Consider the following 144,179-nt stretch of genomic DNA (forward strand, 5'->3'; position numbering starts at 1 on the left):
TCCGCTCGCGCTGTTGATTACTGTCGCCTTTTTTGGACAGTGCTTCGGGCTGTCTCGCCGTTCCCGGTCGCTGCGCTTTTGCCTTAGGAGCCGCCAATAAACCTCTTCTCACCTTATACAATATTTACAGAGAGTGGATGATAGCGTACATGTAGCTGCAAGAGCGCATGACCGACTGGGCGGCTGGAAGCGACTTTCTCTCCTCACAATCGGCCGGTTCTCCCTGTAGTCCTTTAGCCCCTTTAGCGACCCCTCGTCGGCAGGAACCAGTTTGGCCGGTCCCGACATCACTCGCGTCAAATTCTTGATTCATCGCGGAAAAGTGGGAGCTTCCGTCGCCTCGTTGATATGCACGTGGTGCACGTAGTATGGCAGCTCCCGTCGCCTCGATGATAGGCACGTGATATGGCACAACAACACCCTGTATATATTTATGACCTCTGCATGCAAGTGACGATGTTTCCATCCCTAATAAATGTTGTAAATTGTTAGAAGTGTTTTTTTAATGAGTCGTTAGCTTTGCTTCCGGAAAGAAAAGCGGTACTGAGACACATAACATTCACGTGCATTTCACACGCCGTTGATAAAATCTAGTAGACTCTGCCGAAGAGGTAACAGGTCCACAGGTTTGTTTTTTTTTCAAGGTCAAAAAGCATGCAAAGCATTTTGAAGCGAGGTGAATATACAGTAACAAATTCATTCGCTAGGCATGAGCCATCCACACCTTTAAAATTATTTGTTAATTGGCTACCTTCAATTTAAAAGTATAGTAAACTTTGTCCTGTTTATATATTTAAATATATGGTGTATCTGCATGGTGATTACAGTCGAAATTTGAAGCATGTTGAAGTGAAGAAATGCGGATGAGCCAGCCGGAGCTGGTATTTCTAATTGAATTAAAATCCGCACACGTCCGCTCCATCTGTGCACGCCCGCGCCATGCAGTAAGCTATTAGCCACAGTGAAATTTTAAGTAAAAAGTTCGGGGCAAGTCAAAAGAAACCTCAAATGATGTGGGTGACAAAACCTTGGCAATGACACGTGGGGGTGGGGGTGGGGGGGGGGGGGGGGGCTCTGCATCCCCGGAAAACTCCGGAGGTGGTTCGGGTGGATCTTTCACTGTACAGGCTATACCAAAACCTGTCTACCTTTGTGTGCCTCATTTTTGCCAACTGTCTTTGCTCTACAAAGAAGGCCAAGTTTCTCTCGCTGAGTTTCGCTCACTAAAGGAACAGGCTTGTGCGACTTAGCTGGACTTGAAACAATCAACAGGGGTCAAACACATGTGGTAGAGCTTTAGTGGTACAATTTTCAATTGGGGGTCATTGTACATGCACCCCTAGGAAATCATTTCCTATAGCAAATACTAACGTAGTGGCATTCCTTTTTTAAATTTGTATGCCTTAATAATATTGTTAAAATATGGAAGTATGTCTGCAAATTTAAGAAATGTGGAGTCCCTGACGTAATTCCTAATGCATTTTTGTACATTATATTATTCTCAATGGACTCCTCAGTATCGCTGTTATTTCTCAGCATTCTCTCACAACAGGTATTGTTCTTTCATCTTTGAAACAAACGAAAGTCCTCTTTTTAAATCTGGTGACTAAGGCATTTGTAGCTATATATAGATTGATCTTCTTAGCACCTTATTCAAGTAAAATGTTAGAATACATAATTTGTAAGAATATAGTTTAATTCATTAAATCACATAATGCCAATCTACATTTTAACATGGCTTTCTGCATGGATTTAGTACCATGTCGCAATTTATAGAATTCACTCACGACGCCCCTCATGCTTGTGTTTTCTAGCATTTCTAGCAATGTCAGTCATGATTAATACCCTGCACTTCATTTGCTTTCTTTCTTCACATTGCCTGGTGTGTGGGTACTGCTCTTTTATATATACCTGAATAAAGGATTCAGTTGCAAGTCAGTGCTCCTGTTGCGTTTTCACTGTCCTTCATACTTTGTGCCCTGTTTCTAGTCTGAAAAATGCACTAACTTGCCCAGCTCTCAGTGTGGAAGTTTAAAGTCGGCTGTTAAAATGAGAATCCAATAAACATGGAAACTGTCTGTAGGACAATATCAATGATTTTACTTTTTGCAACATGCAGTTTGTACATGTTGGTACAAGAAGATTTGAAAGAGATATACAAAGTGTTACAGTGTGCAAGGTTGAATGGTCCCGTCTCTGCCATGAATACTGCAATATCATCATAGATGTGCACAGGTCTTGCACTGCAAGCAAGAGACTTGCTCTAGGGCTTTCTTATTCTATTGTGTGTCAACTGCTTGCATTCATAACGTGGGTGGTGAATTGCTTACCTATTTCCCATCCTATCCCTGAATTTAATTCTGCTATTTTAACCTAATTATTTTCAGCACCTTTCTTTCAATGACATTAAGGGTTACATTCATCTTTTGTCAAGGTGTTTTCTAATGCACCAAAATTAAATATTCTGACAAGTTTTCAAAGCTGACGCAATGGCAAAAATATTCTCAGCCATAAAGTGTGCTCATTGAGACACCAGGCACCTTGTCCCACAAAACATCAATAAATTCTATTTTTAGGTAAAAACACATCAGTTTCTTACTTGCCAAGCTACATCTCTACACCAGTAGGTGCCACATGGTCTTTCCAAAAAGAAGGTTGCACAAGTATTTAAATGCACTCTTTAAAGGTTTACTGTTAAGGCCTGTGTTTCCTTCATTTCAGTTGCAATATGCAAAGTAGGTAGCAAGATTGTGTAGCTTTAGTGCATCTGCTGTTGACAAAGCTAAGCTGACATGAAGGTGAAAGGGCATCCCTACATATATCAACCCAACGTAAAGGTACGGCTTGATAAAGACATGTTGCTCTGGAAAGGTGAATTAAAGGTCAGCAAGATTATCTGGTAATGTGGCATGCACAATACAGCTGGGATACAATATGAAGATTACTTTGCAATTACTCATTTGCTGTCTTGGTGTTGCATGGCAGGAAAGAAAGCTGCAGCATAAGTCTGCATGCTATAGCGTTATCTTCATAACATCATAAAAAAATTGCAATTCATTGCTCTACCGAAGGCACCATCAGCCAGCTAAGCCTTTCTTGACATAAAGCTCCTCAGCCTGGTCTCTACACATGTTAGCTTTGAGAATGTCTTTTCACACAAACTTGTCACAGGAGCTGTGGAAAGGACGTCAAAAACGCAACATAAATCTTTGGAAGCTGATTTTTCCAGCCCAGTATCATTTTATGGTCCTGGCTTTCTTGATGCCAGTTTGGGACTTAAGAACCCTACCAGCAAAATTTGCTAGAACCAAGCATGGTAAATCATCATTGGAAAGTTATTGGAGGCCAAGCAAGGTCTGTGCGTGGCTGGAGTGACAAGCCTACCATTGGCCAAGCAATGGAAGGCCATGCATGGGCAACGATTGGAAACACCTCTTGCCATAGCTGGCACTGCAGTGGAACACCATGCAACAGCCAAGCATATTCTTGCTATGGAAGCCAAGCATTTTGGCCAATGCAATTTCTATCCCCAATTTTTTTAATTTTTTATCTTGGCTACATATAAATGCCCTACTACTTTTTTGTAGATTTTCATCTGTACTACACCAAATATGTCACAACACAAACATTTTCGGTGTTTCATTTTTATTTTGCACTGAAAAATACAGTAGCATAAGATGGAACATGTCTAAACACAAAGAAAGCATGGAATACACAACTACGTGAACAAATGAACTGTCACATAATTTTTTTAAAAAGGCAGAATTTAACACACCGGTGAATAGTCAATATATCCAGTTCCTTAACAGGGACAGCAGTGAACTATATCACAGAAAATGATTGCACATATCAAGCCAACAAGGGACGCAGATGGTCGAACCACACATCATTCGGCTGTCTAAAAATGAAATATCACAAAAAAGGAAAGGGTGGAATACAATTATGTGAACAAGTAAACTGTTACATCATTTTAAAAATGCATATTTGAACACATAAGTCAATATATCCAGTTCCTTAACAGGGACAGCAGTGAACTACAGAAAATGACTGCACATATCAAGCTAACAAGGGACGCAGATGGTCAAACCACACATCATTCGGCTGTCCAAAAATGAAATATCACAAGAAAGGAAAGGGTGGAACGCAATTATGTGAACAAATAAACTGTTACAGCATTTTAAAAACGCATATTTGAACACATCAGTCAATATATCAAGTTCCTTAACAGCGACTGCAGTAAACTATATCACAAACGTTATTGCACATATCAAGCCACGGGACACAGAAAGCACAGCTAATGCTCTCTTTTAGGTGGCCAAACCACATTACATCATTCAGCTGTCTAAAAATGAAATGTCACACAAAAAAAAAAGAAAGGGTGAATGCAATTACGTGAACGAATAAGCTGTTACATCATTTTGAATGCAATTACGTGAACGAATAAGCTGTTACATCATTTTAAAAAGGCACATTTGAACACATCAGTCAATCAGTGGGCTCAAAGATTACTGAGCCATCTGCCACACGCTAACTTAGTGTTGGAGGGTCGTGTGCTGCTGTCCAAAATAATCTGCAAGCCATCACAGCAAGTCTCTCACGAGAAGCAGAAGAGAGGGGTGGAAATAAGACAGCTGGGCTGCCAAAGCTTAATTGGCAGATTTGTAGGCATACTTTTGCTGATGTGTGATGTCTCATTGACTGAGAGGCTATCAAAGCCCTCCAAGCAAGGTCGCTGCATGTTGATCTCTTGCAGGACGTGATAACATCTACAATAACCATGCTGGAGGCACAGAAAGACCTCAAGACAAACCTTAAAGAATTCTGTGCCAGCAATGATATTACATTGTCAGACACATCAGAATTTGAAGTTTGAATGCAGGGAACCAGAGAAGCTTTTGTTGATAAACTTGTTATCAACTTGAAGGATAGGTTTCAAGTCCATCCAGTTCTGGCAAAATTTGCAATACTGTTTGCCAGGGAGTGCTACCGGGACATCGTTGCAAGCAAAGACACTGAAGTTGCTTGTGCATTGTAGATGCTGTGCGCCAGGCTGGGAAAGCTTTACACCCCTGATATGTGGAATAGCATGTAGCAGAACTGTTTTAAAAGAAGAGGCTACATCAAACTCTAGAGATTATGAGGTGCTGTCTTGGCTTGTGTCGGATTGCCTCAACAAGGCGACGCGCCGTCTGTGTGTCCGGCCTCCCTCCTGGTCCGCAGCAAACATCAGCCACCTTTTGGTGGTGTCTGCAACAGCTGCATCAGTCGTGCCAAAGAGGGCACGTGTTGCACCTGTGAAAAAGAGTTCGGCAGGTGTTACGCTCTTGACACACAAGAAGGCAAAAGCCTGCTGGACATTGGGTAATACATTAAGTTATACAGTCGGGGTTGAACTTCTTTGTAAGACAATTGGTGATGCATCAAGTTATACAATCAGGGCTGGACTTCTTTGTAAGACATAACGATCCGCAATGGGAAGTACAGGTGTGGCACTAAGGCGACCTCCTTAACGCCACATATGAACACTTAACGTAGTACCTAAAGTGCTGTATGTTATTGCATGCACTAGGCCGCACCGTTAGACAGCAAGATGGCTGCAACGGGATGTGTGAACTCAGGCACGCACTAGGCATACGTTTAGTAAGCTAGAACAGTGGAGCGGCCGTGGCTTCAGGGAAGCGTGCTTGTCTCGCACCCCGGCGTGCCCGGGTTTGATACGCAATCAGACCGAAACGTACCAAATTTTTTTTCAAAGCCACCAATTTACTTTGTTTACAGGAACCTCCCCGAGAAATGTGACGTCAATCCAAGCATTTTTAGCGGTGCTGCCCATTTTTCTTCAATGTCACAGCCAACATAGACACCTAAGGCTTCGCTTTAAAATTACACACTTAAATGCATAAATCTGTTTTCTGAAAATTTTGAAACACATTGTTTTATGGTAAACTTTTCTATCTTCCCCTAAGCAACCTGTACCTTAGTTGTGTAGCTCAGTAGTAAACCATCAAATTGCGTGCCTGCTCTCATTATGAGCTTAAAAATAGGAAAGTTCATACAACACAAACTAAGGTGATCCAACTCTGAACTGGGGAAGCAATGATTGTAGCGAAACTGTGTTTCAACCTTGTTGACTCTGTTACTCCAGATGGCACAACTATGCAGTATTCAGGAGGCCAGCCTCTGTTGAAAACTGAGCAAAACAGCATCTATAGCACGTGCTGCCAAACAAACATCAGTAATGGAGTGTCTGTAATATACTGATCATGGTCAAATATTTTATCTAAACTGTAACTGCAACACCATAGCATAGAGAAGTATATATAACACAATCTCGCAATGGGGGAAATATTGAAAGCCGCAGCAGAAGACAAAGTACTATTTGTTTTACGTTGATGCTTACCAAGCAAAATATGCAGCACATTTGTGAGGCTTGTGAATGGAAATTTTCTCCCTGAGGAGCCGGCCCAGCTACACTGCAGTGCAACTGTCTTGGAGAGGATTTGTCGGAGCACCCTGCGAACTCCGTCTTTTGCAATGCCGCCACCTTTCAGAGAGAAATAGCCAACCTGCAACACGATATGCAATACATGAATAAAAAAAGTTGCCGTTTCGCCCAAAAGGCGAAGCATCGATTGCGATAGCAAATTAGTAGACAGCTATCCGAAGTAAGGATAGTAGTTTTATCATCTGTATAAAGTTGTAAATGTTCGCTTACTAAGTAAACAAGCATGGTGTCACGCGCGTAAAGGTAAACATGAACACATCTCGCTTGATTACCGCGGACACTCGTCAAAACCTGGAAAGCACGCCAGCAGCAGCAGGCAAATTGACCTTCGCCCTGTCGCTTGCCTCGCTTCAACGCGAACGCCGAAAGCACAGCGCATACTAAGCTACCAGCACTCGGCATATGCACTTCGTACCCATCACAGATTGCTCTGAAGATGAGGCCCCGCGGGCGCACACTTCGGCCACACAGCAGATCGCTTTCAAGGTACAGTGCACACGCGGCAGCCACGAAAGCAGAACGCACCCCCACTTCTACCGACTCCTCCTCCCTGTGTACCGCGAGTGAACTAAGTCCACGCGCTTCTGGCCACCTTCTTCTCTCGCATGCTCGAGAATAAGCTGCGGTTGGCGGCTCACCCTCGCACACACAGCGCGCAGCGACGGTTTTATCGCCGTTGGATTTTATACGGAACCTCACGGTGACGCCGACGGCATAAATGCACTTGGAGTGTCCAGATAATTACTATCCAAATAAAAGTTCAGTGAAGAACTGTTGTGTTATGTTTAAATGGTCTGACAAACATCTAAACTACACCTTGAATTTTGTCATTGCAAGTTAATCTTGCAATGATAGGAAAAAACATTTTATCTCTTAACTTACCATATCTTTAAACCAGCAAAGAAACTCCTGCGAACTGACACAAGCTAACCTTCTGTAGTGAAAAGTTGTCATTAAATGTTACAAAAGCAGTAAGTGTTCAGGCCTCAGTTCTTGTAAAATGCAATTTTTGTTGTACTGTTTACTCTGACAAGCATTCGAACTGTTACCTGCAGATACATTGCGGGACTACCTTGTTTGTTGGACAAGGCTTCTGCCCGCGAATAACATAGTTGTTGTTGGTAATAACAGCATGCCGTATATAGTGAATTACACTTGTCGAATGCTCATCTGTAGACTGCGCGAGCGTCCGAAGCAGTGGTAGTTGCTGGGTTATAGATCTGGTTGTTCCTTGTAGCACATGATCCAAGCATGCGGCATGACCACGCAAGGTCTTATTGCGACGTTAGCCCATTTTCTTTTTTTTTCTCGTGGAAGAGGAGGATAAGAACAGGTTCTTTTTTGGCTTTGTTCATCCCATCCTCTACGATGCCTCACTCGTCTTACGGAAATTGCGTCCTCGCAAATAGCCGCCAGATTCATCCTGTGCAATCCCCTTTGGACATTACTGCTTTACACGGCAAAAAGGCAATTCCGACGCACAAAGCTATATGCATCATGCTGGTTTACCAATCGCAGTGATCGCTGTGTTGAGTAACACCATACAGGAGGCTCGTGCAGATATAGCATGGTGATTTCAAGTCTACTGGACTTGAAATGCGTGAGAACTATGCCGGTGACAAATGCAAATATTTTATCACGATTGGCGCTTCCGGGTCGCACTGGGTTGGCCATACACGAGCACCCTTTTCTGTTTTAGTTCCCACAACAAATGATCACAATGAGAAGATTTTCCAATTCACAATGGCCATTCAGACATCGCTACTCCTCGTCAAGCGGAAACCGATACTGCGAAAATAGTTAACAGCACGTGCACACCTAACCTAAGTTCGGCGGCAGCGCATTGAAGTGTGCACACGCTAAAGACAATTCTGCATCCTTTGCAGCCATCTCAAGAAGCGGCCGAGATAATCAGCGCTACAGGCAAGATCTGCGACTGTCAAGGCTCTACCACGTGACGAAGATAGCTGGGGGCGTCGCTGTACCTTCCGGACGGCGGACGGCTTAAATACGGTCCCCCTGAGCCCAGCCGTCCAGTTCGGCGGCAGCGCATTGAAGTGTGCACACGCTAAAGACAATTCTGCATCCTTTGCAGGTGAGGAATAGTGTCGATTTGCTTTGAAATCCTCTTTGCAACTCTGCGCTGCTGCCGAACACGCCTGTTGTCGTTGTCTTTTTTTTGTATGAAAGTGATTGGATTGATACCTGTGCTATCGTACAATGACGCCGGGGAAAGGGAAAGAGGGGGAAAGTGATGTAGCAGCCTTGATTGCAGAATTTAAGCGGGAAATGCGTGCTGAACTCAGGGAACTGAGAAAGTCTGTTCAGCACTGCAGTGACACGTGTGACGATGTCAAAGACGTGACCCGAGATCTAAAGGCGCTAAGAGATGAATTAAAAAGCTTGGTATCTGAGAATCCAAAACTAAAAACTGAAAACAAACAGTTAACTCTGAAATTACAAGAGTTGGAACAATATCAAAGTAACAACCTTGAGATAAAGGGTGTTCCGGACGAGTGCGACTCTTTAGTAGCCGTTCGAAAAATCTGTGAAATAGTCACAGAGGCAGTTGACGAGAGGGACATTGATATATGCCATAGAGTTCCAACTGCGAACTCAACAACCAAGAACATTGTTGTTCGTTTTGTGAGGCGTGCTAAGAGAGACTCGATATTAGCCAAGGCTAAGAAAATGAGAATTGACGCAAAAGAAGTTGGCCTGGTTGGTGTTAACAGTGCGATTTTTGTCAATGAACATTTGACACGCCACAACAAGCAGTTGCTTGGAGCAACAGTGGCAAATAAGAAAGAGCTCAAATGGAAGTTTGTGTGGACAGCAGGTGGCAAGATCCTAGCAAGGAAAAACGAAGATAGTCCTGTCCTGCGAATCACTTCTTCCGATGACCTTGCCAAAATGAACTAAAGATTGTATCAGCTAATTATAAGCTTGCTTTCTTTTTACTGTAGATGAGCACGTGTGATGTCTACACAGCAGAAGTATTTAACGCCGCATTTAAGACCAAGCAAAGTAACTTCTCTCTGACTCATTTCAACATTAGAAGCATAAAAAACAAGCTTGACAGCCTACGAATTTTCTTGGAGTCTCTCGTTCTGAGATTTGAAGTCATTGTTCTTACGGAGACTTGGCTGACGATTACCGATGATACACCCGCCATTAATAATTACACCTGCATACGCTTGGACCGCGTAGGAAAAAAAGGAGGGGGTGTGGCGGTATATATCAGTAATAGCTATGCTTACACCATTATTGAGGAATACACAATTACAAATGCAAATGTTGAATGCTTAGTTATAAAAACATCTCAATTTCAGCTTGCTGCCGTATATAGGCAACCAGCTGGTTCTAAACGCGAGTTCTTAGATTTTCTTGAGCAATTGATGCAGGTTTTTCAGACAAACAAGTTACCTTTTTTTGTTAAAAAAATAAATTATGGGGTTTTACGTGCCAAAACCACTTTCTGATTATGAGGCACGCCGTAGTGGAGGACTCCGGAAATTTCGACCACCTGGGGTTCTTTAACGTGCACCTAAATCTAAGTACACGGGTGTTTTCGCATTTCGCCCCCATCGAAATGCGGCCGCCGTGGCCGGGATTCGATCCCGCGACCTCGTGCTCAGCAGCCCAACACCATAGCCACTGAGCAACCACGGCGGGTACCTTTTTTTTTTTTTGTTGGTGATATAAATATAAATACAGTTAGTAATGGCCAGTACGCGATGAATTACAAGAGCCTGGTTATGTGATACGGATGTGAAAATTTGATTTCGGTTCCCACACGCATTGGCCCTAAAACAGCTACAGCCATAGACATCTGTGTTACGAAAATCAGTGTATCAGAACTAATAGGCGGAGTGATAGTTAGCGATATAAGTGATCATCTACCCGTGTTTTGCGTTACTGATCACTTCGCACGCAGACATCTTGAAGTAAGCAAATATCGAGGGATAAACGACAAATCGGTTGAAAAATTTTTTTCGTTAGTGGAGGCCATAAATTGGACTAGCGTGTATGACTGCAGTGATCCTAACGATGCTTACAAGGAATTCTACAAGAACTTAAAAGTAAGTTATCATGATGCGCTTCCTTTACAATGTGGCCGAAAGAATAAAAAAGCAATAAGAAAACCTTGGATTAACCCTGCACTATACAGAAGAATGAGAGAAAAAAACAAGATGTATCACACTTTTATTAGTACGCGCGATGTAAACCAATTTAAGGAGTTCAAGAAGCTTCGAAATAAACTAACTTCAGATCTAAAGAAAGCAAAAGAAAATTATTATGAAAGTTTGTTTTTTCGCCATCAAACTAATGTAAAAAAGATATGGGAAACAGTAAATGGATCGACAAGCAGAAACAATGCCATAACCAGCGTACAAGAGATTGAGATCAATAGAAATGCGATAACAGGCCAGTGTTTGGCTAACACATTCAATGAGCACTTTATACAGTCAGGAAAGGCAGATAGCGCAATCGTAGGCAGTCAACAACCAACAAGACACATCAGTTCTTTACCAAATTCGTTTGTTTTGTATCACGTCTCCCCGCAAGAGACTGAAGGGTTACTTAATAGAATAAAGAATGTCGCCGCTGGTTATCACAAATTTAGGGCTGAGCCAGTAAAGTATGTTTCCAAGTTACTAAAAAACGTTCTCACCTATATTATTAACTTAATGTTCGATACTGGTATCTTCCCTGACCAACTGAAAATAGCAAGGGTTGTTCCGATACACAAATCCGGAGACAAAAACGCCCTTACAAATTATCGGCCAATATCGGTATTACCTGTTTTATCAAAAGTCTTTGAGTGGGCAATTAATGATCGCATAACAAAGTTCTTAGAGAAATAAAATATCATATCTAGTTCGCAATTCGGATTTCAAAAACACAAGTCAACTGAACAGGCACTACTTCGTGCAAAGGAGAAAATTATTCAAGGTATTGAAAATAAGGATTTTACTTTAGGTCTCTTTCTAGATTTGCGGAAAGCACTTGATTCGGTGAATCATGATATTCTACTTCTAAAACTGCAGTGTTATGGAATACGTGCCATGTCATTGAAATTAATAACCAGCTACCTTAAGAAACGCTTCCAATTTACAGATGTTAATTATTCCTCGACGTCGTTAAATGTAACAAATGGAGTACCCCAAGGATCAGTATTAGGTCCTACCCTGTTTTTGTTATACATTAATGACATAACTCAGATTGACAACACCCTTGACATAGTAATCTTTGTGGACGATACTAACGTATTTTTTACTTCATGGACGAAACGTGAACTTCAAGAAAAGACTAATCATTATCTACAAAACCTATCCAAATGGCTAAATGATAATTGTCTACAATTAAATGCCTCTAAAACTAAATACGTTATTTTTTCTCCTCCAAATAAACGCGACCAACATGACATGCATATTACGTATAGAACCGAGATTATTCAGCAAACACCTGAGCAAAAATTCCTAGGCGTTTGGTTCCAAGAGTCTTTGGTATGGTCATGTCACGTCGACCATTTGGTAGTCGATATAGCTCGATCAATAGGATGTATTAGAAAGATTTCTACATTAATACCTCTTCGGCTAAAAAAAAAACTCTTTATTACACTCTAGTATATTCTAAGATTGCCTACTGTTCGCTAGTATGGGGCACCACCACTCAGCGCAACTATAATAGATTAATGGTACTACAAAAGCGCGTGCTACGTATATTTGAAAATTATGCAGGAGATATGCGTGACTTACCTACCAGGGAGTTATTTCTGAAACACAACATGCTTATGGCCAATCAAATTTATCTCTATAAATTAGTGCAACATATGCACACCACAAACATATACAAAGACAGTGATATGGTAGTTGAACATAAATACGGGTTTAGGCAGCATAGGAGGACGCTTCCGAAGATTAGGACAAATCACGGGAAACAATCGGTAACGTATCAAGCTATACAGATTCTAAATAAACAGACATAATAAATTGGGCAGACAGCCGTGGTAAACTTAATGCACAAAACGTTCCTTTTCAGAACAGCATGTGTATTGTAGACTGTTTTACATTACTTTCTACTATGACCATGACATTCCTGATTTTCTTTTTTTTCTGTTTTGTAAGCACAATGTACTGGTATATAATCGTTATCTATATATCTGTAACAGGATAAAGGGTCTACTAGCTATCTAACACATGAATTCTATGTGACCTTTTCTATATCTGCGTCATCTATGTACACATGTATGCATTTCATACTTCTTATCTGATGTATTAGAAGTCACTTTCTTTCCTTCATCGGCTGTACATTGAGTGCAACTGTAATTTTAATATAATGTGCACCATACTGTATATGTTATTGTACGCTTAAGTGCTGTATGAACTGAACGTGGGCAGGGGCCCAGTCAGGCTATTTCAGCCTATAGTCTCTGTCTCCGCAGGAAAAACCCTGAAATAAAGTGATTTTGATTTGATGCACGTCGCAAGCATATATGCAGCCACGAGAAATTCCCGCACACTGTGGTTACAACTGCACTGAAAGGCTACACAGTGGTTTCCCAATGACCTCATATGAATTGACATCACTTAAAGTTCGCGGAAAACAATCTAAAACATGTCCAAATCGTTCCAAAGCACGCAACGGCAACACATTCAAGCAGCACCGCGTCAGCTTGCACAAGCCATCCTTGCCTGATAAGGTCTATAGTTTAACTTTTCCACCTTGCAAAATTCCTAATTCTCCAAGAAAACAGCTTTTACAGATATTTGTACTGCTTCGGTGTAGCTAGATCACGCAAGTTTTGGCTACCCAGGCAATATTTCACATGGCTAAAATGCAATATTTTCAAACCCCTTGCAATTTTTTCATTCAAAATGCATTCATGTTCATGACACAAAGTAATCAGGGTGACCCAGCAAGGCTAAGTTCTAAGCATGAAATTTGGTGTTAGTCCCTTTAACAACACACGGAAGTATCAGTGTTTGCTCTATCAAGCACTGCGTTTAATGTGATTCTTACCAAGCTGTCTCATGTGAAGCTATTGTACAAGATCAAATATTTCCTGAAGTGTGGGGCATCGGCTGCTTCTTCTGTAAACAATATCAGAGCATTTTAGACTAATGGTATCATTGTTTTCTATATAAGATGTACAAGTATATAAATAATATTTAGGTTTCTGTGAAAACCTCATTCAAGCAGAAGGGCAAAAGAATGTCGGGTCTAATCGGTCAAACAGAAAGGGAAAACTCTGAACAAGAGTAAGTTACAAGCACTCATAAAACAAACTACTAAATATATGTTTCATCAGATGTTAACAGAATATGATCATCTAGTGGTTAGAAAAGGAACAAAATTAGGTATTGTACATATATTAATAAAACTACATGCAGAGAAAATCTGACTCAAACGGCAAATATTTTCGCCTAATTATACCAACAATGGTGGTTACAACTAGCCAACATTTATTTTTTCTTGCGCTATTTACAGTAGGATGCAACAGGGACAAACCGGACACTGAATATGAAGCGGACACGAAGTGACACACGGGAGCGCGAACTACCAACTGGTTTATCGTCAGATCATACCACATTATCTTAAAACACACAACGAAGTATTGCGACTGCGTGAACTATGATTACAGCAGCTACACTCAGATCGCGTTCTCACGTTTCTGGTTATGATTCTATAAGTGCATTCTGTGTGTGTACGCATTCTTTGCGCAAGTGATTTCGGCTTTTGTTAGCATGATTAAAGGGTGCTCACGCAGTTGTCTTTTTCTTCTATTTCTAAAGCCTCTAGGATTTCCCTGGTTATATTATCTTTTTCTTTAACGACGACTGTCATCTTGTCCTGTTGTGTCCTACTGTACGTAGCACAAGAAAAAATGAATGCACACCAAGTAGCCCAATTCATAGCTCTTTTAGAGAACTAGCCAAATTGACAAAAAATGTTAACTTGATTGGTTTAAACATACTTTTAGCCTATAGATCCTAGAGCTTAGAAGTACTTATGCTAGTATCACTTGTAGCCTAATTTAAAGCACAGGCATCAGGCCCCTGATAGAGACACAATGTTCAGCCAAATACAGGAGGCTTAGCCACTTTACTATCAATGCCGAGTACCTCTCTGCACAAAAATGTTAGTTTCACCGTACCTTGGCTAGAAGGAACTGGATCTCGTGAGGTAGAAGCATACCGAGTGACAGGAGATGGGCAAAAGCTCCCTGCAATTAAGGAAAGGCAGTGACCACAGCAACATGAAATTATTGTATAACAATAATGAATTTCAACAAGAAAGAAATGCAGCGCATGTTTTGAAAATACAAGAACCACTGCAATAAGCAAATGACAGCTCATTTACATAGGGCAGGAAATGCTTCTACCGCTAGAAATAAAAGCTTTCATCCGCTTATATTTTTAGGCAACGAGTTTTAAGCAAGCAATCTCAAAACAGGCCTTAATCACTTTTGTTATAAAAAAAACCAACTCATTTGTAAAATAAGTTTTTGAGATATGTCACTTAGCTAGTTCAATAGTACTACAGAGGCGAAATGTGGTAATTTGGCATAGCAGCTCCTGCGCCCTCGCAGCCTAATCCTTAGAAAGTCTCCACTTGCATTTGTCTTCATTCCTATAGGCTGGTTTTAAGTGTTGTTAGTCCCCTGATATGCGAAGAGAAACAAATACTCAACAATTCTGAATAGTGAGTTTCGAATCAAACAGCAGATGCTATTCGAATTGCATTATAAATACTGAATATTTGCACACCCCTCGTAACCTGACAGTAGAGCCCAAGTGTTTGCAGCTGTGCAAACCGGAGGAAACCACAAATTTTAGTTTAAACTATGTGAGTGTTGATGGTTCCAAGCAGCCAAACAGAGGTGAAAGACACATTGTATCAGTTGAACAAATTTAGAATGCAGAGACAGTCATTCATGTTCGTAGTACCTGTGTCAGAGCCCTGGGTGTTTGACATGGCGTCGGCATACGATGCTGAGCAGGTCTTGGGCCCAGTGACATGATGTCGGGAGATGAACACGTACTCTCTGGAATTGGTAAATATAGTTGGTCGCAAGAACATAAAAAATTCTGCGTATGATGACAGCTGCACACTAGACGACATTCTTTATTTTGAAAACCTGGAATGTTTGGAAAAAATGTAATGTTGCAAAATTTTTCAATAGATGTAAGTTGCTCAGAATTACAAGGTCAGCTGTGCAATTTAACTTAGTTCAATAAGATTGAAGGTTCCTCCCCTCATCACACGTTTGCTCAGTTTCTGCTGGCCAGTGCATTTCAGTGCAACGGCTGTGCTGGCAATTAGACAATACTACCGATGTTTCTCGTACACACTGCTGCAGGAACTACAAACATGCAGTCACGGTAGTGAAAAAGTAGAGACCAATAACATATGAATACAGATGATAAAGGTTTTGATTCGTTAAATTTTGGCCAAGTATCAGTCCTGAATAAAATGAATCTATGCCTTAAGAAGGCTCCTTTTCTCTCTACGAGAATTAAATTTGCTTCTTTAATCTACATTGGTCACCATTACTAAAAGCAATATATTCAAAAAATTACTGTTAGTAAACCTGCTTTAAGTAACACTGGGTGAAAAAATGTCAGAACCTTGCCCTTGCATGCACTTTTTAATAATTGCATACTGCTGTACCTGACTGCAATGCAATTGAAGAGGAGGTAGACAGCTCAAATAGTCCTCTGGTCACTGGCGGTGTGCTAGGTGAACTCTCGATTGGGCATGTCAGTACCACAGCACTTGAGCACGGGGCGATTGATTGTGGTTTCGGTGCAGGTGGCAACATGGAAGCTGTTAATAAAGCTGACTCAACATAAACAATGTCAACAAATGCCTGAACAAAAATATAAAGACGCTACGTATTCGATGGATATGTTATAGATACTGTAATTGTGATTATAAAACAACAGCAGTCCCATTCAAAAGAAATGTAATGGGCTGCAATATTTCAAAAGACAAGTTGATATTTTATCAAAAAGTAAATAGAAAAACATTACCTTTATGGTGACATGATGGCTGTGTTCCCCCGTCCATTAGCTCATCAACATCATCCGTGTCCGAGGAGTCGTAAATTATTCTACGCTTTCTCAGCTTTTTTGTTCTCCGTTGTTCATCTGGGTCAAACTGCCTCAAATCAGATGTGTCCAGTGACTCATTCAGCTTTTCAATGGCTGCCTTCAAGGTATCTTAAGAAAGAACACATACTGCAATGACATATTTTCAAGTGAAGTTTTAGGGTACGTGAACTCCATTCAACAAACCTCGATGGCCAATAATCTTCACTTCATCAAGTGTCTATTATGTGTCGATAACCTTCCGTGAGGTCATGGCTTTTTCCTCTGAAAAAAAAAACAGATGCCAGTATTAAAATGTGAAGTCGTGACGCACCAAAAGCAACAATCAAAAGGGTTACATTGACTGGCTTTAAGCTCACATAAATGGATGGATATAAATAAATGATTGAAGGTATTAAAATGTGTCTCTTTGTGCCACTGGCAGTGTGACGTGGGCAAATACTTATTTTATTTTTAATCCCTTGCCTAATTTTAAAAACTGTTTCTGGACATCCATTCAATTGTTTTGGCCACATCTAAAGTCAGCTTCTTCCTATAAAATCAGATTTAAATGTTTTTATTGGTCTATCCGCTATTAAGGTGTGCTTTCTTTCAAAGAAAGTTTTCCACAGAAATGCTCCACAGAGAAAGCACTGTTACAAGCATGTGCCAAAGTATTATTTAATACATATGAATGAGCTCCCCTTTGATGTGCCCTCTTTATATATACTGTGCTAATTCACAACAAAAATCTGACTTAACTATTTACTTCTAGACATTTGTGATATCTTGTCGATAATGCATACATGCAATCTGCAACCACAGTAGGACGACACGGCAGATTTGCCGCGTGCCTCTCGTTCCCTCTCAAATCAGTGAGTCACCAAAGTGGCAACGAGTTGATGTTTCAATCAATTACATTATCTTTTAAAGTTGGATCCCCTTAAGAGGAAGCTTAGCTCGGGCCCAACTATAGTGTCGCCTATTCAAATACATGTAAAACACAGAAATGCTTTTCTGAGGTTACCCCTAGATCGATTTTAATGACGCTTGTTGCACATGAGATAGAAAGTTAAATTCTAGTGACTGTTGCAAGTGGAATTTTGATTTAGCGGGAGAGTTTTTTTAAGAAATTTTCAAAATTTAGGTTTGGAAAAATAGAAGCACGAAGTTTAGAAATTCGTAGCTCTGTACCACGAACAGATATCGCGCAGTTCTGTATAAACTGCATCCATTAGATCGTCTGAAGCGGACAAAGTTGATATGTCAATTTATATCCGAAGTGAATTTGATACATTGTTTTCAAGGGTTTTTCAAAGTCCACTGACATATTAGTCGTTTCTTTAAAGCCATGTGTAATATACCAATCTTGCTCGCTTTAGATGTACTATTAGGTGCAATTTACAGAACTGTGATATCATTTTTCATTGCTGAGTGACAGAGTTGTAAACATGACAGTGTAATGGGCAGAATTTACGATTTTTAGACATCTTTATTAACAAATTGACGACATAAACAAAAAACAAATTCGCAACCAACAGTTGCTGGATTTTAACGTTCTCTTTTAAATGCGGCAAACCTCATGAAATTTGGAACACTAGTTGCTGAGAAAGACTATTTCTCATTTCCCGTGTATCTTGAAAGGAGCCGCCCAGCTAAAGCTTCCTCTTAATTGTCAAACCTAGAATGCCCAGAAATCTGCCTTTTCCGTGATTGTAAGGCGCTTACGCGAAGCCCTTTGCACGCGATGGCGTACGTCGAACGTAGAACAGGACAAAAAGAACCGAACGCGCACGAAATGGTGGAAACAAAACACACGTGGTTAAATTGGCAAGGCATGTACGTACATATATATTCACCATGATTTCGTAGCATTCGAGTGCACCACCCGTTTTTATCTCATATATGTCGCACACCCTTGCAATTTAATATTAATATAGCGCGGGCGGCGACAGCACGGCGCGTCAACTGCCTTATAGAAATGCGGGGCACTCCTGAAGCGACAGCGCAGCAGAGTATGTACACGGTTGTCCACTTCTAATTTGAACACCGCTCCGGGCGGCCGGCGAGGCCGGCGCTCCGCGGAGCGCCGCTCGTGGGCGCCGGGGTAACTAACGCGCCGGCGCACTGGCAGCCACAAGCGTGGCCGCAGCCGCGTCGTCTGCTACAGCGCGCCTGCACTAGTGTGTGCTGGCGGCTGAGGCCACGCCTGTGGCTGCCAGTGCGCCGGCGCGTTAGTTACCCCCGGTGCCCACGAGCGGCGCTCCGCGGAGCGCCGGCCTCGCCGGCCGCCAGGAGCCGTGTTCAAATTGGAAGTGGACGCAAGGTAAATATACCTGGTAGCGAAGCTTCCATAGGAGCACATACGTTCAAAACATGGCGGTCCATCGGCGGATGGATGGATGGATGTTATGAGCGTCCCCTTTGGAACGGGGCGGTGGGTTGCGCCACCAAGCTCTTGCTACTATGCTGCCTAATATGCTACCTAGGTTAACCAATGAAAAAAGAAAAAAAAACACTATGAACTACCGCGTCCAAACTTTCTGATCCCCAATTGCGAATTTTGCTTTTGTACGTCTCCGTCTTTTGTCGTTTCCCTACTTTTCTTCCACCAATCCTCCAATCGCCTCTTACTAATGTCTATTGCGGACCTGTTTGCTTTACCACTGCTCCCGCTGAACCCAAGGGCTTCAAGGAGGCCAGTGGTGCCTAAATCGACCGCTGGGTAGACGTCTTCACATTCTAATAAAATATGCTCCGTCGTTTCCCTAGCTTTACCGCAGCAAGCACATGCTTCTTCTTCCTTCTTATATCTCGCTTTATAGGTGCGTGTTCTAAGGCATCCCGATCTCGCTTCGAAAAGTAATGAGCTTCCCTTTGAGTTATCATAAATGGTTTCTTTCCTGATTTCGTTTTTTCCTCTTAAGTAGTTACTCATGGCAGGTTTCTTTTCCATTGCCGCCACCCATGAGATTAATTCAGCCTCTCTGACTTTCCGCTTGACCTTCCTTGTTGCTGTGTTGCCCACCCCACAGGCCGCATACTTACTGGTAAGCTTCCTAGTTCTTTTCCTCCACTGTGAATCAATGTTTTGCCTGGTTCATGGGGCTTAGCGCCATCTGTATGTGGTGGGAACACTTCCGGCGGAAAAAAAAAATAATGTGACGCCATGTCCGTTAAAAGCAGAAGTGTCGTCATTTTGTTTTCGAAGGCGCGAAATTTGTTTTGTTGGCCTGCTTTTGGAGCTATATATTCAAATGCCCCGCCATTCGACTTGATGTGCGTTTCGAGCTTTCAGCGCGGAAAGTGACGCAGGAAAAGGCTAACCGTACGGTTGTCGAAATCGCACCCCTGCACAGAACATACTTTGTTTGGAGGCCGACGAAAGCTTTAGGTGTAGAGTGCTGATCCTATCGTCGGACGCCAAGCTCGTCGGCCGGCGCAGTCGCACGAAAACAACTACACAATTATCTGGCGGTCGTAACTCACTACTTTGACTGAACAGATTAAGAAGCGATGAAGCTACCCGCGTCACCAAATTCAGACAAATTGCGACAAGCAAGAAAGCACAAACTGTGAGGGGGCGTATTTCAACAGGTGAACTTTACGAGTGCGCCTTTCTGCCCATTTCAAGACGTGCATTGCATTGCGAGTGATAGTGGCGTCAACGCCCCCTGTAACGATGGGCGCCGAAACTTGTATTGTCTTAACTCGTCACGAATATATAAAGTTGACCAGGAATTGTATTTTCGTTGAATGAATCTAACCGTGTCTCGCTTGAATGAAAAAAACGCTTTTTTCTTTCCCAATGTTTGTTCCCTCGAAACATAGTCGCGCTTTAATCGCTGCTCCCATAACCCCCCTTGCTGATGTCGGTGACAATCTGTACTGAACCGCTTTTCGCCCGAAGCTTCGCGACCTATTTGGATCGACCTTGGTGGACGACCGTGTACAGTACCTTCTATTTGCCTCGCACGCCACGCATGCATCTGTCGCCGATCCCGCGCTGCTAGGAGGGCGCTGACACCACGCGTTACGTAGTCACTGGACGGCGTGGCGCGAACGACGATTTCACGTCGCATTTTTGTTTTCCTCCAAAACGGCGTAGCGCGAGCGCTTCTAAAAAGGCTAATTAAATCGGTGCTCGAACCTTGTACCAAAAAGCGCTGCGCACATGTCCGTTTTTAGGTGGCACGTACCGCAGCCAGATCTGATTGCGTCGCCGCAAATGCACAGCGATATTAAACCGTGAGAAAACTCCAAGTTCTATAACGCAAATCTAGCGCTATATACAACCGATTCTCGCAACGGAAGTATATACGAGCAATGAAAACGAGCAGAGACGTACAGGCGCTGTGCTCACTTTCCCGCCTTTTTTGCTGAACGGTACCCCTGTTTCCGTAAATTATCAAATCGCATTTCAATGAACGAACAAGGGCAATGCGAAACACTGCTCAAATCTCACTCACCTTCTATGTGGCTCAGTCGGGGGCGATTAGCAGGGTGATCTCCGGGGCGAACAAGCACGAGAAATCCACAGCGGTAGAAGGACGAGCGCACGAACGAGGGAAACAAAACGCACGCCGCCGCACGTCCGGATGCGCCAACGAAGTAGCACAGCGCAAGAGCACATACATACAAATACGCACATACGAATACACGCTTAACTCAATATGAACTGGACATTTATTGACGACTTGTGTAAAATAGTGTTATAGCTTAACGATCGCTGCAGTTTTTGGTTGTGTCAAATTTTTCTGATTGCCTCCTTTGATGAACTATTTTTTTTTAACGCAGTATGGCAGTGCACCGGCCGGCGCGTACGTAGCGCGGGAGAAAGATTGAAATTCAATCTTCGCAAATGTAGCGCTGTACGTGTGCGCGCGCACGTACAGTTTTGGTCGTTTGGATTAAAAAAATGAAGCATTCCGTATAGCAACCGGCACGAACTAAATTAATGACCGGAAACGTACAGAACTGTGGCTATTTGGGCTTGTTAGTACAACTGCATGACAAATCGAAGCGCAAAACGTGCAGCCAGTCTGTCACTTTATTTTTCTTCTCTCCTTTTTTACATTTCTAGGTGTTTTTGCGCAACAAATTCTCATGGAAACTACAGCAGCGCAGACTGTGCTTGGTGGCCAAACATATTCCAGGACATTGGCCAGCACCCATGTCTATGTTACAGAAAAGTGCTTGGCCTCCATGGTAATATATGCGCAACATATCGCAGATATCGGCCAAGCCTGTTTCCTTGAATTCTTTGGTATGGGCAAACAACTAAGGGAAATGCATTCGATAAAAAAAGCACATTCGCCGCTTTTTCCGCCATCTTGCCCATATTTAAAATGGAGGCCATGCCCTTTCCAATCACACAGCCAGGGCACTGGCCAGTTACAATGGAAGCCGATGGGAATCCAGGATGTGTCCAATCATCGGCCATCGGCCTCTGCTGGTAGGGAAGCTGCAGCTTAGCATGCAAGGTGTCGAATTATGCATATTTCAGAGGAGCTTGACATAAAAAGCCATTATTATTTATGCCCCACATAAAGCTCCAAGAGGCTCTAAAACTTTGAGATAACTTGCGTAAATCCCACGCACTGTGGAAATGGATGTTATGTTAATTATTTTACAGGTAGTTGGCTTTGCCAAGGTGAAGTGTTGCTATCGGTCGTTCTGAAATGAAAACTCGCGTGAAACTTGCTTTTGAATCTCAAATGGAGGCGACCAACAATGGGTGGGTGTGCTGCTGCTGAGACACCCGGATCTTTTCATGTGAGCCATCTGGTTCCAACGCAGGTAGCGTGAGAGTTGCATGACAAAGCTGGAATGACGACAATGCAACGAACACGATGGCATCACAAACATACATCTAGTGGCACAAGCTAATATAAAACTTGGGCTATGGGTTGGCCTAAAAATATGTAAGAGTAACAACCTCCATTACCATTATTGAAATCTTTCAATACAAACTATAACATAAAATGTACTGCTTTGTTGCACTTATAAAACTACATCAAAAAATCATATACTAACATAAGCAAATACACAATAAAAAGTCCATTACAGCAAAATCAATATTGTATTACTTATGCGACTTTATTTTATTGGTGAGGCCATCAAAGCAGAAATTCCAGGTGATAACACTTTGCCAAAGCTCAAGCAAATGTCTCGTTTAGTCCACTTCCTTTTTGGTGGAGTTCAATTTACTGGTGATTATTGCTTGTACATGTTGACATAGCTCCTGCCAGTCATGGCAAAAGCTGATTTTATTATGATTATGGCATGCAGTTTCTCAGCTCCAAGCCCTGCTGCTCTTTTTTTAAGCATAGCTTCCTTCAGTTGCAGCAATAGAAAATTGGAGGACGCTTAAACTTCGCCTTCAAGAGTGGAACGCGATGGCGTTATCGCACCTCGTTCGCACCACCCACTCATTCACCAATCACGCGGTGAGCGCCGAGCAACGCAGCGTTCGGCGCGGCAACGAAACGTGCGCCTGAGCAAGGGGAACGAACCAAAGAACTCGGCGTCTCGGAGGGAGAAACGATCTAAGCGAGCCAAACGTCGTGATCCGCACGGACAGCCGGGCCGCGACGCGCCATGAATGCGGACGCGACCATGGGGCTGACGCCTCGATGGGATCGTCCTCTATCTCGCTTGGGAGCACGACGCAGACGCATGGCTCCTCGCCAGCAGCCCGGTACATATCGCAGGGGACACTTTCCCACCAGACGCGCTACGGCGCAGTGACACGTCAGAGGCGTCCTGCATCGAACTTTGCACCTAGGAATCGCGCTGTGAGCGGGAAGAGGAGCCGCGTCGCGCGGGCGAGTGACGCGCCACCTGTCGGGGCAGCGCCGTACATTGCGAGGAGGGGGTCTTCTGTGTTTGGCGCAAAATGGCTCTGCGCGTGCGCAGAGCGCAGAAGAAATGTAGCGGAAACGTACTTCGCTACTCGTGTAACTGCGACTTCTGTAATGTACATGCTCATAATTACCGATATACTCCGCAGCATAACTGTCTACGGCACGTTTTTAAGGCAACACCGCATTCACTAGAGGCGCTTTTGTCCTAGTTCAAAGCTTCGAACTCGTGGCTGAGTGGTAGCGTCTCCGTGTCACACTCCTGAGACCCTGGTTCGATTCCCACCCAACCCATCTTGCAAGTAGTTTTTATTTATGAAGTGCCTTCTGGGATTTATCGCTCACGGCCAACGCCGACGACATCGGCTTTTCTACGTCACGAGCTCCTTAACGCTATCGTGTAAATATAAAATTAATATGTGCTGCGCCAATGTGCAGACATTTCTGTACTCTTGCATGTCATCCTATCTTTCTGCTTCTCCCATTTCTGCCCAGAATGATGCAGTTGATTCCATTTCCAAGGTTGCTTTTGCATTGCTTGTAATTAAGCTTAGAAGGCAGCATTCTCCACTCTCTTTCTGTCCTTCCTGGATTAAGCAACAAGCGAGAATACTGCTTCAGGTGGCGCAGTGGTTGCTTTATTTTTTCCTCCAATCTAATAGCAGTTGCTACGAACTTAGCAAGAACCTAGTCCAGATGCTAGCAGTCGTTTATTCACCTTCGTTACAGATGTCTGACAATGCAAATTAATGGCAGAAAATTTGCAGATCATGCACTTCAACTTGCTCACCAGCTTCAGTGCATTTTGCTATGCAACACTTGCAGCAGTTTGTCCTGCTAACATATTGTCACGTGGTAGTGACGTTAAAGAACGCAGTAGCAATACTGTGAAAGACAAAACTAGCTTTTATTGGGCGAACCTGTGCCCATAAAGACAGGCTACACTTAATGCACAACGATAGCGGCGAACACAGTCGGCGATCGTCGAAAATCTGATCAGCGGGTCAAGCGCGTCGGCTTTTATACATCAGTCGTCGAACGTTCCAGACTAATCGCTGGGACCCGCCTGTCTTCCACAAAGTTCTACATTATTTGCGTGGCGCACACATGCAATAAGATTACACAAGGTTCGGTCACAGACAGCGGATGGAACCATCGATAACATTCCAGAAACTTCCGATACATGCAGGCGTGTCCTGCGCTGTGCGATAACCGTTTGTTAGGCGGTGAAACGTGTCGCCAGATAAAGACAAGTACACGTGTCAATATTCCACTGCCAACAAAACTTGCGTGTCTGTATCAGCATCACTCTTTTCTCTGGTGTTGGGTTGGACGAAGTTCTGCAAGAGAAGAGTCTGCCTAATCATCGCACAAATTCCTGAGTATGCATTAACCAAAAGATTAATTGAATTGGTTTGAGCAATCTAGGTAGTTGGGCGAGTTGGTTCAGCATTGCAGGCTTGTAAAAGTATATAAGATACAAGGACAAAAGAAAGGACAAGAATCAGTAGTGCATGTGCTACGTGTGTGTTGTCCTTTCTTTTGTCCTTGTACTTTAGGTGCATTTACACGTCTGAAATGGTTTAAGCATGTCGTATCTTAGTTTCAACAGGTATGGCTGACTAGATTTTGTGGTTTTTAGTTTTCCTGTATGGGGTTTACATCTGAGGGAGAGAGAAAGAAAGAACAAAGAAGACCGGGTAGGTTAACCAGACGTACATCCAGTTGGCTACCCAGCATGGGGGTGAGGGCCGGTATGAGGGGTTAAAAGAAATAAAGGAGGAAAGTTGAGACATTTCACTCGCCCAAAAGACAGATGGTGTCTATAAGTGTCTTTTCAGATTCGTTTATTTTAGAAAGTCATTAGAGCATGTATGTATAGTTTTCTTCGTTGATATGGCCAAGCATCCAGGATCCTAGCCTCTGTGAAAGGTCAACTATCTAGTTGGGTGGGTACACTCTAAAGGGGCTGACATTGGACATCGAAGTGGGTTCACTGAAAGGGGAGGTGCTCAATGGTCTTTTGGCAGTTACAATAGTCACATTTAATAACGAAGGACAGTGAATTTGTAAAGGCAGTTGATCAAGTAAGCCTCTAAATACCAGCTGGGGCTTACAAAGAAGGCCCAGATGTCACAAACAGTTCTAATAGAGCTTTCTCTCACCTCGAAAGGGAAATGGTGATGTTGTAGCAGGTGCAAACATCTTTGAAAGTGGAGGCTAGTGAGTAACAATGGTACTTGAAAGTGTAGCCTGAGGGCTCACCACTATCAAGCAAACGAGATGGTACTCAAGCAAGATGGTGGAATGTTGAATATGTGCTCTGGGCACTTTAGTATATATATCTATGTAGGCTGAGAGTAGGTCTCTCTGCTGATTGCAATTGTAACAATTCAACTGTCAACAATCGTGAGTGTGTTTTACACACAGTAGATTCAAGAAAAGGCTACCTCGACCACGGCTATATCACCAATTTAACCAGTTCATAGCTAAGCTTACATTTCAACATGCTAAAGGTCTCGTTAACGGCCATGCGCTCGAGATGGATTTATTTAGAATTATTTGCCCACCATGCCATACATGTAACCCCCATGTTGTGTTGACTAGGACAGGGACCACTGATTTATATTTGCAGAGGCTTTGTAACAGTGAGGGCTGTCCTTAGGAATTCAGTAGCCACACAATACACGATTTGTGGTGCAACTAAAAATAGATCCGAGCTGTGCTCCACGGAGGCAATGAGAAAATTACTTTTGTGGTTGTGCATTTCGCACGCCATGTATGTGTAAGTCAGTGTGCTTTTTTCTTCTTTTTCTCACTTCCTTTCGTTAGTCCCTTGCCATCTAACACGGATCATCAAATCTTTAGAGTGTAGTCATAGCTCACACAAATCCACACATGGGCAAGGTCTTGTATGCATCTCATAATGATCGACAAATTTGCTCTAATTAGCTTCACCGCAATATAGACATTTTATGGGCTCAGTTGTACAAAATGCAGTGCAGAGAAGCATATGTTCTAATATATATATATATATATATATAGATATATATATATATATATATAATATATATATATATATATATATATATATATATATATATATATATATAATGTGTGTGTATATATATATATATATGTACCTACACGAGGGCAAAGGTCCTGTATGTGTTTCTTAATCGTTGTCGGCAGATTTGCTTTATCTTCACCATACTACAGACAAGTTATGTGGTGAGTTATACAAACAAATCTTATGGGCATCATTAAGTAATGTGCAATAGAAGTTGGTGGTAGCTCCGCTAGACACGATGCCAGTAAGCTATCGCAGGAGACGAAAGATCTGATCAAGAAACGCCAATGTATGAAAGCCTCTAACCCTACAGCTAGAATAGAACTGGCAGAACTTTCCAAGTTAATCAACAAGCGTAAGACCGCTGACATAAGGAAGTATAATATGGATACAATTGAACATGCTCTCAGAAACGGAGGAAGCCTAGTAGCAGTGAAGAAGTAACTAGGAATAGGCAAGAATCAGATGTATACGTTAAGAGACAAAGCCGGCAATATCATTACTCATATGGATGAGATCGTTCAAGTGGCTGAGGACTTCTATAGAGATTTATACAGTACCAGTGGCACCCACGACGATAATGGAAGAGAGAATAGTCTAGAGGAATTTGAAATCCATACAAGTAACGCCAGAAGAAGTAAAGAACGCCTTGGGAGCTATGCAGAAGGGGAAGGCAGCTGGAGAGGATCAGGTAACAGCAGATTTGTTGAAGGATGGTGGGCAGATTGTTCTAGAAAAACTGGCCATTCTGTATATGCAATGCCTCATGACTTCGAGCGTACCGGAATCTTGGAAGAGTGCTAACATAATCCTAATCCATAAGAAAGAGGACGCCAAAGATTTGAAAAATTCTAGACCGATCAGCTTACTGTCCGTTGCCTACAAAGTATTTACTAAGGTAATCGCAAATAAAATCAGGAACACCTTAGACTTCTGTGAATCAAAGGACCAGACAGGATTCCGTGAGGGCTACTCAACAATAGACCATATTCGCACTATAAATCAGGTGATAGAGAAATGCGCGGAATATAACTAACCATTATATATAGCTTTCATTCATTATGAGAAAGCGTTTGATTCAGTCGAAACCTCAGCAGTCATGGAGGCATTGCGGAATCAGGGTGTAGACGAGCCGTATGTAAAAATACTGAAAGATATCTATAGCGGCTCCACAGCCACCGTAGTCCTCCATAAAGAAAGCAACAAAGTCGCAATAAAGAAAGGCGACAGGCAGGGAGATACGATCTCTCCAATGCTATTCACAGCGCGTTTACAGGAGGTATTCAGAGACCTGGATTGGGAAGAATTGGGAATAAGAGTTAATGGAGAATACCTGTGGTATGTTATATTTTAAGCTTGTTTTTTAACTAATATATGCACTTGAACTGACTTATGGTTGTGCGGCTTTGCTAAGGTTCACTCCTTTATATATTTGATATGTGTTTAACGGGTTCACGGCAACTCTATATTTATTAATGACTATGTTGTGGCAATCTAAATGTACCAACAACCATCATCTTGCACTCATTTCTCTCCTTCCAAGTTGAAAAAGAAACACAAAAGAAACAACCATGGTCACTAATGAAAATGTTTTGCCTCTACGTACATATATGACTAAACCTGTCTTCCATACATACAAATACAACTAGGAAGACATTACAGCATGGAGCCCCTCTGGTTGCTTGAAAGTTCTGAGAACCGTGCAGCTGTTATTGATATCCATCTAAGTGACCTTTCCTCTGTATATGTTCCAAGTAGTACTTAATGAACGGGATTGTGGAAATAGGCCTAATGCTGATGCTACTAACCTAATTTGTCAAAACACATAGCTACCTGATTTGTGTGAAACCCATCTGCAGCTCCTTTTTATGAATTTAGGTGTATAAAAAAGGGTAATATTATAAACCTGATGATAAAGGAGTCATTGTAGAGAGGATCTGGTTCATATTTTACTGTTCGGAACAGGAGCCAGAAATATCACCGATGTCACCTGCCATTGTTAATAATGTGTGGGCATGTCCCACATACATCATTCTTTATCGGCTGCCGAGCCCCCTCCCCTCTTTATATCATTGTCCAAACAGATAAAGCATGTAGGTGGCTGTGTTAAGACTTGTTCTTCATTATTGCCTTTCACTGAAAGCCATGACCCAAGCTCTTAGCAGTATTCCTTTGTCTATGCAATGCAACTTTGTGTCATCAAGCTTAAATATTAGAAAGAACTGGTCTGCCAAAGGCTGTTTCATAGTATCCTAATAATTTACCCACAGTTTCTTTGCAAAAGCTACCCAAAATTTCTCACCACATGCCTTGCATTCTTAAGACTTTTGTCCTTGCTGTCTAGTTTTAGAATTGCTGACGTACATCATTTCAGGCATGCTTTCTAGCAAGATTGGTAGACTTAGCTTTCTGTCAATTGTACAAACAATACTTGCCAGGTGTGCAGCTTGTGTTCCCCTACTTGGTTCTGAAATTAAATACTTGTACACATTGTGTGAGATGTTTAACACTTTCCGTGCCTTCGACGAGCTAGGTTCGTCTATGGCTTTTTGCTCAGCTCATAAGCAAGCTCAGCTCATAAGCAGTACTTCGCATTCTCTAGCAATGCCACGGACAAGCCAAGATGCGTCTCAATGTTTAGTCAGGCTTTTGATCGCAGGCAATGCATAATCCATGGGACAGCACAAGAAGCAAATTTATTCTTTCTGAGCAGGTAAAACACGTTGCCAACTGAGGTGTTAAAAATACATTAGCCACTTCTGGTCAGAATGAAACGAATTGTGGGGTTTTACATGCCAAAACCATGATATGATCATGAGGCACACCGTAGTGGGGCATTCCGCATTAATTCTGACCACCTGGGCTTCCTTAATGTGCGCCAAATACATGGGCGTCTGCATTTCGCCCGCATCGGGGTAACAGTGCGACATGGAAGGGGTTAAAAAGGCGCTTGGTAGTATATGCTGCACGAGTGTGCTTAACTGAGCTGGTTAGTGCACGTTTATAATTGAATTTAATAGTGCTGAAGATGGGTGGAGAGAAGACGACAGACAGTGTTAGAGGGGTGAAGCCTGAAAACGCCGTAAATAATTTAATATAGTAGCTTCTTTACAGCCACTTTTGTTTTCCAGGAGGATACTATGCCCTGATGTCACGACACAGTATATGGTCATGTGGAAGCAGGACATTGCGATGTTACGACACTGGCTCTAGCTCATTCAGTCGTCCGCTATGCTGCTACATTGGCCTTCACGTGTAGCAGCACACAAGTCGACCGAGCTAGCTGGAGGCCTCAAGAGAGTGTCAAAACGTCGCAATGTCCTTCTCCCACGTGACCACATACTGTGTTGTGATGTCACTGCACAGTATTCTCGTATAAAACAAAACCGAAACCGGCTCTAAGAAAGCTATTACACAAAATCACGCCACTCCAAGGCCTGTTGCTATTTCTTTAGAAATCTAGAGCCTTAATTTAACGACAAAAAACAGAGGAATAATTGTAGATATCATGTCAGTACCTCTTCAATTGGAACTTTGCAGAAGATGTTCGGCCTAAAGTGTATTGGGTGCTTTGAATAAGCATTTATGGTCTGAGGATGTGTTGTAACTGCCAAAGAAAAGTCGAAGGCGGATAGCCCCTGGGCATAGTTTTGTTGGTAAAGTACTTTATTTAAAAAACCTGAAGGAGCTAAGTAAAATTTTCGTGGTTCAAATGTTGGCTTGCATAGCTGTAACGGGCACAAGAATTGTTGAAGCTTGAAGCAGCATCGACTCTGTCATGGCCGCTCAAGCAGTGGGCATTCCTTCTCTGGACAAAGACCTAGAGCGAGGGGGCAGGGTAGAACTGAAAAATATTGCCGTCCAGCATGAATGCAAGGACATACTTTATCTTATGCACAACATACAGCATCTGTAAACAATAAACTTGCGTACAGTCATAAAATACAGACATGCCTGCTCGTGGATAGACATAAATGGCTGCCTTATACATGACATTTAACATGGCAGCCATCTGGCTTTGCCGAGGTATGCAGTAGTGTAACAGCCATGCAAGTGTTGGCAAAATGTATGGCAAAATCTATGCAAATTAAAGGGCAGGCTATTGCTTCCTGTCACGGTAACCTGACAGTACAATACCAGTGCAATTTATATCTCGGTATTTCTGGCCAAAATAGACCCTATTTACACATTGCACTTCTGCCCACATTAACTCTCACACTACTGCACACAAATGTTCTTTTCTTTCGCATTGCCGAACTCCTATTGCAGTCACCACTATAGAAGTTTAACTAATGAATAACCTTTCCGCCAAGCCAAAACTGCACATATTCAGCTTTTTATCGAAGCCACACATCCCGATTTGCTCACAAGGAAAAATTTTATTCCATCTATTTCAGGCTTTCAGGTTGAGTTTGCACAGTTATGCAATTTCGGAGCTTTTTATAATGTTTTATGTATCGTGCAGTGGGGCAGTATTATCTTAACCTTGTGTTTGAAAGGAAATGCTTTTTTTTTTAACAGAAAGTATTATTTTCACTTTTTTCTTGCATTCGGGTGCTTGAGTTGTTTCCCGCAATCTTTCTGCATTCGAGTGCATGACTCTGTCTTTCCAAGCTGCCAAGTGCCTTCGCTTCATCCTTGTGTTCTTGATGCCTTCAGTATGATGCCTGTTCGTTTGATCACACACGAAAGTGCAAATTCTCCTTTGACTTATCGTTTTGGTTCCGATCCTGACTGCCACACCTTATCTCAAAGAATCCTTGTCCAATTTTTCTGCAAGCTTCATTCCCCCCCCCCCCCCGCTTTGTTTTGCGTTTTTGTCTTTAGGACAAATATTTAACATTTCTTTAGCAGTGGTGCCAGATGGATTATCAGTCCCAGTTAAAGGAAAGCTGTCGCCGTCTTCAGGGCAGACACAGCACCCATTGACCGACACAGCATAGAGACGTACTGACAGACAACAGAATGGCTTCTGTGGCTCAAATTCAGATTCGCCTCTGCGAGTTTCTGTGCTTTTGAAGCTATGACTGTTGCTTCTGCAATGCATATCTATTTGCTGCGAGAATATCGCTACTCAAGTAGCATTAATTTTTTGCAGCATTCTTTAGACCGAGTTACTTAGCTTCATCAATGGGCATCCTCTCGTCATGTGAAAAAACCCAGCTCTATGGCCTGCTTATTAAAATCTGTTAGCATAGCGGATGTGTAACATGCTTTCTTGTCTAATTTGGCCAATCGGACCTCGAGCTTCGCTATACTACAGCAGATGTCCAATTCAAAGTATTCACAAGCCTCTACGTCACTCTCCTTGATCCAGACTACTAGTTTTATGAATCTGGTGGTCTAGTTTGTTCAATGCCTGCTGCATCAATTCCAGATGTAAGCAAACTAAGTTGAACTTAACTATTTGTGACATACATGTAAGTATTCTATTACTTTTCTTTCATTTTTTTGATGTCAGTGTGCAAGAATATTCCCATAATTCTCAGCCACTGAATGTCCCGTATTTCAGTCTTTTCGGTCCCTAGGGCACTTGTGAGTGCACAGCCAAGGATGCTACATAAATATTTGTAAACATCAGTGATCCTCGGAGTTCCTGCGATCTTTAATACTGCCGTGGCGGTGCTAGCTGCTTGAAGGGCAAAGATTCCAAATTTCAGATGGGATGACCTCAGCATTCCAGCCTTGCACACCTTGGAGTGCCCATCACGATGAAGGCGCAGAATACTGGCAGGCACACAGCTGGTGGTTTCAAGGGCCTGCACGATCAGCCTTTCGATGAGACTTGCTATCCCAGCCTTGTGAGCTATGGAGTAGTCATCGTCGTGGTGGCGAGATAAGTCTGCACTCTATATGCTGCTCACTTCAAGGGCTAGGCCTTCAAAATGGATGTCACTGAAGAAATTTATCGTCCCAGCCTTGCAAGCTTTGCAGTTGTCATTGTCCTTCGCATCGATAGGCAGGTCATCGGCTGCTCCGAGGGCTGGGCTGACAGCTTGTGTCATTCTCCTCCAGGGGCATCCTGGCTTTGTGAACGTTAAGCCGTTGTGCTGAAGGGCAAGGTCAGACAGGAGCTGAAGCAAGCGGAAGGTGCTCCCGCCTCACAAAGCTACAGATGACGCCTGCAGCCACAGTATAAGTCCTGGGTATTACGGCACAGAATGTAAAGAACTGAGACAGATGCCATGGCTACCCCGATCTTGCTCCTTTAATGGAACTCTAATGTGAACGATCATGATAGAAGAGTGATGCTATCTTCTTCTGTTTGCAATAGGTACGAGGGCATTCAAGGCAAGAAAACAGGAAAATTAAAGGACCTATTTGTACGTATTAAGTAAGGGACTATTCACTGCGGACCACGAAGCCCCGGGCGACAAAAATGAAGGGAATAGCTGGAACACGGAGGAAGGCCACGTAGGAAGGTTGCCCCATGGATTGTACTGAAGACATGCTGTCAAGACTTCACTGGACCAGGGCAACCAGTCAAAACCTGGCCAACACATCACTACAAGAGTACAGTTTGTAACTTCACCAGGCCACAGAATTCTAACACAAGGCCTGTGAGCTCCCGTTTCTGTGGCCAGAACATAAGCTTCTCGATATGGTCCCTGCTTCTTTGGACAAGTGTGGACATTATGTTCGAGATGTCTTGGACCCTTCGGTCAAGCCTGTAGTTGCCGGGGTGAGTGCAGTGCTACTTCCCTCACCGTCTCACCTTGCCGCAACGGTGAAATGTTTTCTTTGGTTGAACAATACCTTTTCATTCACTTCTTTTTGTGCCACTGCTTTATTTGTTGTAGTCTGCTGTTCATGCCAAAATGCCATCTTACTCTTAGCTTCTAACTTCTAACTACGATTTACTTCCCCTTTCATGGGTGCATTAAACTTTTGTTGCATGTATGCAATGGGTTTATTTTCTTTTGGGTGCTATGAGGTTTTGGGTAAGTCACCAGTTACAAATATAAAGAACCTACATCATATCTACTGATTATTGGTAGCCATGTGGAAAGCAGGCAAACGCAGTGAATATGTAGTGGCTAAAAAATCACTCCACATAGTTAGATGGTTTGTTGCGATTTTTAGGCCTGCCAAACTTATAAGAACATGACAGTGCAATGCAGAACGTACTTAAATTTAGAAAAATATAAAAAAAATTATTCGGTTATTCCTTATGTTGACTGTTTATTAAGTAAAGACTGGCAGATTTTATCCCGTAATGATGCTGTGAACAGCCATGCAGCTCAATATAGTCGCAGCCGCAATGGGTCTGGGCTGCAGAGATGCAAAAATGTATACGACGCTTATTAATTAAATATTCACGTAACATCTGACGAGAACTCAGTTGGCGCATACATGCAGCCGTCCAGGTAGGTCTGCATGATCAATGAGTGTCAAAAAAATTAAGCCATAAAAATCGCTCAGTGGCTTGTTTTACTTGAAATTGATTTTGCCCAAACTACACGCAAATGAAAAATCATCACATATCTGTCTCAATATGACAAACATAAATGAGGGGGGAAATGGCAAGACAAGGGCGAGAACAAAGCCAGAAAGCGATTGCGCTTGGTTCGAAACCTGAGAGCAGCTTCAAAACATGGCCAGAAGGTTGGCCCAGGATGCTAGAGAATAGATGTATGTTGGGAAGAGTTCGAGGGCATTGTAGTCAGCTCCATGCTTGATCCATAGTACTATCTGCAATGCGTGTCAATAATTGGCCTCCTGAAAGTTGTTTCCTATGTAAGCATGGTTGTGTTTCAGCTCAAGAACGGAAGTTATAGTTACCTGCTTCTGTGCCTGAATTGACAGATGAGCAAGCTTAATAAATCAGGACGTGCCAATAGTGTACTGAGTAGGCGTATGTTAGCGGGCTAGGATTTTCTTTGTCTTCAGTTATATTTCACATCATTTTACCTGTTGCACAATGTAGACCAATGAAGGCCCAAGCACAAGAGGGAAGATGAAAGAGTGAATGCCTACATGACTTTCTTTAACGACAAAATGAATGTTTTCTGCTTCACTGTCATAATACATACCTGCCAACCTTTATAATTTCATCACAAAATGTCAGATTTTTAGAGGTTTAGAGACTTTTAATTCTTCTATTGACACAAATAATTATGTGGGAATTTCTTAGGCACTTCATCATCTGCACATGACCATCATCACATCGTGTTCTTCCTCATTATCTCTTGTGGAGACCCATCTTCAGTGTGATCAGTGATCAGTGCCTTCAGTGTGATCAGTCCACCATGTTCTTGGGGCATATTAAAGGTCATGCTAAATGCTACGTCACAATAACATTTTTTCATTTGCATCCTAGTAAAGGCAAAAACGGATCTGAACAGAATGCAAATATTATCAATGGGAAATTTTCAGAGCCAGACTACTCAGACCCACTCAGTTATTCAGACTTACTGGCAGCAGTGCCACAAGTAAAACGGCAGGTAATATTTTGGCTGACGTTACATGAACATCTTGCAAATAAATATCAGAAACATTTCTTTTTCCATGACGCAGATTATGTTTGCTGCAAATAAAGAGCAGCGTGCCTTTTCATAGCGGCTCTACAGAATGAAGCCATGTAAGGTTCCCAGAAGTGTTGCATAATTCAGTTTCCTAAAATTAGCTTCGCCACAATGCAGTCTTGTTATGCAGTGAAGCATACGCAATGTACGGCGGCAAAGCATATTATAAAAGTGGAAAGGGGCCACTGTCACGGGACATATAATGTGTTCCTTAATGATACATGTGTGCACCCACCGTCTCCTGTTAGTTAAAGCACCAATACACCTTTAATTGTACTAGCGGGCCATCAGAGCTACTTTGGACGTGGCTGTGGCAATGCGAGCTCTTATTTCAACCACCTTGCAAGGATGTAGCTAATATTCTAGAAATAATAAACACTTAAAAAAACATGAACACTATAAACTTTGGCTTGATAAACAAAATGTTGCTTTCTTACAGCTAGGGCCGCACTTTTCACCCCAGAACATGGGCCTTAAATCTCCACAGAAACAGCTTTGAATGGCTGCCAGTACAGTTAATTATTACATGTGTCTGTATTTTTACTATGACAGGGGACGGTAGGTGCGCACATGCGTAATTAAGGAAGACACATGTCCTGTGACAACGACTGTATTACAGAAAAACTGACTTTAGGAAACCGAATTATGCAACATTTTTAGACCCTTGCCCAAAGCCAACCAAATTTTTTGCGCAGAAAACAATTATCAAAATTTCTTACTATATTTCAGTGTTTTCTGTCTGCAACAGTAGTATTTTTTGCATATAAAGTTGAAGAGTCTGTATTGCAAATGGTTTGTTTGTGTGTAAATTGTCTATCAGGGTACCTTAAGCACCAAGTAGAACACAAAAGCAAGATGGCATACAACACAGAAAAGCTGAAATTTGGCCTAGACAGCACAAGATAGCACACATTTTAGTTCTTGTGTAAATGTATTTTACCACGAGTTAAAAAACCCTGTTTACTTAATGAAGATAAAGCCTATAAGGAAAAGTACACAAATATTTAAGGAATGAAAATGCACAGGGTAGGCTCATCAGAAAGTATAAGCTTTGTCTTTTAGTGAGGGTAATATTGAATGCTGGTAATCCTAAAAATTCTATCACATTAAAGTCATTTAATTTGGATCTAGCTTCTTCGCTTCTCCCTCGAAGTTTGGCGTCGGCATCTAACCAAGTAGACGTAGCAGGATACAGCTGTACAATGGACAGGGAAAACGAAAATTTACTGGACAAAGGACTCCTGCCAGATAGACTTAGCGGACGGGCTCAGCACTTGCGTGATGGGTGTATTTAATAGCTCATGCAATTCAGAGATGCTCAAACACTAAACGTGTTTAATACCTCGTAGCGGCATGACTGTCACCTCTAACGCAGGCGAAAAAGATGAGCTCACATGCAGGTAGTGCAAGAATAGAACACGCTAGCGCACCTGACCAAAGTGGCCGCAGTGTCAGCCGGCCCTGAGATCCCGTGGCACCATGGCTGGCTGGCTTAAACAAACAGTGGCTATGGCGGCTACCTCTTCACTCCGTCTCCCTCAAATTGATGACACGGATGACCGAGCCCAGCCTTCCCACAACTTGGTAACCAGGACGACTGAGCCCTGCCCTGCCAGCATCAGCACACCGACTTTACTAAGGCGAGTAGTGACGTGGCCTCACACGATTCGGCAGATGTCCTGCGATTGTAGGGTGCCCGGGAATTCTACATTGACATGCCGGACATCTGGTTCATCCAGCTAAACAGCCATTTCCTTCTCAACAAGGTTCCACGCTCCGGCTCTCAGCCCCTGCTCCCACTTCTACAAAGACTTGCGGGCAGCCATCCTTGCTCACTATGTCACCTCGAGCGCTCACTCTCCTCCAGCTGGTGCTCCATCACAACAGCTCTCGCCATCTACCGCATCATTCTGCATCTTGTCGTCCCACATCACCTGCGTCCACCCGTGCCGGTCGCCAGCAAGCGCCGACCCCAGCATCAAACTTCGGTCTGCGAGCCTCCTCCCCAGCTCAAAGGCAGCTGCTCGACGATTCTTTCGAAGGAATTCACTGGGCCAAGCACAAACGCTTTCGGCTACTCTACGGCTTGTCGCTCTCCTTCCTTAGACGTTCCCACAAGCTGCCCGCTTTCCACTCGGGGCACCTCACTTATCACCAATTCAGAGGCTCAGCCACCGGCTCCACAAGGTGCAAATTTCACTCTCACTGGCACGGCGACACCACAAGCACAACCTTTGTGATGCATTCAGTGACCACTGCAACCCTGATGCTATCAACATTCGAGATTCCACTGCAAGCAGCAGCAGGCAAGCCTTCCGATGTTGTGCTCACACCTTCCGCGGATGCACGGCCTACCGAAGTTTTGCAGGAGCAACTCTGCCATCTGGTTTCTTCAGCTCCAGAATCACTTCTACGTCAACAACATGAGTGACCAACACTTGCGCTATCTCCACGCAAGTCCCGAGCTGCCAGACGGTCTACTTTTGGAGCTCTGACTTCTACAGGCCCGTGCATCTACGAGTGCCTGTGGCAGGTTGCGATTTTTCGCTCTGGTATCATTGTGGCTGTGCCTCACTCACAACCTATGCTGCCTGGTATATATCTCTCAGATTGCGTGAACCCGACACTACCAATGACCGCACGGTCTGCACACTTTATCATTGGACTTTATTTCAACTGCACTTCGCACTAGGAGGTCGGCCCTGTAGCCACGCGACTATTGCCTGCAACGCAGGCAAAGAAGATGGGCTCACGCAGAGCAAGAATAGAACATGCTAGTGCGCATGACCTGAACGGCTGCTCCCGAGATCCCGTGGCTGGTTGGCTTGAATAAGCCGTGGCTACCTACTCATGCTGCCTCCCATAAATTGGTGACCAGGACGACCGAACCCAGCCTTCCCACTTTTTTGTACATACACCTCTGCTCACAGTGCTTCCGTCGCAAGTTAGAAAACATTGCCTTAGCCTGCAAGTCATTATTGCATTCATGTAATTAACCACGAGGACTTGTTAATTTGCATTCCAGCAGAAGGCTTAAACATTTACACAAGTCGGAAATCAAAATGGAGCAACTCCCATGCATTATGGGAACAAACGTTATGGTAACTTTTTCCTGGTAACCCAGCATTGTTATGATTAACGTGAAGTGTTGCTAGGCGGACCGACATGTTTGTGTAAAATGCACAACTATGTGTGTAACGACAGCAAAAAGACGTCAGTGAACATGATTATGTGCCACTGACGGCATGATTTCTACTCCTGCCATTTGAAGTCGGCTTACGACATGCAGACTGTTGCGTTCTACTTGTACTGGACGACCACATGAAAGAGAAGCATGGATTGTGAAGTTATCAGTGATTATCTGTCATATAAATGTACGTATTTATGGCGATGTCATGTGATGTATGTTAAAACAACGATGGCTTCATAGGTTTCTCAGCTGAAAGCAGTTTTTTAATAACCCATATGGGTTTCTTTGAAAAAAACTTTATAGCCGAAAAAAAATGTCTCCTGGTCCGGGGATGGAACCCAGAACATTGTGCTAAAGTCAGGTTGATGGGAATTTTCCTTGTCGTGAAGCCTCCTTGATCTTATGGGCTTCCACAGAACTGATTTGCCATTAACTGGGCTTAGGAGCAGGCAAATGATCGACGGCCCTGACTTTGACCGCCTCAATGCCTTGGGGTAGCATACAAGAGTTTATTGGCTACTAGCCTGCTTCTAAGGTCACATGCAATTAAAATGAATTATATTTACTAACACATGCAGGATAGTTCTAATAACATATGCCTCCATGAACTCATGCACTGTCCAAGATCATAACACGTGAAAAGCACAGTTCACATTAGCAGGCCTTGCAAAGCATGCCAAGATGCACACCATGAAATCTATTTGAATTGTTTGAATGCTTCCTAATATGGTCATTTAATGGGACACTAAAGGCAAATGCTAAGCAGATGTGGCCTATTGCAGTAGCATTCCATAAACCTCACAGTGCTTGTTTTGTGCCAAGAAAAGACTTAGTTTACGAGAAAATTGCGTCTGATGGGTTCGCATACCTAGAGAGCAAATGAAATCGCCTGCCCCTGAGAACAGAGTGGCGACGTTGTGCCATCACTGCCCTTTACTTCCATCGGTGAGTAAAACAGTACCCTGCAGACGGTGCTACAGGTTTCTGTGCAAAATGCGTACGCGCGGCCATGGAGCAACCGAGCCAAGACAGAACGCTGGACTCGCCGCTGCAGCTGCTTTTGATCAAGTAGCATGGGCTGTTCGGGAATCCTGCAACATCACATGAACATAGAATTCTCTGTAACTTGCAGTTTGCGTGATTTTCGCGAGCCAGAAAAGCCAGCTCAGCACTACGTGATAACGAAACTACTGAAACGTGAAAGCGTGGGCGATGCTTTCAAGGGTAACCTCAATGGGTTCTTTTTTCTAATAATCAAATAGAACTAGACGAGTAGCATTTTCTTTCATCTTATAATGCAATGCAGCAACTTTTTTATTAGTAGTAGATGAGTCCTAGAGACAGAACTTTAATGAGGAGTGCCTTCGTCATCGGGCTAGTACTTGAATGTGCCGGGGCAGCATCTAATTGTGTCCTGCATTTACTTCAGTTTCTCAATTACTGAAGCTCTGTTCACAATAATAGTGATGCCTTAGACATTCTTGAGCACTAATCTATTAGTTTAGCTTGACTTAATATTTGCCTTTAGTGTCCCTTTAGACACTATAGTCCCTCTGGCCTGCATAGGACTTGCCACATCAGAGAGGTATGGCGCTGATAACCCCTACAGGACAACACACAAAGTGCTTGGCATGGCTCGTCATACATCCTTGTCTCTCAGTACTTGTGGTACACAGGCACAATTGGGCTAATCGCTTCGGTGCGGGAGAAACCACTGGGGCACCATATCTACCAGCCAAGTTTTTCAATTTGTGGCTAATTCTGAGCACATATGGCACAAAGTCATGCCTAGTGATGTCTGTTCTTCTTATGTACCATGGTGTGTCCTAATGAGCAACACTTCGCCTTTCAAAGAACAGATTTGATAACAGCATGTACAACAAATTGAGTGAAGCTGGATTTTAAACGCCTGTTCATTTGATGAAATCGCATCAATAGGCCACTTGCCCCAATTGGGCAAATTGCCAATAAACCATCGTACCCTATCTTAGGGCATCAAGGGGCAGCCGAAGTCGGAGCCCTCGAGCAGTTGCCTGCTGATGTATTACATGATGCCTGCAGTTAAGACATCTGCTGCTGTGGCTGTGAGTGGTAGTGGCTTATGCGAAGGGGATGGGAGGGTGAGTGCCACAGTAGCTGAAGTGGTAAGCCACCACATGCCTAATGAAGGTGGTGTGGATTCAGCTCCTACCTACAGCAAGCTATCTTTTCGTCCACTTTCATCTCTCTTTTCATACTATCTATAAATTCCAAAAATGCACAATTAATTTACCCTATGCTTTCTCCGATTTCATTGTCTATTTTCATCATCTGGTCAAAGAATGATGGCTCAGCTCCATACGGGCTACTTCAGCTTGGAAGATAAGAATGTCCGAGGAGGCCTAAGGAAGTGACCTGCTCGGCAGTTATGGATACTGTTCAGAATAAGCTTTTTAAAAAATAGAAGGTTTTGAGCTAAATGCATAGCAGAAACTTGATTTGTCATAATGGTGCTTAGAGTAAATACTCGTGCAGTAAACATGAAAGTTTTAGCTAAATGTACCCCAATTTCTGACAATAAATTTATTAATGCAGAAATAAGCCAGTTTCGGTAGTTTGCGACTACCAATATAAGCATGACTTTGTCCCTGCCGCTCGAATCATTATTTTATAAATACATATCCTGCATTTAGCAATTATCAATTCGTTGAAAAGCTCTCTTGGCATGTTGCCCGTACCACGTGTAGCAAGTAAATAAACATCCTCCTATGCGCAGGCTTTCCCACACTAGTCCTTCACTGGTCACGTGTCGAGACGGGCCGATCGGAAGCGGTGCTGCCGCTCTGCCGCTGCGACGAAATTCCAACTTGCCCGAACCTCGCCGCTCCCGCCGCTAGTGCCGCCGCTCGAAACAGATTTCTGCGGCGCGGCGGCAGGATTCGCGAGCATTTTCGCTTGCATGTGAAACAGGCTTTAGGGTGGCTATCCCTTAGAATCGTTCTATAAGCTGGACAATGCCTTTGAAAACAAACTCATGCGTTTATGGTGGGTGTTGGGCTGCTGAGCACGAGGTCGTGGGATCGAATCCCGGCCACGGCGGCCGCATTTTGATGGGGGCGAAATGCGAAAACACCCGTGTACTTAAATCTAGGTGCACGTTAAAGAACCCCAGGTGGTTAAAATTTCCGGAGCCCTCCACTACGGCGTGCCTCATAATCAGAAAGTGGTTTTGGCACGTAGAACCCCATAATTTTTAATTCAGTGTAGCATGCCAAAGCTGTGACCGAGATTTTGCAGTCATTTGGTCAAATGTCAAAGATTGGTTGCCTAGACCATTCTGCTACCCTGACAGCCTCAGTTACACGTTTTTATTGCCTCACAAGGATTCACTTTTTGCTTAAAGGTGTCAATCAGCAGAGCAGTGAGAAGAAACGGAAAACTCTGAAACTTTGTGTGCTGTAAATTTTTTTCCTCAGTTGGAAATAAACGATTTCATGACCTGTTGCTTCACTGTCTGCAATCATAGTAAATTGCTTATATGAGCGTCAAAATGACATGCTACAGGTCTGCAAGCGCAGACAAAAAGTGGTTTGTAAACACGTCCAGACGTTATCAGGTAATGTAGTCTGCAGTTTACAGGTCTTACGGCACGCATAGGGGGATTGACTGCTGATCTCGAGGACGACGGTCGCATTTTCAGGGAGGCGATATGCAAGGCGCCCGTGTGCCGTATGATGTCAGTGCGCGTTAAAGAACCCGAAGTGGTCGAAATCATTTCGAAGCCCCCCACTAGCCCCTAACACCCAAAGCCAGCTCACGAAATGCGCACAGACAAAACGCGTTTGCATCTCGATACAGTGCGAACTGGGCCCGTAAAATTTCACAGGAGTAATGATCTGGGCTGACATAACATTGTTTTCATGATAAAGATTCATTCTTTTACGCTCGCAGAAAGCGCACGATACCCGAAACGGGCTCACTTTCACTTCGGTGGTAGAGATGCAGCCGACGCGAGGCTGGCGAGGCGCTCATTTCGGCTGCGTGCTTACCCCGCCTTGGTCAACAGCGCTGCCCCGCGGCATCGGTGCGCTGTGGGGTCACGTTTGCGCCGCCGGTATTCATCGCCTTCTAGCCACCCTAGCAGCGTTGCTTCTACCACGCGCGTGTCACCAGTTACCGCCTACTTTCTCTGCACGTAGCGCCGTCTTCCGTAAGCTTGCAACAGCGCTGGTTCTCGTCACGCATTCTAGATGGCGCCACTTAATGGCAATGTGGCGCACGACTGTCAGAGAATAAATGGCGGACACTGCGAGCAGCGCGGCGGACTGGGGATTGGGGCTCTCCATTGGGTTTTATTGTCGGTCACCTATGAAGCTGCTAACTGGGTACCACGTAGTTTGGAAGTACAACGGTAAGCTTCCTGATTACACTTCCTTGCATTTTAAGCGCGTGCAATGTGGTGAACAAAACAAATGACGCCGAATGCTGGTGCGCGTTAGGCTTACGCATGCATTTCCGGTATCTTTACGTCCTCACGCCACTAGAACTCCTTATTGCAGCGTCTTTGTTGCGTGTTCTGAATTTCTAGGTTTATAACTGTCGCTAAGTTTGCACGGGCAGTGTGTGTTCTGTAGCCTAGATGGCCTATCCCAGTCACGATGCCATCAAAATGTGAATGTCATATCGCCGTTAGCACCGCGAATCCTGTTTTAAATAGGTTACCGGATCGGAACGTGCTCGCGTTGGGAGGTTATGTCCGCCCACAAGTCGCCGGTGAGCGTGTAGTCGCACAGGAGTGGCTTTTGTGCGTACTTGCGTGAAATGCAGGTTCGGTAGCGCTTTTTAATTTGTGGCTTGCATTATACGCAGAGAGTTGATACCAGCCTGCTGTAAGAGCGCTGAAGACCCTGCCGACTGACGCCAAAATGAATTCGAGGCACACTGAGGTGGCTCTGAAGAAAGGTACGCGGTCATGCTTTGTTTTTGCTTCTTCGAATGGGTCGTCGCATCTCCGGGGAGGCCACGTGTGGTGCCTACATCGACCCTGTGACGTAATCGTGTACAGACATGTTTACTTTTCCTAGCGCTGCTTCCATTCGCAGTGCTTTGCACGTAGTGTCTTCAGAATGCGTTTGTTCGTAAATTATTGTAGTCGAAACGTTGACTGGTTGACATGCGTATATCCTAGAGCATGCTTTCTTGGATCTTGTTTGGTTTGATCAATCAGCAGATCTGAACAGTGCATCGGGTGACTTCGTACCGTGAAGTGATGCGTAGGGTTGGTTCGTTAATGGATTGCACAAAGTTGGCTATGAGGTGTTTGTCTCTTGTGCACCCATGAACGGCTTTGTGTTTGTGTGCGCGCTGGCAGTAATGCCGTGTCTCTGTACAGCCAAGAAGAGTTTTCTCACAGCGTCTAAGGCTGGGATAGGACAACACTTGGTTGTATAGACATTTTGGATTTCCCCTTACTGCATGTGGGAAGTGTGCAAGTGTCTCTTCTTGAGCTTTTTTTTTTTTTTCAAGTGTATACTACATCTGTTACGATTCTCTACTGGCGCAACAAGGGCAAGGGATGCAGAAAAAGCATTCCGGGTGATGGAAAGCTAGCCAGCTGTTAAACTCATTTATAAATGAGCAGTAAATAAAATTGTAAGGCAAACTATGTGTTCCTGCTGTTATAATTTAGATCAGGGCGTCAGAGTATTATAGATAGAAAATTGGCCATGACGCCTGTTCATGTGTAGCACATGAAAGTAGCACAGGCACCATTAAACATGCTATGTTAACACCTCGCAGTATTCTGACATAGGTGTAGTTGCCATGGCCATGCCTGTGCTTGGTTTTAACTTGCAGTAAATGGGAGGTAACCTTACGTGATGTCATTGTAAACATCAAGGGACCACGCATGTAAATATGTGTGCCAAGTTGTACGACACACAGTAAAACATGAGCCAGACTCCATGTCAACTCTCTTGATGTTTAACTTGAGATTCCTGCTTTTTGGTGTTGTAATTGTAGATCAACACTGCAGAAAGGAAAAGTACATATACTGAGACCCTCCTTTTTTTTTTTATCAAGCATCATATCGGGTCATGTGATGGCATGCATAGATTCCATGTGTCGCTGTTCTTAGACATTTGAGGTTACACTTAGCGAAGACTTCAGCCACATCTTTTAAGGGGCCGTGACATGGTTCTCAAGTTATCATTATAGCTGAGAGCAAGGCGTAAATATTGTTATACACAATGCAGATCCAATGCACTTTATTTTTATTATTTTTTTAGAAGGTCCCAAAGTAAGAACTGTCGGGGGACCTCCTGTTATAACATGTATAAAAATATAGAATGTACGATTAGCAACGAAGATAAGAACAGCGTGAAAATACAATCGACATATTAGAAATAATTAATGAAACATCTGGTGGTTGAAGTTTTGTAATGTATGTTAAGCGACGCTTTCATGAAGTGGTTCATAAAGTGAATAAATTTGCCCATTTTGTTCCCACATCTTTGATGTTAATGAAACAGGCGTGCAAGATTTGATGGGTATGTGTAAAATATACTGTGTGAGAAGGTGCGTTTGCAGGTGCCTTAACTAGATGGTGCCATCACATCCAGAGAGGCACTGGATCATGTCCGATCATGCGGCTTGTCTGAATCGTATCTCGTCTGTGCTTGCTGTTGACTTATATTGTAATATAATGACTCAACTTTACACGTACTAGACATGGCAAACAGAAGCAGGGTTTTGGGTACGGGCTAGTTGGTATTCCATTGCAAATATCATTTACAAGCACGTACATAGACAGGGACCAAAAGGACGACGTCATTCTTTTTATCGTTCTTTTGGTCCCTTTCTATGTATGCGCTGTAAGTGATGTTTGCAATGACAAACAGCTTATTTCAATAGGGTGAGCCTTTATTGTTCGACCTCACTATGCAGTCATGTTGTGTGCCAACATCGTTTTATCATGGCGGTGCACATGATGTTGCCAATGCCTGGCTGTTATGGCAAGCTTGTTCCCTAGAGTTGATTATACTAAGTCCATGGCATTAGTGTCTCGCCGAGGGAAGGGAGTCTCATCTGATTGCACACTTATGTCGCAGTGCAGAGAGAGTGACGTAGAAACGTACATCTTGGCATGCTTGCATTAGTTTGGAGAGGAAGCACATCTGCGTTGGTTTAAACGTATCCGCTGTGGCTGCTTAGGGGCTATGGTCTCCGGCTGCGAAGCACAAGGTCGCGGGATAAAACCTGGGCCACGGCGGTCGCATTTCGATGGGGGCGAAATGCGAAAACGCCCGTGTACATAGATTTAGGTGCATGTTAAAGAACCCCAGGAGGTCTAAATTTCCGGAGTCTCCTACTACGGCATGCCTCGTAATTGGATCGTGGTTTTGGCACAGTAAACACACAGTAAATGTCACAGTAAAGGTGCACTGTGTAAGCAGAGGACATTTCTACGGTAGCCATGGGACCATAACGTGTTCAAGCGAAGAAGCAGCATCGTGTGTATTCGTCATGTGGCACAACATGGTTGGGAATGTGATAAGTCAAACATGAAGCAGAATGTCAGCATTTGACACAGAACAAACTGGAATGGCTGCTCACTAGAGATTGCGAATGGGTACGGGAAGCAGCGATCGTCCACTTTCGTCGAGGAATAAAAAAAGTCATTCACTCTCGTCTTTCATGCAAGCAGTGTTATACATTAGTGCAACGCAAGCGTATACACTTTCCCATAGAATCTGCATATTATCATTAATAGGGTGAAGCTGGCTATTTACTGACCAGTGTTCTGCTGCTGAGTGGGTTTAATTCGCAGCATTCTGATGGATTGTGATGCTTCACTTTGGGTATGCACCTGGGTGGCCAGAATCTGCTGCTGCCCTGGATAAGACGCCAATAACTTAATCTTTTTTAAATGTAAGGGCTCCTACTACACTTCATTGTACGTGCCCTGTTAAAAGATCTCAACAAGATGAAGGTATGGGCTGTCAAACTTGGCTGCAGTGGTAGCATATGCAAATGCTACGTTGCCTTCTATATTTTTCACAATTGCAAAGCAAATTGTTTGCAAAAACTATGTGCAGAATTCTGAATCCCTGTCGTTAACACTTTCATTGCCGCACCTATTGAAGTCCAACAAATTGATCAACAGTTTTTCTGTTTTGAAACATTTCCATTGGAATTCTTCTACGAGCAACATCATGCACTATCTTAAATGATGACTGAACAATTTTTGGCAGATTGAAAAACCTGGAAAAATAACTTTCATTCTAGGTATCGTCGAAACTGATCACCAGTGCTCCTAGCATTTCTTTGCTTTTGTCGACTTGCCAAGACAATTTTTATGACAGCAGTGAAGACACAGAAGCTTCTCTTGGCTTGTCAATAGACACCTTTAGTTTAGCGTGTTTAGCGTAATAGCGGGCTTAGCAGGACAGTGGGATTGAAATACGCATGGGCAGAATGCTGAACTATGCATAGCATTTAGCTTACGCAGGCTATTTCTCAGATTTCACGTTACCGTCTTTGAGTGGTTTACTTGAAGCATGGCGCCGGTCCCAGCAGCCCACTTCGAACTCAATTTGGCATTGCTTTTCTTGAATTCACTTCGTTCGCGACTGTAAATGGCTTTCGCTTAGTCTCGGGCAGCTTCGATGACGAAGTATTAGGGATAACCTTGTAGAGTTTTCGAGATCGCTTCTCGTTTCGAACGTGTCAAGGCCTAACGAGAGAAACCTTCAAGATGTCAGCCCCACTCATTGGTGAAGTTAGGAGATAGGCGTGACAACTCCATATGGCCTCCGAGATCGAAATATCTCAGCCATATAGGAGGCTCTCGTAGACAGCCTGTACTGCTTGTACATGACCTTGCCACAGATTGGTGGACATGGAAAGTACAAGTGCAACACGCGTCTGGTTTCTATTGTACTGCCTCTCACACTTTCCAGACACACACAGATAGAATCACTTAGGTGCGCTACGTACACGAATTTCAAAGTGTAATGAAAAAGCATAGACTACGGTGTCACGCTATACTAAAACTCGCTTTCTGCAAAGTTCATTTGTGAAACCGTAACGCTATTTTCCTTAACCCCACTGTTACGCTAACATTAAACTGAAGATGTCTAATCTTCTGATCTGAAGTATAGGCTGCCTTAACAATGTCTCAAACAATGATAGATGCTCATGAGTGCTTGTTATACTTTGGTAATTGTGTTCGACTAATGGTAATTGCTGATATTACCCTGCTTATCTTTCAGTGCATACATCTTGGTTTGTCGTATGCCAAGTTTCCTTTTCACTGATTTCATGCTGCATCTATTTTTTACGGCTTCCTGAGTCCTTCTCTCGTTATAATTTCGGATATCCCTTATTTTCTCCTAGCTGATCAGTTTTGACAGTTCCGCGAATTCTATCTTATCTCTTGAGTTGGACACTTTCATTCTTTGTCATTTCTTTATTAGCTCCTTTGTTACTTGGGAGAGCTTGCCTGCTGGTTGCCTTGGTGCCTTGTCTCCCACTTCAGTTGCTGCTTCTGAAGCCAGCCAAGTTACGGTTTCATTTATTTGCTCTATCTTCATCTTTCTATTCTAAGGCTGCATATTTGTTTGTAAGTACCAGCCTGAATTTGTCTGCTTTTACCCTTACTGCATCAAGGTTGGCCTGTTTCTTCTTGACCAATTTTACTCTCTCTCTTCAAACTGAGGTGAATCCTAGCTCTCACTAACCTATGATCACTGCACTTTACCTAACACTTCTACATCCTGCACTATGCTGGGCTCGGCAGAAAGTATAAAATTGATTTCATTCCTTGTTTCACCATTAGGGTTTTTCCTGGTCCACTTTTTCTTGCTACGCTTTCTTCAATTAAGAAGGTTCGCAGCTCATTCCTTTTTACGAATTCTAACAATATCTCTCCTCTAGCGTTTCTAGAATCGACACCATAGTTGCCAATTGCTTGTGCACCAGCCTGCTTTTTCCCCACTTATGCATTGAAGTCCCCCATTACTACAGCATACTTAGTTTGCCCCACGAAGTAAGATAAACAGGAGCAGCAACACCACGCAACACTGATGCCGGGGGTCTAATTCATTAATTTGCTCTCTCCCTCCGCTCCTCGTCGTGCTTTCGCACATGTGTTCTCCTTACCTTCCAATTCCTGCCGACTACTCTCATCGCGTAAGTCCGTCTGTGCATGCGCTGAGTGGAAGAGGCCGGCAGCGACGGACGTAGAGGGTGTTGTCTGCTAGAAACTTAAGCCCTCGCCCGCCTCAATTGGACAGTAATCAAACACAAAAACAATATATGCACTCAAATGATAGAAGCACCAATAAATGCATGGTACCACCTTTTCTGCATGTATGTGAAAAAATGTTACACGTTTTTGCAGGAAACTGATAAAAAGTAATGCTGAACAAAAAGGCACAACAGATGTACTAGTTTTTCATGCCTGAACGTCTGCACGGAAGGGAAGGTTTGGCATGTTCATATTTCTCGCTTTGTTTGTGATGTCTGCTGCATGTTTATACATGCCTGACTAAGTATCACAAGTATCAAAGTATCTTGATACTTGTGCATGAAGAAACGGAGCAACAGGACAGGAAAGAAGTGTTTTGTTCACGGCTGTAAATCTGGGTATGGCAAAGGATGGGAGTTTTCACTCTGCACGGCGCCATCTGATCTGCAGCTACTGCAACAGTGGAGACAAAAATTTCCTAAGTCAAGGACCGCCTACAGCAAAGGACAAAATATGTGCAGGACACTTTGAGATGCACGGACTGCCATTGTATTCCCCTCCCCTTTTCCTAGTTTTTCTTTTTGGTCTTCGTTTCCGTAATTCGTTTTTCTGTTCCTGGTGCCTTGTATAATTCTACGTAGCCCACCTTACAAATTCCCTACGTTTGCCTGTATAAAATTAATAAAATAACATGATACGAATGCTTGCTCCTTCTCCTAACGTTGCTCCGTGAACCGCAAGCGCTATGCACGCTACAAGCATCTGGGCATACGCGGAGCAGGCTACAAAACAGAGAGGAAAGCAGCAGACGAGGGACCACCGCTAAGCACGACCGTGCACAGTTGCTATAGCAATGACCCGAGCTTCGTCCGCACGCACTTCTACTTCGGTTTGTCGGAAGACCCGCCTCTCCCGTCAACCGTTTTTACTCACCTGTAGCGCCGTCTGGCGAATATAGGGTGAAGCAGGAGCCAGCGTTTCAGAATGTCTCCCTTCCAGACGAGCGGAGTCAGCGCTGCTGTCTTATCTTACTCCGTGGTTTGCACTTCTGTCATCGCTAATTCACCATCTTCATAAACCTGATCTACTTCATCATCATCACAATTGGATGTTAGAGCATAGGCTTGTACTACTTTGAATCTATACCTCTTATCAAGTTTGATTACGACTTCTGCTACCCTCATTAATGCTGTAGAATTCGTCAATCATGCCTGCTATGTCCTTATGGATTAGGAATCCTACCCCGTATTGCTTCTTGTCTAATATGTCTTGATGTGTGTTCATATATCTACTATTGCGATATGATGTGTGTTCATATATACAACATTTTACCATTTGAAATTATATAGTTAAGTGCCGTACTTGACACACCAGTCGCTTTTCTCCAGTTCCATTTGTTTGTATGTGTGCTCTTTTTGTGTTCAGGTACATTTGTACCGAAGTGTAACTCACTCCTGCTTAAGGCCTGGAACTCAGGCTAGCAGTACTTAATAAATAAATAAATATCTGAGACCTCTATAACGGGACACGGCCGTCAGTCGGCACTGTATGAGCCTCGTCAGTTCCTGATCTCCCTGATGCCTATGATATCCCAAACAGTGTCTGACAGTTCCACAAAGAATCCTGCTAAGCTAGCCTCACTCGATAGAGTTCGATTGTTAAAGTTTTTACTACTTATACAAAAAAATACCATATTATTACTTTCATGCTCCTCGAGGTACTTGTTGGAAGTTTCACATAAAAATTCTCAGAAATTGTCTGAGTAATTATTACTGCTACACATCCATTCCAAACACAACTGATCAGGCTATAATTTTATGTATCGCAGTATGCGTTGTGACTACTACATCTTGAAATAATATGTGAAAACATATAGCACTGAAAATGATCGCATTTCTAGCGGTAATGAAGCAGTTTAGGGGACCCTGAAACGATTTCGTACAACAAACGCACCGAGTTGTTATAGTAGGTCCTTCTGATCATTAATTCATGCATCTCAATGCTACGCTTAAAGCATGTTATTTATTTTAGAGTTTTAAAAATACATCGCTTCTGATCGCAGCACGTCACTTGGCTGAATTTTCAGCCACCCCTGAACAGGTGATGCGAGCTTACTACCGTATTTACTCGCATAATGATCGCACTTTTTTGTAAATAAAGTTGATGAAAATTCAGGGGTGCGATCATTACGAGAGTTAAATCCCCTGCGAAAAGAAAAATTTTGTATTCATCCCTTGTTTGCTGCAGGATGACAACAGGTCAACAAACAGGCGGCTGCCGCTGTAACCACAAAACTGCTCTGTGACGGTACGGGACACCAAAACAAAAATGGCGGCCGGCAGAGCAAGCCAAACGCACCGAGCACGATTTTGTTTTCTTCTCATGAATACATTATGTGCATTGAAACCGTTTCTTCCGTATCGGTAATGAATAATATCGGCAATTTTGCGGCAATAACGTAGCCATGTCCACATTGAGGGGACAGAAACAGATGGGCGCACTTATAGTCGGATACAACTTTAGAAAAAAGGGGGCGTTTACTCCTCCGAGGCGGATGCACACGAGCATCCACCAATGGGCGTGCACTCTGGACTAACGTCATGAGCCGGACGGCCGGTGACTCCGCCGACGGCGAAGATGGCCGCCCGCGCTTCGAACAGGGCGAGGTCGTGTCAGCTGTGTGCTTCAGCCCCTCGTCAAAGTGAATTCCAGAACTGTTTGTGATGGTCTATCATGCTGGAAATATTACTGCGGGCTTACGATGCGGCATTTGTGCCACGTGCGTTTATTCTCAGCCGTGATCTGGCGAAGGAACATCGCAGCGAGCATCGCTGGCGCTGCGCTACGCTTTGCCTGAAAACAGGATCTCGCGGTGACCGCTACGAACGCACATGCTGCGTGTTTGTTCCACGTTGTTTTATTTCGCTCCCGAGTGAAGTTACGACGAGAAAAGTTTTCCGAAGACTGGTGCCTACTGTTAGCAGCGGGTGTGTTCATCTACTGTGTCGCTGCGTTTTTCGTCGGACGGGGTGAAGCAATGGAGCAAAACCATTCTCGGGAGAAATCGGTAAAGTGTGCGCGCATGAAATAAACCTACGAGTGTCTCAACAGAAAATATTTGCAGAAGAAGCCTTCAACGCAAAGATTTGTCGCCGTCAACTTAGCGTGAACAATCATTGTCAGCAGTGATCAAGATAGCCGAGCGTCTAGCGACGGTGTTCGAGCGTTGTGTAGCACCGTCGATTGATTGCTGTCCACCAGTACTCGCTGCACGCGCAAGTTGTAGAATGCGTGCTGTGAAATTGTGAAAACACAAAACCAAAAAATATATATTTTGTGCTATTTTAAAACCAAGAGTATTTATTTAAAACAATGAATGAAGAACTTTTGTACCTTCCTGCCTCGACCGTATTCTCGCCTCAGGTTTCTAATGTTTGCGATAAATGCATTGTTTTATATAAGCACTTTTTCAATAGGAACTGATTCATTTTAAGCTTGGAAAACGAGTAGTAGATACGCCGTGTACATGTGAACAAGCGAAAAAGCCTTGCAGAGCTGCTCTTTCTACTTTTGTCACTTGCAATGAAGCTAAAGAGCAGACGACGGGCAGCGTTCTAGAAGGCAAGGGGTTATTTTTCTCTCGCGATCCGGCATAGGCTGTAGCACATGAGAGCTCTACTAAACCAGTCATCAAAATACAAAAGTCTTTATTTATACCGAGAATTGCGTGTTTCAGGAGCACGATTTTTCGAGCGAGACTATTTTAGTCGCGGAGGCAATCGGCTGTCGCGCTTCGGTCATCTGGGCGGGGCCTCTCTTTGTTCTAAAGTTGTATTAGACTATAGCTGCCAGTGACATAGAAACACATGGCGGGCATGCTGTGCAAACTGCGGCATTTATCTTCGCTACTATCCTAATATGGAACGTTTCTGCGGAGGGTGGGTGAATTTCTTAGCTGTGTTACAAGCATCTGCGTATGAATAGGGTACACTTCTAACGTATTGACACGTGTACTTGTTTGTCTTTATCGGGCAACACATTTCACCGCCTAACAAATGTCACCGCCTAACAGAAACTACATACCTGAATACTTGGAGACAGGATATGTGAAGCTCCGGGTGAGGCCATACGGGCCAAATCCTCATCGTTGCTTCAAGTACCAAAGATTCGTTCATGGATCTCAGTCCTGCCAAGGACGTCTCACATGTGCTAAGTGCGATGCGAGTGACAACTGTACTAGTGACCCTCATTGCATCAACTGTGATGGTGGACACCCGACTTATTCTAGATCATGTCCAACCTGGAAAAAGGAAAAACAAGTAATCACCCTTAAAGTTAAACAGAACATCTCTTTTGCCGAAGCACGGAAACGACTGTCCATTTGTCAAAATAACACATATGCTGATGTGACACGGGAGGGGGCTGCACGACATCATTCTACACCATCTGCTCGGCCCACACAGAGAGGGCGATCGGCTGTGGCACCGGCCCCTGCGGCAGTAATAGTTAAAGCTACGCCCATTTTGCAAGAGAGCTCAACGACCGTTGGGCCGTCAGGCCAGAGGGCCTCTCCTAGCCCGGCGAGGTCCGACACATGACACCAGTGTTTCGCCTGTGCTCTTTGAAGGTGCAGCTTGCCCAGAGAGTGTGTTGTACGTGTCTCATGATGCAGTTGTGCCCGCCTTATCCGCGATGCATGTTGCCGTCGCCTGTTCTTCCCCGACTCCTGTCTCGTTCGATGCTGCAGTGGAACCTGTACATCGGAACTGCCTCAAGAAAAACGTGTTAGTTACGCACTGCGTGGTCTCAGTGACCAATGGATGCGCGGGGATGTGGGCACTAAACTGTTCCACTGAAGCGCCAGTGCTACCTCAAGGCCTAAAAATTGCCACGTTTCAGGAAGACTCGCCCGTATCGGTGGCAGTAATTATAGAGCTACGCGATGGAGGAGCAACCAGTGTCTCGAGCCCCGGGAGCTCGAAGATACTTTCCATGATTGATAAATCACTCAGTGATCACGAGCGTCGAATGTTGATGGCCCTGCTTACGAAACACACCTCGGTATTCGACTTTGCACAGCACGATGGCCTGCCATCGATTCCTGCGTCCAGAACTCGTCACCGCATCAACATAGGAGCCGCCCAGCCAATCCGACAAAAACCCTATCGTGTGTCCCCGTCAGAATGCAAGATAATCAACGATCAGGTCCAAGAAATGCTATGCAAAGCCGTCATTCGAGAATCATCTAATCCTTGGGCAGCCCCCGTGATATTGGTGAAGAAGAAAGACGGTACGTGGCAGTTCTGTGTTGATTATTGTCGCCTAAACGCCGTTACCAAGAAAGATGTATATCCGCTCCCACGAATTGACGACGCCATCGACTGTCTCTTTGTGGCATCTTACTTTTCCTCAATTTATTTACGGTCGGGTTACTGGCAAATTCTTATACACAAGGACGACAGAGAAAAGACAGCAATTGTAACACCCGACAGACTATTTGAGTTTAACATGATGCCTTTCGGGTTGTGTAACGCTCCCGCAACGTTCCAAAGGTTCATGGACACGATATTATGTGGCTTAAAATGGGAAGTTTGCATGTGCTACTTAGACGATGTTGTGGTATTCGGGCAAACGTTTGGTGAGCACAACAAACGTTTGGACTTGGTCTTGAACTGCTTGGAGAAAGCGGGTCTTGTGCTCAATTAAAAAAAATGCTGTTTCGGGGAACGGCGAACTCTTGTGCTTGGACACCTGGCCGCTAAAGAGTGCATCCGACCAGATCCACAAAAGACTGCGGTTGTAGAAGCATTTAAGGGGGGAGGCTACCCTGGAGACCGAACTTTTTTATTCTTTAGTATATCCAGATGAAACTTTCAGGGTACGTTCACACCACCGAACTATGAGGAACTACGAAGTTTCATGAGGATGTGTTTATTAGTTCCAGAGTTATTGAGGTCTAACCAGGTGGTTCATGTATATGCCTGGGGAAGAGCCTGGAGAAATGCCAGGAAATCGTAGGAAGCTGAAATTCACTGTGATGATCCCTTGATAGATATCCCAGGGGGCTAAAGAGCCCTTTTCTTTAATTTTGCCTCCAAAAAAATTTTAAGACAACTTTGAATTTGATGTAGCCAGTAATGACCACATTCATCAAAAATTAATTACTTATTATAAATTAACTGCACCAGCTTTCAAAAAAAAAAAGAAGCCTGTTACCCCCTGGCAAATTCATTCAGAAAGAGAATAAAAAAAAAAAAAACCACATACAAATCTGAAGAGCGGTTCTTGAGATATCGCCTTCCCCAGCACCACTACTAGCGAAAAAATCCATTCCGAGAAAACAGGCCTTAAAGTTGAACACGTGTGTTTTTTTTATTAGAAAGCTCCTACGGAGCTTTTAATTGACTCTTGCGGGTCCAGGCACACTCAATGTGTCGGGTTTTTGACTGCCGACAGCGCAGTTCCGCCACTGAAAAGTGTCTATGCAGTCTGCACTCGCTGCGGAAAATCGGAAGTTCGATGCTCGTACAACACGCATATCGCTCTCCCGCTCACCGAACATCTGCACTGTCTTGGGCTTTGCCAGCATCATGTGCAGCAAAGAACTAGCGGAAAAAAAATGCTGAGAAAATCTAAAAGATAGCGCAAGGCAATGAGCAGCTCGCAAGCTCATGTTGAGGCGGACGGAGCAAGGGGCAACAACGATGCAAGCGTGGCGGGCGCAGCATCAAAGGGAGCAGCCACCGCCACCCGTGCAGCAGCCAATGGCAGGCACGCTTTAGCCCGCGGGATTTGAACGCGCTGCTCCGGCCAATAAGCGCTCCGCATCGCATCACGGGAAAACGCCAACAGCGCCTCAACCGCGCCGACGATGCCATTTCGCAAGGTGGCAAAACAGAGGCAAAGAACTCGCGGTCAAAATGACACCAAGTTGGCGCGGGCAGGCCGCATGGGCTGGGAATGGTGCGCTCGGGAAGTATGGCTTCATTTTGGCATTTGCGCTTGTTTTATGGGCCGCGGTGGCCTCAAAAGTAGCGTTTCTTTTTTGGTACTTTGCGGTTGAATTAAGTGCTGATAATTGCAGAACAGGTCGTTTATGATACATACAACCCAAAAATATGGTTTTTCAAAAGACGTCGCGATTTTTCGGTTTTCGAGGGCCGCGTCCCCCCCTTAAGGTACCCAACTCTGTCAAGCAGTTAAGAAGTTTCTTGGCCTTGTGCTCCTATTTTTGCCGATTCATTCCCCGGTTTGCTGACATAGCTCATCCCCTTGCATGCCTTCTGCAAAAAAGTCGTTCCCTTTGAGTCGACTGCAGATTGCGACTCATCGTTTCGCTAGCTAAAGTTCCTGTTGACGTCCCAACCAATTCTTCGCCACTTTGATCCTTCAATACCAACTGAGATTCACACCGATGCCAGTGGCATAGGCATCGGTGCTGTGCTAGTTCAGCGTGTTGGCGACAGTGAGCACGTGATCTCGTACGCTAGCCAGTCCTTGAGCCCCTCCGGTCGCAACTACACAGTCACCGAACAAGAGTGTCTGGCGGTCATCTTCGCAGTGCAACGGTTTCATTCGTATCTCTACGGGTACCCCTTCACTGTGACAACAGATTATCATTCGCTATGCTGGCTTGTGAATCTGTGGGATCCCTCAGGACGACTAGCGCGTAGGCCCTCCATCTACAGGAATACGATTTTGTTATTTGCTACAAAAGTGGCCGGCGACATGCTGACGCTGATTGTCTTTCTTGGATGCCACTTCAAACAACTGAATGTGATGCGGGCAGCTTTAATGGCTACATCGCTTTTGTGTCTCCGGAATTTCTGGATATGGGTACCGTCGTATCCGAGCAGCACAAGGATGAGAGCTTACAACCACTCTTCGCGGCAGCACAGGAGTCACCTGCAGGCAGTCGCTTTCGCCTACGTGATAGTGGCGCGCTGTATAAGAAGAGCTACTCGACCACCAGTGCACGCTACCTTTTAGTTGTCCCCAAGAACCTTCGCCACAAAGTCTTATACGCCATGCACGATGATCCAACTTCCGGTCATCTTGGTTTCACACATACGCTCTACTGGGCTCAAGAACGTTTTTACTGGCCTAAGATGCGGAAGGATATCGAACGGTACGTTGCCAGCTGCTCTCAATGCCAGCGCTACAAGCGTCCGTCACAAGTGCCACACGGCCTGCTTCAACCAGTTCCCCCTTCTAGCGTCCCCTTTGAGCAAGTTGGTATAGATGTCCTGGGCCCCTTCCCGAGATCCTCCAAGGGCCATCGTTGGGTTATGGTTTACGTAGATCACATTACCCGCTATTGTGAGACTGCCGCATTGCCATCGGCCACAGCTACAGAAGTTTCTGTCTTCTTACTGGCTCACGTTATACTCTGACATGGGCCTCCTCGCATAGTAATCAGCGATCGTGGGTGACAGTTTACTGCAGACGTGGTTGAAGAAACCCTTCGTCTGTGTTCATGTAGCTTCCGCTATTCTACGCCCTACCATCCACAAACTAATGGTCTGGTCAAGCGCACAAACAGAACGCTTGCCAACATGCTGTCCATGTACGTCGATTCAGCGCACAAGAATTGGGTCTTGCCTTTCATTACCTATGCCTTCAATACCGCGAGACACGAGACCACTGGTTACTCACCATTTTTCCTTCTTTATGCTCATCTGCCGCGCTACACCCTGGACACCATATTTCCCTACTTTGCTCATGACAACGAATCAATTGATGAGATGCTCTGTTGAGCAGAAGAAGCGTGGCGCCTCGCTAGGCTACGCACCCTGGCATCGCATGACCGGTCCAAGATACGCTATGACAGGCGTCACCACCACGTTTACTTCGATCCTGGTGACCTTGTGTGGCTCTGGACGCCGTTTCGGAAGCGTGGCTTGTGCCAGAAGTTTCTCGTCCACTACGTCGGCCCCTACATTATTCTGGAGCGCCTCAGCGAAGTGAACTATCGCATTGCGCGTCGCGCGAGCAGTGGACGACGCTTGGCCAAGGCTGAAGTGGCCTGACTCGGCCGGCGGGCCCAGTCTGCCAGCGGGGAAATGTCACAAGCTCTGTCATGAACTACGGCTGCCACGCAGACAACCAGAGGGAAGAAAGAGGAGAACGATGTTAGCCAAGGTGCCGCGGGACTGCTCTCCAAACCACGCCTATCAACCAGATTCGTCTGGTCCTGCATTAAACACCTTGTGTGTAACAATATATTAAAAACATGAGTGGGCCAAGTATGGATCCCTGTGGCATGCCAATGTTTATCATTGATTTAGAAAGAACACCATTAATTCTTACTATTTGTGTTCTATCTTTTAAGTAATTTTGTATTAAAGTTAAATCAGGACCTGTTATTCCGATAGATTCAAGTTTAAAGGATAAAATGCAATGGTTATTTTTATCACAGGCTTCAGTTAGATCTACGAAGACTGATCCAGTATGCGTGCCCTTATCGATTGCCATCTTTAATTGTTCAATTGAGGCAGTGAGAGCACGTTCGGTTAATAGCCCTTGCGGAAGCAGAATTGGTATGTTGAAAGAATACTAAATTTAGATAGGTAATGAGTTAAGTGTTTTTCTACCAGCCGTTCAATGCTGAGAAGGGGTAGAATGCATATTGGTCTGTAATTAGTAATGAAGGCACAGTCACCCTTTTTGAATGCAGGAGTAATTCTACCTTGTTTTAATTCCTGTGGGAATGTTCCAGTTTTAAACACTACGTTAATAAGTATTGCAAGAACCTCTGAGATTAGGTTTGCAATTAGCTTGATGTGATTTGAATGCATATTATCAAGACCCGAGCTGGTTGCTCTTAAATTTCTTATATTTTCTATTTCTTGTGGTTTGGTTGTAAACAAAAAAATGGGTGAGGTAAGTGTTGCATTAACCCTTTGAGGGTCAATGACTTAACTATACGGCGCCACGAACACGTCCCAAAATTTCGGCGCCATATATTTACGCCACCGTCTGTACGTTTAAAAAGCGTGCCAATTTCCTAACTTGTTCTTTTCTGTGATGTGCTGCCACTATGTGGGAATACAGGGAATTTTTTTCGCGCGCCTCCCTCTCTGTTTTTGTTGCATGGTTTGTTTTAGCGCTAGTTTGCTCCTGCGCATTTATATACTACCGCTGGCGCATTGGTGCGTGGGCGGGCGGCAGTTCGGGTTTTGTTCCGCGGGCAGTGTCGGTTTCTTCTGCTTGCAAAACTGATTGGCTAACTCGTTACTAATCGCTCGAAGGGCGACCGCTTCTTTCTCGCTCGTTTAATGCTCACAGGGGCGCGCATACGAAGGATGCTGCCGTGCATGCGTTTCCGTTGCTTTTTTTTTTTTTTTTTTCTGAAGCTCTCGAAAACTAATTGTCTCTGGTTGGCGATAAGATTAAGATTAGTGGAAGTTTGTCACACGTTGTGCTGTTTGGACGGGCACAGAACCACACAGATTTCTAGAGTGCGCCACCTACGCAGTTCGATTACACTATGGATGTACATATTAGTGTAAGAGCAGGAACATTTGAGTCTGAAAAATATTCTCGTTTGTGCATTTTTATGGCCTTGAACTATGTGTATAAAATGCATCAAATTTATAATCCTTATAAGTTTATATCATTTTTTATTGTTCATATTCATGAATGAAGAGTACATATATACCAACGCAAAATATTTTTTTTTCACTTTACGGTAACCCTAGAAAAATTGTGGTAATTTTTTTTGAAATAAGTCCCTAAGAAGAATCGGAATCTGCAATAAAAAAAATCGACCCTGGGTGGTCGCATATGGCGAAAGAGATTGACCCTCAAAGGGTTAAGTGGTTATTTTGCTTCATTGTCACTCTTTCGCAATGAGCAGCAGTGTTTAGATACAGCAATGTAAATTGTTATCAGTCCTTCTTGGTTGCTGTTGGTGCTGAATGTTGTCTGTATGCGCATGCGCCTGATGTTTACTTCAGCATCTGTTTTCCAGAATAACTAAGTTTGAAGTTGGCATTCGTCCCGGCCTTCATGTCCGTGTATTTTGCGTTGTGCCATTCTTAAACTGTGTAGCAACTAGCCCAGAAGAGTTTTATTCAACAATGTAGACTGAGCAAACTAAACAAGAAGCACCTATCCCAGAGTAGGTGGGTCCACTGTAACAGACATGGACTGTAGTATGTTAGTATGAATACTCAAATCAAAGTGAGCACCTCCGGCTGTCGTGCTATGTACAATGGCACATGTATCATACAGGGTTTGATTTGATCACTGCAGATCATGCTTGCCATTGTAAGTCATCTTGCTGTGCTTTCTCTATGCAAGTTTGCCTAGAACCTTTGGTCACTCTCTCTTGAGTGTTCCTATGACTACCATGTAAGGATACATGAGAAGCATTCAGGAACCGTCCACTGGAAATTGCAGGCAGTGCATGTGTCAAAGTTGTGTGGTCTGCACAAATGTTGGCCTTTGCTGAGCCAACTGCTCACTATTTGATGCCATGTTCACAACAGAGTTGACCAGCCCAGCTGGTTGTGCTTCTTCTTCTGGAGTGGCATGCTGTGCTACCTGCTGGCTTTCGGGTGTGCATGGAGCAGGTGGCCACTAGTATTCATGCAGGGACTCTATTGCAAGCACCCTCCTGCCACAGTGCTTCCATTTGCGACGAAAGACTGTAGAGGTTGCGTAGCCTGATTCTACTTCACTTGATGTGCACAACTGGGGTGGTAACAGCTGTTGAATAGCTATTGCCACCGGACACCAAGGCTGATGAGCGTTTTCACTGCAGTCACTAATTGAGCAGCTTACTTGCCATCGCAGGGGTGGTGTGGAGGTTAACAATGGTTACGCTGAGCTTGTGATGCCAGCAGCACTGTTGGATGTGGGAAAAAGCTTCAGAGATGCAATTATCTTTTTTTTTTGCATAAAAGATTGGCAAGAAAGAGAACATAATACAATTTGGCAAAATTGTGTGTGCTGTCATGAAGCAAAGGTCTTGCATGACCATTTTTTTTTTTTCTTGTCCTTCACCACTCCACTCATTTCACAAGATTGGTGAAGTGACGGCACAAACTTGATTGGCCATTATGTCACAGACAACTGGGAAAATAATTTATAGAGAATAATTCTTGCAGTTCTCTTGTTCAATTACCTAAATAAATTAATTTGGTCCAATATTTGATTGGGCGATCATCTCCTAAGTACCCAACCAGATTTGCCTTTGATATAACTTTTTTGTAGCCTTCAGTACACACACTTTGCAAGGCGTACAGCTTATTTTACTGTGTTATCATTGTGTAAGTGCCTCCCATCACGCATTAAGCATTCATTAGCAGTTGTCAAAAAGGAGTTGCTATAATTTCTTATCAATACCTAATACTTTCATTTCTTATCTTGTATTTGTTGCTTTGTGTTGTGAGAATTGTTCTTCTCTTTTTTTTTTGTTATTTTACTGTTTTCTAACATCCTGTTGTTGCACTACACATTTATTGTTTATATAACTTCCCGACACCCCTACATACAGCCTTGTGCTCTTGGACCTCCATCTGCAAATTTATCAATGCACTTTTTATGTTTGTGAAATAAAAAACACCGGTCAATAAAAAAAATTGTGAAAACTTTTCTAGAGTCCTTGCAGCTTGGCAACCTCTTTATTAGGAATGGTAATAACTTGAAGTGTTCGTTAATTGGCTGCGGTGACCAGTTTCGTTGCCGCCAGTCTAATGGGGCATACAATCGCTGCAGAGGCGGCAAGTGCCGAGGATGAGGACCTGACAATCCCTCGTGCTGCCATGAACAAGATGATCAAGGAGCTGCTCCCTAATGTGCGTATTGCCAATGAGGCACGTGAGCTTATCTTGGCCTGCTGCACCGAGTTCATCCATCATCTTTCCACCGAGGCCAACGACATCTGCAACCGGCAACAGAAGAAGACCATTTCTGCAGACCACGTGCTGGGTGGTGAGCTTGTCTTCATCGTTCAAAAGACTCTCGAAGTGGGTTAGATCTTTTTAATTGCACATTTATATTCTCCAGGGTGACAAGAAAAGAGGGCATCATTATACATTCTGAGTTCGTAAAATGTACGCAAAAATGCTCGCAAAAAGTATGCGGTTAGTTATTGAAGCAATGATATCTAAAAGATCGTTCCAAAGTGTGATGGCTTGTGGCAAAGCCAAAGAATTGAAAGCTTTAGTTTTACCAAATATGTGTTTGATGCTGATATGATTATGTAGGTGCCATAATGGTTTGTCAAGTGGCAGTGGGGATGGCGTTACGCTATGAATATATTAGTGGATTAACCCTTTGTCAGGCTTGAGAAATCTACTCATGGTTTCCACTGTATGTTTTGCCGGATGAACTGTACCACATGAAAGAACCGCAAAGAAAATTACTATTGTACAAGAATATCTGAAAAATCAGCGGGGCTGTCCCACTGATAACTTGAGGCCATGGGTGAAGGTGGGACACACGTCGTCCCTCTGCACACCTTGGGCTCCATCCTTTCGGGCTCTCAGGTGATTACGGCTTCATATGAAATGATTCAAAGCACACAGTGCAAAGAGCCACTGGCAGGCTCTACACACAAGCTTTGTGTGTGTTTCCTGCAAAGTTGTCGAGCGCCATTGGCACCTTTTGCGCGTAGTGATGGTGCACGGGTAGAGCCCTTGCCCATTGAACCGTACGTCTCTTAGCACTCCTGTTATAATTGAGTAGTTCTTGCTTCCTCTCGTGTGATCTACTAGACTGCACCGACCCGTGCGAATTGACGAGCTGTCTGCCCAGAGTGACCCGAAAGAATGCGTATGTCATGCTGTTTCTGTAGCAGTGCAGGATGTCTTCAACCACTACGTTTTGCATATTTGCCGGTAGCTGAAAACAATGGCTCACTCTCAAGCCTAACCGATCTACAATTTAACTGCATTACTGGTATGCAACATGTAATTTTTGCAGTTACCACACAACTTATTCGCGGTGAAATAGCAACGGAATTGACATGCTCGAAGAGCAAAGACAACCAAAAAAACATCGCAACATGTAAAACAACTCCAACTACTAGTGCCTCCTACCAATTCAAATAAAAACATTATAATTTATCTTCTAACAGATAATGCTGCCTGTTTTGTTGGGGCTGCATATGCCTCTCTGCACTTGAGGCAGGTGCGACATATATGTCCCAGTGACCAACAAAGGGTTAAGCATAAAAGAACAGCAGAATGACAACTAAAGTCTGGAGCAGAATGTCTAGCTTAGTTTTTGCTATAGTGGAATGGCGATGGTAGATGAAATGAATAGTACGTCTTCCAGCATTGAAATTACTCTTCATGAGGCCGCCAGATGGACGAAGCACATTCAAGCTATAGGCAGATGAAGGTTACATATGCCAATTTGCGTGTATGAGCTGAGCAGTGACGCAAATTTTGACTTAAGAGGAAGCTTTAGCTCGGGCCCGACTCCGTCGCGGCCTATTCAAATACATGTAAAAACGCAAATGTTTTTCTGAGATAACCTCTGAACCGATTTTAATGAAATTTGTTGCATTTGAGAGAGAAATTTCAATTCTAGTGACTGTTGGAAGCGGAATTTTGATTTAGGGCTTGAATTTTGTTAAAAGGATTTTCAAAAATTCAGACGTATGAAAAATATAGAAGCACGAAGTTTACAAACTAATAGCTCTGCATCAAGAACAGATATCGCGATTCTGTAAACGGAATCCATTAGACCATTCAAAGCGGACAAATTTGATATGTCAGTGTACATCTTGCGTGAATTTGTTACGTTGTTTACGAGGGTTCTGCAAAAGTTATACTAATTACACATTGCTCCATTTTTCGAGGTTCATGTGTAACATATCAATTTTGTCCGCTTTAGATGTGCTATCAGGTACAATTCACAGAATTGCGATATCATTTTTTCTTGCTAAGTTACGGAGTTGTAAACTTGATAGTTTCGTTTTCTGCAAATTTGCTATTTTTGCCAAATTTTTATAAAAAATTGACGACCTAAATTGAAAATTAGAAACCAACAGTCACTAGATTTCAGGTTTTTTTTTTTAAATGCAGCAAACCCCGTCAAATTTGCTGCAGTGGTTGCCGAGAAAAACGAATTCTCCTTTTACATGTATTTAGATAGGAGCACCCGAGCTAAAGCTTCCTCTTAAGTAACCCAGTGGTTGTGGCACTTTAGCATATATGTTAGTGTGTGTAACTTCCATTAAAGGTGGGATGCAAGCCTAACTACTTATATGACATCACACCGGGCAGAGAAACGTTGTTCACAGAGTGTGTGAGGCTAGAAAGTGTCTGTTTATGAGTAAAAGAGATCGTTCTACCCTTAGTCGAGCTCACTATCATTAACCAGTTACCACACCATAGACAAGATTAAGGTCCTTCTTGTGGATGAGGTGGTCCTCGTGGCTTTCAGTAGTGCGGTATACTATGAAGTCGTCAGAAAATAGTTGCATACTAGAGGAAATGTTAGAAGGTAGGTCATTAATGCAAATTGGAAAAAGTAAAGGGCCTAGCACACTGCCCGGCGGTACACCGGATGCGATGTCAGAAAAAGAAGCAAAGTTATTGACGGCTAAGAACTACTTGCGAAACGATAGACGGTTGCGAAGTCAAGATAGCGTTAGTGAGTCTAGCCTAAGAGAAGATTGCTTAGTAATGAGGCAGCAGTGACGAATGTGATCAAATGCTTTTGAGTACAGTAGCCGACCGATTTTCCGGACTTCGCAGCGACTGAAAAATGGTCCTAAAAATCTAATGGTCCAAAAAAAAAAACGTTTACCAAGCAGCAGCTCAAAAAAATCTCTAATGATGCCCTGCTTATATTACACTTGGAAGCAATCAGATTTATGCAAGAGTGATGTCTCCTTATACAGTCCAACAAAAGCATCACCGTATTGGCGTTCTCCGCCAACAGAGTTTGCCATGGTGATCAAAGAAACGAGCCGTGTTTTTTTGCACCACTTGGCTCTCGCTAAGGCACAGGAAGGGGCAGTGATCACGCAAATGCGAAGACACACAAAGATGAGACGTCGTCTCAGACACGCTTGCTCAGTGGACACACCGCATACAAAATAAAAAATTAAAAATAAAATCCTGCATAGTGATTATGACCATAGTGCTGACTGAAAACAAGACAAAGAAAAAATGTGCTGTCCCCTTAAGTGTTGTCGGCCAAGGAAGAGCGGGCATGGCCTCCGAGACTAGAGGATGGCGCATGCTTCCTATTGATAGCGTGTGCCTCCCAATCTTGGATTCTATAGAGCTGGCCACTGGAAGCCAAGCCAGTGGAAAATCCAGCAAGCCCAAGATCTGTTAGCATGACTCGGAATGAGCGATTTAGTACGGAAAACTGAACTTTGGGGCCTAAATTTGTCCAAAAAATTGGTTGCAAAAATTCATTAGCTCAATGGGAACCCTGACCGTGCATATATCAAGAGCGGAATATCTGTCAAGTCCGAATTTTTGGAGTCCGAAAAATTCATTGGCTGCTGTAGCCAAGAAAGATTCAATCAATTTGAAGATTTTTATCCATGTTAAAGTGCAAGTCAGGGGTGAATTCCAGTAATTACACATGACATGAAAATTTTTTCATGTCATTATATGTATTGGTTTATAATATATGATACGAGTTGATTAATAAAAAAGTTTATACTGGATGTGGTTATAAATATTTGATGCAATAATGTGCTCGAGCATTTTGCAACATATGCAACTCAGTGGGCAGTAGTTCTCCACCATATTTCTGTTGTCGCTGTTGAAAACTGGAATTACTTTTCCAACTTTCCAGTCAAGTGGAAGATGTCCTGTTGATAAAGATTGTGTGAAAATGTGATACAGTTGAAGCTCGATATAATGAAGTTGAACTAGCGAAAAGATTGTTGAATCGCGAATGTCATTAGTTCGATGTTTTAAAGTTTCAGCATTACAAAAACTTCACAAATTCCCAGAGAATTCTCGGTGGATAATATCTTGTCAGTAAGCACTTATGAAAAAATTGCAAGGTTGGGCCATAATAGTGCTTTTACGAGCGCCAGCGCGTGTGGTGCAGATCACACTGAGAGCAATGCATCGACGTGGCTCACGGCGTCTGAGATGCGCATGTATTGCATTGCACAGCACGCTGAATCTTGGACGCCATAGCTGACTGCACTTAGTGCCCGCAATCGGCACCTACAAATTAAAAACAAGTATAAAAGATATGGGTCCTGGGTCAAAAAGAAAAAAACAAGTCAGTTTAGCCAGAAAGGTGAAGCATTCATGGCGATAGCAAAGAGACAACAACACGAGGTAAGGTTTGTAGCTACCATATTTACTAGCATAATGATCGCACCCCTGAATTTTGTTGTCAAAACTGGATTGTTTTTCTTTCCCGCGTAGTGATCACACCCCAAACTTGCCGCAGCGATATGTCGTGTGCCAAGTCCAGCTGATGGTGATCGTGCTTAGCATTTGTCGAATGCTATGCGAGCAACTCCAAGACATACCAAGCAGTGTGCACGCGCCAAAGAGATTCTTAAACAGATGCCCCATTTCATCACTTTCTGCACTCCGAAGGAAAAAACAAAAGCTACAACCAAACTTCCCTTGGCTTTATTATTTGTAGACTTTATAATGGCTGTGGTCAACAACAGCAAACAAAGGCGCCTTTTGATTCCTCTCGTCTGCACTTGTGGGCACACAACAAATCATGAGCAGCAACGACAGTAGTCACGTTTGCAATGATACGTTAGGAGTGTACCCTATTCATACGCCGACGCTTGTAACACAGCTAAGATATTCAGCCATCCTTAGGGGAAATGTGCCGTATTAGGATTGTAGTGAAGAGAAATGCCACAGTTTTCCCAGCATGCCCACCATGTGTTTTTATGTCACTGGCAGCTAAGCGCGCCCATCTCTGTCTGTTTCTGTCCCCTCAAAGTGGACATGGCTACGGTATTGCTGCAGACTTGCTGATATTAATGAAATTATTCATTGCTGATATGGAAGAAACTGTTTCAGTTCACATAATGTACCTACTCGTGAGAAGAAAAAAAAGCAGCGTTCGGCTTGCTCTGCCGGCCACCATTTTCGTTTTGGTGTCTCGCACTGTTACAGCAGCAGCCGCCTGTTTGTTGACTTCTTGCCATCCCGCACCAAATGCAGGATGAAAAAAGTTTTGCTTTTTTGCGGAAAATTTAACCCGCGTAATGATCGCACCCATGAATTTGCGTCAATTTTTTTGACAAAGAAGTGCAATCATTATGCGAGTAAATATGGTACATGTATATTGGTGTCACCGCACGCTCAGGCATTAACAGATCTCACTCGATGACCGCAAACTAGCAATGCGAGCGAGTGCTTCGCACTGTGTGTCAGCCACTTGAGATTATGCGTCCGCCAACACTAGACGCACAGGAAGAACAAAATGAACATCAAGGCACCATCCATTTCGGCTTGCATGGAGAGATTGCCTCCAATATCAATATGGCATGTAGCCCACACAGGAATGTGCAAGAGGAGGAGAGGGTTCCTGCCTCCCCCCACTACGTGCTTGCTCACGTTGGTGCGCATTCACCACCTCCCCCATCCCTCTTGCGCAGAAGGAACCATCAGCTCTGGTTCTCTGAGTTGTTTACCAATGCCACAAATGGCGCAGGGGTGTTTCCTGTCTACGGCGTCCCGGTGCACGCGGTTTTGCCGCTCAAACTTTTCATGCAGAAGAACGCTTAAAATTAGTTTTGCCTCAGCTCATATAATTTTTGCCAGATTTACTAGCCGTACAGGCTCCAAGTACATAACTGACATGGCCGAAAGCTTCGTTAAATCGAAACTGTGTCACGAAGTTACTTCGTTAAATTGTGAAAAATAAATACACGGTTTTCGATGCAACTAAGATCGAGAAATGAAAACAGTTCATTACGTTGCGAATTTCATTAAATTGAGGTAATGAGGTTTGACTGCATAACATTTTACTAGAGATAGACAGTATATTCTTCAACATTGCCCGCCATAGTTGCTTAGTGGCTGTGGTGTTAGGCTGCTAAGCACGAGGCCACGGGATCGAATCCCGGGCACAGGGCTGTATTTCGATGAGGGCGAAATGCGAAAGCACCCGTGTACTTAGATTTAGGTGCATGTTACAGAACCTCGGAGGGTTCAAATTTCCGGAGTCCCCCACTAAGGTGTGCCTCAAAATCGGATGATAATTTTGGCACATAAAACCCCATAATTCAATTTTTTCTTATTCGTCGAAATATTTTTTTATTCTTCAACATTTTAAAACTTATGTTGTTGGGACCAGCAGGTGGAAGATACATTAACAGGGTGTCTACCAACCGGGAAAACAGGGAATTCTCAGGGATTTTGAATAGTCTGTAAATACTCAGGGAAAACTCGGGGCATTTTTGCTTCTATCAGGGAAAATTTCCTGTAATTTTATCGAAAGGGAACGAAGGTCACGATAACGCTAGCTGGCTCAAGTAAGAGAGAGAGGAATCGTAACTAATCGTCGTTGACGCCGTGTTGACGGCTGGAGGAGTTGCCATTGATTGTACAGTCAACGACAGATTTCCGGACGTCCGACGGCTTCGCGGCACTACCATAGGGTCAATGTATAAGAACGTCTGAAATTTCGGACGCAATAACCTTTCGCTGTCTGATTGTGCGGACTTTTTGCCATGACCGCAGGTCCAAAACGGCATTAGTCAAAGTCGCCACCTTCGATTTTGAGTATCTCACCGCCTCGAACCAGTGCTCTCACGCAGATCCGCTGGCAGCCGTAGCCATCACCGCAGCAAGCCAGGCGTAGCTGCTTCGACGTTCACTATTAAGTTTCTTGCCGTTTGGTGCTGTGCTTTTTATTGAAAGGATTTGCCGTTGCCAGCAATCGCTCAGACTCCGCTTTTCTGGTCCTGGCGATTGGCTTCGGAGCTCGGAAAGCACGACGCGTTGCATAATGCCGGGTCTCAAAAGTCAGCTTTACCTCAGTACAGAAATGTTACGCGGTGAAGCATAACAAGTGTATTATGGGGCAATCGTCACGGGACACAGTACGTATTCCTTAATTATACACGCGTGCACCCACCATCTCCTGTCACAGTACGAGCACCGATATGCCTAATAAGTGTACTGGCAGTCGTTCAGAGCTTTTTCGAATGTGTCTGTGGCGATTTCTAGCCCTCAAGATCAGTAAAAGACATGCATTCATTTTTTTGTCATCCTCCCTTTTTCAAAAGGCCCGGTTTTTCGGACATATTTCGCGGCCCCTAAGGAGGGCAAAAACCTGATGGCGACTGTACAACTAACCAAGAGGATGCTCCAAATGGTCCATGGGGCAAACGTGCAGCGGAAGGACAGCGAGAACAGAAAGGACCTACACATTGAGGAATGAATGGGAAAGGAAACATGCCGCACATTTTTTGAAGGAGCTTGACCTCAAAAAAACGGTGTTGGCAGACGCTGAGATACAGGTATTCCTCATCCAAACCAAAATCTTTAAATCAGTGAAATGCAACACTGAGGCATTGTGCAGGGGCTGAGAGTATGTCAGGACAGTTGAGGTTGACTTAATTACCAGCTGTTGTGAGAGAATATCATTTGTGACAAAGTTTGGGCCTCGTTGCAATGTGCTTGCTATCAGTTGATAGAAATAGCTCACATTCGAAAATATTTCATTCGGTATGCATCTCATTCTTATCCGTATTTGAGAATGTTCAATTCGATTTGCAGTGGGTTTTACCATTCTTTTCGAAGGTATTTTATTCACTGCGCAGTTTACTAACCCCTTCCTTCTGTTTTCGGTTTTGAATAAAATAAGTGCTACTCCTTACTATTGAAACTAGATTAAGTCATTTTTATTTTTTAACATGCTTACTAGAGAGTGATAGCATTGGGCAACATGGTGTGAGCCTGTCTTGACATAAAAGAAAGTTCTGTTTCACTCAGGGAATTTGCCAATGTCAACTTGGTAGACACCCTGATTAAGGTTTGTAATGAGGTGTGCAATTTTTGTGATTGTGATATCAGTTGGTTCCGTGAATTGAAATTCATGATCAGGAACAGTAGGCACTTTGGAATGATCTTCAGGATTAAATCGGATGAAAAGAACCTATTGAATTCAGATGCACTCTCTTGATCTGACAGCGCGATTTGGTCATCATTTTGTAGCGATATGCAGTGGTTACTGCTGTCCCAATTGCCTCGAACTGCACTGAGAGGCAAACTCTGTTACGTCCTGCTACATTTCTGCAAAATATGAGAAATCTGCGCCCATTCTGCACCAGAAGTTTTGCTGGGGCTTTTAAAAATGTAACTATGCCTTCAAGCGCCGTTTTACCGCACCATCTAAAGTGGCATGGCCTGAACCAGTGGCTGCATTAGCTCCATGGCGAACCAAGCCAAGGGATCGTACTGCCATTTCTTCCGTGGGTAGCTGTCTACATTTAGTACCTTCCACCCCGACACATGCAGGTTTGCTTAGGCAACGGGACAACCTCGCTTTTCCGGTGGCAGCAAGTGATCGCGCTGGTGCCGAGCCGGACAGATCTGTATGCTATAGATCTCTATATATAGGCTCCTGTATGACCAATGTAAAACAGTGACCGAAGTTTTGAGTGCTGTATGGTGTCTCGCTCAATTTCTTTAACATAACGCACACATTGGCACAGAGATGTCAGCCGTGAACCATTTTTCTGCTATTCAATTAGTTGGCTATCCCCCACTTTTCTCGGCATGACGATTCTACGGTGTGAGGATGGCATACGGCTGCTTCCAAGATATTGGTCCACTCAGCACCAAACGGCAACTGATACTGAATGCCGCTGGATACTGACCAAGCGTCGCTGGTTAAGCCTTGCTGTATAGTACAGCCGTGAAAAAAATTCGCTGCCAGCTGACACGGTGGCAGGCAGGTCATCGCGGTGAGATGGCCTCCAATATATTTGGACCAGTAAACCACTTTTGCGATTGGCTGTAAGGGCTAGACTGGTGGCCAGAAGCCAAGGTTGGGTCCGCGGGTGACATGACGGCAACTACAGTCGAACCCGACTATACCGAACCCGTTTACATTGAATTAGTCTATGTATCGAACAATTTCTGGTCACGGTATAGTTAGAATGAGTATATATAGCAAAAATTACGCTTACATCGAACAAAAATAGCAGAGACTCCCGATATATAGAACGTCAAGCAGCGAAAAAGTCCCCCCAGAAGTTGGCTTTCCCTCGTGGTGGTGGGGAAACCCAGTGGCGCGGCTCCATCCAACCCCTCTCCCTACCGTGACGGCGCTGCTTCGGGCTGCTCGGGCTAGCTTTTGACACCCCCCTGCAAAAAATTATCCTGGCCCGCCCGCAGCACTTGTTCAGACAGCCAATCAGAGGCTCTTGTGCTCTCGTCATGCAAGATGGCGAAAGTGCGGATTGTGTCGCTGCTTTTCTAGTTCATTGTGTTTGCGCCTTGTGGGCCTTCTCCCGCAGTGTTGCCGTGATGAAGCGGCAGAATTCGCCTTCATCGTGAAGCTCGAAATCATACATCGGGTCGAGTGCAATGAGAATTCGGATGTCCCCGCAGCGTGCAAGATTCCAAGGAGCACTCTCGGCATGATTAGGGCTAAAGCAGCCAAACTCGCGACCTGGTGCCTGTGGCGCCTAAAACGTGCGCACGGCCCTGTACAAGTGGTTTTTCATACGTGCCGGTTTCCGCGTGCTTGGTGATGACTGTAAATTCTGATGAATGCGACGAAGCCGTTGCTGGTGTTGCCGAAGTTTGGAGCGAGGTGTGAGAATTTCCGGAAGCGCTTGACGAATCAACAGTGGACGAGTTTGTGAGTGCAGATGATGGTGTCGCGACCACGGGAGAGCCCGAAAACAGACTACATCGCCGACATCGTACTGAGCACAAATGAAAGTTGGCACAATGAGGAAAGCAATGACGGTCCTTTGCCCACATCCTCCGAAGTGATTGGTGCACTCGCACTAGTCTGGTGCTTCTGCGCGAATGTGGAAAGTTGCGGCCTCAGCTGCTCCAACTCCTTTTGACAATGCAGGGAAGTGCGTGCGTTGCAGGCAGCGAAATGTTTAACAGAAGAAAATGCAGAACGAATTTATGCGAAACTAAGCTAGTTCATTATTATCAATGGTATGTGCTTCTATGACATCCAGTTATTTAGCAGGCTTATATCGAATTATGCTGTATATCGAACTGATAGGCGTCTTTTTGCGAGTTCTATATAAGTGGGTTTGACTGTACTTTGAACGCTTTGGCTAAGCTTGTTTTTGCACTTACTGGATGAAATGGCGAAAGCTTGAGAGTTGGCAGAAAGCTCCAAACTGAATTCGCCAATAACAGGCTAATCTTGCAGTGTTAGATGTGCACATTCAGAGGTCGCACACATATATCTGCACTTCGCGACGATGCATGATGCACATCAAGCTGCGTGACAAGTAAAAGCAAACTGCTCCAGCAGTGTCAACCATCGCAATATTTCAAGTAGATGGGTATTAGTGAATTTGCAGCACAGGGAAAAATATGTAAATTTTTCGTACCGTTGGGCGGTACCTTCTAATTCAAAAGAGTGCTCAGTCTTAAAAAATACATTTATAGGAGCAAGATCGCGCGGAAGGTTTTCAATATGCTTTGGAATTCCGTATGTAGCACGCTCAAGTGCTTTTAAGCGCATGCAGTCAAATCTCAAAAACTCAAACTTGAAGGGGCCCGAAAATTTGTTTGCATTAAAAGAACTTGTTCTGTAAGTATTAATGCACCATAGCACCATACACGAACGGTGCGAGTCATGAAATCGTGGTGCATAAGCACATGGCGAGCAAGGACCACAAAACTGCCCACGCCGGCCAATGCTCGCTTCCCGATAACAGCAGAAAATGAAACTTCAGGGGACGGGCTAAGCTGGCACTGGCGCGGAGACAGGCGCATGCAGAGTCTGTCGAAGGTGAGTTGAGAGGGGAGTGTTGCTGCAAGGGAAGGTTCCGGGAGGGAAGCAGATTTGCTTTCTAGCCAGGTTGATGGATGGTTCTAATTACCTCTGCCACTCAAGAGGAAGCTTTAGCTCGGGCCCAACCCCGATGCGGCTTATTCAGATACATGTAAAATGCAAAAACGCTTTTCTGAGATAACTCCTGGACCGATTTTAATGACATTTGTTGCTTTGAGAGAGAAAGTTAAATGCTAGTAACTGTTGGAAGCAGAATTTTGATTTAGGGCCTGAATTTTGTTAAGAGAATTTTCAAAAATTGGAAAGGTCGAAAAAAGAATAGCGGGACGAAGTTTACTAATTAATAGCTCTGCATGAAGAACAGATATCGCGGTTCTCTACATGGCATCCATTAGATCATTAAAAGCGGGCCAATTCTATATGTAATCTGTCCTGCGTGAATTTCTTACGTTGTGCACAAGGGTTCTGCAAAAGCTGTATTTCCATGTCATTAAATTTGTTGACATTCATGTGTACCATATCAATTTTGTCCGCTTTAGATGTTTTTAGATGCAGTTCACAAAATTGTGATATCATTTTTCATTGCTGTGCTACGGAGTTGTAAACTTGGTAATTTCGTTTTCTGAAAATTTACAATTTTTCCAATTTTTAATAAGAATATGATGACCTAAATCAAAAATTCGAAATGAACAGTCACTAGATTTGAAGTTTTTCTTTTATATGCAACAAACATCGTTAAATTTGGTGCAGTGGTTGCGGAGAGAAACGAATTCCCCTTTTACGTGTATTTAAATAGGAGCACCCAAGCTAAAGCTTCCTCTTTGCCACCGAAGCAGCGAAGTTGCCGAGGCCGGACTGGGCCTCTGCCACTGCTTCCCTCTGCGTGCTCGCATGCTTTTTCCTTCGTCTGCTGACAGATCAGCACTGCGTTTGTTCTTCGTCCTGCAACGAATTCATCATGATGATGATCGATTCTTTCCTACTTATCATAATCGTGTTGGTGTGCTATTGTGGTGTCGCCTTCACGTCCTTGTATTCAGCTCTGTCTTGTACAGAATCGGATATGGCGCGCTTTCCAACAACCTTTCCACTGAGACATCTCATTGTAAAACAAACAAGCGCGAATGAGACCAAACCAAGCCCGCCAAAACAAGCAAGAGCTGATGCGAGCAGAAGATAGCGCGAAATAAGCGGTCCATCTAAACCAGACACAACTACTAATAGAGCGGTCCGGCAGGTCTGTGTCACACGAATTTCCCATGCGTACGTCACTGTAGGGGCCACTCTCATTGCTCTCCTCCACTCGCAGCTTGCTTGCCGTGGCAGCGAGCCGTGAAAAATCGAGTGGCTAAAGTGGCTGGGACATTACGCTGCCACGCAGGACTGGCGACCTTGCCATTTGAGAGAGGGTGAAATTTCTGCCAATTTTTTTTTCTTTGCATTTGATGTGCGAGTTTGTAAACACATGTGACTAAATCTTGTGCAACTTCCCACTTGTGCGTTAGCTCAGTGCACACGTGCCACTACAGGTATGTTCTCCAATCAATTCATCATCAGCCTGGTTACGCCCACTGCAGGGCAAAGGCCTTTTCCTTACTTCTCCAACTACCCCAGTCATGTACTAATTGTGGCCATGTCGTCCCTGCAAACTTCTTAATCTCATCCGCCCACCTAACTTTCTGCCGCCCCCTGCTACTCTTCCCTTCCCTTGGAATCCAGTCCGTAACCCTTAATGACCATCGGTTATCTTCCCTCCTCATTACGTGTCCTGCCCATGCCCATTTCTTTTTCTTGATTTCAACTAAGATGTCGTTAACTCGCGTTTGTTCCCACGCCCAATCTGCTCTTTTCCTATCCCTTAACGTTACATCCATCATTCTCCTTTCCATAGCTCGTTGCGTCATGCTCAATTTAAGCAGAACCCTTTTTGTAAGCCTCCAGGTTTCTGCCCCGTAGGTGAGTACTGGTAAGACACAGCTATTATACACTTTTCTTTTGAGGGATAATGGCAACCTACTGTTCATGATATGAGAATGCCTGCCAAACGCACCCCAGCCCATTTTTATTCTTCTGATTATTTCAGTCTCGTGCTCTGGGTCCGCGGTCACTACTTGCCCTAAGTAGATGTATTCCCTTACCACTTCCAGTGCTTCGCTACCTATAATAAATTGCTGTTCTCTTCCGAGACTGTTAAACATTACTTTTGTTTTCTGCAGATTAATTTTTAGACCCACCCTTCTGCTTTGCCTCTCCAGATCAGTGAGCATGCATTGGAATTGGTCCCTCGAGTTACTAAGCAAGGCAATATCATCAGCGAATCGCAAGTTACTAAGGTATTCTCCATTAATTCTTATCCACAAATCTTTCCAATCCAGGTCTCTAAATACCTCCTGTAAACACGCTGTGAATAGCATTGGAGAGATTGTATCTCCCTGCCTGACGCCTTTCTTTATTGGGATTTTGTTGCTTTCTTTATGGAGGGCTACGGTGGCTGTGGAGCCTCTATAAATATCTTGAAACATTCTTACATACGACTCATCTACACCCTGATTCCGTAATGCCTCCATGACTGCTGAGGTTTCGACAGAATCAAACGCTTTCTCGTAATCAATGAAAGCTATATATAAGGGTTGGTTATATTCCGCACATTTCTCTATCACCTGATTGCTAGTGTGAATATGGTCGATTGTTGAGTATCCTTTACGGAATCCAGCCTGGTCCTTTGGTTGACAGAAGTCTAAGGTGTTCCTGATTCTATTTGCGATTACCTTAATAAATAGTTTGTCGGCAACGGACAGCAAGATGATCGGTCTATAATTTTTCAAGTCTTTGGCGTCCCCTTTCTTATGGATTAGGATTATGTTAGCGTTCTTCCAAGATTCCGGTACGCTCGAGGTCATGAGGCACTGCGTATACAGGGTGGCCAGCTTCTCTACAACAATCTGCCCACCATCCTTCAACAAATCTGCTGTTACCTGATCCTCCCCAGCTGCCTTCCCCCTTTGCGTAGCTCCCAAGGCGTTCTTTACCTTTTCCGGCGTTACTTGTGGGATTTCAAGTTCCTCTAGACTATTCTCTCATCCATTATCGTCGTGTGTGCCACTGGTACTGTACAAATCTCTATAGAACTCCTCAGCCACTTGAACTATCTCATCCATATTAGTAATGATATTGCCGGCTTTGTCTCTTAAAGCATACATCTGATTCTTGCCAATTCCTAGTTTCTTCTTCACTGCTTTTAGGCTTCCTCCGTTCCTGAGAGCATGTTCAATTCTATCCATATTATACTTCCTTATGTCAGCTGTCTTACGCTTGTTGATTAACTTCGAAAGTTCTACCAGTTCTATTCTAACTGTAGGGTTAGAGGCTTTCATACATTGGCGTTTCTTGATTAGATCTTTCGTTTCCTGCGATAGCTTACTGGTATCCTGTCTAACGGGGTTACCACAGACTTCTATTGCACACTCCTTAATGATGCCCATAAGATTGTCGTTCATATCTTCAACACTATGGTCCTCTTCCTGAGTTAAAGCTGAATATCTGTTCTGTAGCTTGATCCGGAATTCTTCTATTTTCCCTCTTATGCTAATTAATTGATCGGCTTCTTGTCTAACAGTTTCTTCCGTTCCCTCCTCAAGTCTAGGCTTATTCTAGATCTTGCCATCCTATGGTCACTGCAGCGCATTTTACCGAGCACTTCCACATCTTGTATGATTCCAGGGTTAGCGCAGAGTATGAGGTCTATTTCATTTCTAGTCTCGCCGTTCGGGCTCCTCCACGTCCACTTTTGGCTATCTCTCTTGCGGAAGAAGGTATTCATTATCCGCATATTATTCTGTTCCGCAAACTCTACTAATAACTCTCCCCTGCTATTCCTAGTGCCTATGCCATATTCCCCCACTGCCTTGTCTCCAGCCTGCTTCTTGCCTACCTTGGCATTGAAGTCGCCCATCAGTATACTGTATCTTGTTTTGACTTTACCCATCGCCGATTCCACGTCTTCATAGAAGCTTTCGACTTCCTGGTCATCATGACTGGATGTAGGGGCGTAGACCTGTATAACCTTCAATTTGTACATTTTATTAAATTTCACAACAAGACATGCCACCCTCTCGTTAATGGTATAGAATTCCTGTATGTTACCAGCTATGTTCTTATTAATCAGGAATCCGACTCCTAGTTCTCGTCTCTCCGCTAAGCCCCGGTAGCACAGGACGTGCCCACTTTTTAGCACTGTATATGCTCCTTTCGTCCTCCTAACCTTACATATCCCATTTACTGCCCTCAAATTCCTCCAATAGCACTGCTAGACTCGCCCGACTAGATAATGTTCTAGCGTTAAACGTTGCCAGGTTCAGATTCCAATGGCGGCCTGTCCGGATCCAGGGATTGTTAGCACCCTCTGCTGCATAGCAGGTCTGACCGCCGCCGTGGTCAGTTGCTTCACAGCTGCTGGGGACTGAGGGCCGGGGTTTGATTCAATCAGTTACCTTTAATTCGAACTTCTTTTAACTTGAATAAATTTCTAGGCCCTATCGAGTTCAATTTATCGAGATTTGGCTGTATTACTGTCAATATGTAGCTTGTCTATTGACAGCTTCAATGCTTTGTTTTGCATTTTAGCGAACTCAACCAACTTCCTCCTAACAGGCCGCATTGTTGGTGAAAAGTCTTCTCGAATCAAGAGTGCAGATGCCTTACGTTTGTGTGCAGATGCTAGGATGACTTGTTTATCATAAAGAAGCTTGGCTTTCCTATTATTAGCCTGCACTTGTCCTCGGCGAACTTACCCAACCTGTGCACGCATTTAAATTGTGTGCTGTTTGTTTGTACACCAAGATAAACCGAACAAAACTTAATTATTTTTGATTCTGAAGCTGCCCAGTCTTCCTTATGCTTGTCAAGTCCAGAAAAGAGAAGGTTGCCACAACGCATTCTGTTTTCTGCATTTGGGACAGTAGTTTGCAGTTACCGATCTTGCACAGTGGACTGCTAACTTCGCTTAGCTCAGTCATATTGAAGAAAGAGTGGTTTCAAAGGTTGCAAGTTTACTGACTAGGAGAGCGATTTTTGCCGATACTGCTATTTGTTCATCTTTGAGGCATTTTACCTCTCTAGCTGTTGACTTTTGTTCGTCTTTTATAAGCTTAATTTGTCAGTGGCATCCTATTTGTCCTTTATGCCTCGTATTTCTCTTAACGTCGCCTCCCGCCCAGCGTGTAGTTTTCGGACGGTTTCCAACACAGGATACAAGCGTTTTTTTTTCCAGATTACGAAAGTCTGGTCCCAGGTTCGATTCGGTGTCACGGGCGAGTAACAAAAGCATCTTCAACGAGGCAGAACACAATTGCTAATTGACAGGCATGGCTCGCCTTACACCCTCAAGCAGCTCCATTGGGCACGACACGCTACAAGGCACCTATCGTCATTTCTAACACAAGAAGCATACTTAACCCTTAGAGGGTCAATGACTTAAATATACGGCACCGCGAACAAGTCCGAAAATGGTCGATGCCGTATATTTACGACGCCGTCTGTACATTTAAAAAACGCGCCAATTTCCTAACTTTTTCTTTTGTGTTATGTGCTGCCACTAATGTTTTTCGCGTACCTCTCTCTCTCGGTTGTCGCTGCATGGTTTGTTTTAGCGCTAGTTTGCTCCCGCGCGTCTATATACTACTGCTCGCGCATTGGCGCCCGCGGGCAGGCAGCGGTACAGATTTTGTTCTGCGGGCGGTTTTGGTTTCTTGCGCCTGCAAAACTGCTGGCTATCTCGTTACTAATTGCTCAAAGGGCGACCGCCTCTTTCTCGCTCGTTTAGTGCTTGCAGCGGTGCGCATAGGATGGATGCCGCCGTGCATGCGTTTCCGTTGCTTTTTTTTTTTTTTTTGCTTTTTTTGACACGTGAAAACTAAATGCCTCTGGTTGGCGATAAGATGAGATTAGCAGAAGTCTGTCGCATGTGCATTTTTGACGGGCACACAACCACACAGTTTTCTTGAGTGCGTGCACCTACCCAGTTCGATTACGCTATGGATGTACATATTAGATATTAGTGTAAGAGCAGGAAAATTTGAGTCTTGCGAAATATTCTCGTAGGCACACATTCAAGGCCTTGAACTATGCGTATAAAAATGCATAAAATTTTTAATTCTTATAAGCTTATTTACTTTCTTATTGTTGTTATTTATGAAGAGTACATATATACCAATGCAAAATATTTTTTTCTCACTTTACGGTCACGCTAGAAAAATTGCGGTAAATTTTTTTCGAAATAAGTCCCTAAGAAGAATTGGAATCTGCAATAAAAAAAAATCGACACTCAAAGTGTTAAGGTACCTAAAGTTGCATGCATGGGCTACCTGCATGCTGGTATCGGTTCCTTGCCGAAAACATAGTCACAGGCGGGCATTTATAACTAGTGCAGGGTGAGCTGGCGAAAGCCATTTCCACTGTTGCCAGGTGAAGCTCCCAGTGGCATCCAGGTTTGGCCAAACGAGCACCGCGGTGCCCTGTAGGTGAAAATAAAGTGAGTTTTTTAAATGTGTGCTCTGTTATGAATGGGTTATTGTGGAATACATGGTGAAACTAGCATAATTAATTTTTCACTAATATGATAATACTTGTGGAACTTATTATGTTTTAAATAGGTTTGACACAACTAGGGGCACGTATTTTGAAACATTCCATTTCATCTTGAACTTTTATCGTGTGTCAGGCCTAGGGTGGACGTACAAGGATGGCGGCCTCCCAGCCGTCTCTGAACCAAGGGTCAGGAATAGAATACGGTCCCAGGACATGTGGCCGTGGCGAAAGCAAGGCATGCCATGTTGTGCACACCCGTCAGTGAGGAACTCCCAGTAATCCATTGTTATATTGCTTGACAACATTTTATCAGTTATCGCGCATCTTGCAAGAGCAGACAAACTCGTGGCAGTGTCGCCGGTTAACAAGCGCCTGCCTGTAAACAAAGTAATGGCATGCATACGGCAGATCGATGCTGGCGAGCTTCTTTCAATGCTTTGAGGGATGAGAAAGATCATTTTTCTATATGGCCGTAACTCGAAACAACACGCATGGACAATTCTGAATATGAAGTTCACAGGCATGAGCATGCAGCGCTAAACTTGGCCAAGTGGAAATGCTCCTGAAATGCCACCATGGATTGAATTGAAAGATCAGTTTTGCTAGAAGCTAAATGGGCGGCAACACGCAATTATTTTTTTCCTACAAGTCATGCCAGATTACAGCACCTCCAAAGCAATGCTAGTTGTTAAGCAAAGCACATTTTCCTCAAGGTCGCCACTGTATACGTATGGCCGGGACCACATGGACGTACATGCACCTCAACGTGATGTGTAACCCTCAAGGAGTGGGAGGGGGGGTCCACTGGATTTGCAATTAATCACTTCTGGAATACTGTGGACAAAATCTTCAAGAGCCAAAATAGATGCAATAACAAAATACAGGTGGCAAAACCACATTTCATATTTCCCATATTAGCTCCTAATATTTTAACTCATTCCCTACCATGGGGGGAAATTGGTGTTTTTTGTAGGTTATGCCAGATTTTTCTTTTTTCCAAACTACTGTACTCAATATTTTATGTAATACATAAAAAGCAGAATGAATGCACTTTTCACACAAAGGTTTTATTAACGAGATGTATGTCATAAAAAAGGCATAAATTGCCAGAATCAAGATTGTGGGATAAAATTGAACAAAGTTTGGAAAGACACGCTTGTACCTATTAAGAAAAAAACTTAACAAAAATGGAGATATACTAAATGTATTGCATTCTAATGGGCACTATCTCCAAAAAAATAAGCAAATTTTTGTTGCACAGACATTCCACTGCAAAAATCTAAGTGCAAGCACTACAGTTCAGTGTGCCGGGCTGCAGCTGCCGGTGTTCCGGGCTGGCTTGCATCGTCGTTGCTCTCAGTCAAAGTCCGACGAAAAGGTAGGATCCTCAGACGCGCTGCTGCTCAATCCACAAATAAAATGAGCCACAGATTCAGCAGAATTGCGAGATCTGCGATCTTTCGAAGCGCGTGCGCCGCTCCCGGAGGCAGCCATTTTTGCTTTTTATGTTGACGATCGCGAAGCTTCGGAGTGCGTTGAAAAATTACTGCCGCGCTGTAAAAAATTGGAACGGCATAGAAAACAAAAATATAGTTCTCCTTCACATCCTATGGCGCAGAGTGTCTGTGAGCGGAGCGGTAGGTCTCGAAAACGTTGTTTCAAACCATCATTAGTGCGCTAACAGTGCCCAATGGGCGCGGTACGGAAAAAGTTAATAATAAGATTTTGACATTATCCACTGAGCACTTGTTAAGAGTTTATTAATAAACTAGAATTGCACTACATTCGAAAGTAGCTGAGGACATCACTTAGTGAATACATATTGAAAATGTAAAGAGTGCCTAAACTTGGTTAAGTATGTGGTGTCACACAAACATGGAGCACTACAGTTGGGCAAAGAGACAACCGCTGCACTGATTTGAATTAAAGGGGCAACGCAATATGACAGAAGGCGCTGTGTGTTCCTGCCTTCGTCTTATTGCGCTGCCCCTTCAAGATGTTAAACCAGTACCAACTCGCCCAAATGTCGATCTTTCTACTGAAATAAAGTTGTTGAATTTAAGAGAGAAAGTTAAATTCTAGTGAAACAGAATGTTTATTTGTGCCTGGAATTTTTTACAGTTGGCGAAACTAGGTAAGTTTAAACAAAAATTTAAGCATGAAGTTCGAAATTTATGTCTTTGCACCATAAACAGATACCGCGGTTCTGTAAACTGTATACTTGCCAACTCTCCGGAATCTGTCATAAAATTATGAATTAAGGCTCATTTTATGAATTTACGAATGTTGCATAAGTAATTATGAAAAATAATTTCTGTTGTGAAAGCTTCGCTCATCAATCTCCGAACCTTCCGTTGCAAGTCTTGTGGAAAGGCAAGGGAAGTGCCTACTTCCCTTGCAGAAGTACATGTTCCTGAAGCATGTGAAGTCCACAACAGCAAAGTCTCTATAAGGTTACTGATCTGAAAACGTTGCTCATCAAGACTGTGGACAAGCAGCAGTTTGCTGCTGCTTGTCCACTGTGTTTAAAGATAAATCATTGCATAAGATGTTGTGTATCCAACAAAAAGTCTGTGCTTAGGGCAAGTAAACCAATATATGTTCTGCAATCGATCCCAGGTATAGCGATCTTGCTGGGGATCATGACATAGTTCACTATATTGATAATTCGAAATATAAAATATGCGTATCTGAAGCTTGTGCGAGATGTCTGCATGTCTTGGACAGCCTCCCAAGTTCGTGAAAAGCGGGAACTTACCGATTTGCTTCTACAGGTCGAACGCACAAAAGTTGACTTAACGCTACGGAATGTTCTTCGATGTACTGATGGCAAGTGAAAAGCCCACATCATCTGGACGCAAGACCACAGTGCACCTTGCACACGCTGGAAGTGCTCGTTGGCCGTTTTCATTCAAGATGCAGTAGAAATGGACCCACCACGACTGCAAACTAGCCTGTAGGGATGCATGTCATGCCGGCATCACGGCACTTGTTCTGCGAATCGCGTGTACATGTGCTCGGCCGCATGTCTGTATAATATCAACAAAACGCCGCTTAAACGGCACCAATAGTCATATGTGGTCAGCGAGCTAGACGAACATTGTGTCAGGTTTCAGAACTTTCTCCTGTTGGAACCAGTTGTCGTTGCTTCTAATTTTCATCTCATTTATTGTACCCTCAGTGCATACCTGCCAACCCTCCCGATTCGCCCGGGAAACTCCAGATTTTTTTTACTGAACTTTCCGATTTTACGATCACTGTCTTATATCTCCCAAAAAGTTCTCTCTGTTCGCGCAAAAATGGTTTTTGCGAAACCAGCACCGCGGAATCTGCAGCCACATCGTAATCGTCAGCATCAACAACAGCTGCATTAGCGCCATCGGTATCATCGACTAAGCAGCAGACTACGATGCCTAGTAAGCCCACCAAAGCCAGTGCCAATGTAGCTCTTGCATTTCAAAGTTTGCATTTCATGCATGCCTTCCTCCATAGTGCATTGTTACTGCTGTTTGTGTGTATGATTAGTGTTGGCTAGGCTGTGTGTGCGGTGCACCATGTGAAGTTAGAAACCTCGTGTGCTTGATGCCATGGCGCTATCAAAGCCCAAGAAAAGGTATTTGCAGAAGTATTTGCAATCTTACACTTCTGAATTTCCGTGCTTTTTGACATCAAGAAAAGGAGAACATTTTGCATTTTGTACAATGTGTGGATGCGACGTCAGCGTGCCTCACGGTGGAAAAGGCGACTTCAAACTGCATGTTTCTACGGCGAAGCATCAAAGCTATGTTCGCTCCGCTGAGCAGCAAGACATGATAGTGAACGTTCTCCAGAACAACTGCGACGACAGTGTCATACGCAAGTGGTGCCTACAGGACATCGCCTGTACAAAGTTTATACGTTGACTCTAATGAGCCTTCATTACAGCACCGCAGAGCACAACTTGCACTTTGCTATGTATGAAGAATTCGGTCATCACCACAACATATATGCTACAACATCATAACACAGTGCAAATCACGAGTACACTACACAAATAAACCAAACATGATTCGGCCACTCATCTTACGACACGAACAATACTGTCAGACTTAGATGTTCCTCCTGAAGCCCTGCAGGTTGCAGAAAGGCCACCAAGATTGCCCCCATGGTGCAATTTTACGTAACTATGTGACTGGACGTTAAGACATGTAAAGAAAAAAGACATTCCACAAGAACACATAATACAAGAGTTCCGAGCTATTCAAGAAAAATATAAATATTACACTGAATTTTACACTGACGGCTCTAAAACACAAGAACACGTGGGTGTTGTGATCATAACGAAAAATTGGGAAAATAGCATTCGGATAAATAATTTTTCTTAGTGTTTACCGCCGAAGTTTATGCGATTTGGATGTCAGTTAAGAAAATTACTTCCGACAAGCAGAAGAATGCTGTTATTTATACCGACTCGTTAAGTGCCCTAAGAGCCCTAAACTTAAACTCCGTGTCTGAACCCCTGCTTGGCGATATCTTAAACATAGTATTTAACAAGATATACGAAGGAACCATACGATTCTGCTGGGTTCCAAGCCATGTTGTGGGATAGCAGGGAATGAAGCTGCAGATAGAAGCATGTCCATGGCAGCGCACAAAAGCATAACACACATAACACTTCCATACAAAGACAGTATCCGAGCGGTTCGTAAGGCCCTAGCATCAAAATGGCAACAAGAATGGAACTTGTGCGTAAATAACAAGTTACATATGACTAAACCCCTGCTTCGCGAGTGGAAATCGTGCATTCACCAAGAACGGTTCTATGAGGTAATGTTGTGTCGACTTCAAATTGGACACTCGCATCTAACACACAATTTTTTACTTCACAACGAAAACCCACCAACATGCTACAAATGTCGTGAAACGCTTACAGTAACCCACATCATTATATCATGTCCACACACTGAAACGCAGAGGCGGAAACGACGATGAATTCGTCGTGTAGTGAACGATGATGTGTGATGAACAAGGAACAAGCAAATGCCCTTGCGATGAGGTGCGAGTGATGGAAGTTGGAAGACTAGATTTTATATCGGTGACACTTGTAGTTCGAGCATAGCTGGACATGATAAAACACATTGAGTTATTTTGGACCATTTCAAGTGAGTGAATTAGATTGTCGGGAAGAGGGTCCCAAACTGAAGCACCGTACTCCTGCTTTGAACAGATTAGTGTTTTTTAAAGCAATAGTTGAAGAGGCTGAGGAGCATGTGAAAAGTTCCAGCGAAATTAACCAAGTGTTTTGTTGGCGCTACCGATTGTGGTTTCAGTGTGAGCCTTCCAGGCGAGTTTTGACAATAGGATGACGCCGAGATATCTGTACGTGGATGCTACTTCCAAGGGAGAGTTGTCAAGGTCATATGTAGTCAAAGTACCGTATTTGCTCACATAATGATCGCACTTTCTTGTAAAAAAACAAAATTGACACAAATTCAGGGGTGCGATTATTATGTGGGTTAAATTTGCCGCAAAAAAATGAATTTTTTTTTTTCATCTCGGATTTGCTGCGGGATGACAACAGGTCAACAAATAGGCGGCTGCCCCTGCATGTAGTGCGGGACACCAAAACAAAGATGGCAGCCGGCCAAGCAAGCCGAACGCGATTTTTATTCTTCTCGTGAGGACATTATGTGCATTGAAACAGTTTCTTCTGTATTAGTAATGAATAATATCGTTAATATCGGCAAGTTTGCAGCAATAACGTAGCCATGTCCACTTTGAGGGGACAGAAACAGATGGGCGCTTAGCTGCCAGTGACATAGGAACACATGGCGGGCATGCTGCGGAAACTGCGGCATTTGTCTTCACTACTATCCTAACATGGCACGTTTCCGCTAAGGGTGGGCTAATATCTTAGCCATGTTACAAGCGTCTGCGTATGAATAGGGTACACTTTTAACGTATCAGTGTAAACGTGGCTGCTATCGTTGCCGTTAGCGATTTGTTGTGTGCCCACGAGTGCAGATGAGAAGATTGAAAGGTGCCTTTTCTGTTGTTGGTCTTGACCAAAACCATTGTGAAGCCTACAAATAATAAAGCGAAGGTAAGTTTAGTTGTAGTTTCTTTTTTTCTATTTTTTTTTCATGGAAGTGCAGAAAGTAATGAAAGGAAGGAAATAGGGCATCTGCTTAAGAATGTTTGGTGCGTGCAGACTGCTTGGTATGTCTTCAAGAGTCGTTCGCGTAGCATTCGACAGATGGTAAGCGCGATTATCATTAGCTAGACTTGGCACACGACATATCACTGCGGCAATTTCGGGGTGCAATCATTACACAAGAAAGAAAAAAAGCTAATTTTGACGGCAAAATTCAGGGGTGCGATCATTATGCGAGTAAATACGGTACATCACTGCCGATACACATTCTTCGATCACAACGATAGACAAAAACTATTTACTGAAGGAAAAAATTCATAATCCATTATCACTGGCCAAAGCCAGGTTTCTTTTAGTACGAGGATGTGTGCATTGCAAGTATCTATAGCAGAGTTTAAAAGCTTGTGCTTATTCGACATAAAGCCCCTCCATACACGTTTTCGCCGACCAGGTTAAGTACCGCCAACCTACCCTCCTCCTTCCTCACTCACCCCCTCAGCTTCTGGCGTCAAGCGGGACTTGCGTAGTCCCAGGTTCTCATTTAGGCGGAAGCGACGTCACTTCTGCATAGAGGTGCGAGCGTACAACAAGCGAAAATTCAGGAACTGGAAATTCCGAAAGTGGAATGACCGGAAACGTAAACCCCGGACGCGGAACTGGTATGAGCAGCGAATCAGGGAACAGTGGCACACAACAATGGTTGGCACTAGTTTGCAAGATCGGCGTTGACGCGTGGATGGATGGGCTTTAATTCGACAGACCTCAAACATTAGTAGACAGCACAAAAGTGTGTTCTCACCACAATCCCCCATGCACCTCTAGCTTGTCGCCAGTCCCTTGGCATTCCCACGGGTGTTATCAGATGTTTCGCTTAGATTCAATTATGCTCCCTGTTCTGATATCTTTTTTATTCATGGCAAGGGTTTTGTACCGAAGCTGAAAGGGTTGGCTTCTGGTCGGCTTTTTACGAAATAGTGTTGAGTATTTTTCTCCTTCCACAACATTTGTGGACGAAATGTTACAAGCGATGCGCATGCTCAGTAGCACTGTCAGGCAAACCCTCAACAACAGAGTTCACACCAGACTGGCTGTTTCAGACTGACAGCCCTAAAAGTATGCATGCCTCTTGCCTGCCACTCGGTGCTCTGATGCTTTGTGGCCGTTACGTGCCTTCGTTCTCAGCCCTTCCCCTCCGGCCCCTGCGTTGGTGACTGCCAACACTAGAGGAAAACCTTGTTAATTCGTATCAGCCTTGTGGCTTCCTTCCGAGCTTGGCAGCAGCTTCATCCGACACATGCTTTCGCTACCGCACACACATCCAGATTATTTTTTTCACCAACTTTTGCTAATTACTAACAGATTTTTTTCAAAAATATCTTGGAGCTTTTTCTCAGCAAGGGATGTGAAATATTGGAAAAGTGCAGTCACCAGTACGTCAACATCACATTTATTCTACGGTATTCTGCCATCTTAGCTGAAGGTCGCCAACAATTAAAAATTTCCTGAAGGCACTACGTGAGCGAAATTTCCGGAGTCCTCCACTACGGCGTGCCTCATAATCAGAAAGTGGTTTTGGCACGTAAAACCCCATAATATAATTTTTTTTTTTTTTTTTTGATGAGTGTTGTTCGTGGTGGCCACTGTGACTATTTCTCGTTAATTGGGCATGAATACGTGCACGAATACAGAAAGCCATCGTTTATTTTTTTCTTGGCCAGACTTAGTTGGCACATCCGGTATGTAACTTAATGGTGGTTTCTGAGAAACCTGTACAAGTTTGCTTTGTACCGTTATGCTACAGTCAGGTGGATGACAATTTTTCCCTGTCATGCATTTTGTTCACCTTGCACGCTTCTGCAGAACTTATCTACCATAACCTAATAGTGTTCTGCAAAGTGAAATAAGGAGCACCTTTTTTTTGTATCCCTGCATTTCACTCATATTCACCTTTGCCAAGCTGCTCCAAAATATAAATATGTATTTACTGCTATACAACAGAGAATTCATGCTCGAAACCTGCTCCAAAGTGCCAAATTTGCTGCTCCAAGAGTTGCTCCAAAACTTCCTTGGCTGCTTCCATCCCTGTAGTATGCAAACTCTAGAGGAAAAGCTGGGCAAAAAAAGGGGCAACCGTGAATGCGCCGCCATGTTGCTATGACTCATTTTGTAGTGCTAAGCATATTCAAAATATTATGCAAAAACAAGCATTTACATGTAGCACGTACGCGTGGACAACATTTAAAGTTGATGCTATGATCTTTTCATCAGAATAGTGGCTAGCCGGGCTTGTTGATACGAACACATTCTTTAGCAAACAGCACGAATAACGGGACACAGAAAAGAGGCACACGACACTGGCACTGTGGCGTGTGCTCTTTTTCTGTGTCCCGTTATTCGCGCCATTTGCTAAAGAATATTTTTTTCAGAAAGATCGGATGTTCTAAAATATGGATGTAAAATTTGCAGTGCCAGAAAAGCTGTTTGCAGGTGGATGAACTAGATGGCGCCACCTTACTGAGGGACGCTCGGGATCGTATTCATTGTGCGTCTTGCCTGAATCGCATCTCATCGGCTGCGCCTGTGCGCCTGCACTGGGTAGCAACGTGGCGTCACCCTTGCAGTTGCCGATTTCAATGCATGGGCACTGTGGGGAACTTCTGGGGTTGGTTATATGAACGCTATGTCGATGAGTGCTGCCATGTACGTTGACACAACTTTTGCATAAAGTTTGGGTCACTGCGCTATTTCGGCAAAGTAGGCGTTGCCGACGCAAACGCAAAACACTCATTGCGTTGTCGCACGTCCGCAGTGGCGCTGACGCTATTTCTTTGTGGCCCCTATTCGAAAACTTCTAATACTCACAACGTGAGTGTATTGCACGATGTCATGTTCAGTGCAGGCACGCATACTCGATCGATCTTGTGGTGAGCCTTTGCCCATCAGCAGTGACTGCCACACTGTGTTGCATCGTGGGTTAAAAACCCGCGTTTGTTGATGATCCGTTTGCTGATGATCCACTGCGCCCTTTGCGTTTTGCGGTGTGGAAGAGTGTTGCACCCTTTCCTGACTGCGCTCGTAAGTAAGCCTCGCGCAAACTCATCTCCACAACTTATCGACAATATCAGTTAAAATTAGTGTCGTATATGGAAAGCACACATGTGTTGGACCCTTTACCAAATTGGCTTTCTGCCTGCACCAGGGCCTGCACGATATAAAAAAAAAATATTGTCCTATTGTCATTAGTTAGGGAATTGCAGCGAGTTTTCCAACCCATACCCTCGTATTGCAAAACTGAAATCGCATTGCATTCATTCCTAAAATCAGTGCTATTCCTCTCATATAAATGTTATTCCAAATTCTTTTTTTATTTTATGTTGCGTGTAACATTAACAGGTATTTTTGTACTTAGTTGTGCGTTGTTTAAATACTTAAAAATGGCCACAAGGCATCAATGGGCTCTATGTGTTTTAACATTTTCGCATGGGTTGAAACTTTTTCTCAAATCAAGATATTGCTCCTCTTCATCTTATGCATGATAACACTTCTTTCTGGATGAGTATTTTGAAATCAGTTTGCACACTCATGCCTCGCATAGTAATGTGTGCAATAAAACTAGACAAATGAAATCAATGCAATATTTTTAAATTGACAGCTCGTTTTGCAAATAAATTTTGTTTCAATGTGATTCTTTTTTGTTTTTTTAGTTTTTCGGGCATTACGTCCTTAAACGTTTCCCTGCTGTGCCCATTGGGCATCATTAGCCTGCTGGCAATGGTATGAAACGCCACTTTTGAGACCTTCCACGCCGCTCACAGACACACTGCACTATTGGACGTGAAGGAGAACTCTATTTTTGTTTTCTAAGCACACCCTTTTCCCTCCAGGCAGTGATTTTTGAACGCAGTCCGAAGTTTCGAGATTGTCAAAGCAGAAAGCAAAAATGACCGCCTCCAAGAGCGGCACGCACGCATCAAAAGATCAAAGATCTTGTGATTCTGCTGCGTCTGTCGCTCATTTATCTATGGAGTGAGCAGCAGTTAGTTTGAGGATGTTGCCTTTTCGTCAGACTTGCACGAAACACCGCCCAGAACACTGGCAGCCGCAGCCCGGCACACCCAGCTGTAGTGCTTGCAGCTAAATTTTTGTAGTGGAATACGTGTTCAGCGAAAGAAATTTTTTTTTTTCCGACAGTGCCTATTAGACGGCAATAGATTTTGTATATCATAATTTTTGTTACATGTTTTTTTTTAGTAGATACAAGCATGTATTTACAAGCTTTGTTCAGCTTTAACCCGCAATCTTGATTCTGGCAATTTATATCTTTTTTTATGACGTGCATCTCTTTAATAAAGCTTCTATGCATGAAAAGTGTATTTGTTCTGCTTTGTTTATGTATTACATATAATATTGACTGCAGTAGTTCCCTCAGAAAAAAATATCTGGCACAACCTACAAACACGTCTATTTTGCCCATGGTAGGGAAAGTTTCATATTTACCACATTGCATTTATCCTAGTTCATTGCATATGTCCATAAACATATATAAATGCTAGAGTTCTACTCAATTCAGCAATTGATTAGTTATCATTGCTAGTCCGTCTAGCACTTATAACAAATGTTATGACAAAAATGACCTGCCAAAGAATAAAATGAACCATTTTTCGCACTTTAAATAGTTCTATAAGTTCAAACATGCTTTTTTAGAAAAAAAGGTCATTTCAATCCTGGCTTGTGATTTAAAAAAAAAGAATTTGTGTGCCCTGCCACCTTAAACGGCCTCTCACCAGGTCTGGCCATTTTGAACTGACAAGCACAGAGCATATGTTGCACGATAACGATTGTGTCTGCAAAGTATTACATGGCTGTGCGCCGCAGAAAGACCTGTAATTTCGAACTGAACGTCGTTTTTCCCTTCTCGCTGCCGCCGCACTCCAAGCCAGAGGATGACATACGCATGCTAGTGCGCCTACATACACGTGTTTGCATTATGACGTCGCTCGTGGTGACAGTGACTTCCGAGAATTCATGGCAACATCTGTTATTTACACAATATGTTGCTTGAATAAATTAGTTAAAGTTTAGAGAAATTATAAAACACAAACTGTTTTATTTCGCACCGCAGCAAGAGAGATATACATCCGTTTCGTCTGCTTGTTCCCACGTCGTGCAGTCACGCGCGCAGACACGGAAACTGTGTCATATTCAACCGTGTTGCAGCGGCGGGACCATGCTCTGCGATTTTTGCTTGTGTCTGCCTCTGTATTTGTCCTTACTCCTAAGCCTTCCCAGTTTAATAGCTTGAATACTTCTTCCAAGCACGCAATGAATAGCATTGGAGAGATTGTGTCTACCTGTCTAACCCCTTTCTTTATAGGTACCTTCCTGCTTTTCTTGTGTAGAATTAAGGTAGCTGTAGAACCTCTGTAGATATTTTCCAAGGTGTTTACGTAAGCGTTCTGTACTACTTGATTGTGTAATGTCTCTATGACTGCTGGTATCTCTACTGAGTCAAATGCCTTTTCGTTATCTATGGAACACATATAGAGAGGCTTATTCTACTCTGCGGATTTCTCGATAACCTGATTAATGACATGGATGTGAGCTATTGTAGAGTATCCCTTCCTGAAGCCATCCTGTTCCCTTGGTTGACTAAGTCCAGTGTTGCGCTTATTCTATTGGAGATTATTTTGGTAAATATTTTGTATAAAATTGGGAGTAAGCTAATGAGCCTGTAAGTTTTCAATTCTTTATCGTCTGCCATTTTGTGGATTAGTATAATTTTAGGATTCTTCCAGTTTTATGGGACCCTTGCACTCGATAGACACTTCGTAAAAAGCCGCCAGTTTTCCAAGCATTATGTCTCCTCCATCTTTGATTAAGTTGACTGTCATTCCACTTTTCCTCGTTTCATGTCTTGCAAGGCTCTTCTGACCTCATCGCTAGTTATAGGAGGAGTTCCTGTATCCTGTTCATTACTATTTCTAATGGAGGTATCCTGACTCCTCTGGGTACTGTACAGTTCAGTATAGAATTCTTCTGCTTCTTCTACTATATCTTCGAGATTGCTGATATTACCCCACTTATCTATCAGTGCATACATCTTGGTTTGTCCTGTGCCAAGTTTCTTTCGCACTGATTTCAGGCTGTGTACATTTTTTTACGGCTTCTTCAGTCTTCCTCACAGTATAGTTTCGAATATTCCTTATTTTCTCCTTGTTGATTAGTTTTGACAGTTCCACAAATTCTATCTTATCTCTTGAGTTGGACACTTTCATTCTTTGTCATTTCTTTATTAGTTCCTTTGTTACTTGGGAGAGCTTGCCTGCTGGTTGCCTTGGTGCCTTGCCTCCCACTTCAGTTGCTGCTTCTGAAGCCAGGCAAGTTACGGTTTCATTTATTAGCTCTGTATCATCTTCATCTCTCGATTCTAAGACTGCATATTTGTTTGCAAGTACCAGCCTGAACTTGTCTGCTTTTACTCTTACTGCCTGTTGGCTGACCTGTTTCTTCTTGACCAGTTTTTCTCTCTTCAAATTGAGGCGAATCCTAGCCCTCACTAACCTATGATCACTACACTTTACCCTACCTATCACTTCTACATTCTGCACTATGCTGAAATCAGCAGAGAGTATGAAGTAAATTTTCATTTATTTCACCATTAGGGCTTTTCCAGGTCCACTTTCTGTTGCTACGCTTCCTGAAAGAGGTGTTCATTATTTGAAGCTTATTCCTTTCTGCGATTTCTACCAGCATCTTTCCTCTAGCGTTCCTAGAATCGACGCTGTACTTGCCAAGTGCTTGTTCACCAGCCTGCTTTTCCCCCACTTTTGCATTGAAGTCGCCCATTACTACAGTATACTGAGTTTGCACTTTTCTCATCGCTAATTCAACATCTTCATAAAACTGATCTACTTCCTCATCATTGTGACTGGATGTCGGAGCATAGGCTTGTACTACCTTTAATCTACACCTATTATTTTGATAACGACTACAGCTACCCTTTCATTAATGCTGTAGAATTCGCCAATATTGCCCGCTGTATCCTTATGGATTAGGAATCCTACCCCTTATTCCTTCTTATTTGGCAGGCCTCTATAGCAGAGGACATGGCTGAGGACATGGCCGTAACACCAGTTCTTCTAATCTCACTAAGGCCGATGATATCCCAAACAATGGCTGACGCTTCCTGAAAGAGTCCTGCTAAGCTGGCCTCATTCGAGAGAGTTTAGCAATTCAAGGTTGACAGGGTCAGTTTCCATTGGTGGCCTGTCCGGAGCCAGAGATTCTTCGCACCCTCTGCTGCATTAAAGGTCCGACCGCCACCTTGGTCAGGTACTCTGCAGCTGCTGGGTACTGAGGGCCGTGGGTTATTCGAATATGTCGTTTGGGAGGGAGTGGCCGAATACTGCACCAGGGAGGCCAATTCCTGTTCTGGTGAGGGAGTGTCTTTGTTCAAGCTTAGCGGGCCTTCCTAATTTGGTTGTACCTAGATTAGTAAATCCCCACTCGCTCTCAGCATCTTTTGCTGGTGTCAGGCGACATTCCAAGCCTACACTCCAAGCGCGCAAAATAGTGCGCTGCACGAAACGAGACAATCGCAACAGCTCTCAGCGCGACACCGTCGGCGGAAGTGCGCCGCTCCGCAAAAAAACGAGAAAAAAAGATGAAGGCTGGGCTCGTGATGTATGCGTCACACGATCCTCAAGGTCCGGTATGGGAGAACGCGGGGAAGGAATTCCGCTTGCGGAGGCTAGACGGGGAGAGTGGAAAGAGTGTCTCACTTGGCAGTGAAGCTCACCTCCTGAAATCAAGGGTTCACTGCACTGAAATATTTCTATTTCGGCTATTAAAGAGCCGATTAAAAAAATTTGATCGGCAGAATGCTTCCTAGATGACACATAACTTACAGCGTATAATCAAAATTCGCTGTGGGGCCTGGTGAAGGGCCCTTTAAGCTTATTACTTCAAGCCTGCAGCTGGTCTAATGCTTGAACATGCAGGTAGTCGATCTTATCTGCATCTATGGATGGTGTTCTCCCTAGCATCCTTTGAAGGGCATCACTGCTTGGACACACACAACAGCAACGGCACATGCAGTCTTGGTTTTTGATCCGGCATAAAATTTTCGATAACAATTCTTTTTGGTTGCGTGAAGCCTGCAGCATTGACCATGCATTTGAAGTTCTGGCGTGTTTTATGCATGCATACCATATGGGTTCCACTTCCTCTGGCCAAAACGCAGTGTGGTCGGCACAAAGCTGAGAATGATGGGAAGCGGCATTTAAGACTGCAACTTTTTCCACTCCTAAGGTCTCGCAAATTTAGGAAAAGCAGTCGCTTTCGTTGACTGCGGATGACATCTTTTCTCTCCAGTAGACATTATGAGACTGAGTCACTTTGATAAAAGTTCTTTACTAAAATTTTGACTTCACCTCACCGATGGGGCATGAAGGTGTGCCAAGAACGCCATCCTTTGCTCTGATACAACTAGCTTCACGTGCCTGCCGCTGCGCAGTATTCACCTTTTTGCAGATGGTTGTGTAATCTTAAGAAGATAACTTGTGATAATGACGTAGCCATTCTCCAATCTTGCCTTAACACAGTCTGTTCATGGTGCAAGACGTGGCTGATAGAATTGAACATAATTAAATTAAATTTATGTGCATAACCAGATCAAAAACAAAGCTGCCTTTCTACAGACTAAATAATATACCACTGGAACCTGTATTATCGTACATGTATCTTGGTCTACACTCAACGTCTAACTTTACCTGGAATGATCATATGACATACATTACTGATAACGCAAATTGCATGCTCGGCTACGTTCGTTTTACCTGGAATGATCATATGACATACATTACAAATAACACAAATCGCATGCTCGGCTAGTTCATTGAAATTTAAGATCAGCTTCTTCCTTAAAGCTTCCCCTGTATAAGTCGCTAAATAGAACTTGGATATGCTGCATCAATATGGGATCCCTTTCAGGAAAATCTGTAGTATGCACTCAAAATGGTTCAGAACATTTCCATTAGTTTTATTTTCTTGGAATACAGCCACACCACCAGTATAACGGCTATGAAATCTAATCTTAAGCTACCTTCTTTCACATCCCGACGTAAAATACATAATTTAGTTCTTTTCATAAGCTTTACTACCATCCACACTTGCGTAACGAACTAATTTTTGTTCCCCAATGTGTTTCTAACAGACTAGATCGTATTCATAAAGTTGAAATTCCGTCATGTAGAACTCGCGCATTCCTTCATTCATACCGCAAACATCGAAAGAGTGGAATTGCCTTCCCACGCAGACGGCTGAAATTAAAGATTGTGAATTGTTCTGCGTGCTTTGACAATGATGTTATAACTCTTTTACATATATTGTACTTACTGTAACTGCTGTAGATTTTTTTTTTTCTTATATACTGCGTTACACTGTGTTATTATTGTATACAGTCACCGACTGATTTTCCGGACTCCAAAAATTTGGACATGCTCGAATATTCGGTCTGCTTCGCGGCATTGCCATTCTCCCCATAGACCATAATGTATAACAACTGCCAAAAGTTCAGATACCTTGCAACCTCTCATCGGATTTTTCAGACACTCCTTGAACCAACTCGATCGAGAGCACTATGCACAGACTCTGACCGGTGCATGGTTCGACTTGCTGAACGCCATTTTTGTTTTGAACGGAGCCTCCTTGCTGCCCCACGAAGTGGTGCTACTGCAAATCCCCGCTCATCATCGTTTCTGCCTGGTTCGATAGAGTGGCTACAGCAGTTCCGGTCTCAGCTTAGTAAGCTATGTCAAGACAATCCAGCAGCTGATTTTTCTTTCTTCGTGCACGACGCTGCGAGTAGGCCACCTTTTTCGTTTGTGCGACTGGTGACGGCGTGGTTAAAAAATTAAATTATGGGGTTTTACGTGCCAAAACCACTTTCTGATTATGAGGCACGCCGTAGTGGGGGACTCCGGAAATTTCGACCACCTGGGGTTCTTTAACGTGCACCTAAATCTAAGTACACGGGTGTTTTCGCATTTCGCCCCCATCGAAATGCGGCCGCCGTGGCCGGGATTCGAACCCGCGACCTCGTGCTCAGCAGCCTAACACCATAGCCACTGAGCAACCACGGCGGGTGGTGACAGCGTGGTGATGTTTGCTTTGTGTGCTGTGTCGAGGTTGCGGTGATGCAACGTGGCATACGGAAACATCGCGTCAATTGTCTAATGGCGCCGACAGTGCCCGCGCAGACTGCGCTGGGGAATGCCGGCAAGCGGGTGCTGGGAGGCCTAGGATTTGTCGCTTTCCAATGTGCTCCCTACTGACGCCGAAAATGTTCTGCCGAGACCTGCGCAGTGGTTGCATTGCGATTCCGGACACCGTCTCATTTGGCAGTTTCACAGGTGCTGATACTGCTGTACTGACATGCGCAGAACTCGACGACGGCGAGGTCATTCGTCAGGTTTCTGCTGCTCCGCCGGACGATGACTCCGAGTCGGAAGATGACTCACCATGTGCTACGCTGCCGTCGCATGCAGAGCGTGTACAAGCAGCGACTGCTTTCAGCCGCCTATAGTGGCCGTACACCCTCTCAGAGATTCAGGCTTATCTGATTGCGCCTAAACGGAACAGCATGCAACGGCGCATTCACGATTTCTTCAAGCGTACTGCCGAGCCCGAATAAGTGCGTGGAAATAACGGATTTCCTTTTTTTTTTTTTCTTAAACTGCTTTTTCAGACCCCTGTTTATTCGGACATTTCCGCAGTCCTCGTGACGTCCGAATAAACAGTCGGCGACTGTATATTGTAAAGCTTTAAGCTGTTGTATTAAGCTATTATTGTATAATTAGGCGCGGCCTCTTCTATCTTTGACCACTCCCCTCTGTAATGTCTTTGACTCTGAGGGTAAGTGCGGCAGTGTTGCCAGACCTCGTTGGTGCCTGGCCCCCTCCTGGTACAGCTAGTGACAAACCCCCAATCTTTGGTCGACGTGGTGGGACGCTGCTTCACATTCTGCTGGAGTGTTGGAAAGCAGAAGCACTTTCCTTCAGCATACTGGCAGTGCATATGTCTCCAGCGAGGTTTCTCAGTGCAGAACTGTTTTTTGACACAAAAGCAGTTTAGCTTTCTTAAGGGATGTTGTCCTACATGTTATAAGCCCATGAAATTCACAGCACCTCTCTCATCAGAGGGTGCTGCTGTGATAGTATCATTTTGTATAGCACATGCCTTCAGATTCTTGCATTCAAGGACTCTGTTAAGGCCGTAGTGCTTTTTGCAAACTTTTGTCACTGACAAATTTTAATATATTTTGTCAGCCTTTTGCAGTGTATCTCTCAATGTTCCTAGTAAACCTCATTAGTCATTGCCATAATTTTATTACAGATAATTTTATGCACTTTACTGCAATTGTTGTTAGGCCTTGTTACAGCTATGTCACGTCACTGCCAACTTGTTCACACTGGTCCAGTACTTATTTTCGCTTTACTTGACCCTCGTGCCACAAAAGGTTTAATTAGTCATCATCATCATTGGTCCTGTCACACTTGACGAACCTTTAACTGGCAGAGGTGGCCGAGGCGGTGTCGTTCTGCGGCGTGAGGGCGCTCCGTGTGCGATCCCCACTTTGGGCTGACGTCGGTGAGCGTATAAGGCACAAGCTCTTGCAGAGCCGAATTCCGCGTCAGCAAGGGCAGGGTGGCCCTTTTGTGCCAAAAACAACAAAGTGAGGCGCTCGCTCGCACAACAAGGGGCTCCGCGGTGCATGCAACCTGCAGCATTGTGCAAGTCTCTTCATCGAATACGTGAAAAATCAAATGTATGCAAATTGAAGTATTCAATTGTTCATTATTTGATGATATTCGTTTGCAAGTATGTGTTCGTTCTTCACTAGTTTCTTCACCAGCTCGCCGCATACTGTTTCAGCCCTGGACAGCCTGGGCTTTGGTGCATACCGGCAAGATGCTGAGGCAGTGCTCAAGGACTGCAAAGCAGTGGCAGCCAAGCGGCGCCGCCAGAGCACGCGCCTCGAGAACCTGGGCATCCCTGAGGAAGAGCTGCTCCGGCAGCAGCAGGAGCTCTTTGCACAGGTCAGCGCAATGTTGGCCCTCACCTTGAATGTCCTCGCCCTGATACATCAGCAGCAACTGTTTGAGCCTGGCGCTGACATTATTGGGGTTCAATTTGTTACCCAGCAAAACTTGCATTTTGCATGATTTAACAGAGAAAATGTCAACTTGTGTATGCAGCACATATTTGTCTCAATTGCTGGTTCTTAGCATTTCCAGAATTTACTGAAAGTGATGAGGTCTAAGCATAAGGGGACCACCAACTGGGAAATTTCGTTGCTGTAACTCCGTAATAATTATTCTTTTTTCATTCCAGCAGTGCATATCAACTGAGATTTCTTCAGGTGCGGTGTGCCTATATCGAGAAGTGGTCGTTCAGTGACCGATAGAGAGGCTTTGTGTTAAGCCGTTAACACCCATTGTACTTCTGAAAGTACAGCACCATTTTCAGTTGTAAATACGGTCGAACCTCATTATAACGAAGTTATAACGAAGCCAAAATTATTTTGTCAGGGTGTCCACCAACTGGGAAAACCGGGAATTCTCAGGGAATTTGAATAGTCTGGAAATACTCAGGGAAAACTCAGGGAATTTGTGCTTCCATCAGGGAAAATTAGCTGTAACTTTATTGAAAGGGAACGGAAGTAGTGTTAATGCTGGCTCCAGTAACAGAGGAATCGCAACGAATCGTCATTGACGCTGTGTCATCAGCACGAGGTATTGCCAGGGTAGTAAACGACAGATTTTCCGACATGCCCAATAATTTGCACGGCTTTGCGGCACCACCACGTACTCCATATAGTCACTGTATATTGGCCTGACTGTAGGTCTCAAATGGCATTAATCAAAGCCACCACGGCCGCCATTTTGATTATCACGTCGCCTCGAACCGGCACTCTCGCACGCAGATCCGCTGGCAGCCGTAGCCACCACCACGGCAACGTTACGCCTAGCTGCTTCTACGTTCGCTATTAAGCTTCTTGCCGTGCGGTGCCGTGTTTTTCATTGAAAGAATTTGCCGCTGTCAGCAATGGCACTGACTCCGCCTTTGTAATCCTCGTGATTGGCTTCGAAGCTCGCAGAGCACAGCGCGTTGCGTAATGCCAGTCTCCGCAAGTTAGCTTCGCCTCAGTACAGCAGTGTCACGTGGTGAAGCATAACATGCGTGGGAAGGGGCAATTGTCACGGGACACAGTATGTATTCCTTAATTATACACGCGTGCACCCCCGTCCCCTGTCACAGTACGAGCACCGATATGCCTAATAGGTGTACTGGCAGGCCTTAAGAGCTTTTTCGGACGTGCCTGTGGCAATTTTAGCCCTTAAGGGTAGTTAAAGACATGCATTCATTTTTGCGGACTGCCAAATTTTTCGGATGTTTTTGCGGCCCCTAGGGAGTCCGAAAAATGAGATGTTGTCTGTACAACTGACGAAGAGGATGCTTCAAATGATCCATGGGGTGAACGCGTGGCAGAAGGAGGATGAGAACAGAAAGGATCGACGCACTGAGGAATTGCCGGGAAAGGAAGCGTGCCGCCGCCTCTTTGAAGGAGCTTGAGCTCAAGAAACAGTGTTGTCTGACGCTGAGATGCAGGTGTCCCTCATCCAAACCAAAATAAACTCTTTGAAGCAGTGAAACCCAACATTGAGATGTTGTGTACAGGATGAGAGTATGTCAGGACAGTTGAGGTTGACTTCCCAGCTGCTGAGAGAGAATCTTAGTTGTGACAAAGTTCAGGCCTCATACCGATGAGCTTGCTATCAGTTGATAGAAATAGCTCATATTCAGAAATAATTACTTATCTATGCATCTCCTTTTCATTCGTATTTGAAGATGTTCGACTCAATTTGGAATGGGTTTTACCATTTTCTTTGCTGTACATTTTACTAACACCTTCCTTCTGTTTTCTTTTTAAATAAAATAGATATTACTCCTTACTATTCAAACTGGATGAAGTCACTCTTTTGTTTCAACCTGCTTACTAGAGAGTGACAGCATCGGGCAACATGGTGTCAGCCTGTCTTGACATAAAACAAAGTTCGGGCTCATCAGGGAATTTTGCTAAGGTGCTCGGGGAAAACCTGGAAAACTCGGGGAAGTTAGAAATGTCAACTTGGTAGACACCCTGTTTGTTATATACGTTACTTTGTTATGTCCATTATTGCCATTTGCTGCAATATATGCCCAATACATTGCACAACTGTAAACATGAAAATAAGCAGAAGGCCTTGTGGGCGGCGGAACCACTACATGGCCAGGCATGCATTGAACTTTGAATAAAACAACAAAAAAATCTTCGGCATGTCTCTTTCGCAACACTCGACTTAGCAGCTGATGCAACAGCCTTTAGATAGCTGCCTTCTACTCCATTCTGATGAAATTTTGTGTCCACTTTCCGTTAAGCTCGTCACAGTCGAGCAGCACGTGGCAAGCAATGCAACGCCTCGCTGTGTGATCGAGGAGGCAAGCCAACTTCGCCACGCTGGCTTGTCTCGGTCGGCTCGTGGCTTCCGAGATTGCACAGATGCCATTGTGATCTTGGAGACCACACGCAGCTGTGAGCCCGCGTGGCCCAGTGCAGGGAGAGGGTGAAGTGAATGCATGGCCTGGGCATGACCCCCAAGATTGCACTAGGGAGATCTGAGGCCAGGCCCAGTTGTGGATGCCTGTGTGACGCACCATAGCGAAAGAGAGAAGTGAATGCACTAAACTTTTGCACCACTGTGCTAGCTGCGCAGCATGGTGCAACTCGTACAGGTTTGTACGTGACCCTCGAGATTGCACCAGGAAGATCTCGGCGTCCACGCCCAGCTGCGCCTGCCTGCACGGCGCACCGTGCAGAAGTAAATGCACTGACGTTACGCGCTGCTGTGCGTAGGTGCGCAATGTGGCACGGCTCGCACAGCCAGACACATACAAGGGTGAGAGGTCGGTGGAGATGTGCAATAGTGAACTGCTGCCTGTGTGCAGGTGTGCAGCTAAATGTGGCGGTGAGGAATACCAGTGCTGCTCGAAGACGTATTCAACGTGGTGAGGTGGGAGTTTTGAACTGCTGCAGTGAGCGCATGCCAAACTTGGCGGAAAGCGATATACTCTGCGCGCAACGACTGGGTATTTTTTTGGTTTAGGAGAAGAATCTAGTTCGTTATATTCATTGGCAGGACAATTTCACTTTGTTATAACAAGGTTTAGATACATGGATAGAAGGAAGATTTCATTTACCGTATTTACTTGATTCTAATGCGCCCTTGATTGTAACACACACCTTTTTCCGTTACATAAAAAAAAGGAAAAGATACCGCCCTCGATTGTAACATGCAACGCGTTTGCCATGACCTAAAAAAAAAAAAGGAATGTCCTTTACAGCACCACACACCTCATCATTTCATACAGAACTACAACTTTCTCTCATTTGAAAAAACAAAGATTTACTCCCAATGCAGCGAAGTTGCAATTACCGTATTTACACGAATGTAAGTCGACCCCCCCATATCGAGTGACTGGAAAAAAAAAAGAGAGCATACCCGAGGGCGCATTCGATAACGAAAATTTATTAGTAGCTGACATCGTCGCTGGACTACTCTGCACTAGTGCTGCCATCGTCATCGTCCCGTGAAATTTCACATTTGGCAAACGACCGCACCACGACATCTTCTGGAACAGCAGCCCTCGCCAAATGCACCCAACCACACGCAGCCATCCGGGAGGCTCTTGACAGGTCTGGTTGGCGTAATTTCGCAGTCTTCTGCTGCCAGTCACTCGTACTCACGGCGGAGCAGGTCCTTAAAAGGCGAAGATCCGGGCTTGTTTCATGACCATGTTGCACTTCACTGGCAGGGACCGATCGCGCATTTCAGCGACATACGCCATAAGCTTAGCCTACAGCTTTGGAAAGCGTCCAGACATTGGCACATGGGAAATTCCTCACTTGCCGTCACACGTGAAAATTTCGTTTCGCTGCAGTCGCCACTCTCGCACCACACGTTCAGAAACATCGAACTTGCGGCCCACTGATTTATTTCTTCGGCGTAAAGGATGGCAGCCCTCTTGAATGCTGGTGTGAACGAGTGCCGAATGGTTAGTGGGCCTGGAGCACTCGTGACGACTGAGGAAGCATAGAAGTAGCACGTACCCGGCAGTCAAGTGGAACGCGTCAAATCAATGCATTTCATCAAACTATAGAGAAAGCTAAGCGCAACAGGCGAAGAGAAAACCGCGAGCGGTGTCTGCTCTTCTATGAACAACCGATGCTCCCCACAAGCGCCGCCGTTCTGAGGGTGCCGCCGCGAATGGAACAGCGGCGCTTCCATCTACTATCGACACCCCCCTCATGAGTGTTGTGTGCACTGTAAAACTCTAAAAAATGTTGAAAAACCCTTCCGAAAAGCGAACAAACACGCGGGATAGCGAAAAGCTACGGGTAGGGCCATAGAGCAAACAAAATTGTAACTATGTTGTAGCTCCGGTTGGTCTCGCTTTTTTGGCGGTGCCATGTTTTAGTTTCGATTGTAAGTCGACCCCCCACTTCAGATTTTCAAATTTTAACAAAGTGGTCGACTTACAATCATGTAAATACGGTAATAAAAGTCACAGTTTCGCCCGAAAGGCGAAGCATCGATTGCAGTAGCAAATTAGTAGGCAGCTATACGAAAAGTAAGGATAGTAGTTTTATCGGCTGTATTAACTTTTAAACATTTGCTTCCTAACTAAATTAACAAGCATCGTTTCGCCCGCACAGAAGCAAACACAAACACGTCTCGTTCAATGACTGCGGAAACTTTTTGTGAGAATGCTGGAGTGAGGAGGTGCAGAAGCAAGCGAATTGACCTTTGTGCGGCCTCTCTCTTAAATGTGAACTAAGCGACGAGAACACAGCGCGGTGCACTTAGTTGCGTAGACTGTCTCCATATCGCAGATCGCTTTCAATATAGGGACTGCCCAGCCGTGCCTACGCAGCAGCCGCCAGAGTAGACCGCCTCACCTGTTTGCACCAGTCCCGCACGCAAGTTTCGGGAAATCTGAGCGTCTCTGATGCGACCCGATTTCCGCCCGTCTCCGCGCACATGATCACTTTCCTTTTAATTGTGGCATTGGGATGAACACTTGGCGTGTCTTCGCAGTCAGCACTTCCATGCTGATAGAGCAAACACAGAAAACGGGAAGACGGGCGGTGGACTAACCTAAGCATGGATACTACAGACACTGAGGAAGCTACGGCAGCTAGGCCCGAAGCGCGTACGAGGTGGCCATTTTGAAATGCCGATGGCGATATGGTAACGCAGATTTAGGGTCATACTCAATTCTAACGCGCACGCAATTTTTGGACCTGTGTTATTGGGGAAAAAGTTCGGGTTAGATGTACTACGTTATACCCATTATTTTGTTATATCCCGTTTTGTTATAACAAGGTTTAAGTGTAGTTAGGGAAGAAACTGCTTTTCAATGCACCATTTTGCTTAGAAAGGTGTTGCCAAGACAGTCTTCCAATGTAGTTTTTTGTCAGCTGCATGTGGTCTTGGACCTATTCGTTGCCAAACTTGCACGGTAGCGCCTGCCGCACTACTGTAAAACCACATTATGAGGTGAAATTTACGCAGCCATGTAGTCATACATCAAGGCAAAATTTGCATATAACGTGCACCCCACATTTACTGTACTTTTTTTTAAAATTCTCTGGGCGGGTTATATACACAAGAGTACGGTACTGATTCATCTTAGCCCTCACACATTAGTGAGGGCTAGGATACACCTCAATTTGATTAGAGAAAGAGTAAAATTGGTCAAGAAGAAACAGGACAACCTAGACGCAGTATGGGTAGAAGCAGACAAATTCAGGCTGGTACTTGCAAACATTTAAAGTTTGAATGAAACCCCCCCCCCCCCCCCCCCCCCAACCTCCGGTTTCACCTGAAGTTGAAACAGTGAATGTAACCCCCCCCCTCCCCCGTTGGTGCGAATAAAGTCTCCCGATTTTCTTTATCTCGCCAGGTTGACAGGTATGCCAAGTGTTTAAAATGTTACTGGTTTCGAGTTTATTCTCAGATAAAAGTTATTTCTGGGAGCAGACATACAAGGGTATCTTGAATGTTGATATAACGTTTGCAAGGTTTCTGCTTCACTCACCACAGTGGCTTAGCGGCTGTGATGTTACGCTGCTAAGAACGAGGTCGCTGGATGAAATCCCAGCTTTGGTGGCCGCATTGTGAGGGGGACGAAATGCAAAAACACCTGTGTCCCATGTATTGTGGGCACGTTAAAGATCCCCTGGTGGTTAAAACTAATCGGGAGCCCCGCACTATCAGATCATGGTTTTGGCACGTAACACCGCAGAGTTCAAATTTAGTGCATTTCTGCTTCGAGAAAATGTTTTATTTCTTCAGTTAGGCTTTTGTATCATGCTTATTGTCTAACGAGTATGTCGCTTTTGTTTAACCATGAAGCTAATCTTAAATGTACAAACTGCTCCATGTCCAGCAGCCAGGAAAATGAGGACCATGAGTTGTAAAGCAACAAGCATTTTAGTTAACATGGACGCTTTATCTGCATATAGGATCTAGGCCAATGCCAGAAAGCGCATGTACTAGGACAGGAACCCTCGTCTCTCATACGGAAGGAGGCACTGATCAAGCAAAGGAATTGAGTCGCCTGTTTGTGCCACACACTTTGTGCTCCTATTTTGGCTACTACTAAACCCTGTTTAACTATTGTCGTGTTAGAATGCTCCCTGGATGACCCTTTACAACTTCTACTGTACAACCCAAACTTTCAACGAGGCCCTGGGCCCTTTAAATTGTTGAGGGGTCCATGAAGGAAACATTTTTCATGGGGCCTCCTGGCACTCGGGGGCCAGGGGCTGCAGCTGCGTTATCCCATAGGTTGCCCTGTTTGACACATACGCTGTGCCCTTGCACTGCCAAGGCAGATGCTGCGGCCACTGCAGCCACGATTGAGTTGTCACTGTTGGTCAGGTGCATGCGTGCTGATCAGTCGAGTTCCGTGTTGGTGAGCACCAATTTCAGATAGAAATAATTAGTCTTCACCATTTGAAATGTATGGGAGCCATGCAGAACCTTTTCTCATATTTTATTAACCAAAGATACAGTGGAACCCCGTTCATACGTTTTTCACCGGACCGGGCGAAAAAAACGTAACAGCCGGGAAAACGCAACAGTGAGGAAAGCTCCGAAAATGAATGAAAAAAGTGCAGCTTCAACTATAGACAATTTATTTCCACAGAGTGCGCTTAGGACTTAAAAAAGTCCAGAATGGTGGCTTGCCGTTTCTTTTGCTCGCTATAAATCGCTACACGTTTCTCAATACCCTGGAAGGCCGCATTGCTGTCAGCGTCGCTGTGAGGTGCGACGTACCTGCGGAGGAGGTCCAGAGCCGCGACGGCTTCTCCAAAGCTAGGATTTGGCAACTCCCCGGCATCATGCGGCTCGTGCTCCTTGTCGTCACCGCACCACGGCAATGGCAACGGACGAACGAATATACGCGGGAAATTTTGCCCTCTTTGGCGTAATCATGCTAACGTGCTAACGATTGTTTAGTATTGCTGCGGAGCGCGCGCGTCCGAGCAGCCCGGTTGCGCGCAGCGCGGCGTGGGAGAAACGTAAACAAGAGAGGAGAGCAGGCCCGATAGGCGGAGCAACGCCAACTTCCGGTTTCACTTTAGCTTCACAAAGAGTGACGTCAGGGCCTCTCCCGAGTTTCCTTCCCCCGTGAGTTGACCCGTCCAACAACCAAGCGGTGACCGTAATCACAGTGATGATAGTAAGATCATTTTTCACGAATGGCCACTTAGTGGCGGCCTCATGCGGCCTCTCGAACTGGCGTGCGGCTTCTTGCAGCCAGTTCCATAGCCAAGCCCGGCCAAGCCCAGCCAAAACTCGTCAAAAGCCAAAATGGCGGTTGGAGCGCGTTGTCTACTTTAGCCCAGGCGGGTTCGGGGTGCTAAGTTGCGACGTATCATGCGGGAACGTTTTCACAGCTACAACGTAACAGCGGGGTTCCTTATACATTGGATCCTATGGAAGCTATGCCGGGACCGGATGAAAACGACGTAGCAGCCGGGAAAACGCAGCAGTGAGGAACGTAACAGCGGGGTTCTACTGTATATGTTAAGTAGAGTCATATTACTGGGAGTCTACTGTATTTGACATTGAGCATTCAAAAATGCAAAATCTTTAGCAGGATAGACGCAAGTGCCGTATGGGCACAAATCGAGGACAAGGAGACCAGTGATGACCAAGACAATTGCCATGGGCTTGTGATGAGCATCGAAAAGTAATAAAGTGCATGCTTTTTTCTTAGCCGAATCTTTTTTTTTTTTTTTTTCAGCTTATGTTCGAGGAAAGTTGATTTTTATTTTTGCTGACCTTCCAAATTTAGGCAGTCAACTTAGAATGGAGGCCAGCCTAGATATAAGTAAATCCAGCCTATTTGCATCGATTCACTTTCCAGGCCCCATTAGAGGTTTGCCGCATAAATGGTGTCTTGTACCTAAAAGGCATCTTCTTGTAAGAAGTAGTTATCAGCAATGAAATTTTGCCGTGCCCTCGTGGCCTCCTTTTTGCCGTTCAGCTGTGTGATATGCAGAACCGTGCCCACAAGTTTGAAATTATTTTTTTCTACCACCAGGTGGTGTTAGGACATAACATTGATTAACCCTTTCAGACGCTGTGTACACAATTGTGTACAGCAAGATAGTGCATCAACAACAAAAGCACTGATAAAAGTAATATCTAAAATGTGTTGCATACATCTTGAAAGACCGCCATTGGAATTGTGCTGCAATTTTGAATAATGTGCAGAATGTTTTAGCGAAATGGCTGGCAAGGTAGGCGGTTTGGTCTTTTTACTTTGTGTCAGTGCGTTACATGTAGCGGTTTCACTTCTTGCAGTGTTTTCACTACGTCATGCACCAGGCATAATTTTCAAGTGGCTGGATAAGTGCTTTTCAAGCTTTTGAAAACATGACAGTTTATGTTGTCATATTTGATGTTCCTGTAGTGAGCTTTCGCATGGAGTCGACATTCTGTAAACAATTGACAATTCTTAATATTTTCTACAGCTGTACACTTTCTATGATTCTGAAGATGCAAGAAATATGGTGAAAGCAGGTTTTCAATCAACGGGAGAAAACGGCATCTGAAAGAGTTCATCATCATCAGCCTGGTTACGCCCACTGTAAAGCAAAGGCCTCTCCCATACTTCTCAAACTACCCCGGTCGTGTACTCATTGTGGCCATGTTGTCCCTGCAAACTTCTTAATCTCATCTGCCCACCTCTCTTTCTGCCGTCCCCTGCTAAGCTTCTCGTCCCTTGGAATCCAGTTCGTAACCCTTAATGACCATCGGTTATCTTCCCTCATCATTACATGTCCTGCCCATGCCCATTTTTCTTGATTTCAACTAAGACGTCATTAACTCGCGTTTGTTCCCTCACCCAATCTGCTCTTTTCCTATCCCTTAACGTTACATCCATCATTCTTCTTTCCATAGCTCGTTGCGTCGTCCTCAATTTAAGTAGAACCCTTTCCGTAAGCCTCCAGGTTTCTGCCCCGTACGTGAGTACTGGTAAGGCACAGCTGTTACCGTATTTACTCGCATAATAGGCGCACTATTTTTTCAGAAAATCCGGCGCGAAGTTCGGGGTGCGCCTATTACGCGGGGTAAAATTTACGAAATTTTTTCAACTCGCATTCCCGCGCTTTAAATTTTAACATATGTCAGGAATATGGCTACTCTCACATAATTCACCAATAAATCCAGCATAAAAGGGAAAATAAAAGCTACCTACTTACCTTTTAATGAACAGGCGAGAGACGTTGACTGAACACACACGTAAAATTTATTAAGACTATTCAGAGTCCGAGTCCGAGAGAACATCCTCATCACCGCCGGGTGGAGACTCGTCTTCCTTGTCTGAGCTCCACAGCATGTCGTCTTCGCTTGCATCCAGTGCATTGGAGATCCCAGTCTTCTTGAAACTTTTCCTGACGACGTCATCCGAGATCTCCCGCCAAGCTTCCACGATCCATTCGCACAGCATTTCCATAGGCGGCCTCTTAATTTTGCCACCGGGGGTTAGTTGACGCTGTCCTCCAGCCATCCAATTGGTGTAAAGCCTTCGAACGTTGTCCTTAAAAGGCTTATTTAGGGAAACGTCCAAAGGTTGCAGCACGGAAGTGAGGCCTCCCGGAATCACGGCAATATCCGTACGCACCTCTGACAACTTCTCTCGGACACGTTCTACAAGGTGCCCGCGAAAACTGTCTAAAACGAGCATGGCCGGATACAACAGGCCGCCCGGCCGCCGGCCCCAGACGGTCTTGACCCAGTCCACCATCAATTCCGCGGACATCCAACCTTTCTCTTGGACCCTCACGTGTATGTCTCGAGGGAAATTTCCCTTTGGGAGCGTCTTTCTCTTAAAAATAACATAAGGCGGCAGTTTGCGTCCATCCGCAGTCACTGCCAACATGACAGTACACCTTTGTTTTTCAGCGCCAGATGTTCGAATAAGCACACTCCGTGCACCTTTTTCCTCTACTGTTGTATTTCTTGGCATGTCGAAACAGAGAGGAGTCTGATCTGCATTACCTATTTGTGACAAAATGAAGTTTTTTTCCTGCCGGAGCCGTATGACGAAACGGTGGAAATCGAGTACCTTGTCCTCGTATGCTGAGGGCAAGCGCTGGCACAACGTTGTGCGCCTCCTCAAGGTAAGTCCGTGGCGTCGCATGAAGCGCGTTGTCCATCCGGAGCTTGCTTTGAAGTCTTTCGCTTCGATGCCCTGCGCTCGGGCAATTCTGCGTGCCTCCGTCTGCACTATGTCGAGAGACACTGCACAACCGTCCTGTCGAAGGCCCCGTATGTGTTGAACTAGTTGATCTTCCACTTGCGGATACTTCCCCGACTTTGCACCGCGGAAGGCCCGTCGCGACTTCTTTGTGGCCTGAAGTTTTTCTTGCTGACCTCGCCAGTAGCGAATGCTTGTCTCTCCGACACTGAAATGCCTGCTTGCAGCACGGTTCCCATGCTCGAGTGCATACTGCACAGCTTTCAGTTTGAATGCAGCCGTGTAGCTGCCGTACTTGCCCATAGCGGAACACGCGACCACACGAACTGCACGCCGTTTGCAAAATGGCGAGATGCGGCGATTTGTCTTTTCTTTGCCTGTGTCGGCATGTGTAGAGCATTGATGGCGATGGCACTGTCGCTTGTGTCGAGTCGCCCGGCCTCCGAGAGTCGCCCAGCTTTTCGAGCTGCCTAAGCGAAGGTAGCGAAAAGCTTATATCCGCGCGGCGGTTTGGAGAGGAGGGAGGTGTTATCGATAGTTGATGGAAGAATTATTTTTCGCTCGTTGATGCGTTTTTTTTTTTCTTTTTTTCTTTTTACGGACGCGTTAAGTCCTCGTGCTCGCTGGCTACGCGGCGGTTCGGGGAGGGGGGTGTCGGTAGTTAATGGAAGAGCTAGTTTTCGCGATGTTCCATGTGCTGTGGGCCCTCAGCAGCTGCGACGGCAGCAACACTGATGAGACTAGTAGTCCAGCAAATGCGTTGATAAGCTTGGGTTGTGAAATGTGCTAGCGTTTCTTTTTTTCACCCGAGATGGAGGGGGCAGGAGGGCGTCGGCTTGCAATAGTGTAAATGCGGTACTGACCACAGTGCCAAGTTCGGGGTGCGCCTATTATGCGCGGAAATAAAAAAATCAAATTTTCCGCGACCAAACTGGGGGTGCGCCTATTATGCGAGTGCGCCTATTATGCGAGTAAATACGGTATACACTGTTCTCTTGAGGGATAATGGCAACCTGCTGTTCATGATCTGAGAATGCCTGCCAAACGCACCCCAGCCCATTCTTATTCTTTTGATTATTTCAGTCTCGTGATCCGGATCCGCGGTCCCTACCTGCCCTAAGTAGATGTATTCCCTTACCACTTCCAGTGCCTCGCTACCTATCGTAAACTGCTGTTCTCTTCTGAGACTGTTTATCATTACTTTAGTTTTCTGCAGATTAATTTTTAGACCCACTCTTCTGCTTTGCCTCTCCAGGTCAGTGAGCATGCATTGCAATTGGTCCTTAGTACAAAGCAAGGCAATATCATCAGCGAATCGCAAGTTACTAAGGTATTCACCATTAACTCTTATCCCCAATTCTTCCCAATCCAGGTCCCTGAATACCTCCTGTAAACACTCTGTGAATAGCATCGGAGAGATTGTATCTCCCTGCCTGATGCCTTTTTTTATTGGGATTTTGTTGCTTTCTTTATGGAGGACTACGGTGGCTGTGGAGCCGCTATAGATATCTTTCAGTATTTTTACATACGGCTCGTCTACACCCTGATTCCGTAATGCCTCCATGACTGCTGAGGTTCCGACAGAATCAAACGCTTTCTCGTAATCAATGAAACTATATATAACGGTTGGTTATATTCTGCACATTTCTCTATCACCTGATTGATAGCGTGAATATGATCTATTGTTGAGTAGCCTTTACGGAATCCAGCCTGGTCCTTTGGTTGACAGAAGTCTAAGGTGTTCCTGATTCTATTTGAGATTACCTTAGTAAATAGTTTGTAGGCAACGAACAGTAAGATGATCGGTCTATAATTTTTCAAGTCTTTGTCGTCCCCTTTCTTATGGATTAGGATTATGTTAGCGTTTTTCCAAGATTCCGGTACGCTCGAGGTCATGAGGCATTGCGTATACAGGGTGGCCAGTTTCTCTAGAACAATCTGCCCAATATCCTTCAAGAAATCTGCTGTTACCTGATCCTCCCCAGCTGCCTTCCCCCTTTGCGTAGCTCCCAAGGCGTTCTTTACCTTTTCCGGCGTTACTTGTGGGATTTCAAGTTCCTCTAGACTATTCTCTCATCCATTATCGTCGTGTGTGCCACTGGTACTGTACAAATCTCTATAGAACTCCTCAGCCACTTGAACTATCTCACTCATATTAGTAATGATATTGCCTGCTTTGTCTCTTAACGCATACATCTGATTCTTGCCTGTTGCTAGTTCCTTCTTCACTGCTTTTAGGCTTCCTCCGTTCCTGAGAGCATGTTCAATTCTATCCATATTATACTTCCTTATGTAAGCTATCTTATGCTTGTTGATTAACTTGGAAAGTTCTGCCAGTTCTATTCTAGCTGTTGGGTTAGAGGCCTTTATACATTGGCGTTTCTTGATCAGATCTTTCGTTTCCTGCGATAGCTTACTGGTATCCTGTCTTACGGGGTTGCGACCGACTTCTATTGCACACTCCTTAATAATGCCCATAAGATTGTCGTTCATATCTTCAACACTATGGTCCTCTTCCTGAGTTAAAGCTGAATACGTGTTCTGTAGCTTGATCCGAAATTCCTCTATTTTCCCTCTTACCGCTAATTAATTGATCAGCTTCTTATGTAACAGTTTCTTCTGTTCCCTCCTCAAGTCTAGGCTAATTCTAGATTTTACCATCCTATGGTCACTGCAGTGCATCTTACCGAGCACTTCCACATCTTGTATGATGCCAGGATTGGCGCCAGAGTATGAAGTCTATTTCATTTCTAGTCTCGCCATTCGGGCTTCTCCACATCCACTTTCAGTTATCCCGCTTGCGGAAGAAGGTATTCATTATGTGCAAATTATTCCGTTCTGCACACTCTACTAATAACCCTCCCCTACTATTCCTGTAACATATGGCGTATTCCCTCATTGACTTGTCTCCAGTCTGCTTCTTGCCTACCTTAGCATTGAAGTCGCCCATCAGTATAGTGTATTTTGTTTTGACTTTACCCATCGCTGATTCCACGTCTTCATAGAAGGTTTCGACTTCCTGGTCATCATGACTGGATGTAGGGGTGTAGATCTGTACGACCTTCAATTTGTACCTCTTCTTAAGTTTCACAAGACCTGCCACTCTCTCGTTAATGTTTTAGAATTCCTGTATGTTACCAGCTATATCCTTATTAATCAGGAATCCGACTCCTAGTTCTCGTCTCTCTGCTAAGCCCCGGTAACACAGGACGTGCCCGCTTTTTAGCACTGTATATGCTGCATTTGTCCTCCTAACCTCACTGAGCCCTGTGATATCCCATTTACTGCCCTCTAATTTCTCCAATAGCACTGCTAGACTCGCCTCACTAGATAACCTTCTAGCGTTAAATCTTGCCAGGTTCAGATTCCAATGGCAACCTTTTGCCGGAGAGCCTTTTAGTATAGTGAGCACTTTTACTTCCATGCAAAAGAAGTAAGCGTGCAGTGTCGCGTGGCAGCGCTAGTCCAATGGGAAGGAGGAGGTGCGGGGAAGGGAGATCCGGCTGCAATTTTTTATTGAGGGATGAAGTTCGTCATTTTTGCTTGATTGTCTTATTTAAGCCTAGTAGCCACCATGTTTGTTCTTGCAAGTGAGGTGAAGGAAAGTGCTTTTGGAACTTTCAGGGGCGCAGCTCCTTTTAGCAAAAGATTGTGCAGTGTTAATTGACTTGGCTGTTGGTGACAGTGTTGCGTGGTGTGGAAATGTGCTTGCCTGCTGCACAGGCCCGGCAACAACAAGCTGAGCTGGCCCAGCAGGAGTGGACTCAGATGCAGCAGGTGGCGCAGCAGCAACTTCAACTGCAGCAGCGCCAGGCCCAGGATGAGGACGAGTACTGATGCGGTGGTGGGAAGGGGGGTGGGGGCAAAAGAATGTACCAGCAGGTGTGTGGTTGACTTGGGCAAGGCAGGAGGGCATCCGCTGCCTGCATCCCTTGCTGCCCAGGAAGGCCACCCATGACGGCTCTTGGCAAGAGGTTGTTTTTAGGCAAGTTGGTGTTACTGCACATGTTGTTTTTGGTGCAAAGTACAGAGCATGAAGCGAGGGTAGCGCCAACTGTTTAATAGCAGATTGCACGTGTGTCTTCTTGGTTTTGTATCTGGCTCTGGTATTAAACATTTGGTGCTTGCCTTGCATCGTGCTCCGTACTTTGCTCCAAGAACAATATGTATAGCCAGCAAGGGGTTCTCTGCTGATAGCGAGATTCCTTCTCGCCGATGTAGGCTGTGAGTAAGCCGTTTGAGTACAGGTACCCTTGTCAGAACTTATGTTTATTTTTTTCTTCATGGATCACTGGCTTTACTATAGACGTTGCTGTTATGTGCAGGTGTTGGTAGCACTCTTTTGTTTGACTGGGGAGATAGCGGCGCTCAAGCGAAAGGTCTTCTTGACTCTGGGAAATATATGCAATTAAGGTATTTTTTGAGAAGGACCTTTATAAAGCATTTTGGTTAGAATACTTCGACAAGGAATTGTTTGCACAGCCTGCATTAAACATTCTAGATTGAGAGCATTAGTGCGTAGCGAATAACTTCAGGTTTTGCACAACCTGAAAACTTTTTGTAGAGATGTCATTTTATATGCACTGTACAACACACTTTGCCTAGTGCTTTAATGTAACATCACCGGAGACCATAAGTGTACTCTGGTGTCACCTTGGGTGCTCTGTAAGGAAGTTTACCATATACAACCCTGTCGGATTTCCTAGCACGGAGGCACTGTGGTGAAAAATATATTTAGTACAGTTTGTTTGTTATGTGGAGTGCTTAGGGCACGTGAGCTTGCATGAAAGCTGTCATGTGAATGTGCTTGAAAACAGGCTAAATAGGAGTGCATTGTTATTGTGATGCATATTGATTTCTTTTTTTAAAAGCACTTTTGCTGTATAAATGAAGCAGGCCCTCTGTTTTGAGTTCTATTAGGGCTGTTGTCTCTCTCTCTCGATTTTACACCCTTTTTGTATTTAAGCGCGGTTTTTGCAACATGGATGCATTATGTAAGATATGTGATAGAAGTATGTTGGACTGTCACACAAGGACTTTGGATGCAGCGTTTTTCACATTGGTTTGCTGTACTCTCATCACTAAAGATTGTTTGAGATTCAGATATAGTATAATGGCGGCTGTCTACTTTTAGAAGAGTGCTTGCTGGATTTTTGCATTTACTGCTATGCTTGATCACTGGCAGTGAGAGTTTGTGATAAACAATGTGCCACAAATGATCATGTTCTGTTTGCCACAAGCTGTGCACATTGCACGACATTTGTAATAAAGACTATTTTAGTGTAATTGAAGCTGGACCGTTTGAGTGAAGCCACAGGGTGCACTTCATTCATAGCAGCAAAACCTCCATTTTCGAGACTACTTCGGGAATTGCAGGTGCGCCTTGTGTGTTGATCGTGTCACACAATAGGGGTACCCATTTCATCATTGAATCTTTTCCTGCAGTCGGGTGTTTCCCACGATTGTTACCTGCTTGCATTTCAGAGTGTTTTCACTGTTGTGGTCTGCCTTGAGCGATGCTTATCGAGGCGCAGTACTTGGGCACCCATTCCTACGTTGAGTGTCAGTGTCCCTCGTAACTAGAGTGCTAGGCTATGGTCGAGTGGGCGAAGCGGCGCGCTGAGGCTCTGTGTGTGGAAAAACTGTGCGAGGGCACAGCAAGCAAACTGGATTGGGGTGGAGACGCGCTTTGCAGCATATTCAATATGATTTCACTGATTATAATGGTGCTTTATTTCAACTGCTAATTTGTATTGACACCTTTTTGCTACACATACATATTGGATGCATGGGTTATGCAACATGTCTTAAATTTTGCTGTCGGCAAGTGCATCGTCTGCTAGCAAGTGTGCGTTCGTTGTGTGAACGACCAGTTTTTCTTGCAGAAAGTCTGTGCAGTAAAATTTTTTATTGCTTTACTTGCTTTGGTGTGCCCTCGACTCATGTCGACCGGTGCCAATTGTACCTTTATCTAGGTGAACTGCTATTTGTAACACTGTTTTCTCAAAGTAACATGTAATTTTTTGCCACAGAAGCCACCTATCTGTAACATGAAGCTATGTAAAATTTTATTGATATCTTGTCATTTTACGCGCATTTCTAGTTAATTGAATATTGATCGGGGACAATGATCAAAGATAACATAGTGAAATAAAATAGGTTTATTAACTGCGTCGTACGAAGAGATGCAGATGACCATTGCACTTCTAGGTAAATCTAAGGGTACATAGACATATATATCCACAACTTATCTGTAAGAGAAAAATGATCAAATATTCTAAATGCACTAATGGAAAAAGTGAAAACTCCCGACCAAAAGTGTGTTTCTCTTAAAAGCTGCACCAGCCTCAGGTGAACCAATCGACCTTCTGAGAAAAGGAATCAAGGCAGTTATTGGACGTTAATATGCTCAACAGTGTTGGGGAAAAATATTGCCTATATTCTCAAACTGAATCGAGGAAACCGGAAAGTCTTTACCAATGTAATCTCCGTGGCTTGTCTGGCAATCTCCTTGAACGTGCCAGCGAGGGAAATTAAGTAGGAACATATAGTATAATTGAAGGGTATTTGCTATTCAGATCGTATTCGACTTCAGAATTCACTATTAAAAATTATCAAATAGCCGTTTCCATTCGAATGTAACACATAACAGCACTTTTGAAGTCTCGAAGGTGAGGGGCTGACGCAAGTGAGGACTCTTACGCCGAATGATTGTGCTGCTCATTGAATATAAACTCCCCGTATTGGGGCAGCCTGTAAACCTGCTCACTTGATTCAGGCAAGGAAAACATTTTTTTTTTTTCAAAGTCTCACCGTATATCTGCAACACATTAAAACTGGGTGCCCAATGCAGTACCACACTTATCTTCCTCAACAAACATGGCAGATCTACAAATATCTCGGTATGTGAGGCATGCCGTTCCTTTACTTGCTTAATTACGTAATGGTCTTCTGATAGTGCACCGGATAACTGAAAGCAGCCGTTTATAATGCAGAAGCTGCTTAGTTGAGCAGACTTACAGTTGAGAATGGCATTACATTTAGGTATGAAATATAAGGTAAGCGTAGCATATTTTTCTCAGAAATCACTCGAAAATTTCTTTCGTTTATTTCCCTAGAAAAAAGCCGAACGACACAGCTACCATATTTTTTTTTCTTGAAGGAATTTTGGCGTTTCACATCTGGCAATACGATTATGAAGCACCCTGTTCAGTTCTCACCTCCTGGCATTCTTTAATGTGCACCTGAACAGAAGTACACAAGTTTTTCCATTTCGCTGCCATCGAATTCCACTACCTGGTTTGAACCAGAGTTCAACAGTGCAACGTCATATCCACTATGTAGCCACTAATTAGGCCTACTGTGCACTGTCTTTTTTATTATTATTCACAGCGAAGCTGTTAAGGGCTACTTTCCCCACTATCGTGTCTGCGTGTAGAAAAAAAAATCCTGAAGATAGTGAAATGCCAGGCCAACCCGCGGCGGAGGTTCAGTTCGCCATTAAAAGGGGCCCACATACACAGCTTCGATGGTCATCCTTCTTCAGAGTGGAAGGGCACTGAGGTTTTCTTTTTTCTTTTTTTTTTTTTTAAGAATGGACTGCACAAAAAATTTTACATGGCTTATGGGCCAAATATGCGCATATAAAATGGCTACGTAAAACTGCTTTCGGTGTCCGGGTCCAACTTCAGTAGAAGAGCCTGTACCAATTACTCCGCATTCTGTTACGCAAGAAAGACTGAAAGGAACTGTATGTTGCATTGCATTTTCTTTTTTTCATTTTCTATAACAATACTTACAGTAAATCTGAGTACAGGGTGCCAGATGTGTTTTCTTTGTTTGAAGTGACAAGCAGGAAGTTTACATGTTTTTTTGTCTGAGTTTGGAAGACTTACTAATGGGAAAGTATATGCGCAAAAATACACGAGAGATGCATGCTGCTTGAAGAACAAGAAAAAGATTCGTTCTCCAAAGAAAACCGTACAATAACAGTGGAATGAAAGCTGACACTGCGGCCGCAATTCACACGCAATCGCTGAGTGGCATTAAAACAAATTAAAGTGCAATAACGAGAAAGGCATCCATTAATGCATAAATACATGTCATATCCAATTATGAACACCGTTTGAGCTTCCTGAACGCACATACCAGCATGCGAAGTAGTACGAATGACACTTTCGAGAAGTATCACCAGCAGTTTCCAACGGCGCGACCTTGATGAGGCCCAATCGACTTCGATCGCAGTCGCCACGGTATTTTTCGTCGTCACGCACCTCGCTGCAAAGCATGCGCTGCCCTAGCCGATAGTCCCAATCGACCTTATTCTAGTACAGTTGCAAGCAAGTGAACGAGGACAGCGAGGGATAAAAAAAAATGCGGAGCGCAGCAGGTGATGAAAGACTGTGATAACGAATAGAGCTCGAGAAGGAAAGCAGAGGAGGAGCAAGGTATGGCGAAAGCATGAGAAAATCGTGCTGCACAAGACAGGCTCTGTGGCGACGACTGCTACGAGATGGCGCCAGAGTAGCGCACTGTGTTCACCGATAGCATGCGGCGAGCGCCTCCACCAATACCATATATGGAAACAAAGCGCTGCATGGTGGGCGGAGGTTTGTCTGCGGCGGCTGCTGTCGCACCCATGCGTCACCCATGTTCTGCCTCTAATAATGATCTCTCAATTACCGAGGAAGTCGTGTCACACTTCGCCCCATTTGCAACAGGCCGCACGAGACATTGTCAGCGCCAGACAATATATTGCGAAATGAAAACTCTTATAGAGCTGCACTCAAATTTTGCATTAGGGAGCGTCGTAATCTGTGAATTTTGCAGCGAAGCTGTATATGGAGAGTTTCCAGCAGATTGATATCCGTAGACCAATAACTATGGGCCGGTCCTGAAGATAGTGCCATACCGGGCCAACCTGCGGCGGAGGTGAAGCAAGCTTAAAGCACTCCGCCAACTTGCAAAAATAAGTAAAAAACAACTCGGTGCCCTTCCACTCTGCGAAAAAGAATGGCCAGCAGAGCTGTGTATGTGGGCCCCTTAATGGTGAACTGCACCTCCGTCGCGGGTCGGCCCGGTAGCATTTTTACAATTGCTAGTAAGTACAGCGGGACGTGGTATTTCTCGAGGTTTTTGCGCGAGTAAGAGGAAAGAAAATCTGGGTGCTTTAGCTCCTTCAATATCTGACTGCTTAGGCACTGCGTAGGAGTTTCTTTGCGAGAGGGGTCGAGTTTGTTTACGCTTGGACGCTGGCTGCCGGAGCGGTGAAACGGATGAGGAAGCGTGCACTGCCGCACTTTTTGGTGATCGCTGTTAAAGGTACGTTGGACAGACTCTCGCGCGTGGGGCGCTGGTGCCGAGTCGGTCATGCCGGATTATAACTTTGTCGCGCCTTACGGCACCCTAATTTAAAAAAAAAAATCCCGGGGGAGCAACAGGGGTCGTAGTAAGGCTGGGTCTGCTCTTCTGGAGAAGGATCTTCACTCTTGGCAGGCTTTTCATACGCTGGTGTCCGAGACTTTTCAGGAGCATTTTTGAGTGGGCCCCTTTGAGTGAAATAAACGCACAGAGCCTTAGCAACCACGGCTGAACACGATTATCTCGTGTTACGCCGTGAGGCTTTGCATTTCGTCCACGTTAGGTTAAGTTTAGGTTAGTGTAAAAGGTGTTGCGGGGGGGCGCGGTGTATTCTCGCAATGGTTACGCCATGACGATTATTGTCTTTGTCGGCCACCTTAAGTTTGGTTAACGTTAGGTTCAGTTACGTTAGATTAGTCTCGTCCACGTTAGGGTGGCGCGGCGTATTCCCACAACAACGGTTACGTAGTGAGGATTGTTGTATTTGCGTCTCGGCCTCGTTTGGTTAGGTGAACGTTGTTAGGTTAGCGTAAAAGGCATTAAAGGGCGCGGTTAGGGGGCCTCCGCTAAGCGGTTGCAGGAATTGGGACTCGAAGGGAACCAAAGGTCAGCGGGTCGCCTCGCATTGGGCGCTCACGGGAAGACTACAAATGAAGCTGTGCAGGGTGATGTGGGCTAGACAAGTTTTGAAATGAGGGAAGCTTGCAGCAAAATTGGGTATGAACGGCTAAGGAATATGGAAGAAAGTAAATGGGCTGGGACAGTGTTCAGGTATCTGTAGAGGCAAAACATTGATTCACAGTGGAGGAAAATAACTAGGAAGCTTACCAGCAAGTATGCGGCCTGTAGGGTGGGCAACACAGCAACAAAGAAGGTCAAGTGGAAAGTCGGAGAGGCTGAAATAATCTAGTGGGTGGCGGCAATGGAAAAGAAACCTGCCATGAGTAACTACTTAAGGGGAAAAAACGAAATCGGGAAAGAAACCATTTGTGATAACTCAAAGGGAAGCTCATTACTTTTCGAAGCAAGATCGGGATGCCTTAGAGCACGCACCTATAAAGCGAGATATAAGAAGGAAGAAGCTTGTGCTTGCTGCGGTAAAGCTAGGGAAACTACGGAGCATGTTTTATTAATTAGAATGTGAAGACGTCTACCCAGCGGTCGGTTTAGTCGCCACTGGCATCCTTAAAGGGAAGCTGAAGAGTCTGTCGAATTCAATAAGACGCTCATATACGGATGCGGCAACTTTATAAACCATGAAGGTAAAATTTTGGGGGGGATTTTTCACTTAGGCGCGACGCAATCGTCGGTTAAAATTGCGCTGTAGCTCCGCTCCGCGTGCGTCTATTTGTCGTACAAAAATCCGTCACGTGATCTGATCCTAGGTGCCTAGGGACAGCATCATTTAGGGATTTTCGAGAAGGCGCGATGCTGGCGCCGAGCGACGCCGTGGCGTGATCGTTCTCTGGACCGCGCGTTGTTCAACATTGCTCATGTAATCGTGCGTGCGTTGCTTGTGTGTTGGTTGTAGGTTCTGTGTTACTTGGCGGAAAGCCGTGAGTAGCGGCGGTGCGGCAATGCGGCTTTGGCCTCGATGACCTCTGGCACTACAGAATCTGCGTTGTGTGACCCGTGCTTTCTTGAGAACCCGGCGGTGGTGACAATTGAAATATCGAAGTGGCCTAGCGCCTCGGCAGCGAAGTTCTGCGAACCGCGATGTGGCGTCGCCGTGTCCGACTTTGCTTAACGGACATCGAGGGATGTGCTGCTCGCTGCAAGTCATGTAAATGCAACTGCGTCGACCGCCCACTGTTCAGCGCGGAATGTGTGTTTGGTGTGCTGTGCTTGAAACGAGTGGTGCAGCCGTGCAGCGGGGGTGGCGGAGGAGCAGAGTGGCTTAGGGTTTGCGCGTTCACAGACATGTGCTCCCGTCTTGGTCTCATTAGCGGCTGTCGCGGGATTGTGGTGTGCTAGCTCCTTGCCTAGTATGAAGTTTACGACGCTAACACACAGCATGTTCACGTTTTTCCGCGCTATATGTCATTTGCATGACGGCCGAGTTGAAAACGAGACATATAGTGTTCTTTGCGTTTGTGTGTTGTAAATTACTTTCTATTGTGGAAGTTCTGGGAGTCTTATTACGCAAGGAGTGCGAACGTAAACATAAACACATATGTGTGTCTGAAATTTTGAATTACCCATAATACCCTTTACGACAGATAAGTGGGCTACACGGCCTGTGTGAATCAGCTACCGTATATTGCGACGCTCTTTCGTGTGGTAGAATGATGCATGGTGCGCGTTTATTTCTTAGTGTTGTAAAAACCACTTGTTTATTCACTCAATACAAATGTACGGCTTCTTCGCCGCAGTACATTTTAGTTACGCGGTGAAGCATACTAAAAGTGGGAGGGGGCCGCTATCAGCCAGCATAGTATGTCCACTTAGGTGACCTGAGAGGCGGCGGGTGCGCGAGTGTATAATTAAAGAAGTCTTATTATGTCCAGTGACAGTGGCCCCTTTTCACTTTTAGTAGGCTTCACCGGAAATAATAGTGTATTGCGAGAAAGATAATCGTAAAAAGCCTAATTATGCAACGTTTCTTTTGTAGCTTGCTACACCGCCATACAGGGGTGTAAATAAGCATCGTGCAGTAAAGCATACTAATAGTGGAAAGGGCACATAGGTTTACACTGTGGTCATTACTTTCAATTGTGACATAATTTGCAAGTGCATCTGTGCTCGTGGTAAGCTTCATTGACAATTCCTTGTACATTACAAATTAATATTGCAATGAAGCTTACTAAAGCACATTCGCCATTATGGTACGTGTTATTCACCTTCAATGCAGGAGCACAATGCGGATTCTTGCCCCTGCTTTTGGCTGGACTGCACATGCTCTTGGAGAATTCATTCATTGTTCATAAGCGCACTGGTACTTTACTCTAAACTGGAGGGCTCAAGTTGATATGAAAGCACAATTTTTATTAAGGGGACAAGATGTTGCCAAGATGGTTGCAGCACAGCTTTTTTTTTTATCTTCCAGGCACCTTTTCTACTTGAAGCTTTCGTTGCAGTGTTTCGAACATCATTGAACCAGCACATAGTGTATATAAATATTGGACACTGATTGGGAACATCACCTAAGTTCATGCCTATATATAGTAAAAAGATGTAGCACGACCAGACAAAATAAAAGAAGGGGGTGGGCTGCAGCAATACTAAGTGTTAAATGGTGCTTTATCCTTTCCCTTGAGTTTTCTGTTTTTGTGCTTTTTATGAATCCTCCGCAGTAACCATGCGAGTGCTGAGCATGTTGGTTTCAAGTCTCATGGTTGTTACTAACAGAACAGTGTGATAAACGAACAAGGGCTTGGAGGCATCCATTCACCTTGCTTGCCTCATGGTGCTGCTTCATAAGCACCGTGAGCATCCAGGCCAACTAGGAAGGGAGGTTTGTTGCAATTGCTTCTGAACTTTATTGCCACCAAACCAACAGTGCTCTCAATGACAGCTTTTGGACAGTAGAATGCTTGCACCCAGCAAAGTCTTAAGAAGGAAGCATTCAGGATGTGCAAAATAGGCTTTTGAAGCTGGCAGCATTACTAAAGGGGCTTTGCCCATCTGCCCTCTTTATGGATACACAAAGATGATTTCCTCTTTAAGAGGGATTGTTTCAGAGGTCGTTACATGGCAACAGTGTTGGGTGTTTAGTAGCTTGTCTTTGCCCACTGTTAATAACCTGTTCCTTCTCCAGTGCCCCTGTGAAGTGCCTACTTTTTGGACACAATGTGCTCTCCATGCATTCATGCATTTTTAGCTTGTAAGGACGTCTATTACCCCTTGCCTCAAGCTGGTCTTTGCTGATGTCACCCAAGAAGGCATTAGGGAGTATGGCAATGTACGCTTACAAAACACTGTCGATACCAGTGAAACTAAATTAATGGAGCTGCTGTTCTTTTTTTGTCCACTCCATCCTTGTTAGTTACAATGAGCAATGTCCGAACAGAAGGCATATGTAGTTGGTCGTGCATAGCCTGCGCACTAAGACTTCTTGGCATGTTATGACCTTAGCACAGTGTTTATATGTAAAAACCTTCTGATGTGTTGATGACTTCCTTCTCTTTATCATACTTTGCCTGGTGGAGCCAGCAAGTGGGTCAACCAGATGTTCAACAGGCTTCCCACTAGTTTTCCCAGAGTCTCCTTACCAGGGTGCTGCTCATAGATATCTGTTTTCTTGACCTTGCACTGCACTTCAACCATGGCCACACCTGCTAAACCTATAGCATGCGATCAAAAAAGTGCTATACATCATGTTGCTCCAAACTTGTAACATGTGCCACAAGGCCTTGAGGAACATCCTCATTTAGTTACACCCTCATCATACTCTGTGAAGCTTCGCATGATAAGTGCGACAATTAACATCTGCTGGTTTTTCAGTGTTATTCCTGTCCAGCTTGCTGAAAGCTATCCTGAGTGTTTCAAAAAGCAAACGACCGCTGCTAGACAAGAAGTGCTTAAAACAAGGATCGCTATAACCACATATGTCACACGAAATGAAGGCCACTGAGTATACAGGCGGTTTACTTCATATCCGACAAGCTTGGGTCTCCCTTTGCTAGTGAGTGAACTCAACTTGCCCCGAATACATGGCCTGTGACAAACTATGTGCCAGATGCTGTGTCCCCTGCAAAGCTGAAGATGTGTATGAGATCCTGACACCCTGCAGCGGCTTCTACACTGGGCAAACAGGCTACTATAAAAACGACTGCCTTTACTAATATGCTAATAACATGAAAACGGGCAGAAATTTGGCTATTCATTGGACCCAACTGCAGGTGCAAGCCACCCTTCCACCAGATGTGTGTTGTTCACAGAAACGGGAGCTATACAAATGCAGATAAAAACAATGATGTTTGAAAGTAGTAGAGCTGCACTATATTCTGCACAAGCAGTGCTATCTGCAGCGCTGGTACCTTATAGCCACAATTCATGGCTGCACCACCATGCAAAGGCACTATTCTTGAATTATTGACTTCTATTATATTTATGGTGACCATATATTGCAATTACATATCATCCACATTGTGTGCAATTTGGTTAAATGTCAATTATGATAGCCATTCCTAATCTGAAATGCAACAAAAGAGCAAATATAGGCAACAAATTGCAATTCAAAGAGATAAAAAGCAACCAGTGCGCAGGATAAGTGACAGACTTCCTTTTATTGAAAAAGAAACGTGACGTGTCATGCCACCACCAGTGGGTAGCAATCTTTCAAGCTTGGGTGACAGAGGCAAAACTTAGCAAAATGCTACAATCACGCCGTAAAACGGCCTTGGACACAAAAAACAGACATCATATTGTACAGAATGAAAGGGCAAGACTTCATCTAAGAACAGTCTATGGCACCACATACTTGAAATGGTGCAAAAATGTTGACATGCCCTACCCATAAAGAAAAAGCAACACAGAAAACACGCCTTAAAATGCAATGTGCAGAATCTGAAACCAAGAAAAAACAACCAGAAAAAGGTTTCGCTAAGTCTTTCAATGATTAAAATTGTCAAACTGTATCATCACTTCTTAATGAACCTGCACAGCTGAAAAGGAAGGAAAGCTCAATAGCAGGGCTGCAGAAAATGTCACCGAATAAACATACTTTGCTTACCAAAGATACCTGTGGTTTAGTTGTGGTCTGTGTATAAACTAATTGTGTATAAACTTTTCTTGTTTAGAATGGCTGAGTGGATAGGGAAAAAATGACCATAAGAGCACCAGGTGTATGCGTAGTCTACGCACAAAAAGCCACTGCTTTCTTACTTTTTTTTCTCTGTATTACTATTCACGAGTATTTAGGTGCCTTATTAGCACTGCTAACATCCCACTGCAAAACACAAAATTGGGCAAGTTGTGGCATAAAGAAAATTGCAGTTTCACTCATAATGTGAAACAATGATGCAGTAGCTGGTGAAATATGCACAGGAAGCTTACTTCATGCAGTGTTTGCTGAAGTGAACACTTGCCAATGCAAGTCGGTAATCTCTTTAAAAAAGTAAAATAAGTAAGAGTCCTATTTATTTGTGGGAGTTGTGTCTCAGTGTTGAAGTGGAAAGACTCGGCTTTTCTTCCTCCTCTTTCATATCCGGACTTAGCCACTGATCTACACCAAAACAACCCTTTAGCTTCTTACTGCTGAATTCGTTTTGGTTTTCTCAAATCTATATTTGGGCTACGCATTGCTATGTCTCGCGCTTTGCTTGAGGAAAACAAGACACCAACAGCTCCAGCCAGTAAATCTGAGAAGCCAAGCACTAGAAGAAGAATAATGAAGCAGATGCACCCAATCATTGTCATCACATGCAAGAAGAAAACTTAACATAGGACTGCCTTCACAAGTGGAAAGGTGATGTGTAAGAACTTGAAGGTGTGGATGCCAGCTCTATATACAGTATGCAGACATTGAGCAGGTGTTAGGCAATCTAGGCACCTGTTGGCTAGATCACGCTCTCCGGGATCAGTATTCACCACGACTGTACCTTCAGCAGAGTGGCTGAAATGTAGAATTGTGGACTGCCACTCTTTTTATCGTATGTTTGAATCCTCGCAGCACAATGAGAACCTTATTTGCAATATTCTAGCAAGAAATTCGGTAATCCAGTGACAACACCAGTAGACATCAGAACAACCAGGGGAGTTAGCCCATAGCAGCTATTGCTGTAAAAAATAAGACTAGCATAAGCACAAGAATTGAGATGGGCATACTACATGCCTTTGTTCTGGTAGTGGTCCACTACTTTGGTGCTACAGTTAATGATCTCCACTGTCACTGGACATAATAAGAATTCTTTAATTATACACTCGCGCACCCGCCGCCTCTCAGGTCACCTAAGTGGACATACTATGCTGGCTGATAGCGGCCCCCTCCCACTTTTAGTATGCTTCACCGCGTAACTAAAATGTACTGCGGCGAAGAAGCCGTACATTTGTATTGAGTGAATAAACAAGTGGTTTTTACAACACTAAGAAATAAACGCGCACCATGCATCATTCTACCACACGAAAGAGCGTCGCAATATACGGTAGCTGATTCACACAGGCCGTGTAGCCCACTTATCTGTCGTAAAGGGTATTATGGGTAATTCAAAATTTCAGACACACATATGTGTTTATGTTTACGTTCGCACTCCTTGCGTAATAAGACTCCCAGAACTTCCACAATAGAAAGTAATTTACAACACACAAACGCAAAGAACACTATATGTCTCGTTTTCAACTCGGCCGTCATGCAAATGACATATAGCGCGGAAAAACGTGAACATGCTGTGTGTTAGCGTCGTAAACTTCATACTAGGCAAGGAGCTAGCACACCACAATCCCGCGACAGCCGCTAATGAGACCAAGACGGGAGCACATGTCTGTGAACGCGCAAACCCTAAGCCACTCTGCTCCTCCGCCACCCCCGCTGCACGGCTGCACCACTCGTTTCAAGCACAGCACACCAAACACACATTCCGCGCTGAACAGTGGGCGGTCGACGCAGTTGCATTTACATGACTTGCAGCGAGCAGCACATCCCTCGATGTCCGTTAAGCAAAGTCGGACACGGCGACGCCACATCGCGGTTCGCAGAACTTCGCTGCCGAGGCGCTAGGCCACTTCGATATTTCAATTGTCACCACCGCCGGGTTCTCAAGAAAGCACGGGTCACACAACGCAGATTCTGTAGTGCCAGAGGTCATCGAGGCCAAAGCCGCATTGCCGCACCGCCGCTACTCACGGCTTTCCGCCAAGTAACACAGAACCTACAACCAACACACAAGCAACGCACGCACGATTACATGAGCAATGTTGAACAACGCGCGGTCCAGAGAACGATCACGCCACGGCGTCGCTCGGCGCCAGCATCGCGCCTTCTCGAAAATCCCTAAATGATGCTGTCCCTAGGCACCTAGGATCAGATCACGTGACGGATTTTTGTACGACAAATAGACGCACGCCTCCGCTCCCCGTCGAGCGCCGCGCGCTGCTGCTGACGCTGACGATGCGAGCGGAGACCGGAAACCGCGGCTTAGTGACGTCAACACTGGTGTTCCGCTTCTTCGCAGTCTCCGCGACCGTGCCTGACCGGGCTTATTTCTGCGTGCGTGCCGTCCTAATCTGCTTCGCTCGACCCTACATTCCTTTATTTGTGTGTATATAGGAGTGGTAGTTGACGTGCGCAGCATGAATTGAACTTGTAGGCCGATCATGCCGGCGTTTTGTGCAGCCTACGCTTGCACGAACACCAGCGGCCGCGACGATGTTCCGATGTTCCATTAGTTCCTGCAAGACAAGAAGCTTTCAGCTAAGTGGGAGGCTGCTGTGAAGCGAAACAACTTCAAGCGTTCAAGAACAAGCGTTGTGCTCTAACCACTTCCGTGACGATTACTACCGGAGTTTATCAATAATGCGTGCTTTGGGTTCTCCTAAAAAAAATAGCACGCTGAACGGAAGGTGTATGTTTATCTCCCACCCTTGACACAGGTTTCATCGCCAAGCGCCGCGAATTTTCTATTCGCACGTGTGTTGTGAAACAGCCTGCATGCAGCTCAGTGCAAGCGTAAAGTTTGCATGTGTTGGAAAGCCTGCTCACGCCAAGACGCTGCATTCCCCCTTCTCTCGCACACATAAGAAACCGACCATCTCACGTAGCCGACGGAATTCGCCGGTTACGAGTAGCGTGCGGATGGCGCGCTGATGTAGGTTTTATACTACACGTGCTACAACAGCCGGTAAACTTTTCCCGCGTTTAAACCGTCTGTGTAGATTGCCGACAGCTTTGTGGCAGCGCACAAATGCATTACCGCTTACGTTCTACGAGGAGGCATGCAGGAACATAACACTACAGTTGTGTTACATACTCGCCAAAAACATACTCGCCAAAGAACATTTCCAACACAAGGAGATGCTAACACTTCGCCTTCGTTCGCGTGGAAAGCAGTGCTTGCACCAGCATTTTTTGCTTCTTGGAGAGGCCGGCTCTTCGGAATCGGCTCCTACATGTAGTATGTACAAGTATGTACGTACGTGTAGTATGTACAAGTATAAACCCCTTACGAGTGATCTTGCACGCGACAGCGACAGCGCTGCAAGCGAGGCGATGGCTGTCGCGTTCACTCGTCGTCTGCAAGCCGAACCATTGTTGACGTCACGAGGCGCCCGACCAATCACAGGCGGAAACGAGGCGCGCGAGCTGTGCGTGTCTGCTGCTGCACTTTTCGTCGAAATAAAATATGTTTGCGCTTTCTTTCACTCAATTTCGATGCGATATTCGAATTCAGAGGGTTGAAAACCACGGCGTGCTGCTCTTCACTCATTTTTTCTGGAAAACCTTTCAGCTTCCCTTTAAAGCCCTTGGGTTCACCGAGAGCAGTGGTAAAGCAAACATGTCCGCAATAAAGATTAGTAAGAGGCGATTGGAGGTTTGGTGGAAGAAAAGTAGGGAAACGACAAAAGACGGAGACGTACAAAAGCACAGTTCGCAATAGGGGATCAGAAAATTTGGGTGTGGTAGTTCATAGTGTTTATTTTTAATTTTTTTTTATTGTTGAACCTACGTAGGCCATGAGGCAGTATAATAGCAAGAACTTGGTGGCGCAACCCACCTCCCCGTTCCAAAGGGGACGCTCATAACATCCATCCATGCAGGGGCGTCGAGGGTCACCGGCGGCCTTTCAGCCACTCGCGTTCAACCGCGTTTGCTAAGGCGCTCTGCGGTCTAAATTTTCAATATATGCGTACCGGCCTCTTCCACGGTCCCTACTGCTCCCCCGGAAACATGTGCGATGCTATTTTCAACGTACATCGCCGCAAGGCGCTATAGAAGTATGATCCGGCACGACTGACTTGGCACGAGCGCCGCAGGTGCGATAGATATTGTCCGACATGGCGATCGCCAAATGGGGCGTCAGTGCCCGCTGCTTCACCTGTTTCACTGCGCTGCCAGCTAGCGTCCGGCCGTAAGCAAACACGACCCCACTCCGCAATGCCAGCACGCCTAGGGACGAACTCGTACAACGCGCGCTAAGGAACTTCTGCGTAGTGCCTAGGCAGAGTGAGACGTTCAAGGAGCGAAATCCCCCACATTTGCTCTCTCGCACCACTCGCGCACGGACGTCCGGCGCCTCTGGAAATGCCACGCCCCGCTTCACATATAAAGTGGCGGCCCGGTATTGCACTGTCTTCGGGATCGGCCTATGTATAAGGAGTGCTTTATGCCTGCTTCACTTCCGCCGCGGGTCGGGCCGACATTGTATATCTTCGGGATTCTTTTCTACACGCGGACACCGTAATGGGGAAAGTAGCTCTTAACAGCTTCGCTGTAATATCTGGGGTCCAAATACAACCCGTATCAGATATAAGGACAGATACTACATTTTGACCCGCGTCGGCCATGTCTACGTTCGCACCGCCCTCACTTTGTGGACGTTCCAAGCGCTTGCGTAACTAGTTTTCGCTCTCCCGTGGTGGCGGTCCCGTCGAAATGTCACGCGTCTGGTTTCCTCCAGCTCCTCAGGCGGCGGTCTCGTTGTCCACGCGAATGTATATAAAATTCGCGATGATTGAGTCCTTACCTATCTTCAAAATTATGTGTCACCTCTGTGTCGTACGCTAAACAGCTTCGCTGATCGTCCACTTTCACAGAGTCCATGGAATTGCTCATGATTTTTTTCTCTTTCTGAAGAACTTTTGTAGCTTTGCAAGATCACCCATGGTCAGGCTTCGGCCAAATGCACAATCATCAGTCCTTATTTATCACATTTATTCGACGGTAGCCCAGCACAGGAGAAACGACGTGCCATCCTAGTCACCTTAGACACTGGCCACAATAACTTTGAACTACCACCTTCTTGAATGTGGCAAAATATCGTTTTCAGGGTGAGAAGAGAGCCCATGGCTTCTATTGGCTCTCAGCTATGACAAGCGATGTCATTCAGACAGTTGAGCCTGACCAGCAGGTAGAGGCCATCATGACTGGAAATCCTAAAGAAAGCCAATGATGGCCAGACAGCTTTAGGTAGCAGAATCAACAGTCAGGCTTTCTGTACACAAGGACCTTTAGGTATACCAGTCCTATGTAGTGGATTTGATTCCTTGCATGTGGATTCTCATTGGGTGGATGTGAATTTGTGGCTTTATTGCTGGGTTTACATGAATGTGACACAAGCTTATAGCAACAACGACCCACCGTCGTTACTTAGTGGCTGTGGTGTTGGGCTGCTAAGCACGAGGTATAGCGGGATCGAATCCTGGCCACGGCGGCCGCATTTCGGTGGGGGCGAAATGCGAAAACATCCGTGTGCTTAGATTTAGGTGCACGTTAAAGAACCCCAGGCGGTCCAAATTTCCGGAGTCTCCACGACGGCGTGCCTCATAATCACATCGTGGTTTTGGCACGTCAAAACCCATAATTACATCTTTTACAGCGAAGCTGTTTATGCGGACCCTGTGCCGCAGTCGTCGGACTTCGCTGAAAAGGGGCCACGTGACCTAGCGGGAGAGGAAAAGACCTCGACCGGGGGAAAGGGGTTGGAGTGATCGCCTAAATTTCCCCCTGTGAGAATGCTATCTTATACGCGAATCTTATACGGTTGTCACACGGTACATTTTCGGCAATCGAGTCAGATGGGCATAGAATTTCTCGACGATTGATTCCACCCTGCCGCGAAAGAAACATGTTATGCTGTCGGTTTGCGGCACAGTGTCCAGCGATTGAAACGCGATGCTAGGAGCACGTGGTTGCCGGTGCTGGCGCAAGTGCCGGCAGCCACGTCAATCGTCAAAGCAATCCAACCAATCGTCAAAACGATTGCAGCGCCCGCATTTCCAGTGGTGGGCCTTGCGCCCAATATACGGAGCTTTGGATTAGTGGTTCCGCACATTCCATCCCAGCTACAACTGTGGGAAGTAGTGCGTGCGGCCGAGGAAAAAGTTGCCTACTGCGAGCGCGAGAGTTGGCTCGTCCTCGTAGGACCGAGCGCCAGAGACGCCGAGTTTAAACGGCAGCGTTCCTAAAGCATGCTCACCACTCGTAAGCGAAAATGAGGTGACACCCGCCGTGGTTGCTCAGTGGCTGGTGTTGGGCGGCTGAGCATGAGGTCGCGGGACCGAAACCCGGCCACGGTCGGGGCGTGAACACCCGTGTGCTTAGATTTAGGTGCACGTTAAAGAACCACATGGTAAAATTTTATGGAGTCCTCCACTACGGCGTGCCTCATAATTGGAAAGTGGTTTTGGCACCTAAACCCCATAATTAAATGAGGTGAATGGTGAAACAAAAGATTACGATATAGACTGCTTGCGAAGTTTGACTTGCAAGGTGTAACACTCGGTGTAACTAACATAGCTTCGCTGTTCGACCAACGTTCTGGAAGAGTCGGTGATTTTTTCGAAGCGTATTGCAGCTCGTGTAAACGAGTCAATTCTCTTAAAGGGCGTATCGCATCAAATGCGCCAAACAGACGTACGAGATGGAGAATCAGCATTTCCATAGAAGAATAAACCTCAGAGAAGGGGAATTGTATCTTCCACAATGGTATAAAAATAAGCTGTGGAAGCGCGTAGAACTTACTACAGAATATGACAGATGGCGCTGCTCAAATAGGAAATGGAGTTGGCAGTTGGGCGCTGCGGACGCTTGTTTCGGTGCTCTTCGCAATACGCGTGGTGACCGGGACCGGACGGACGCACGACTACGCGAGAGCGCTGCGACTACAAGTAGATGAGTTCTTTACTTTAATATATGGAGAATTTAGGCTATTCAGGTGAATTGCTCGCGAAAGAGTAGGTGAGTGACATAACGACCGGCAGCTATAGATTTGCAGGGCTCATTTGTGAGTTAGCTAGTTTAGACAGGTAGTTAGTACTTCTTTTCTAGGTGATCGGCTTTTTGCGGTAGGCAGAATTTTATTTGAGCACGTGGTTAAAAAATTATGGGGTTTTACGTGCCAAAACCACTTTCTGATTATGAGGCACGCCTTAGTGGAGGACTCCGGAAATTTCGACCACCTGGGGTTCTTTAACGTGCACCTAAGATCTAAGTACGTGGGTGTTTTCGCATTCCGCCCACATCGAAATGCGGCCGCCGTGGCCGGGATTCAGTCCCCCGACCTCGTGCTCAGCAGCCCAACACCATAGTCACTGAACAACCGTGGCGGGCTACGTGGCATCGCCAGTCTCCTCTGTCACCATGAAGAACAATTCACCTGTAACACCTTGGTGGTGTGCAGTAGCATCTCTTGCATGTGCAAATTTGTCCTCCAGTCTCACGTCATCTTCATACGCTGCCTCAGTTGGCACGGTTGAATGGCCGAGGGTTTTCCTCTTTATTTCAGCAGCTTTAAACATCATAAATAACTGGCTAGGTCTTGCGACGTCCTGGCTACTTTTGTTCAGGAGGTCGTGGCACGAGCTGCACTGTCTTTTCTTTACGAAAGTGTGTATCAAATATCCACAAACGTAGTAAACTATGCTTGACTCAAGCACATCACTTGCTTCTTCACTGCTTTTAGAGGGCGCTTCCGTAAAAGCAGCACTCGCGTAGCTAGGTGCCTCTCAGTCGCTCTTCTGAGGTTAGCGAGTGCCTTAGGTTGAGCTAAAAGAACACCCTCGTCCTCCTCGCAGTTACTGTTTTCAGAAAGCTTGAAAAACATTGACACAACAACGAGCCCGAGTCCGGCAGAAAAGTGGTAGACATTGGGAGTTTCATTGCAACTGCGCTTCGCCAAATGAGCCCTAACATATTCTCAAGGCGATCTTGATTCAGCCGCCGTGCAACAAGAAGTGAAAATTAAGCGATTGCTAGAGGCCTTGGCACAGCAACAACATTGCTTTGAGATCGGACATAGAAATATAGCCCTAGGATGGCAAGGGCAATTGAACTTCCAGGATTTATTCCGTAGCACGCAAGCCTTCTCCAATTTTCGGGAGCGACCCACGTATGGGGAGGGCTTAACGCCTGCTTCGCCTCCGAGGTGGCTCGCCCGGAATTGCGCTATCTTCGGGAGCGAACCATGTATGGGGAGTGCTTAACACCTGCTTCATGTACGCCGCGCGTCGGCCCGGCATTGACCTATCTTCGAGAATGGCCCACGTATGGCGAGTGCTTAACACCTGCTTCACCTACGCCGCGGGTCGGCCCGGTATTGCACCATCTTCGGGATCGGATCACGTATAAGTGCTTAACGCTTGCATCACCTCCGCCGAGAGTAGGCCCGGCATTGCCCTAACTTCGGGCGCTGCCCACGTACAGGGAGTAATAAACGACTGCTTCACCTCCGTCGCTGGTCGCTCTGGCATTGCCCTATCGTCGGGAGCGGCCCACGTATTGGAAGTGCTTAACGCCTGCTTCACCTCTGCCGCGGGTCGGCCCAGCATTGCATGATCTTCGCGATCGGCTCAGGTATAGGGAGTCCTTAACGCCTGCTCCACCTCTGCCGCTGGTTGACCCGGTATTTCCCTATTTTCGGGAGCGGCCTATGTATGGGGAGCGCTTAACGCCTGCATCAACTCCGCCGCTGGTCGACCCGGTGTTGACCTATTTTCTGGAACGGCCCACGTATGGGGAGTGCTTAACGCCTGCTTCAGCTCCGCCGCTGGGGTGTTGACCTATTTTCGGGAGCTGCCCACGTATGGCGAGTGTTTAACGCCTGTTTCAGCTCCGCCGCTGGTCGGCCCGGTGTTGACCTATTTTCGGGGGCGGCCCACGTATGGGGAGGGATTAACGGCTGCTTCAGCTCCGCCACTGGTCGACCCGGTGTTGTCATATTTTCTGGAGCGGCCCGCGTATGGGGAGAGCTTAACGCCTGCTTCAGCTCCGCCGCTGGTCGACCCGGTGTTTACGTATTTTCGGGAGCGGCCCACGTATCGGGAGGGATTAACGGCTGCTTCAGCTCCGCCGCTGGTCGACCCGGTGTTGTCATATTTTCTGGAGCGGCCCGCGTATGGGGAGAGCTTAACGCCTGCTTCAGCTCCGCCGCTGGTCGACCCGGTGTTTACGTATTTTCGGGAGCGGCCCACGTATCGGGAGGGATTAGCGGCTGCTTCAGCTCCGCCACTGGTCGACCCGGTGTTGTCATATTTTCTGGAGCGGCCCGCGTATGGGGAGAGCTTAACGCCTGCTTCAGCTCCGCCGCTGGTCGACCCGGTGTTTACGTATTTTCGGGAGCGGCCCACGTATCGGGAGGGATTAACGGCTGCTTCAGCTCCGCCGCTGGTCGACCCGGTGTTGTCATATTTTCTGGAGCGGCCCGCGTATGGGGAGAGCTTAACGCCTGCTTCAGCTCCGCCGCTGGTCGACCCGGTGTTTACGTATTTTCGGGAGCGGCCCACGTATCGGGAGGGATTAGCGGCTGCTTCAGCTCCGCCACTGGTCGACCCGGTGTTGTCATATTTTCTGGAGCGGCCCGCGTATGGGGAGAGCTTAACGCCTGCTTCAGCTCCGCCGCTGGTCGACCCGGTGTTTACGTATTTTCGGGAGCGGCCCACGTATCGGGAGGGATTAACGGCTGCTTCAGCTCTGCCGCTGGTCGACCCGGTGTTGTCATATTTTCTGGAGCGGCCCGCGTATGGGGAGAGCTTAACGCCTGCTTCAGCTCCGCCGCTGGTCGACCCGGTGTTTACGTATTTTCGGGAGCGGCCCACGTATCGGGAGGGATTAACGGCTGCTTCAGCTCCGCCGCTGGTCGACCCGGTGTTGTCATATTTTCTGGAGCGGCCCGCGTATGGGGAGAGCTTAACGCCTGTTTCAGCTCCGCCACTGGTCGACCCGGTGTTTACGTATTTTCGGGAGCGGCCCACGTATCGGGAGGGATTAACGGCTGCTTCAGCTCCGCCGCTGGTCGACCCGGTGTTGTCATATTTTCTGGAGCGGCCCGCGTATGGGGAGAGCTTAACGCCTGCTTCAGCTCCGCCGCTGGTCGACCCGGTGTTGACCTATTTTCGGGAGCGGCCCACGTATGGGGAAGAATTAACGGCTGCTTCACGTCCGCCGCTGGTCGACCCGGTATTGACCTATTTTCGGGAGCGGCCCACGTATGGGGAGCGCTTAACGCTTGCTTCACCTCTGCCTTGGGTCGGCCCGGCATTGCCCTAATTTCGGGAGCGGCAGGGACAACATGGCCACAATTAGTACATGACCGGGGTAGTTGGAGAAGTATGGGAGAGGCCTTTGCCGTGCAGTGGGCGTAACTAGGCTGATGATGATGATGACACGTATGGCTGTGCTTAACGCCTGCTTCACCTCTGCCGCGGGTCGCCCGGCATGGCCTAGCTTCGGGAACGGCCCACCTATGGGGATTGCTTAACACCTGCTTCTTCTACGCCGCGGGTCGGCCCGGTATTGCACCATCTTTGGGATCGGCTAACGTATAGGAAGTGCTTAACGCTTGCATCACCTCCGCCGCAGGTCGGCCCGGCAATAGCCTACCTTCAGGAGCGGCCTACGTGTGGGGAGTGCTTAACGCCTGATTTACCTCCGCGGCGGTCGGCCCGGTATTGCCCTATCTGCGGGAGCGGCCCACATATGGGGATTGCTTAACACCTGCTTCTTCAACGCCGCGGGTCGACCCAGTATTGCACCATCTTTGGGATCGGCTAACGTATAGGAAGTGCTTAACGCTTGCATCACCTCCGCCGCAGGTCGGCCCGGCAATAGCCTACCTTCAGGAGTGGCCCACGTGTGGGGAGTGCTTAACGCCTGATTTACCTCCGCGGCGGTCGGCCCGGTATTGCCCTATCTGCGGGAGCGGCCCACCTATGGGGATTGCTTAACATCTGCTTCTTCTACGCCACGGGTCGGCCCGGTATTGCACCATCTTTGGGATCGGCTAACGTATAGAAAGTGCTTAACGCTTGCATCACCTCCGCCGCAGGTCGGCCCGGCAATAGCCTACCTTCAGGAGCGGCCCACGTGTGGGGAGTGCTTAACGCCTGATTTACCTCCGCGGCGGTCGGCCCGGTATTGCCCTATCTGCGGGAGCGGCCGACGTATGGGGATTGCTTAACACCTGCTTCTTCTACGCCGCGGGTCGACCCAGTATTGCACCATCTTTGGGATCGGCTAACGTATAGGAAGTGCTTAACGCTTGCATCACCTCCGCCGCAGGTCGCCCCGGCAATAGCCTACCTTCAGGAGCGGCCCACGTGTGGGGAGTGCTTAACGCCTGCTTTACCTCGGCCGCGGGTCGGCCCGGTATTGCACCAACTTCAGGATGGGCTCACGTATGGGGACTGCTTAAAGGGACACTAAAGTGAAAAATGATTTCTTCTGCATCAGTAAATTACCGTTCTACAACACCAAAAACGCCACTCTTACAACGATAAAACGTTTGGTAAGCCAGAAAAAGCGCAAGAACCAAATACGGGTGGCGACCCCTACTTGAGTTCCCGCACCTAGGGGCTGTGACGTCTTGGATTTTGATGGCATCTTCTAGGGCCTACTAATTATATATCGCATTACAGATTGACTACATCGTGTTCTAAAGGAACCAAATATTAAACATGGTAATTTTCGGGAACCTTTATTCAGCCAACGCGACCCAAACGCGAAAACATACTTTGGAATCCCTGACGTCACGCTGACGTACCGGCGCTGGGGTTTCGGCGCGAAATTCAAATACTGATACTTGGACCTTCGTTTTCTCATCTAATAATCAAACTATCTTTTTGAAATGAATGTCTGCAGGGTTCTCAAGCAATGCTCCATTAGTCTAAACCGATTTATTGTTTCGCTTTAGTGTCCCTTTAGCGCCTGCTTCACCTACGCCGCGGATGGGCCCGGCATTACCTTATCTTCGGGAGTGGCCCACGTATGGGTAGTGCTTTACTACGCCTGCTTCACCTAACCCGCCGTGGTTGCTCAGTGGCTATGGTGTTGGGCTGCTGAGCGCGAGGTCGTGGGATCGAATCCCGGCTACGACGGCCGCATTTCGATGGGGGCGAAATGCGAAAACACCCGTGTACTTGGATTTAGGTGCACGTTAAAGAACCCCAGGTGGTCGAAATTTCCGGAGTCCCCCACTACGGCGTGCCTCATAATCAGAAAGTGGTTTTGGCACGTAAAACCCCATAATTTACTTTTTTTTTTGTTTCACCTACTCGCGGGTCGGCCGGGTATTGCAGTATCTTCGGGATTGGCACACGTATCAGGAGTGCTTAACGCCTGATTTACCTCCGCGGCTGGTCGGCCCAGTATTTCACTATGTTCGGTCGCGGCTCACGTAAAGGGAGTGCTTAGCGCCTGCTTCATCTACGCCGCGGGTCGGCGCGGTATTGCACAATCTTCGGGATCGGCTCAAGTGAGGGAAGTGCTTAACGCCTGCTTTACCTCCGTCGTGGTTCGGCCCAGTATTTCACTAACTTGGGGGTCCGCTCACGTATGAAATATATTTGGCTTACGGCGGGGATCCTAGCCATGTGACGCGTCCCCGCACCATGAATTGTCTATTTGTTGTCTAACTGTCACCAGTAAACTAAATTAAATTATGGGGTTTTACGTGCCAAAACCACTTTCTGATTATGAGGCACGCCGCAGTGGAGGACTCCGGAAATTTCGACCACCTGGGGTTCTTTAACGTGCACCCAAATCTAAGTACGTGGGTGTTTTCGCATTTCGCCCCCATCGAAATGCGGCCGCCGTGGCCGGGATTCGATCCCGCGACCTCGTGCTCAGCAGCCCAACACCCTAGCCACTGAGCAACCACGGCGGGTGCCAGTAAACTGCGTATTAGACAGTTGTAGTACTGCGTACGTAAGATCGCTACGTTCTGCAGTGTGCGCATGTGGACAACGCAACAGGAACGGTACGTGATGCGGCCGTCGCCTACGCACGCTGTTAGGAATGGCCGTACGGGGTGGCAACGTGCCAGCTTTCAGCCTGTTGCACGTGTTCCAAGCCCACCAGTCGGGGCGCCCTTCCGAGAACTGCGGACGGCCGGCAGCCACGTGGCGCGCGATCAACTCCGGAAATTGGTACTTGGCGGAGCCATCCGGGACAAAGCAGTTCTACGAAGCCCTCTGACGTCGGCACTGAAAGCTGGGCGGTACCGAGAACTGCGGATGACCGGCAGCCACGTGGCGCGCGGTCAGCTCAGGAATGTGGTACTCCGCCGCGCCACCCGAGACGGAGCACAGTTCTACGAAGCCCTCGGTCGTCGACTCCGGAGCCTTTGTGTGTATGGGCTCGAACGTGTGTGCCTTTGTGTGTGTGAGCCATAGTGCGGGGCGGCGGCGAGTTTACAATGCTTGGACGAACCTTCCCGACCATTCCTGCTCCGACACACCTCATCCTCCAAAAAGGCGGGTCATCTTGAATGACGTCGAACTATGACGTCGAGCAAGGGCTTATAAGCAGCGTTTGCCGGCTGCTAGTGTGTGCTCGTGTCGTGCTCGTTGTCGGGAGCTGAGTGCTCCTTGTCATGCTAGAAATGAACTAGTGAGCTGTGTGCTCGTAAACTGTTTGCTGTATGTTAGTTTTCCGGGCTCTATATGGGAGTCGCGCTAGTCTGCCAATGTATCTTGCTCAAACTGTTAATATGTAAATAAATCCTGTTCACCGAGTTCCTGTCTACGACCTTCATCTCCTTCAAATGGTGGCAGCGGCGAGATAGTCCGACGACTCCTCCATCTGGTCGACAGCGGTAGGACCGTCCGACGAATCTAATAACGCATCCGATTCTTGCTCAAGTACGTGGGCAGCCTTGCGTGCTGCCCTCGTGGTTCTAGTTTGTTAGATGAGAGTGCGAGACAAAAAGAGTTTAGTAAAATGGCGGCGTCGAAGACGACCAGCCGTACGCTCTACTTTTCAATAGCTTACGATTTGCTTTGCTGCGTGATGTGAACGCGCAGAAGCGATTCCAGGATCCTGCATGGTGGGAATCGATGGCAAAAAATATCAACGTTGTTTTTTGAGAAAGTGTTCAGATGCGCTGTTGGTGCAGTTCGACGCAAATGATCGTGCCAGCCTCAGAAAGTGAGTAGTCAGTTATTATTTTTCTCGATGCGTGTATTGCATCCGCATTAAATGCAGCGTCCTTTCAAGGCCCAAATATAGTCCGACACAGCGTGAAAGCGCGCAGACGTTATGTCACGTTGGCGAGAACAACAGTGTCTATAGTTCGACGGAGGGTTTGACGCGTTGGCGGACGCGGCCGTTGATGCTCCGACGCGCGAGGCGTTTAACGACGCTGCTTTATCTTCTCCGTGGGTCGGCCTTGTGTTTCACTAACTTCGGGATCGGCTTACGTATGAAAAATTGTTGGTTTACGGCGCGGACGCGATCCGCCAGATCCTAGCCATAGACAGCGAAGCTGTCTATGTCTAGAACGAAAAGCCCTGACGTGACACGCGCTGCTACGTTCCGCAAAGCGTTTGCGTGCTGCATACGTATCGTCATGGCGCAGTACTAAAACTGTCTAATATAACAGGCCTCAGACATGATGGTCAGCAGTGCACTGTGTATATTACGCACGTGCAAACCTGGGCTTAGGTCTTGAAACAATTTAGAAAGCGTATCTTTACAGGATCTCGCTACTTTGCGTTTGACAGGGGCCGAAGATGCGTGCTAAGAACTGCTGACGGGACAAGAAAGCGCGGCCGCCCGTTCCGAGTTCTCCTATTTGACAAGGTTTAGCTAAACGTTGGTACAATTTGTGGTGCGTAGATGTGTTGTCATGGTCACAGCTGCTTTTAATTTTTTTTATATATTTCACGGGCTTTCTTGGACGTCAAAAACAGTCTTCACGAATCTTAGGTTGTTTTACATGCTGTCATCGGTCACTGGTCCACGTCATCCACCAATTTTTCATTGACATCTCATCGATTAGGTAAATTTAGAAATTTAGCTAATTAAACATATTCATGTGCAATGAACGAGAAATAATGTAACGGGGATGTTAGGCGTACAGACAGAATGTATTTACAATATATATACAAGCAGAGTCAATGTGGTTAATATGGCTGACCAGAAAAAACACGCAGCAGCCAGCGTCTCGCAATTTTCTTCCTTTCTGCTTCTTTTATCCTTCCGTAACAGAACCCCCGGGGGCTGAAGAGCCGTCTCGGCGCATGTAAGGAGCGAAGGAGCGAAGTTTTGCTTCAGCCACGAAACGTGCATGATATCAACAGGCGTTGGACTTCAGGATAGATCAAAGTGCAACAGTGAAATCTTGTAATTGGCGTGGTTAACTTGACGTAGGACTTCATAAGGCCCTGTGTAGCAAGGGAGAAACTTCTGGAAGAGGCCAACCCGACGACATGGTGACCAAAGGAGCACTCAAGCACCTGGGGCGAACTTAACATCGCGATGGCACAAGTCGTAACGCTTTTTGTATATGCTGCGAGGCTAATAAACGATATCGGGCGACTTGACGCGCCATGCGAGCGCGATCAATGACTTCACGAGCGTACTCAGTTGCAACACGTGGCACAGAAGGTACGATGGTGTCATACAGCAATGTGGGGTCGGGACCATACAAAAGAGAAAAGGGTGAATATCGTGCTGTGTCATGTCGGGGCGAGTTATACGCGAATGTCACGTAGGCCAACGTGACGTCCCAGTCGCGGTGATCGTTGGAGACGTACATCGACAGCATCTCTGTGAGTGTTCGGTTGAGACGTTCCGTAACACCGTTCGTTTGTTGGTGGTAGGCGGTGCAGAGCTTGTGCTCAGCGGCACAAGAGCGGAGGAGGTCGTCGACAACGCGAGACAAGAAGGAGCATGACACCGTGGTGGAGGAGAAAATCGGCGACGTCTGTTGCGCAATAGTCGGTAACGCCTTTGTTATCGCGTAGCGTGTCGTGTAATCAGTAGCGACGGCGATCCACTTATTCCCTCTAGTCTTCGTCGGAAAAGGGCCAAGCAGGTCAAGGCCTACGCAAAAGAGCGTTTCAGAGGGAACTTCAATTGGATGGAGTCGTCCGACAGGTGGCAGGCGAGGTTTCCTCCGGGGCTGACACAATTCGAAAGTTGCGACATAACGACACACAGAGCGGTAGAGACCCGGCCAGAACTGGCGTCGTACGCGATCGTATGTACGCAAACCTCGTAGGTGTCCCGCCGTCGGTGCATCGCGAAGTTGTTCGAGAATGAAGGATCGCAGATGACGAGCAAGGATAAGGAGCAACTCAGGGCCGTGAGGGTTGATATTGCGGTGGTAGAGGATGCCGTCGTGCAGCACGAATGTGCTGCACGTGCCGTCGGTGCTGCCAGGTTGCATTCTGGCGATGATACCTAAAAATAGAATAAAATGCTAACATTGTTTGATTGACAGCCATACAAAAAAAAGAGCTTACTTATAAACCAGCACGAAAGTATATGAAATGCGTGACATGTTCATTACTACTGAACAAATTGAAAAAGACATGGCAGAACAAAAATAACACTGTACTAAAAACTGAAATACACATTATCGCATTATTTTGCACTTGGCCACAACGTGAGTAACGGTGGCAAGGGGAACAGAAGGTAGTCGGCTTTTGCAGCAGCACATAGAAAATATTCGCGGAAAGGCCTATTCCTCAATGAAAGACCAGGTAAAATAAGCCAACAACATGACTTTTCTTTCTCCCCGAATGCAATGCTTAGCCATAAAATTACGTTACTTAAGGCACTAAGTCGTACCTACTGGGTACTCTGTATAATAAACACGAACTGCAAAAATCTGCATGTAGGGCACTTACAATGCTCATGCTTTCCAGAAGAAGAAAAAGCGTATCATGCCTACACATGAAGGTTATTCGCGCGGTTTTCCCATCAGCGATTACTGAGATAATACACAAACATGAACAGTAATTTTTCAGCTGTTAGTACGTTTGTAGAATGTGACACACAGAGAAAGCACTGAGGGCGGTATGGAAAGCTGGGCAAGTTACTGAAGTTGCAGAATGAGATTTGGCACACAAAAACACAAGTCATAGACCAGGTTACAGTGAGAAGGAACATCTATTTGTCAGCTTTCTCTACCGGCAAGAGGGAAGTGTAGTACAATCAAGACGCAACGACGTCCGGAGGCTCATGGAGCACACACACCGACAGGACTGTGTTCGTGTACATGCGCTTTCTGATGTCCTTGGGTCTGCGCGCTCACCTGTTGTCTTTAGGCACCCGGAACAACCTTGCAGGGCTTGTTTTTGAGGTATTTGTGCACCATGCACTGCACGATGCACGAGCGGTTCGAGTCGTGAAACGGGTGTAATATCGCGGAACACAAGCACACAGCTACCGAGGACCACAAAACTGACTAAACTACCCACGCCGGTCAACGCACAGCAGTGCACGCTTCCCGATAATAGCAGATAACGAAACATGAAACATCATGCAGCGTAAGCTGGCGCCGGGCAGGCGGGGCCGCACGGCGCGCTCGCGGAGACAGTCGAAGGTGAGGGAGTTGCGAGGGAGTTACGAGGGAGGGCGAGGGGAGAGGCATTGGGGGGGGGGGGAGGGCTCGGCCACCTGGATCGGCGCGCGTGCGCGCGACGATCTACGGGGCCACGCAAGGGAAACAGATTTTGGGCGTCGCCCTCTTCATAGATGGCGCCACTTACCTCTGCCACCGAAGCCGGGGAGTTTCCCACCGCGGGTGTGATTTCACGAGCGTCCCCAGCGGAAAAGGCGCGCAGGGCATGCCGGTATCGCCCTCTGGCCGAACGAAACCAGTGAAGAGCAGACGCTCAGCTGATTCGTGACCGTGCCGGACCTTCGGGTGACAATGTCAGCTAGACCAGCTCTTCGGATCTGTCAAATATTGACAGTTATGGTCCTGACGAATCCAATAGCCACAAATCGCCGTTCGCATTCGACCCGCCACCATGAGAGCCAACGCCCATGCATTCGATACATATCGTGCTGCAACATGAAGACCGAGGGTAACCCTAACCCCTGATTTTATACGTGCTGCTTGCTATTTTAGGTGTTTTACCCCTTCTCAGAGAAGCGCTTCGCATGCTCACTGTAAGATGTGGAGCACGGCTTTCCGCATTTTCTATGCCACCAGAACGCCGCTGGCAGTCCAAAGCACCGACAATGCATTTTAGATCGTCAGGTACAGCGACCATTCGTCGTTCGCTTGAGATATAATACTAGGCGCTCATCGGCGACGTCAATTAATGCCAGAACATATCAAAACAGGGAGATTGTGTGCTTGTAAGCTCCATTGCATCACTCTGAATCGCGCTGATATGATCGACCACACACCTTCGAAAACAGCCAGTGGGAGACCATAGTACGGGAGCGTTGTTATGCTGCCTACTTATCATTCTTTGTATTCTCTTCAAGCCCACAATATGTTCCGTAATGTAGACACGGATGAGGACTTTGCGCGTAGATCGTTCATTTAGAGAACGCGGAGTTGTCTCGCGGAAACGCCGGCGCCAGTATAGTGACACCATTGGCAGCTGAACGAGATGGTTGTTCACGCTGCTGTATCGAAGGTGCCTACTCTTGCTGCCCATTTGGGATACGAGGCAAGCAGTGCACATCGGAAGATACATAATGAGTCTGTATGACAATATGTAAAAATACACCCGTGTTCGCAGTCGCATTTAATTTAGGGAGTGCTGGCGAGTTAAGCTTGCAGATTTTCGTCAAAAACCGAAACGGACCGATGTCGATACTGCTCCATGTCGTCTCTTCTCGCTTTTTGTGTGTGCACTGTACGAAATCAGGAATACAGTGAACTCTCACTTGAGTGAACTTCAAGGGACCGAAGAAAATAGTTCACTTAACAGAAAGTTCACTAAACTGAATATTCACTAGACCGACATAAGACATGGCATACAGAGTCAAAAGTTTGAAGTGCAATTTATGGAGCAAAAGACATGGCATCCATAGTGCCAGAAATTCGTGAAATGGAATTTGTACATATCAACAAGTACAAGGTTCATAACAGTTATAATGCTGCCTTTCTCACTTAGAAAAATAATCTGTAATCTTCTTCTGCACTTGTACCTTTAAAGTACAGGAAGTAACAAAACTGTTCGAAGAGTCAATGTTTTTGCACACTTCTGGCACAGCTTGCTGTTGAAAGTCTCTCAACTTTCCAATGTACCCTGCAACCTCAGCTAGAGTTATAGGGCTTGAAACTGGCTCGGCAGTTGCCTCTTCTTCGTCACACTCTTCTTCTTCTTCAAGACGAACACTGGAAACAATCTCCGAGATTACATGCTTGCTCGTTTTGAGCGGGCCATCTCGGAGGCCATGCCAACTGATCGTAAAAATAGGCCTTGGTCCTCTGAGAAAGTTCGCTAAACTGAAATATTGACTGTTCCGAAATTCGTTTAAGTGAAACTCTTTTGCACAGAACCTATAAGAAAACTGCCGGGGATTTTTAAAAGTTCGTTATTCTGAAATATTCGATAAAACGGTGTTCGTACAACTGAGAGTTTACTGTAGTTTGTTTCAAATTCGTATGGTCAAAACTGAACTACAGTAGCAGTTCTCTTCATCCTAAAGGCTTAATTAGCTTCAGGGCAGTCGCTCAGGTCCGCCAGCAGTAGACGCACAAACTCCGCGAATGTGACATGTACGCTTAACCTCGGCTGAACGCGATCGGCACGACTCAAACTGTCTGCGCGGATGGCGAGGGCTGAAGTTGGTGCGGTCAACAACGCGACACCACTTACCCCCCCAATCTCTTGCCCGTCAACAGGGAACACAACTTCTTGCGAAAGCAACTTATCACGCCATGCACTAACTAGCTCACGATCGTCGACTCCTTGACGCTCTTGTCTGCATTATGCCGGCATGCTCTGCACGGAAAACTCCTGACGTCATACACAATGCGACCTGTAACTGAGGAGGTAAGCTAGGGTGTTCGAGGCAATAAATAAATTCATTTGTAAAAAAATCTATGCAACTCTCACACCTGCTTTTTTGAAGACATGACGGAAGTGTTCAGAGGATCATACCCAGCGAATTTCCTCGACATCCGTTGACATCGAAAAAACGCCAGAGTTGCACGTTAAGCTCCTTTTTGGGGGCCACGGCCGTGCCCCTTGGATCACGGCCGGAGAACATGGCACGAACCCTGCCAATGCATCACTTCGGTGGCCCCTAAAGGGAGCCGTTAAAAAAAAAATTAAAAAAGAAGCGAATAGGCAATGGTGGCTCTTACGAAGTCTACATACAAGGTGCCCCCGCGAAATAATTAAAAAAAATATTCTTGGTGTAGCAGCCCGGAATATTGAAACGAGCCGTGCCCGCGTGTATACAGTTAAAGTGACACTAAATGTATATACTAAGTCGTCGTGGACTGTTTAAATACCATTCCGAAAACCTCGTAATGCTCGTTTCGTGACAAGAAAAGACTTGAATGTTTAATGTTTAACGGCGCAAGGGCTAAGTAAGGCCAAAGAGAGCCATGCCCGTGGTAATGAGTTCGCAGTGTAGTTATGAGTTCTGTGGAGTTCGTGTGACGTGGTTGTAAAGGAGCCTTAAAAATAGTCGCTCTAAAGTGCGTAAAATCTGCATAATAAGATTATGGCGATTACATATGACGTGTACTATGAACATAAAGATGCATTTCAAAAGAATGATACGATGTATAAAATATATCGGATTCTAAAATTGGCTACAGCACTACTGCCTCCTTAGAGCCCTTGAAACGCAAGGGCCTGGAGGCATGTGCTATGCAAAACAATTATCACAGCGGTATCCTCTAGAACGAGGATGCTCTACGAATTTAATGGACTTATAACATGTAAAATAACATCATTTAAGAAACCAAGGACTGTTTTGGTGTTAAATAGCTGTTCATGGCAAAGAAACATAGCGGGATGAAGAGGGAT

The 144,179-nt window shown here is 45.2% G+C and overlaps 1 protein-coding gene and 2 long non-coding RNA genes across 4 annotated transcripts; 1 reads left to right on the forward strand and 2 right to left on the reverse strand.

Moving 5' to 3' along the window:
• Positions 1 to 15,469: 15,469 nt before the first annotated feature.
• Positions 15,470 to 17,097, reverse strand: LOC129381792 (uncharacterized). Its single transcript, XR_008609920.2, has 3 exons — positions 16,546 to 17,097; positions 16,184 to 16,339; positions 15,470 to 15,557 (listed from the first exon to the last, which is right to left on the reverse strand). It is a non-coding gene; the product is annotated as an uncharacterized lncRNA (long non-coding RNA).
• A 13,098-nt stretch (positions 17,098 to 30,195) lies between these two features.
• Positions 30,196 to 42,421, reverse strand: LOC129381785 (uncharacterized). The gene is made up of 3 exons (XR_008609909.1): positions 42,279 to 42,421; positions 39,119 to 39,341; positions 30,196 to 30,379 (listed from the first exon to the last, which is right to left on the reverse strand). It is a non-coding gene; the product is annotated as an uncharacterized lncRNA (long non-coding RNA).
• A 75-nt stretch (positions 42,422 to 42,496) lies between these two features.
• On the forward strand, positions 42,497 to 113,911 carry NC2beta (negative cofactor 2beta). 2 transcript variants are annotated; one of them, XM_050168542.3, is made up of 5 exons: positions 42,497 to 42,640; positions 43,099 to 43,191; positions 61,202 to 61,417; positions 97,047 to 97,210; positions 111,717 to 113,911. In XM_050168542.3, the coding sequence occupies exons 2-5, from the start codon at positions 43,155 to 43,157 to the stop codon at positions 111,828 to 111,830; spliced, it is 531 nt and encodes a 176-aa protein (XP_050024499.1). In that variant the 5' UTR covers positions 42,497 to 42,640; positions 43,099 to 43,154; the 3' UTR covers positions 111,831 to 113,911. The 2 variants fall into 2 exon arrangements, with proteins under 2 accessions (XP_050024499.1, XP_054920903.1); XM_055064928.2 differs by lacking the exon at positions 42,497 to 42,640 and adding an exon at positions 59,971 to 60,137 and having other exon boundaries at positions 43,101 to 43,191.
• Positions 113,912 to 144,179: the final 30,268 nt, after the last annotated feature.

The sequence above is a fragment of the Dermacentor andersoni genome, chromosome 1 (assembly GCF_023375885.2).
Source record: "Dermacentor andersoni chromosome 1, qqDerAnde1_hic_scaffold, whole genome shotgun sequence".
Classification (NCBI taxonomy): Eukaryota; Metazoa; Arthropoda; class Arachnida; order Ixodida; family Ixodidae; genus Dermacentor; species Dermacentor andersoni.

Excerpts from the sequence above, each read along its gene's own strand:
- NC2beta (XM_055064928.2), top strand. The coding sequence starts at position 60,014 with ATGCTGTGCTACCTGCTGGCTTTCGGGTGTGCATGGAGCAGGTGGCCA. Across the intron at positions 60,138-61,201 it reads TGCGACGAAAGACTGTAGAG|AGGCGGCAAGTGCCGAGGAT; the intron begins GTTGCGTAGCCT and ends CAATCGCTGCAG. Across the intron at positions 61,418-97,046 it reads TGCAGACCACGTGCTGGGTG|CCCTGGACAGCCTGGGCTTT; the intron begins GTGAGCTTGTCT and ends ATACTGTTTCAG.